Genomic DNA, 144,179 nt, shown 5'->3' with positions numbered 1-144,179 from the left:
TGACCTACTCTGACTCACCAAAATCCATCGTCATCAACTCTGAACACGATTCACGGCCCCTTCTGAACTGACTAAAGAGTTTACACTTGTAATAAAACAAGACTGAAATTGTCACTAATCGGAGTTTGAATTTCTAGTCTATCGATCAAGCAACACTGTGTTACAATAACGGTGGATCTTACCTTTACGATATAATATGGTAAAGTGTTTGTCAGTGAGGAAATGGAAACAGTTTGAGGTGGGGGGAAATTAGTGTGTGCCTAAAATATACTTGTACTAAGAGAGTATTCTTGCAAGTGTTAATTTCTGAACGCATTCCACAAGAAACTTCTATTCGCAGGAAAATACCCCTGTACAATGTGGAAAAGGTTATGGTTTCTCAGTTCACAGTATTTTTCTCACAAAAGACTTGAAAAATCAATTGTTCATAGGGTATAAAGGTGCTCGGGTACCCTATGTGAGAGCATTTCCATAAAGCATGCTCATAATTGTAATTTATGTAATCACTAAAACACCACGTTAAATTTAAGTTACAAATATGCATAATTGCAATTATTATGAATATTTATTCAAAGTAGTTTACCTAATCCAAAGAAGAGACTTACTAAAAAATTAGGTACAAAGTTGAATAACACAAATAAGCCATTAGTAATACAAGTATACATTTTCCGTAACTCGTAATTTTCCACCTTAAAACAAATCTGAAATCGGATTTATTTCCTGTTGCTAACTTTTTGGCGGTAAATCATCCGCAGCGGAATGATGTCCATCCTTCAGCTAAAAAATAACTAGCTCGTCTACTTTGACCTTGTCTACCGGTGGGCGATTAACATTGATGAACAACAAGTTACACAATGTTTGAGCACTTAGTCTATTTCTAATATCAGTCATCTTTAAATTCATAAGGGAAAATCCCCGTTCGCACTCTGTCATGGAAATTGATAATACTTCTACCCGATTTCTGCAACTTCTCATCGACAATCTACTTGTTAGACTTAAGTGTGATAACGATTTTTCTTGGTCAGGTTTGAAATACTCAGCAAGAAGTTATCATCTCTCTATCACCATACAACATCTTTTCCATATCGACCATGTCAGTTGGCAATGTCGACCCATGTAGAACAGAAACTTCATCTACCACGCCTTTAATAGGGAATCTTGTGAATAAATTATCAATTAAAGCCTGATAAACTGATGATTCCTTATTTGTTTATAAATTTAATTTTTGTAATTACACATGGTTTGATATCATTACCAAGTTCCCTCCCCCGTCTAGAAAGCGAAAGGGAACGAGATTCTTGGAAAGTGTTCAGAGGTGAATGGGAATTTCCCTCCTTCTTCAACTTCAATTACCACGCTGCTGTTTGTCATGTGCCAAATTACGATGAATTTCAATTAAATTATCATAGTATAAATATTTCCTTGTTGAATTATCAATATTTTCAGTGGAAAAGAGGATGAAATTTCAAAGTTCCAAATCAAAGTAAGTAGACCAACGTAAAGGGAAAAAAAGTGTAAAATTTTCCATACAATTATGCGTACAATCCAAACTTCAAATTTCCGTGTAATTAAGCTTACAGTACAAATTTTATGCCTATTTTTCTTACAACTTTATGGGTTGATTGCCCTGTGCTGTAAGCGCTCCATATAATAAATATAAGCTTCAGCAATTATTATAGCAGAAAGCAATGGATATATGAAGCCAAGCACTGTATTTTTTGTTTCTGATTGTTTTTCTTAAATAACATCGATCGTTTTCGATCATTTTTACAAACCAACTCACTACCAATTTTCCATATATAGAAAGTTCCCCCCCCCCCCTCCCACATAAAGGAGAATTTAAAAAAATGCTAGGACACATTCTGTTTACTTTCAATAAATAGTTAATATACTGAATTTCAGCTCCGTAAGTAAAACAGCTTGCGAGATACTCAATTTTTTGTCACAAATATTCGGATTCTCACTACCGCCTTAGGATGTGTATTATAATGAAAGCGATATGATAGCATCCCAGGTGGATCACCGCGTAAATATATACCAAAAGTCATTTTATTTGATTTTGCAATTTGGCCGTGCTGATCAGACACAAACAGTTACATTCAATTTTTATATAATAATTTATATATTACAGTGATTCTAAAATGTGTTTTTACCAGCTTCTCTGAAAACTCACACGCTGTGTGTCTCGAAAGCCAAGTAGTAAAGTCCTATTGCTATTATTTCAATTACAAATATCAGTATCGAAAAGTGCCTGAAGTTCTTTTTCCACTTAGGTATACTCATCTCACAAAGGACGTATGCGAAACGTGACAGCTAGATATTTATAAAAATTGGTACCCTGACTAATCGTGGATCGTTAATCATCGTGGTGATAATCACTCTGTGCGGAAATGCCTTGTTTACCCGCTGTGTATAATACATATATACCAACCAGTGACCGGGTGAGGCTGTGCCGAGTTATGCCCTAAAAACGCCGGAAAAGCGCAGAAAATGAAAAATGTATGCGCGTAACCTGATAGCTACTTTAGGGAGATACGCGACCAATAATACATCAATAATGTCACGTAAACAGTGTTGCCATCCCAACAGAAACTTATAGCTTTTGAAATAGAACGTAGATATAAAACTGGCTTATGGGGCCGTTGCCACAGCAACCACTGTTGCCATAACAACGAATCCTGTCACCGCTCGTCAATCTAAAACTGATTGAAAAAAAAAAAATCTGCAACAAAAGTGATGCACAGAATAAGTCGTGAGTGGGAACCCTTCACCCCTGGTGGGGATGTTCATGAAGCTATCAGCTTATGCCTAATTATATTGGAATATAATTTCCAATTCTTAATTTCGAAACATACTAGGTTCGATCGAAACGAGAAAACTTTTTATCGGACTTCTAAAGAAAATAAAATGAAATAAATAAATACATGACCGTGTTTATTACATATAGAATTCCCAGTCACGACCCCCCTTTCAGTTTTATTAAAAAAGAAATAGAAGAAGAAGATGAAGAAAAGAAAGAAGATAGAAGAGGAAAGATGTAAAGTAAGAAGGTGATAAAGGGAAAACTGTTACTAGATATTTTAAGGAATATGGTAAAGGAAAGCGAATAATTATCTAATTGTGATCATTTCCAATAGCTATTAATTGAATATCTGGTATTAACGTGATCAACGGTAGACACATGTTAACCCATACATCCCCGATCTAGATCCATTTAACCCTAACTACCAAATTATCCCGATCTAGATCTGAGATAGATGAGAAAGTTTAATTCTACAGTTTATTCAATATTTCCACTAATATCCAATATTTGAAAAATAAACGACGAAGTTGATGGCATGTTAGAAACGACCACAGAAAGAAAAAAAAATCAGAGTATTACATATTCGTAGAAAATTTTGACTCTCACAGTTCTCCCATGCTGATCATTCGTTCAGGCTACTTCAGTCCTTTTTACTTCCTTCATAGAGCCAACTTAAGTTAGTATTAACATTCAATGAGTTCAATTGATAACTACCAATAATTATAATAAGTCACATATGTATGACAAGATAATTGGTACACTTAATACTAAACCTACATTTCACTCACACACACATTCATACAGGACAATGTATACTTCGGGTTGTATTTGGTTGAATTAAACTAACCTAACTACAATGCTATAGACATTTATTACATTTCAATAGAAGGAGATGTAGTTTGACATAACAGAGAAAAAAAATATTTAATACATGAAAAGAATGTTTCATAAACATGCACAGAAATTCGCTACTTTCAACAAGATCAAATAACACATTTCTCTTTATATATATATTTTAAAAGTTGGATTACATGAAAAAGAATTAAACCAAAGACGAGACAAGAAAAAAAATTCAAGGGTCAATATATATTTAAAACTCAGTGCAATGAATACATATCATTGCAGGAAAAGAAAAAAAAAATAATTGGTTAATCATTAAAAAAAAACTTTAGTAATATTTTATTGAGTCTTTGTCTCAATAGGAGACGTATCGACTGTTTTATGAGTCTTTGTTCTCACATCGATAATAGCTCCTTTTTCCAACTCTCTTTTCGCACTGTGGTTTGTGTCCATGAGAGTGTTTAATTGTTTTTGTCTTAACTATAGACAACTAATTGCTTCATATCACATATATGTATATCTATATTTCTCATTTCGTCACTCGACGCACTTTATCTAAAATTTCAAAGTTTGTCAATATTAAGGAAAACTTATCAAATCCAGTCACAGATATTGGGAACATATTTCCATATTCCGGTATTCGCATTAACTTATTAAACCGATTTTAGTTCGTTGAATTTAAGATCACTAAATTTTTCCCTAGTATAGATCTTGTAGTCAAAAATTCTAGATACTGAATAGTTTGGTGTCCGATCGTAGGGGAAGGATTTGTTTCAGAGTCTACTGATAGAAGATTCGTTGGTGGGGCACACTGTTTCGTAGGTTATTAATTTCACTTTGATCTTGCGAATAAATTTGGATGAGGATTAGGGTTATTTTACTTATCTTACGACCTGCTACTCGTTTTACTTACATGCGGTATTTAACATTATATTCCACTTTAATAGTTACAGAAATTAATAACAACTCAAAAAAAGTAATTTATGACAATTTACGCGGTAATACTATATATCACAAATAGTTGGTTAATACCGGGTGTCAAAAATCTATGGCAACCTAACAAGACCAGGGTAAATATCGAGCCCATTACATACATACTCGCATATATATATATATATGTTATTCAATACAATAAATTTCACTTTAATATCCATTGTAGTATTTCGTCGACGTTTAAATTCTACATAATCTTTCATATTCGACAAGTATTCATATTTTATAAATATTTATATTTATTTGGCTCAAAGACAAAACAAAAGCCCTGACTATCAAAATTCACCTTTTTCCTTCATAAGGTTGCAACATTGTATTTTATATGTATAAACCCGATAATCAATAATCATTTTCAATTTACTAAAGATCCGCGTATATAAAAAAAAGTTGGTGTTGTTTAATAAGTTGACATAAGAAGTGGAAAATGCAACGAAATGAGCAGGCACGTAACTTTTAAAACTATGTAAGCACATATATAGATGTACATAAAAAAAAAATCAATGTTATTGGAAACTAGTGGGCCCAGACTACTAATACATACACACTATATGACCAATCAATAGAAATAAAAACCAGTAATCAGTTGTCAATGGATATAATTTGTATGATCCATGAATAACGAATATTTCTAGGAATCCGAAAGCATAGTGTACCTTCCCGTCAATTTCTCCAGTGGTGGATTGAATATCGCGAAAATGGTCCCGAGATGTGCTGCAATACCTCCACGAATTGCATCCCTCGATGTCTCAGTTAGTACATACGATCGAAATAAGTGATATGGAATATTGTACATTTTCATGAGTTTCAGAAACCGGGGGGGGGGGAGGTTGAAATTTAAAAAAAAAATCTCGAAGTAATGAAGACAGAGAGAGATAGAGAAGAAGGAAGACGAAGAATAGTGGCGCCAAAGACTTAAGTGGGAAATAACTAACGCTACAAAGACAAAAGTCGAATTTCTATCTCGACAAATCCATAGCCAAAATATTCTTAACATGCCAAAAGGGTGGTCTACTCAAATACGTAGACTCAAGGAACGCCCTGCTGCCAAGGATGCAAGTTCTGTGTCCATCAGATCCCAATCCCACAAGAGTTTGGTTGTAAGATTGAAATCCGATCCCCGTATCCGGCCCAAACCAGCAGGTTCCCGGAAATCGTCCGGAAGGTTAGAGAAGGCGCTAATTTAGAATTTCAAGGAAAAAAAAAATCATCCGACCTCTTGGAAACTAGAAGATTCCAGAATAGGGATGAAATTAGAGTAATAGCTAAGGTATCCCTAATTAGTGATTTGCCAAAATAAAAAAAAAATTAAATAAATAAACTGAATTTTGGATCGGTGATTTCAATTACCGAAACATCACCGATGGCTACCCAGCGCAGACATGCCACCGTCTGGGACGTCGTTAATTTCCCTCATCTAATTAAACTGAGAAAGGACATGAAAAATACTTAAGGGGACTAGGGGTCGACGTCCGGGTACGCTAAATTTAGTAGCAGTTAATTTAATCGGATAGTCCGAACTGAGTTATATGAACACTGCACCATAAATAAATAAGGTAAGCAACAAAAAAAAAAAAAATCTCTGAGAGGCAATGAATGTTAAAGGTATAAAGGACCGAAACCTGTACTTTTCGATGATCACAGAATATAGCAGTTGGTTTTCTTAATTATCATTTCTGTCGACCTTTAGAAGTAATTCCCACATGATGCTACTCTATCTATTGAAAGGCTTAAGATCTGGGGCTGTTGTTAGGAGGTACATAAATGCAAAGTAACACACAATTCCCAACTATAATTTACTATCCAAGTAGCAAACTCGGTTGGATGAATGCACTGGTGTGGAAGTCAAAACGCGAGAGATTTTTTTTTCTTTCTTTCTTCGTAAACATATTCATATTTTCACTATATAAAATTCACTAGGCCTATCCATTTAAATATAGGGGTCATCATTTCATTCATATTATATATCATATTATTAACATATCATTACATTCATTCATTATCTACTAATTTTCGCACGAAGTAATATTTTATAAACACCCTATTTCGTACATTTTACACGCAGGCCATACACATATTTACGTTACGCAGTAATAAATATATATATATATATAACTATCACAATCTATCACGCTCAAACCACCACACGATCACATTCATCGAACCACGTACTCTTTATTTCGAAGCACCCAAATTGTATTTACTTTGCAGGTTTAAAAAAAAAAAATCATACATGTATTTACGGAAAGTTAAATTGTCAACGATTAATCTATTTCTGATTTGTTGATAAAACTGAAGCAACAATGGAATTTTCTACAGCCACGGGAAAGAAAAAGAATTTAATACTACATTTTTAAACAAACAGTAACAGCATATGGGTTTTACTTCTATTAAGAAAATAGGTGTTCTTTATTTCAGCGGATTATTCATTTACTATTGGACCTAGCAAACTGAAATTTTCAGTACAGTAAGATCTCATGCTATCTTATAGGAAGGTATACTCATCCGAACCGAAAACCATGTCCACGGGAAGTAATTTGAGAATAAATGGCCAAAATCAAACAATCTAGATCACTAAGTTATGCGATGTCGTAATGTCAACAAACAATTGACTACCGAAAACTGACGCTATGGCGCTGTAGTGGAGGCATAATTTACCGTGTACTGAAATGTATACTTGTACTCATTAATCAGAAATTTAATATTTACTCTGGTTTATTTATGTTAGAAAAATGGTACTAAATTAAAGCATATTTATACACTGTCCAAATCGAAAATTCACACACTCACACAAAACTACTAACTACATACACCACTGTTAGTACTATACATAAAGACAACTAACTAAACTAAACATGCACCATTTAGTTACATGCACGTTGACGAAAATAACCTAACACATTAGATTTAGAATACATTACTCCCTCGTCGATATATACATAGTCGGCTCTATTCAATTTAAAGGGGGTCAAAAATGAAAAAGGTAACACTAGGTCTAATTGACCTGACCAATTGTTTACATAATGATTGCCAAAAATTGATGCCCGGGGGGCACCTTAACGAGGTTTATGGAGGGACCCTTCCCCTGAAAGGGGAAAAGGCCCTAAAACGAACAATAACTAACCCATTCCCCCGCTAGAAACTGGTTCAATTTGGAAAAGGGGATAGGAGCCCTTTTAAGCTAACTTAAGCTGCCATTATTATTATTCACTTTACAACCATCAAACCTACGTACATGCGATTACTGAATAAATAATAGAAAGTCACATTTACTTAATACACGAACAACATGCACCAAACAGGTCGTAATTTCCCTAATCCCTACTTGAGTTTTAACAGATCAAAAATCACTTTCCTATATTGTCTATTCTTTGGCTTGGATAACGAGCAATATGGCGTCTGTAAAGCTGGTTCCCATTTCTCCTTTATTTTTTACAGTTCACTTCACGAAAAATGTAAGTTTGTCAGCTCCTAAATCATTATACGGCGTTTATCAATGAAATTAACTGGATATTACCTTGAGATAGTTAGAATTTCCATCCTTTTACCGCAGATATGTAGAAGAAGAAATCACGGGCTGCTCCTCGTAAGGTGTCTTCAATTGTTCTGATAACATTGCGCCGAAAAAGCCAGAGGTAAGAGAATTCCTCCAATCAGAAAGAAAACTTTAGCCGCGGAAATTACAAAGCGAATGGAAATTTGGCAAATCCAGATATAACCGGATCTGAAAGTGACTATGGACTAGTGAGAGGGGGTGAGGGAAAGATTAGGTACCTGGCCAAAATCTACATTGGTCTGAAATTAAGGAAATTTATATCCAATAACGGAACTATGTTCCGGTATGACGTCAGAATGGTAAACCTTGAAACTTTTCAACTTATATATCAGAAAATGGGATTTACACTTAATCAAAATGTAAATAAATATATTATACAGTGGGAATATGGTTACTAACAAAACCTTTGGGTTTATTATATTTAATTCGAAGTAAAGAGAGTAAATAAATTGTGTAACTAAACCGAAATTGAATTAAAAAAAAATTGCTAGGTACAGGGTGCGTAAAAAAAAAATTGCCATTACTTTCAACTGTAATGGTATATTACAGTTTTTCCCGGCCCATTAACAAAATTTTGTTAGAATAACAAAATTTTGCTAATTGGGAATACCAACTAATGATGCTTGTTAAGTTAACACACTCATTCATCCCATTCAAACGTTACCAGTCACTCTAGGACAGTATATTATATCTACTTGGGGTATTGCGCAAGTAATTCACTACGTTTATCTTCTGTACAATTGAAAATCTTTAAATTTCGGAAATTGTGAGTTCCGATACTTTCACCTTTGAGATTATACAAAACAGCGCAGTTTTTTTTTTTTTTTTTTTTTTTTCAGTAGTGTTCACATAGCAATAGAACGGACAGAAGTTCTAACTGAGAAATCGACAGAGACAATTCGTAAGGCTTCAGCCGTCGACTAGTATATCTGATGACATTAGGATGCAGTTTCCCGACGATCACTTCCATTCAATATTGTTCTAGGCTCACCGTTACCACGCACTTGCGAAGGGACTGAATTCTGGGGTCGATTTACATTATTGTTACTATTATTGTTATTATTATTGCCCTGACTATTACCGTTCTCCCTTCTTCCGTACGCCCTGTTAAAATTCCTCCTGGTGTTATCGCCCCTATCCGGGTTCGATGCCATGTTGGTACGGTCATAGGGACGATAACTCCGGCGATTGTTGAACATGGGCCGATTCCTAAATAGTCGCCGGCCATTATTGTTGTTTTCTGAGCCATACCCACTAGGATAACGAGATCCAGCTTGGGTATAACTCAGGAAATCTGTCTGGCAACTTGCCGTTACCTTCGTCTTCATCGGTTTTAGAATTTTTGCCTGTCGGGCGAAGTATCGTTTTGGTGGACCACCAACTTCCTTGCCGCACAAGGCAGCTAAACGTGAGGTGACTTCTCGCACCGTTTGGCACAAGTGGGACGCTATGGCCCGGGACTCATCAGGTGGAAGAGCGTTAACTATAATATCTACCAGTTCGGCCTGAGAGGGATGTTCAGCTATCTGATAATATAGTTCGATAATTTTCCAAGCATAGTCCAAGAGGGACCCATACTTGGAGCGATCATACCGGAGTGATTGTAAGTTTCTCTTTTGGAGCCGTTCGATGTGCTCATTACAATATTCTTCTTTAAAAAGAATCAAAAAATCACTAAACGTTCGGATTTGGTATTTAACCGAAGCAAACCATGCGCCCGAAGCGGCGACCAAACATTTTTCAACTATCTGCAGGCGTTCCCCATCAGTAAGTTTATACATGTCTAAATATTGCTGCAGTCTCCGCAGGAAAACTCGAGGTAACCCGTTAGTAATGTTCCCATCGAAAGTGGGAAAACGTTCAATATCCCGGAGGGAAACTTTAGAGCTCATACTATACGGGGCAGGAAAATAATCCAGTGGAATCAACGCGTTATCCTGAGCAGTTGGGGTTGTCACCGGATTTGCCACCGACGGAGTGGTCACTGAACTGAACGCTCCCATATGACCAAGAGAGGTTTTGTAATTTGTGTTGACCATGTAAGGTTCAAACTTAGGACCCACCACGGTAGTAACCGACGGTCCGGCACATCTCCTTTCCCCTCCTGGCAGCACGCTGTACGATTGTACCATTCCAAAGGTAGAGTGAGCATTTACGCTAGTGACTGTTGTAGTCACAACACTCGACTGCATCGGTACATCAAAATTACTCAACCATGATTTTGAGGTTGGCTGATGCGGGGGGCAATACATTGCTGTGTCCCGTGCATCAGGCAACACTTGACTCTTACCCGGGAGGACGTTACTTCTTTCTGGGAGAATTTTCCCTGGAGAATCGCCATCAGGAAAAGGATAGGAGATATCAGGCTTGGCGATTTGCAATTTAGTAATATTCCCCTTAATACTGTCTACTTCGGTTTGAATTCGACTAATTCTTTGGTCAACCGACTCTAGTTTAGATTCTATTGATAGGTCGGATACTACAACATTCAATCTACTTATTTCAGCCTGCTGCTGTTCAACCTTTCGTTCGATGTCACCAAATCTTTTGTTTGTACCCTCAAACCTTACATCTATTTCGTTTAGTTTCTCATTTGTTTCGTCTCTGAGCTGCTCGGTAGACTGTTGGGCCTGGTATCTAACCTGCTCCAGTTCAGTAGACGTTTGTTCTTTCAATTTACTAATCGAAGAAGCAAAGTCTAAACAAATCTGGTCAAATTTGTTGTTTAATACCTCGAATCGAGCGTCGGTCTCTCGTTTCGAGGTATCAAACTTCTCATTTATCTCACGCCTTAAGTTTTCACTATTCTGATTTATCTCACGCCTCATTTCTGTATTATTTTGTTCCATGTTAGAAAATTTTTCGTTCATATTAGAAAATTTTTCATGCATCATTTCCATCATCTGGCGAATTAATGCAGACGTGTCAGACCCTCCAGATGACATTCCTTCCTTCGGGTTTGCCGTCTGATCCCGAGAATCACTTTGATTTTCAATCTTTTCCTCATCGTCGAGGTCAGATATCTCCGCTGGAGATATTTGGCCTCGGTCCTTTTCACAGTCCTCACAATATTTTTCTATTTCGCCGGTTTGAACTTTTTCTGCATTTTCAGCAGTATCGTCCAAATTGGAACAAGCAAAGTGGATCCATTTTAGTCCACAACCGGTACATCTTATAAGTCTCCGCGGGGCGCGAGATCTTTTCTCTCTTTCATCTAATGTGCATTGAGTGCACGTGACTTCACACTCGCCCTGTGACACCACAACCTTTTTTGTTGCCATAGCTTTGAGACACTTTACACTTTACAAAAGACAAGATATATATATCAGAAATACACATATACTATAAAATACTTATTCGCTATCCAGACAAGTATTATTCATAAATTAAAGGACTCCCATTCTCTTTCCTTCCTTGACACCCTTCTAGCGTTTAATTCTAATTTTAGAAAAAAATTTGACACTCCTTCTCTTTTTCCCCCTTAGAAAAGGAAACAAAAATGACAAAGTAGCCAACGACTCTACTTATTTCATTTGACTATAAAATTTCTCTTATTAATTTCAATGTTATAATCAATTCAACATGCCTTCAACCTCACTCTTTGACATTCTTAACAAAAATTTCAAATCTATCGGTCGCCATTTAAACGGAGATCCGTTGCCATGGAAACAAACGTTGCCATGACAACCATTCTTGTCGCGGTTCACCAATTCAAACTGATTGGCATGATAACTGGTATTATTCAATAAGCATTTTCAGATCCGTTACCACAGTAAACATGCGTTACCATGGCAACAGTCTTGTCACGTGTCGCCATTCTAAAAACTGGCTTATGGGGCCGTTGCCACAGCAACCACTGTTGCCATAACAACGAATCCTGTCACCGCTCGTCAATCTAAAACTGATTGAAAAAAAAAAAATCTGCAACAAAAGTGATGCACAGAATAAGTCGTGAGTGGGAACCCTTCACCCCTGGTGGGGATGTTCATGAAGCTATCAGCTTATGCCTAATTATATTGGAATATAATTTCCAATTCTTAATTTCGAAACATACTAGGTTCGATCGAAACGAGAAAACTTTTTATCGGACTTCTAAAGAAAATAAAATGAAATAAATAAATACATGACCGTGTTTATTACATATAGAATTCCCAGTCACGACCCCCCTTTCAGTTTTATTAAAAAAGAAATAGAAGAAGAAGATGAAGAAAAGAAAGAAGATAGAAGAGGAAAGATGTAAAGTAAGAAGGTGATAAAGGGAAAACTGTTACTAGATATTTTAAGGAATATGGTAAAGGAAAGCGAATAATTATCTAATTGTGATCATTTCCAATAGCTATTAATTGAATATCTGGTATTAACGTGATCAACGGTAGACACATGTTAACCCATACATCCCCGATCTAGATCCATTTAACCCTAACTACCAAATTATCCCGATCTAGATCTGAGATAGATGAGAAAGTTTAATTCTACAGTTTATTCAATATTTCCACTAATATCCAATATTTGAAAAATAAACGACGAAGTTGATGGCATGTTAGAAACGACCACAGAAAGAAAAAAAAATCAGAGTATTACATATTCGTAGAAAATTTTGACTCTCACAGTTCTCCCATGCTGATCATTCGTTCAGGCTACTTCAGTCCTTTTTACTTCCTTCATAGAGCCAACTTAAGTTAGTATTAACATTCAATGAGTTCAATTGATAACTACCAATAATTATAATAAGTCACATATGTATGACAAGATAATTGGTACACTTAATACTAAACCTACATTTCACTCACACACACATTCATACAGGACAATGTATACTTCGGGTTGTATTTGGTTGAATTAAACTAACCTAACTACAATGCTATAGACATTTATTACATTTCAATAGAAGGAGATGTAGTTTGACATAACAGAGAAAAAAAATATTTAATACATGAAAAGAATGTTTCATAAACATGCACAGAAATTCGCTACTTTCAACAAGATCAAATAACACATTTCTCTTTATATATATATTTTAAAAGTTGGATTACATGAAAAAGAATTAAACCAAAGACGAGACAAGAAAAAAAATTCAAGGGTCAATATATATTTAAAACTCAGTGCAATGAATACATATCATTGCAGGAAAAGAAAAAAAAAATAATTGGTTAATCATTAAAAAAAAACTTTAGTAATATTTTATTGAGTCTTTGTCTCAATAGGAGACGTATCGACTGTTTTATGAGTCTTTGTTCTCACATCGATAATAGCTCCTTTTTCCAACTCTCTTTTCGCACTGTGGTTTGTGTCCATGAGAGTGTTTAATTGTTTTTGTCTTAACTATAGACAACTAATTGCTTCATATCACATATATGTATATCTATATTTCTCATTTCGTCACTCGACGCACTTTATCTAAAATTTCAAAGTTTGTCAATATTAAGGAAAACTTATCAAATCCAGTCACAGATATTGGGAACATATTTCCATATTCCGGTATTCGCATTAACTTATTAAACCGATTTTAGTTCGTTGAATTTAAGATCACTAAATTTTTCCCTAGTATAGATCTTGTAGTCAAAAATTCTAGATACTGAATAGTTTGGTGTCCGATCGTAGGGGAAGGATTTGTTTCAGAGTCTACTGATAGAAGATTCGTTGGTGGGGCACACTGTTTCGTAGGTTATTAATTTCACTTTGATCTTGCGAATAAATTTGGATGAGGATTAGGGTTATTTTACTTATCTTACGACCTGCTACTCGTTTTACTTACATGCGGTATTTAACATTATATTCCACTTTAATAGTTACAGAAATTAATAACAACTCAAAAAAAGTAATTTATGACAATTTACGCGGTAATACTATATATCACAAATAGTTGGTTAATACCGGGTGTCAAAAATCTATGGCAACCTAACAAGACCAGGGTAAATATCGAGCCCATTACATACATACTCGCATATATATATATATATGTTATTCAATACAATAAATTTCACCTTAATATCCATTGTAGTATTTCGTCGACGTTTAAATTCTACATAATCTTTCATATTCGACAAGTATTCATATTTTATAAATATTTATATTTATTTGGCTCAAAGACAAAACAAAAGCCCTGACTATCAAAATTCACCTTTTTCCTTCATAAGGTTGCAACATTGTATTTTATATGTATAAACCCGATAATCAATAATCATTTTCAATTTACTAAAGATCCGCGTATATAAAAAAAAGTTGGTGTTGTTTAATAAGTTGACATAAGAAGTGGAAAATGCAACGAAATGAGCAGGCACGTAACTTTTAAAACTATGTAAGCACATATATAGATGTACATAAAAAAAAAATCAATGTTATTGGAAACTAGTGGGCCCAGACTACTAATACATACACACTATATGACCAATCAATAGAAATAAAAACCAGTAATCAGTTGTCAATGGATATAATTTGTATGATCCATGAATAACGAATATTTCTAGGAATCCGAAAGCATAGTGTACCTTCCCGTCAATTTCTCCAGTGGTGGATTGAATATCGCGAAAATGGTCCCGAGATGTGCTGCAATACCTCCACGAATTGCATCCCTCGATGTCTCAGTTAGTACATACGATCGAAATAAGTGATATGGAATATTGTACATTTTCATGAGTTTCAGAAACCGGGGGGGGGGAGGTTGAAATTTAAAAAAAAAATCTCGAAGTAATGAAGACAGAGAGAGATAGAGAAGAAGGAAGACGAAGAATAGTGGCGCCAAAGACTTAAGTGGGAAATAACTAACGCTACAAAGACAAAAGTCGAATTTCTATCTCGACAAATCCATAGCCAAAATATTCTTAACATGCCAAAAGGGTGGTCTACTCAAATACGTAGACTCAAGGAACGCCCTGCTGCCAAGGATGCAAGTTCTGTGTCCATCAGATCCCAATCCCACAAGAGTTTGGTTGTAAGATTGAAATCCGATCCCCGTATCCGGCCCAAACCAGCAGGTTCCCGGAAATCGTCCGGAAGGTTAGAGAAGGCGCTAATTTAGAATTTCAAGGAAAAAAAAAATCATCCGACCTCTTGGAAACTAGAAGATTCCAGAATAGGGATGAAATTAGAGTAATAGCTAAGGTATCCCTAATTAGTGATTTGCCAAAATAAAAAAAAAATTAAATAAATAAACTGAATTTTGGATCGGTGATTTCAATTACCGAAACATCACCGATGGCTACCCAGCGCAGACATGCCACCGTCTGGGACGTCGTTAATTTCCCTCATCTAATTAAACTGAGAAAGGACATGAAAAATACTTAAGGGGACTAGGGGTCGACGTCCGGGTACGCTAAATTTAGTAGCAGTTAATTTAATCGGATAGTCCGAACTGAGTTATATGAACACTGCACCATAAATAAATAAGGTAAGCAACAAAAAAAAAAAAAATCTCTGAGAGGCAATGAATGTTAAAGGTATAAAGGACCGAAACCTGTACTTTTCGATGATCACAGAATATAGCAGTTGGTTTTCTTAATTATCATTTCTGTCGACCTTTAGAAGTAATTCCCACATGATGCTACTCTATCTATTGAAAGGCTTAAGATCTGGGGCTGTTGTTAGGAGGTACATAAATGCAAAGTAACACACAATTCCCAACTATAATTTACTATCCAAGTAGCAAACTCGGTTGGATGAATGCACTGGTGTGGAAGTCAAAACGCGAGAGATTTTTTTTTCTTTCTTTCTTCGTAAACATATTCATATTTTCACTATATAAAATTCACTAGGCCTATCCATTTAAATATAGGGGTCATCATTTCATTCATATTATATATCATATTATTAACATATCATTACATTCATTCATTATCTACTAATTTTCGCACGAAGTAATATTTTATAAACACCCTATTTCGTACATTTTACACGCAGGCCATACACATATTTACGTTACGCAGTAATAAATATATATATATATATAACTATCACAATCTATCACGCTCAAACCACCACACGATCACATTCATCGAACCACGTACTCTTTATTTCGAAGCACCCAAATTGTATTTACTTTGCAGGTTTAAAAAAAAAAAATCATACATGTATTTACGGAAAGTTAAATTGTCAACGATTAATCTATTTCTGATTTGTTGATAAAACTGAAGCAACAATGGAATTTTCTACAGCCACGGGAAAGAAAAAGAATTTAATACTACATTTTTAAACAAACAGTAACAGCATATGGGTTTTACTTCTATTAAGAAAATAGGTGTTCTTTATTTCAGCGGATTATTCATTTACTATTGGACCTAGCAAACTGAAATTTTCAGTACAGTAAGATCTCATGCTATCTTATAGGAAGGTATACTCATCCGAACCGAAAACCATGTCCACGGGAAGTAATTTGAGAATAAATGGCCAAAATCAAACAATCTAGATCACTAAGTTATGCGATGTCGTAATGTCAACAAACAATTGACTACCGAAAACTGACGCTATGGCGCTGTAGTGGAGGCATAATTTACCGTGTACTGAAATGTATACTTGTACTCATTAATCAGAAATTTAATATTTACTCTGGTTTATTTATGTTAGAAAAATGGTACTAAATTAAAGCATATTTATACACTGTCCAAATCGAAAATTCACACACTCACACAAAACTACTAACTACATACACCACTGTTAGTACTATACATAAAGACAACTAACTAAACTAAACATGCACCATTTAGTTACATGCACGTTGACGAAAATAACCTAACACATTAGATTTAGAATACATTACTCCCTCGTCGATATATACATAGTCGGCTCTATTCAATTTAAAGGGGGTCAAAAATGAAAAAGGTAACACTAGGTCTAATTGACCTGACCAATTGTTTACATAATGATTGCCAAAAATTGATGCCCGGGGGGCACCTTAACGAGGTTTATGGAGGGACCCTTCCCCTGAAAGGGGAAAAGGCCCTAAAACGAACAATAACTAACCCATTCCCCCGCTAGAAACTGGTTCAATTTGGAAAAGGGGATAGGAGCCCTTTTAAGCTAACTTAAGCTGCCATTATTATTATTCACTTTACAACCATCAAACCTACGTACATGCGATTACTGAATAAATAATAGAAAGTCACATTTACTTAATACACGAACAACATGCACCAAACAGGTCGTAATTTCCCTAATCCCTACTTGAGTTTTAACAGATCAAAAATCACTTTCCTATATTGTCTATTCTTTGGCTTGGATAACGAGCAATATGGCGTCTGTAAAGCTGGTTCCCATTTCTCCTTTATTTTTTACAGTTCACTTCACGAAAAATGTAAGTTTGTCAGCTCCTAAATCATTATACGGCGTTTATCAATGAAATTAACTGGATATTACCTTGAGATAGTTAGAATTTCCATCCTTTTACCGCAGATATGTAGAAGAAGAAATCACGGGCTGCTCCTCGTAAGGTGTCTTCAATTGTTCTGATAACATTGCGCCGAAAAAGCCAGAGGTAAGAGAATTCCTCCAATCAGAAAGAAAACTTTAGCCGCGGAAATTACAAAGCGAATGGAAATTTGGCAAATCCAGATATAACCGGATCTGAAAGTGACTATGGACTAGTGAGAGGGGGTGAGGGAAAGATTAGGTACCTGGCCAAAATCTACATTGGTCTGAAATTAAGGAAATTTATATCCAATAACGGAACTATGTTCCGGTATGACGTCAGAATGGTAAACCTTGAAACTTTTCAACTTATATATCAGAAAATGGGATTTACACTTAATCAAAATGTAAATAAATATATTATACAGTGGGAATATGGTTACTAACAAAACCTTTGGGTTTATTATATTTAATTCGAAGTAAAGAGAGTAAATAAATTGTGTAACTAAACCGAAATTGAATTAAAAAAAAATTGCTAGGTACAGGGTGCGTAAAAAAAAAATTGCCATTACTTTCAACTGTAATGGTATATTACAGATATATCATTTAATAGCATTAAAACAATTGGCATAAAACGGGAAAGAAAATAAGCAAAAAGTGGATTATCATTGTTGTCAAATAAGGGAGATATGAGGCTCTGAAGTTGAGAAATTATGGGAACCGTACAATGAAACGAACAAATGTATAACAACACGACTGCAGAAGGACCAAGTGTAGAGTAGAGAGTAAACCACAGCACGCACAGCATCCAGTGCCTACGGGCTTGATACGTCATGTTGAGTGGGCGGCTAGCTAGGGCTAGAGGTGTTCGATAAGGCTGAGGACCTATCGAACATCGGGACTGAAAATTTATCGAGTTGTCATCGGTTACTCGAAACCTTTCGAGTATTTGAAATTATCGAAGTTTCGGGTATTATCGAAATTTCGAGTATTATCGAAGTTTCGGGTATTATCGAAATTTCGAGTATTATCGAAGTTCGGGTATTGTCGAAATTTCGAGTATTATCGAAGTTTCGGGAATTATCGAAATTTCGAGTATTATCGAAGTTTCGGGTATTGTCGGAATTTCGAGTATTATCGAAATTTCGGGTATTATCGACATTTCGAGTATTATCGAAGTTTCGGGTATTATCGACATTTCGAGTATTATCGAAGTTTCGGGTATTATCAAAAGTAGTGATGGACAGTTCGGTTCGCAGCCAAACTAGTCAAACAACTTTTTTTTATCTGATAAGTTATTGCAAAGGAAAGCGAGTAGAAAGGAAAGCGTGCACAAAGGGATTGCTTTTTCGTCCCCTTCACCCCCTCCACAGAAAGCGTTCGTTTTTCCCTGAATTTTATCTCTTGTTTGTTATTTGCTAACAGCTAGTGTATTAGTGTTGCCAGAGATACGGTCTTAAACGTACAAATATGGTAATTTGCTCTTCATACGATATAGTATACGCCCAACACCTCAACCATATTAATCACGCACGGTGTTGCTAAAATGTTATAGCAAAATTTTATTTTTAAGCCAAATGTATTATCTTCTGTCGTGTTTGCTTTCTCTTAATGGTTTTCTCTTTCACACATTGCCGCAATCAGATATGATGATGCTTTGGGCGCAAATTCCCCCTTTAGTCTTTCAGTAAAATAAAAGTTAGTCAAATCAGTGGTGACTTCTGGGTTGTTTAGGAGGAATATTTCCCCACAAACATATCTCTGATCATGTTCACCGTGGTTTACCAGTATTTTTGCTACTTCCACCCTCCGTGTATTCAAAATCTCCCGGGGTAGGATTACCATAATTTCTGGATATTTTTAAGAATGGTGTGTCTGTTTATTGAGAAGTTAAGAAAAGTCTAATCTTAACTTCCTAAAATGCTTATGCTCATTTTCTATACTTAAAATATATTTTTTATATTATTGTCTTAATTATTTTCCTGAGTAAAGTATTCTTGCGAAGAACACCTTATCGTTATTGATTTTTTCATAAATATCAGCACAAGACAGAATTGTAAGCCAAGCACTTGACCAAACACAGCGAAATTTTCCAGTCTTCCATTTTCCCTAAAATTTCGGGCATTAGTTAATCCCAGACAATTTTCCGAATCGGGCTTGAAGCTAGGACTATGATAAGACTACGCGGGGGAAACCTTGAAATCATCACTAAGTTTAATGAAGGTGAAAAACGGAAATAAATCTATTTCCCTCGACAGTGAATATTCAGTGTACCATATGTTCTATACAGTTGGTTTGTACATTATGATGAATCCACACACTAGCGGATCCAGAAGCGTCGTTTGGCGTCGTTAGATTGCTTCCTGGACGAATAATGTAGGTTTTAAAAACGTAAGAGTTTTGCATCAATTTAGAATAACGTGGTGCATTATTTTATACAGAGTGTTTCAAAACAACACCGCCAACGTTTGGGTTGCCACATTACCAAATTTTAGCGGATACCACCAGATTTTCAGGTCTTATATTCGTCCCTCGCTTAATCATCTCTTAATCATGAAAAATCACCCGCTTTTTCGGATTGGAGAAAAATCTAAGATGACTTTGTTGATAAAGTGTTGTTATATTCAACGTAAACCGCTACATTTCTGTGTCAATCTCAATCGCGAATGGACAGATGACAGAAACAAGATGAACGCAAAAACTGTCAAATTATTACTACTGGTTTTGTACAACATAAAAGACGTATCATGCGTAGAATTTTATGATAAGATTTTCTGCCATCGAGATTTTTTAAAGGAAGTTAAAGGGAAAGAAAAATGTAAAAAAATTGGCATAATCATACACATTTTGGTTCAACCCATGAATACTAATGTATGATCTCATGGGTGCGTATTTCTTTGATAACATTCTATCCAGTTCAACTGAACACGTCTATGTTGTTACGTAATCTATATGTTCAACTAGTCTTTATATATTCAGAAATGATTGCAAATTGAACCCACGGATCCTTAGCATATTGTTTAGATTAGATTCATTATTAGTGTTTTTTCTTTTAAAATGTTTATACTGTATTTCATATATTGTGAAACTGTGGTATTTTCGTATGTTAGTATGATTTCAAGTAGAAATCTTTGAAAATGATCAGAAATTTTATAAGCGATGGACCAAGACTCCGAAATATGTTTTAGCTTTTTTACGATAAAAGTTTAGATTATTTTGTATTCCTTAGAGAGAAAACCGTATGAACAACATCTGCCATATATCGCTTGCTTTTTTTTTTTTTTTTTTTTTTTGAAAACTTGTCTTAGAGAAATCCTTATTAGAGATATTTTACTGTAATACTTATTTAATACTTACTTTACAATTCGAGACTCACATTTGTTGAACTTAATAAAACATTAAAGGCAAAAACTAAATTTTCTTTACTTTAGTTTTGTTAGAAAAGTACATTGGAAGTGTCACTTAACAAAGAAATCACTAAAAAAAAAGTCAGAAGGATCGTCAGTATTTCTAATACACAAATTCACATCAGTACTTACGGTTTAGAATCCCCCGCTTTTCTAATTTCAGAATATGGCAACCCTATCCTGAGACCAAGATAAAACAAAAAGTATAGACCAACCTGGGTGCACAAATGCTTCCTTTTGGAGTTATAGGATGCCGAAAACATGAATAAATGAACTTTATAGGTCCATAGCTCCAATACTATAGGATCTACCGTAGTCCGGTCAAGATTTTATTTAGGAACTAGTATGTGCCCTATCCAAATATCCAAGTTTCAGAATGATTCAAATATCCCATATGATCTTTTCGCTGACATTTTCACTTCAGTAACTTGAACACACTTTCCAGTACTGTTTCAGCTTGAATTAGTAGTATAACCTTGTTTCCCATAGAGAAATCTGATTACAACCGAAGTGCAATGTAATCGTAATCGGTTTTAAAGACATTGGCTTCTTGTTTCTTAAAAGAAAGAAACAATGATAAGTAGTCTATTGTATGCAGGACACAACAGGAGAGATAGGGTCTAATATTTCTTTCAACAACTGCAAAGCAAGTAACTGCACGACCATCTTTCTTTGAAAGTCTGTTTGCAACAATATACGAAGCAGCTAAAAGAACTCTTGAGGAAATAATGTTTTCTATTTTTCCTTAAGAAGTGATCGGAAGTTATTTTAATTTGATATGGAAATTGAATCAGAGCCATTGAAATGTAAGTCAGAGAATGTGTGTTTTTCTCCTTTCCCCTTCATCCCTTTTGTCCCTTCCTGGTTCGATCCCCGACCAAGTAAGTTTGTGGTGGACAACATCGTGTCCGTGGGTTTTCTCGGCGTACTCCCTTTCCTTCCACATTCCCATTCCACCAATTATTCCATCATCATTCACTTGCCTTAATCATACTTCTCCCTTAGCCTAACAGACATAATAGTAGGTCATTAAACTGGAAGATTTCACTTCATTTCATTTTCCTTTAGTCTTCGTTCTGTCATATGTAAAGTTCTCCCTTGTGCATAGCATCATGCCATGAGGGCATGTAGGAAGTGTGCCCTCAGTCGTAGATGAATGTGGTGTTGTCGGCACCACGCTTCGGCCGCATCCCCCCCTCCCAGGTACGCATTGAATCTGAGGTTGGTAATACCCAGAGCCGCACGGCATCTTATGCACAAAATCAAATATCGTAAAAGAGCAACAGATACATGACATATGCATTTAGACCAATCCTCTTTAAAATCGGATAATTCATTCGAAAGTTATCGTAGCTTTCACACGCCTACGCCCAAAGTAAGAACAAATACTTCAATTCGGAAAAAATCCCCTTGTGGTTTGGCAACCAAAACAATAGGTGTCTGGTGAAAGCAAAAGAGAGCATTTTAAAATGAGTTCATCAAAATCGGACAATCCGTTCGAAAGTTATCGTCGGATGCCACATGCAAACAGACAGACAGGACGGCCTGTAATAGGGAGCTCCACACCCAAAATTCTCAAGGTTTGTTTCACGACAATCTCAAATACTCGAAGACATTCGAGCGTTGGAGAGTAAATTTTCGAAACGGAAGTTTGATAAGTCTTCAGGCTTATCTACTTTCCTTACCTCTACCTATATCAGCATCTATCTCTATACAGAACTTTAAATTAAACCCTCGAAATCATATTAAAATTATTTTTCTGCCTGCCCCGTTATTGGCGCAATCGGCAAAGTGACTATTAGTAGACTAATGGTGTCTTGGATTCAAATTCCATTCAGGTGATGCATGTTTTATTTTTCTTTTTCTCTCTTCTGACAGACTGCTTAAACCTTATACAGATCTGTGGGGAAAAACTTTTCCTTCACTTCATTGCTAAGGAGAGAAGTTTTAAAATAAACACTCTGCATATATGTAATACATATTATATACAACTATGATAACCTCGAATTCATTGTTTCTTCCGAACACTCCGATAATCCCGAACTTTTCAAAATATTCAAGCGACTCGACAAATGCGATCATATTGACATATTTCTGTATTCGCTGCTTTCAAACAATTCGAGACTCTCGAAGAGTTCGAGTGTCTCGAAGTTGTCTAATGTTTCTTACATTTCGAGTGCCTCGAACACTTCGAGAATCTCGAACATTTTGGGAGTCCCGAACATTTCAGGAGTCTCGAACATTTCAAGTCTCGAACATTTCGAGTGTCTCGAACATTTCGGGAGTCTCGATCATTTCGGGAGTCTTGAACATTTCGGGAGTCTCGAACATTTCGGGAGTCTCGATCATTTCGAGAGTCTCGATCATTTCGAGAGTCTCGAACATTTCGGGAGTCTCGAAAGTTCGATAATTCGATAAAATTAAAATTCTTTATCGATGAAACGGTTTTGAAATTTTATCGGATTGTTATCGATTATTCGATTATCGGAACAGCCCTAGCTAGGGCAAGAAATTACATATTTTGCCATACTATCTGTGGCTTGCTTTTCTGTTGCTTTTCTGTATTGCATTAAAATATTTTTCACCTGTACATTACTGGCAACCTGAATGTAGTATGTTTTATCTTCATCGTTGTTTCACATGCTAACTATACGTTTTCAATACTCTCGACAGACACCTATCACAGTTCATTAATCTTTGCGAATCGATTCTCACGTACTTTCTTGACACAGATTTGTTCCTTTCGTGCCACAGCTTTTCTGTACTCTTTTCAGGCGCTACGCCTTCGTTACTATGGTTTGGAAGGCATGCAGGATTTTATATTGTGTTGTAACCATAAGACACTTCGTTTTATAGCTCTCGGGAACGGTTCGAGATATCGATTCCACACAAATGCCACTGGAGTTGTTCGCTACGGGAAGACTTGTTGTTCACGTTTCTGCATAATGCCTCATGGAACTTCTTTCTACGGCAACTCTACCATGTGCCCTTTTTGGGTGAATCCTGTATCAAGCCCGTTAGTCAATGGATGCTGTGCCTGCTGTAGTTTACTCTCTACTGTACATTTGGTCCTTCTACAGTCTTCTTTTTGTTGTACATTGTTCATTTCTCTGTGCAGGCCCCATAATTTCTCAACTTCAGAGCCTCAACCTACCTTTTGCTTATTTTCTTTCACGTCTTATGCCAATTGTTTTAATGCTTTAAAACGGTATACGTTCTACCTGAAAAACTATAAGTTTGTATTGAGATGGCAGCACTGTTTGTGTGACATTACTGCCGCGTTCTTGGTTTCGCGTCCCGCTCAAGCAGATTACCTGCGTACATTTTTCATTTTCTGCATTTTTCTGGCGTTTCTGGAGTATAACTCGGCACAACCTCATCCGGTTATTAGTTGGTATAAGTATTACACGTATCGGGTAGAGGTCTACACGTGCCGGAATATTTAACCCGAGCCCGGCCCGGCCCGTGAATTACAATGTAAGTCCCGACCCGAGTCCGAAATATGCTTTACCATTTGGGTCCGAGCCCGGCCCAAGCTCGTGTGATAATCAAATGAGCCCGAAATACAGAAACTTAATAATTAACGCAAAACTGTATGTTTATTTACAGCAATTAGTGGTTTAATTTTGCAGTTGTGCTTTAAAAGTTCCCCAAAGCTAGGCCCGAAAAGACCCGGGAAATATGATTGTATTTTAAAAATTTACAGCCCGAGCCCAGGCTGGGCTCGAAGGTATATATGCTTTGTAGGCCCGACCCGTGCAGACCTCTAGTAACGGGTAAACGAGGCATTTCCGCCCCGAGTGATTATCACCACGATAATTAGCAATTCACAATTAGTCAGGGTATGAGTTTTGATAAATATCCAGCTGTTACAGTTTGCATACGTCCTTTGTCAGGTAAGTAAACAGAAAGAAATGAAAAAAAAAAAAAGGAAAATGGAGGCCTTGAAAGTAAAACGTAGACAAATTCACCAGTATTCAGAAGATACTGTCCATAATGCAGAGAGTCGGTGGATCAGAGTGAGCCATGGTGAGTGGTGGGTTGCAGTGGGTCATAATGGGTGGTGGGTCTCAGTAGGTCACATGCTATTGACCCACGACCCAATGACCCACTCCATCTCTAGTATGAAACACTGTGACCTTGAACAATTACTATTACCAATATTAGGATTAATTGCATTTTATTTTCACTCACAAAGTTTTTATTTAAATCCCTATCTTCCGCACCAATTTATAAAATTCCGTCCATATGTCCCTACGGTTACCAGAAATGTCTAAATATTTCTAAGTTAAAGAAAGATACATATCCCTACAGTAGACAACACTTATATTCAATGTAGTTAGTTACCATACAGTGAGCCAGCTAAACTAACTTTTGGCAACCAATTAGTGATCAGCGCGCTGTTGTCAAACCTGCGATGAGTGTTTCAGAGGATGAGTGTTTTGTAATAATGAGGCACTCACTACGATTATTTAATACGTTATAACAATACATAAATACATGACATTAATTATAAAATTATCTTAGCATGGGTATTAGTGAAAAATCGTATTAATTGTTATTACGGGTAAAAGCGGATCTGAAAAGGTAGGGGTATGGTAGGTAGCGGCATGAGGTCGCGCCGTCCCCTTGCCTATCTTTGCCCATTGTAATTTTTAGGAACTGGAGGGACCCCATACATATTTTTTCAAGGTCGGAGGACGACATCTCCCCGCGTTACCCCTCACTTTTACCCTTAATTATTATAAATAAATATTAATAATGTAAGTATATTCTATTTGGTTCGGATGTTCATGTATTCACCATCTAGTTCATAATCTTTCAGAGTTTAATAACATTGTTTTACTAATATACCCACCTAAAGTTTTCTCTTTGGACTCACAAAAATTTGCTCACCACTGTTCTAGGATATATATTTTCACTGAAATTTGTTAGTAATTATGAAAACACGAAATAAATTCTTCAATATCCTGCTATTTTGAAAACTCAAATATATATAAAGCAGTTCGTACATTGTCAGAGCCGTAGCTAAAGGGGGGCAAGAAGAGCGGTCGCACCGGGCGCTGATAGTAAGGGGTGACGAACAAGCAAGAAAGAAAAAGCGCTTGAAGTGAGTAAATGACGAGTCATTCCAAAAACTTATTGGTGTCCTATTAAATCAATATGTTTGTCAGTTTGCAAACAAATAGATTTAAAAAGAAATTTGCTCGCTCCGCTTGCAATTCGAACTTTTCAATAAGAGTGATTGCAAGTTTTAACTTATTACTTAAAAAATGTATTGTATATGATTTTTTAATAACGATGTGATATACAAGGTAGGGTATAATAATATATTATAGTGTACGGAGGAGCGTTTTCAAAATAAGAAACGGTCCAAGTTTGAAATACGTGTTCGGCATTGCGATGGTGATGAATTTGCTTAGTTAATCATAATTTTTTACTCAATCAGATTAACCACGATGGTGAGAATGAAGATATGAAAATGAGAGTAGCGAAGAGACATGCAAGTTGCTGTTTGCGCAGGAACATTAACCAGTTGAGAATGCTCGAAGAGTATTGCCAGAACTAACTTAGAACGAATTATTTATTTCCGAAATTTATATGAAATTTAATGATTAATTTATTTGTTTAAATTCGATAGATAATACACTTCCATATTTGGAACCTGCGTATTAGGGGATCTATTGAATTAGCTATATAGAGCTGTCACATTTTTATCACCGTATATATACTGAAAATGCAGATATAACCAGTGGCCATCGGTTACTATTTGGTACCAAAATGTTCACCATTCTCTTAGGTATTTGATCAACACCAATATCATCTCACTATCACTTAAGGTTTCCGAGATATGGCTCCTTAAATCTACCGAAATCGGAACTTCTTCCAATATCTTGTAAACGGTAAGAGTGACGCAAAATATGTCATCACTTCTTTCAGGTAGTTTTTGATGCTCTATGGAATGGACGACTCAAAATTGAAAAAAAAAAAAAAAAAATGCAGATATCAGACACACATACATAGAGAATTCAGTAACAAACTATTTAAATTCGTTGAAAATGAAGGTAAACAAGGGGAATAATAACATTTTTGAAGTTGGAGCAGTTGTAGAATAGGAGCTTAAGGGTCATAACTTAACCCAGCGAATTTCGTCTTTTTCAAAGACGGATCACTATCAGTGATTTTTTTTTCATTCCATTGACATATGAAATGCTTCCAATTTGAAGGAATTTGTTATGATTTCTCCATCAACTACTTGTATCGCCAGGATATTTTTTCTCTGCATACCTATCTATCTAGTTGTGTATTGTTTTAATTATGTGGATACATAACACACCCATATATATATATTTATATATATATACAGGGTGGGCCATTTTAATTAATGAACGGAAATATCTGAAAAATGATAAAACATAGAAGAAATGTTTCAAGCACACGTTATATATTGCTAAAAGGGAAAACCAATTCAGCCAAAAGTACCCCTCCCCGCCCCCCTAAATGGGGGTAACGGGGGGTAACTTTGAAATATCAAATGGGAACATGGGTCGAGTGATACCTCGTTCAAAAGGTCTTGGAAAACTAAGTAACGCTGTATCAAAAGATGTTCCATATTGTGCACCGGTTTCAAAATGGCCGCCATAATATGGTTCGGAAACTCCAGTACCCGTAGTGTGAAAACCATGGAAGGTAAATGAATGGAACAAAATTGAAATACGTAAATATTATAGGGCATATCGAACGGCGTGGTCCCTGTGATCCCAGTGGCCTCCCTAAAGGGGTCTTGGGGGCTAACTTCAAAATTTCAAATAGTAACATGAGTCGAGTGGTACCTCGTTCGATAAATCTTGCAAAATCTAACATATTGCAGGAGAAAACGATTGATGTGAAATGGCAGTGTTCTCAAAAGGCCGCCGAAACATAGTATCCGTGTCAGAGAAAAGGTTTAGTATCCGTAGTATGAAAGCGATTGGAGATAAATCAACAAAAGGAAAACTGGAGTAGCTAACTGACGTAAGGCACATCGAGAGGTGTTGTCGGGGTGACTCCAAGGGCCAACTGAAAGGTATCCGGGGCCAACTTGAAAATTTCAAATAGCAGCTTGAAGCGAGTAACATCACGTTACATAGACAAATTAATATCAAACAGCTTCTGTAAGAAAATTTTCGACATGAGACACCGTTTTCAAAATGATCTCAAAGACATGGTGACTGTGTCTAAGAAAACGTCTAGTGCCCATAGTATGAATACGGTTAGACATAAATGAAAATAACGAAAATTAAATAGGAAAACCACGGAGGCGTTCCAAGGCTCGAGAATAATACAACAGAGATAAAAATATTAGAGTAAAATTGCCATAATGTATAGAGAGAAATCCAAGTCCTGCAAAATAATCTCTCCCTGCGCTCTGTATGTGAGTGGGGTGGAAAGTAAAGTGAAAGTTCAAACGAGAACTCTACTTTAATTCGTAAATTAAGGCTAACCTTACAAATAGGTATGGTGTGGTTGAAACATTTGTTTGTAAGGATGACGCTGTAGTGACTAAAAAAAGAGAAACTTTTATGCAATGCGTGCTAGTTATTCAGAAAGCATTTCGGGGATATACGTACACACCGTTTCGTCCCTCAAGCTCACAATATGACATGAATGCTAATAGTTAATCAAAATGTAACTGTAGCCATCCGCGTTAACTTAGTGCACCAATTCTCTATGCATGAAGTCTGCCTTCCAAACAGCATTGGGTAGGTCAAGCGTACGCCCGAACCGTTGTCCGGTCGGACATTGAAATTTTGAAGTTAGCCCACAAGACCCCTTCAGGGAGGCCACTGGGATCACAGGGATTACATCATTCGATATGCCCTATGATATTTACGTATTTCAATTTTGTTCCATTCATTTACCTTCCATGGTTTTCACACTACGGGTACTGGAGTTTCCGAACCATATTATGGCGGCCATTTTGAAACTGGTGCACAATATGAAACATCTTTTGGTACAGTGTTACTTAGTTTTCCAAGACCTTTCGAACGAGGTATTACTGACCCATGTTCCCTTTGACATTTCAAAGTTACCCCCCATTACCCCCATTTACTGGGGGCGGGGAGGGGTACTTTTGGCAGAATTGGTTTTCTTCCTTAGCAATATATAACGTGTACTTCAAAAATTTCTTCTATGTTTTATCATTTTTCAGATATTTCCGTGCATTAATTAAAATGGCTCACCCTGTATATATATATATATATATATATATATATATATATATATATATATATATATGCGTTAGTGTATACCAGAAATAACTCCCTCGTGTGTATAGCATACGGGCCTTTGGGGTGGGAGGCCCAGGTTCGATTCTCAGCGGGAATTCATGTGGTCCGGATCCCACGTTAAGCTGTAGATCCACGTCTCATACAGCCTTGCTGCTGAACGGGACACTAAACTCAGATATCTAATCCAATCCAATAAAACGAGAATCAGATAGCCTATTATACTTATTTCAAAGTGAAATAGTGTTATGATTTCCATTGGTTATTCCTTGCAATTTGCAGTCACTTCGAATAAGCATACAGGTAATCTTATGAACTACAACTTGGGAAAATATGTGTATCTATTTTAACTAATTGGTTCATTATCCAATCATTTGTCTCTTTTTCTTATAAGCATTACTAAAATATTTATTTAAAACATAATGCAGGCAGAGAAACAAAGAAAAATTAATAAAAAGTACGATAAATAAAGTAATAAATAATAACTATTCTTGTATAATAACTGACTTTTTAAAGTCGGATTTTTTTTAAAAAAAAAAGTAACTCTCGGTAAAAGAAATGTTTTAGAAAATAACACGCCTTGAAAATGAAACAAAACAAAGAAAACCACAAAACAAATATATATTTTTAATAATATTATGGAAAATTTCCTACTTTAAAATCAGACAAATACAATTAACATGAAACGGAAGAAGGAATAGACATACTAGCTTCAATGAATCTGTAAGTATTGCAGCAGGTAAGAAATATGACAATTATTTGAGCTGACTTTCATAATTCTCTTCGTTGGCTTTTGCCCCTCGTAACTTACGTTACTCATTACAAACGGATACACAAAAGTTTCTCAAAGAAGTGTTACTCCACGTGGAGTTGATGAGAGTTTGACATTAGACACTGGAATCGTATTGGCTAAAAGCTCGAAGAATTTAGGGTTGTGGTTGTGAATCGAATAAAGAGCTTTGTTTATGTCTTTTGACGCCAACTAGAGACCCGATGACCGCGTGAGCAGGTAGGAAGAACTAAACTTCCTTATCCTTTCCTCCTGCTTTATTGTCAATCTTCGGTTTTCTTTAAAACTGGTATTCATAGACGGCACCTGTTGGTGAAGGTCATGTCCTTTTAGAAGAAAGAGCTACTACATGTGTTTGTCAAAATAATTTATTGGGGGGTAATCTTTGAGTAAGCACTGCTTGAACTCGCTGAATGATCACCCTGTCCCTTACTCGTACCTTTATATTACTGGCAACCCTGAAACCAACTTAAAAGACGGTATCCTTTTGGTACTATATCTGGTTCCACAAGAAGGAAAGAATAAAAGCGGATGTCAATATGATTTATTGGGGGGTAGTTTTTGGCTGCTCATCTTGTACCCCCCGGTAATGCATGGATAGCTTCAACCGTGGGCAGCACACCGGTATTTCGTGCGCGCCACACCGGAAACCGTAAACGTGTTTTCAAGTGAGTATACTTTCAGATCATCTATAAATAAGCTATTTTTGTAATGCCGCTGTTGTCTTGTACCATCTTGACCTCAAATTGTTATTAAATTGTTATCAAATTTTTAAAATGTTTCAGAGTAAAATGGCCTAGTGCTGTATCTGAAATCTGTTATAAATAAATAAATAAATAAATAAATAAATAAATGATGCCACGCTATTTACAAAAACGAAAAAAGAAAAAGAAAGAAAGAAAAGAAAAGAAAAGTGAAAGATAAGGTTAGCGCAACCAGCGACAATGTTTCTTCCAGGCATACTTCCAGGAACTTGGTTCCCTCCGGCAAAACACAAATAAACCTGATCCCAATAACAAAGATAAGTTACATTTCACTCTTGTGCTGGACACTCCTTCACCAACTAATGCAAATATTTTTTTAACCGATGCTTCCCTGAAAAAATTATTCGAAGAAAACATCACCAGCATTAAAGATATAGCTACCTACGATGTAAGTTTAAATAGTAGTAATCCTGACCTTGAACAAGATACTATCCGATATTTCCCTGATAACACGGAGCAAATAATTGAGTTTGAATATCGAAATTCGATGATGATTCTTGCCATTTTGACAATGTGCTGCTTGTTATTTTAAGTACTTTTTCAACTTTACAAGAATTTATAGCGAAATAGGTTCAGAAAGTAACTATTTTTTCACGCGATCTTGACATTACTCGTAAAAAAAGAATTAATAAACCACGAGATATAATGTTTCTTTCTTCGTATATTATTCCAAACCTCAGTTTGTGCAAATATTTAAATCTAATAATAATCCTATTTCACCATTAATACTTACATACTAAGTCAAATAGCAAATCGTTGTACAGCTTTTTTGTGTGTGTGTGTGGGGGGGGGGGGTTGCTTCCCAGCCGTAAAAGTTCTGGTTCAATTCGAGGTACCGGACATGTTGAATATTTTTCAAAATTGTATTATATCTCATCATGATGGGGATATGTTTACGAACACTTACCTGAAAAGTACAATAGATGTAAGCCCAAAAGAGATCATAACTAAGACCAGAATTGAAAATTACACCCATTTACAGGAAATACACTCATAAATTTATATTAACTTATTAAAGCATTTCTCAATCTCAGTGTTGGGAGTACTATCAAACCTTCTTAGATAAATGTCGATTTAAGGTATATTTCCATAAAATATTATGTAACACTCAATACTTGTCATTTAAATAATTTATTTCACGAACAACTCAATCGTTTTACTATGTTTGTAAGTACACTCTGTAAAGAAAAAATAGCGACACTCGCTCGGATATAGTTTTCACAACATACATTAACCAATATGAGTTTTTACATGAATTACTGATAATATCACAATGCATATTCTTAATGAGCAGTTCATTCTTAATACTTGCGCCGCAGTTTCAAGTTTTTTATATGCATATAATGAAGTTATATGAATATATTAGTAGCTATGTGTGTTTTCAGCAATAACGGCTGTGGGAAGAATTATATATATTAAAGTATGAAAGATCAACAATAATAGCACAAACAGAAAAAGGAATTTCTTAAGAGTAAGGTATGTTGTGTATGAACATTAAGAGGTGCAATACATCAAACTAGATTTCGTATGTGGACCATGGGCTTTAGGACTTGTAGGGGAATCGTCGAGGCCTTTTGGTGACAAGGCTATTGCAAAATGCAACCAAGATTTCATGGAATCACTCCCGGATTATCTGTTCCGTGAGTTCCATTCTATCCGAGATAGTTGTCTATTGAATCTTCTGGTCATATCGACCCAAACTTTACAATTGGATTCATGTCAGGTGAGTTTGGAGGCCACATGAGTCTTTGAATAGTCATATTCTTGCACCACGTATTAACGATTTTCGTTCATTGACATGAAGCATTTACGTCCTGGAAAATGAAGTAGTCCATATCTTCTTCAGGAAAGTTATCTTTAGCTGTTTGAAGAATTTTACGTACCAGAATCTGAAGACATTTTTGTACATCAAATGACTCTTCACATATATCCATTGTTCTCATCTTTGACAGTGAAGCAAGCAGATACCATCACTCAGTAACTGAATATTTGCATCTCTTAAACAAAATCCGTATCAAGTTTCTCGCTCATTCGTATCCACAACTTCACACCACTATCGTTTCCAACTATTCTAAACCTTTTCAATGGAGAAAACAACATGCTTCCAGTTGTCATAAGTCCAAGTAGCATATCGCCTCACAAACGTACGTGTTGAAGTCTTCAGTGTTTTTGTTAGTTTCGACTTTCCAGGCGGTTCTTCGTAATATTATCCTCATACAGTTAAGACAATACAGTCGTACGACTGACTGCAGTTCCAAGATAAAAACGATTTTTGGGGAAGTCATTCCTTAATTCTGCAGTGACATTGATTTTATTTGGCGATCAGCTCTGGGTGATGCTACCTTTTTTGTATTACACTGTTGACGAAGGGATGATTTCTTATACTATTTTTGCTTGTGAATTACTCTTTCTGCCGTCGAATGGAACATTCTGAGTATTCCAGCCATCTCCCTTAGAGATGTAACTTAGCTGTGCAAAGCAAGAAGTATGTCTTGTTCACGTGACGACAAGTCACATTTCTTACCAATCATACTTGCTTACAGTTCACATGTAGCAACAATTTCATACAAAAACAACACTGCACAACAACAATATTGCCACTTGACAGTGTTCAAACAATTACAAAGCATAGAACAATCACAAAATGCTAATTACCTGGGCTTACACATCACAAATGCAATGCAAAATTCTCACCCCCAAAATTTACGAGACGCTCTCAGGTGCCATCTGGAGAGAATATTACTGATACATAAATAATTAGTAAGCGCCATTGTACACCATAGGTGTGTCAGATAATGGAAATGAATTATCACACTCATAATTTCCTTCTATTCTTCTTCTAGCCGGCTGCAACTATGGTTTTCTGTGTAAGTTACCTTAAGAATTCAGGTGTCGCTATTTTTTCTTTACAGAGTGTAGTATATGCATCATTATTAAGAGAATTGACATAATTGACGAAATCTGCTACTTAATAGTGTATATTTTTCATAGACGTTACATATTGAACATAGTAGAGACTCATCTTTAAGACTGCTTCGTGTAGATGTTTCCATATTGCAGGCTATTAAACATTTATTTATGAAATATGAACTATCACTTAAGGCGTTTTTCAGAAATTCGAAAAAAATTCTCCCTCAAGAGTAAACTATCCATTGTGGATCGTTTCAGGAAAAAATAGTTATGTCATATTTTCGGTTATTAATAAACCATTTATTTATCAATTACGAACAAAATTAACTGACTCGTGTTTGAGAAAATATCTCGAAAAAAAACACAGCCAAGAGTAAACTAACCTTTTTGTGTTTTTACCACAGAAATAACTTATGCCAGATATTAAAAATGGTATTGAAATATTGATGTACGAGCAGAATCGTTAGAGTCATTTTCGATAAAATCGCGTTTGTCTTTTTATTGTCATCCATCAGTGAACTTTCTTTATTTTGGGGGATAGGAATAAAATACGAAAACCTTCCCTTGGAAATCTGATAGAAGTATTAAGTTTAGAAACTAATCACTCGAATTTAAAGAAAATTATCCGATGTTGAGTTCGCCCTTACTACTACTCAATTGATTTGTATGTATATGTGGAAAAACTCAAGTTCGGGTGGATTTTACCCTCATATCACATACCCGACAGCAAGAACGAAGAAAAAAGTCATTAAGTGTTTAAAACATTTTTTAATACAGTAAATTACTAAAGACTACATTGAAAGAAAACATGAAAATAAACCGTGATAAACTGACAATAAACGAAAACCAGAGTAGAACTGAATTTAATCTGACCCCGCATGCTAACACCGGGCGGCGGTAATTTCGTCACCGGAAAATTCCTTACCAAAATATTACCATATAGGTAATTTCGTCACAGAAAATAATGTCACGATAATTTCATCACCAGTGTCTTTTAGAACATAATACAAGTACAATGAATGAACTCGAAAAAGTTTTTTGAAATTGTTTTCTTTAATCTTCAACTGAAGCAAAACTGCAGCATAATCAATATAAATTATTAATATTAAATAAAGAGTTACATATTTTAAATATCGTATTTGAGACAAGAGATAAAAGTTACCAGTAATTCTATCACAGAAATATTAGGACATTTTGTCACGGTTATTTCTTCACCTTTGTTGAATTAAATAGAGACAAAGCAAACGATCAAACAGCTTACGTTATTTTAATAAAACTCAGAAAACAATTCAGTTGGTGTTGAACTCTGCAAAATTGAAGTTTCTGGTACTCGACGCAAGAACAAGCACCAATAGAAGGAAATAATGTCTGCTTGACCAAATGTTAAAAGCACAGGCAACATGGGACACTAATGGGTTCATTATTCGCTATTTACAAATATTAAATTTTGCGAATATCAAAATTTTAGAACAGAAAATAGCAAACAAATATGAGAAGATACGCCAATCTGTTAATTTTCCCGCAGAATAGACGAAAATTTTCAACGTTCTAGTACCGTTCTCTGAGTCCAAACTCTTGGACCTTCCAAGTTAACAGATTCATTTAAAAGAGTGGCCTTTTTTTTTAAGGAGCTATTAAAAGAATTATATTTCAACTCTGAATAAACATTGGCAAATTGTTATTGGATATATGTGAAGAGAACAAATTTCTATAAAGGAAGAAAAACGTATAAATAATTCTGGATGTTTCCTTTAAATATAGCCTTATGAAGCAGATGGTAAACGCCAAGCTTTGAATGGCTCCCTCAAAAAAAAAAAAAAAAAAAAAAAAAAAAAAAGTGTATGTTATTTGAGGTGAGACTTCCTTTACTAGGTATACGCCTTAATGTAGACCAAGACAAAAAATTCATATGAAGAACTGTTTCTGCGGTGGTGCATCAGTGCAGTGAATTTTGTGAATATCCGGACCTGCAACTACGGTAATAGATTTTGATATAGCGTAATTGCTGGCTGTAAATGCAACTTTTGGAGATTCAACTCGTTTATAGCGTTCCTTTTTCACCTGACTCAGTCAACATGAAGGAAGGTCCAAGAGCTTGGACTCTTAGAACGGTACAAGAACAATGAAAATTTTCGTCTATTTTGCGAGAAAATAAACAGATTTGCATTTCTTCCAATAGCAGATGTGCATCGATTAATACAAGTGACTTCGGAGGAAGAGGTGGAACTTCTGGACTATTTTGATAGCACTTACGTGTCAAACACGTATCGCCGTGTTAAAGTTCGGTCTGGGAATATTTGTTTGCGTAATGTGCCTCGTCTATATCCCCCAGACAATTGGAATGTTCACCAAGCTACCTTTAACAGCAATTCTAAGATAAATAATATTTGTGAATTGTGGAACTAGAAGTTTCATCATCTAGTAGGAATGTTCCACGCAACTATTTCGAAGCTTATTCATGATATTCAACAAGTTGAAGCAACGGTTTCACCTGTGCTTCGTCAAGATTCTGTGGGGCAACCACCCAAACTGCAAACTAGAAGAGTGTTTCAGATTTTTCAGAAACGGCTCTAGTTTTTGAGCTTAACGTATAACACTGGAACTACATAGTTGGAAAAATAAATTGCTTGTTGTTTCCTATAATGTTATGAATAGTAGAAAATGAACATGTAAACCATTTATTGCATTAATACAAGTTATATTATGTTTGCCAATTTTCTGTTCTGAAATTTTAATATTGGCAAACTTAATATTTGTAAATAGTGATATATAAATCCATTACTGGCCCATTTTGCCTGTGCTTTTAACATTTGCTGAAACTAACATTATGTTATTTTACTTCTGTTTGTTCTTGATTCGAGTATCCGAAACTTTGATTTTCCAGAGTCGAACACCAACTGAATTGTTTTCCAACTTTGATTAAGATAAGGTCAGCTGTTTGGGTCATTTACTTTGTCCCTACTTAGTTCAACAAAGGTGAAAAAATGACCATGACAAAATTTCCTATGTGCTAGTAATTTGGTGACAAAATTACAAGTGACGAAATTACTATGTCGAAATTTCCGGTGACGAAATAACCTACATGCTAATATTTTGGAGACAAAATTACCGGTGACGAAAATTTCGGTGATGAAATTACCTAAGTCCGCTAACACTCAACCTTTAAATAAATAAATATTTACATGGTTTTTAACAACTAGATAAAAACTAAAGGCAAGATAAACTTTGAAATGAAAAAAGGTAGGTGGAAGCAGCGGGGAGGCTCCCTTCAACTTACAACAGCCGAGCTAACAAGGATCAAACTATTTCTAAAGAATGGGGCTGGAGGTAGTTGTATAAGTCTTGTTTTTCCTTTCTGGCCTATTTTTGAGCTGTGGATAAGGTAGTAAAAATTGGTATTCCGTGAGGGGATAATTTATTCTATTTGTTACTACTATATTCTTCGTTAATTTTGTAAGAAAAAAAAAAAAAACGAAAGCTGGAACTATTAATAAATCATATTTTCTTTAAATTGAATTTATCATTCAGTAGCCCACCTTTTAACGACCAAAGTCAACAGTCTAAAACACTGTATAACAAGAAATCAATCAATTATTTAACTATCGGAACACTTCTTTACTCCCTTATTCTTTGTAAACTGCAGTTCCAAACAATAGGCTCATTTCGGAAAGTAAGAGGAAACCACACTTCAAGCTCGTTCAGATTGTATTAAATCATCATTGTGTCTGTTTAGAAATTTAAATGTTTGCAATCTACATCGTAAAAAATTGAATATAACTTTTCCCCTGTTCTGTGTCCTCCTCCTTCGAAGTACGATTTATATAAATATTTAGTGATCTCAGGTCACTAAGTACAATGATCTAAGATTGTACCAAGAATAGGCCAAAGGGATTGAGCTGCTTGGACGTAATATAGATAAATGTGAATTTTTAATCCTCTTCGGCGTGGCTTCCAATCTGTTTTTTCTATGCTTTCTTTTTATTCCTTTACTTAACAACAGAATGTTTATAGCACCTGCACTTTAAACCATGGCCTCAGATAGATCCATGTTGTTCAAGCAACTTGAGTAAACTGGAAAACGACCATGTGCTCAAACAACAGGCAAGAGGAAGAGCGAAAAATGACCGCTTCTTTTTCTTTTTCTTGTACGCGCCTATTTTTACGCTAGGTGTATGGGCTAACTTACGGACCGAACTTTACATTATTTTACGGACCGAAAATACGCGCCGAAAATACGCTAGTGTATTTTGGCCTTAAAAACTCGGTACGTAAACATACGCCAGATCCCATACACTAACGATTTGACATCTGCTAACAAGACTAGGGCATGAAATTTTATGGCTACGACCGAAAAATACGTCAATGTATGGCCGACATTATTAGTGTCATACTAAAGATTTGACTACTGCAGGAAACATATGTTAGTCGGACTCTCTAGTATGGCACTAAACACCTGTCAAAACGACTCTGCATATGACGGTTTGTGTTTTACAATATTTTTAGATATCGACATAGTTATAATTATTTGCGTTACGTTGCGAAGGCTCTTACAGACTGAGGCTCTTTTCTTGTCAATCACCTATTCAGCGTTCTTTATAACTCGCACACAGTGGCGCATTCACGAGGGGTCCAACTGGTATGGACCCCCTCAAAACATCCTAACTCTACATATATTTGTACACTTTCTCAATAAAACTATACTTGTTTACAGGGAAATGATTGATGTACCATGAAAATTTGATCTTACACTTTATCTGTACCCTTTCTCTTACAGGAGGCTTCGGTGGCTCAGTGGTAGAGAATTCAGTTCTGGTGCATGGAATCCATGGTTCAATCCCCGCTATGTAAAATTGTTAACTTTGTGGTGAGAGTTTTCTCGAGGTTCTCCTGTTTCCTCTCACTTTCTTCATTCCATTTCATTCATTTCTCATCATCATCATTTTTAGCTTAACCGGCAAAATGGAAGGACGTAAAGTTGAAAGACTTCATTTCATTTTTTCTTTCTCTATCATTATTTTTTGTTTACTTGTTTGTTCGAGAGAAGTGTTTCTTCGCAACACCGAGGCTACATGAGACACGGACCGATAGGCTAAGGTAGAATCTAAATCATCGTAATGCGTTCAACACTCTCCCACCGAAAATCGTCCCGGGATCTCGTCTATCAATGTCGCTCACCCTAGCGATTAGACCAACAGGAAGAGTATGGGCTTTACTAATCAGGAACTAAGCCTAACTAGCAATTACTCGTTACTAGGGATGGCCGGATCCAGATCTGGCCGGATCCGAAGATCTGGATCTGATTGGGTCCGGATCCTGTGGATCCGGATCTCGGATTTCGGATCTGGATCCGAAATCCGGATCTCAGATCTTGATTCTTATCCAAACCCACATCCCACCCAAATTGTGATAAACTTGAATATCTAAAATTATTAAAGTAATTTCAGGAAGTCCTGACAGTGAAGAAGAAAACAGAAAATTAAGAGACGAATATTGACAAGTCTATTTGTCTCCTTCATTCTACCCTAAATATCAAATGTTTGCCTTACTAAAGAAAATCTGATTTGATCCGGATGAGAGTTCGAATGTCGAATCTAGGTCCACCCGGTTGCAGGACCGAGATGAAATACACACATATTTATATTTGAAACCGGAATACAAAACTCGAGTATTTAAAATTCTTCAATACACCTATTTCATTGACAGTTAAGAAAACATCTTGCACAGTCTGCTCAAAATATCAAATGTATACCTTACAATTAGATTTAATAATTATTTAGTAAATCACAATATGAGCACCGAGAATAAACTATGAATTTTGGTGCCCCTTATCTAGATTTGAAATTTCGGATTTATACATAGAATCAGGCTGAAAGATAAATATTTGAGATCTGGAAACCGAAACATGTGCTAGTACCAAGATCGTAGCCGTTTGTACCTAGGTAATGCGAGCGGCAGGCACTTGCACTAATTCCGCATGTACTTTGGGGAACACGAGAAACTAAAAACAGATAAATGTTCTTTTTCAAGGGCAAGTCGCGCTTTAACATGACTTTTCATGAGTGTTGTGTTCAAATACGAAAACTGTAATGGCGACTTGTTTGAAATAAATTCCTTTTCTTTTTTAGCAATAAAGTTATGTACTTTCACATTGAGGAAAAGTTAGCAAAGCTCATTCCACTAATTAGAGTGCTGGTTCTTATGGAAGCTTTCACACTGAACCGAAAATTTCCTCATGTGGGTATCGGATTGCCACAATGCACCTTGCTGAAAGACGTGGTTTATCAGGAGGTCGGCCAAGATTCTTTTGGACTTAGCCTGTAGACTGCTTCTGGTCTCAATTATTCCCATATAACAAGACTAATAGTGTTGCCACGAGACGAGACATTTCTCGTGTCTCGCCTCGTCTCGTAAACGAGACGAGACAGAACCCTTTTAGACGAGACAAACTACTTGTCCCGTCTCGAAACGAGACGTCTCGTGAAATGTCTCGTCTCGTCTCGTGTCTCGAAAATGAAAACGCTGGCGGGAATGGCCAAGATTGAAATTGCCAGTGGTCATATTGATTGCAAAAGGAAAATCCCCTTTGTGAGATAACATGTTGAAAAGCATTCGTAGAAAAGTGTTCTATTGAATGAAACAATCGTGATACATGAGCTTCCAGGAATATTATCCTTAATGTCTTGTTTCCAATTCCCCTTGCTGTAAACTGAGGAATTCTCATTTTTTTCATTTCTAGCTGGGATGATGACAAACAAAATCAAAGACAGGGAAGATTTTCACAATGTCAAGAAACCGAACTACCAACACCATCTATTCAATTTGAAAACTGGGTAAGGTCTACACTCATTACAGGCTGTAGTTGAAAGTTCTGGCTGAGATGGCGGAAGAGAACAGAACAGACTACACTTGCTTTTATTCTCTGGTGGCGGTATTCTTTTTGCTATATGAACCGAAAACGGCAATTGAAGTACTGTATGTCATCTTGGAACTAAAATTTTGTCTTCTCTCTCTCTCTCTCTCTCTCTTACACACACACACATACATATAAAAACACACTTTTACCATTTTACCAATCGCTCGCGTATTACACAGCAGTCATGTAAAATTCACCACTTCGTTTGGAAGCCGGACGAAGGACAAAGAAAGCAAAGATATTGTCGACGAACCATTCAAATTGTGTGCTTTCAGCAAATTTATGGTACTAACAATACCACTGGAGGTGAAGAGGTTTCACAGGGGGCCTTCCTTTTGTTACGCGGAAGTGTTTGATCTGACCAGAGTGCGAAATTGCCCTCTGCTTTTATGTTGAGAGGAGGGGAATACTTCCCTTTCCTAGTGAATAATATTCATTAGGACCTGAATTATCTTCATAAATGGTTTCTTACAGGCGCATAAAACCTTTCGAACTTGATAAATGTAAAGAACATTTGGTATAATATCCATGGAACTCCGTTGAAAGCAGCAAATATCATGAGAATGATCAAAATTCGAACATTGAAGAACATAATTAACAGAAAAGAAATAGGATACCTAAACCATATTTTTAAACCTGCTATAAAATGTATATCCTATATTTTTACTAATTCCTTACTCTCATGAAAGTATCCTGGGGAGGATATTCTCTCCAATTTTTTCAGACTGAAATCCTTTTATACCGTACGATTTCCCCCCTGACACAATACGAAAAAACAAATGCTGTTAAAATCCATACACATGACCCTTCCGGGACTCAACTCGGGGCCTTCAAGCCGATGGTCTATCGCTGCAGACCGCTCGGCTTGGTATAAAGATGTACGTTGTATGATTGCGAATAGATCACGACAATATAAGAAACTTTAATCCAAAATGGCCACCCAAAAATCAACTTTTTTTTAGAACAAACGAACTATTTGCTAAGCAAAACAATATATTCACATAAAAAACTACATACGTGTTACAGTTTCGCCACCTAACACTTTGGCTTCATCAGGCGCTATTTTTTTTTAGACCACTAGCTAATCTGGGTGTACTGTCATGAGTTTGTTACACAAAAGGGGCAACCACCACATAGTATCACACACCCTGCGGTTATGGGAACAGATTTGAACCATGGAGGTAAAGACTGGCCCCAAGCATTCAGCTCCCATCACTATGGCACTTTAAGTAGACCTTACTGTGCAGTAACATATAAAATTTCAATCAAATACTTTCCATTACTCAATAAAATTATTTGGTTCCGAGCTTTTTTAAAAAAATAATTGCAACTTTCCATGCTAAAATGGAAAGTAGTTTTTTGATTGGTATGGATTAACACTGTGAAACCTAAAGGCTGGAATATATGAAAATATATGAAATCAAGGTGTACACACATATCTATCTCTCTATTTATCTATATATCTTTCCATCTCTCTCTCTCTCTCTCTCTCTCTCTCTCTCTCTCTCTCTCTCTATATATATATATATATATATATATATATATATATATATATATATATATATATATATATATATATATATATATACTATAAAGCAAGTGGGCTGACAGTATACGGTAGTGTCGAGGATAGTGACACCTTTACATCGAACTTTGCTTGTCGTGTAAACATTATTTGACATTAGTGTCTTCATCTTCGACGTACCTATGAGCAATTTACTGTATATTCGTGTATTGAAACTGGTGAAACAAATTTCAATGTTTCAGAATGTTAAAAAAAAAAAAAAAAAAAAGCCAGGGTCGAGAAGCCTCAGACAACTAACAGCAGAGATATATTATGTTGTACACTGTTTGTCCTTGCCTTGTGAGCTTATTTAAATTTACTCTTAAGACCTTTAGGCAATTTTGGCCGAATGGATGATGATGGGGAAATTAGTGGAATGAAGATAATAGTAGCATACTAGACAACTTCGAGAAAACACACACATTCGAAAAATGAAATGAAATCTTTGAGTTTTACATCCCACAGTTATGCCGGTTAGGCTAAAGGAGACAGTGATGATGAGTAATTAAAGAAATGGTGGAATGAAGAAAGTGGGAGGAAACTGGAAAACCCCGACAAAACCCCCACACACGGTATTTGTCCACCACAAAGTTCACTTGGCGGAACTGGGATCGAAAACGAGACCCCAAGCACCAGAGGTGAACGCTCTACCACTTAGCCACCGCAGTGAATTAAGGTCAAGTTTTTAAAATAGGAATAGGGTAATGTGATACATAACTTCGGGGTACAATTTAATCAGGAAAACAATGGTGAAGCTAGTTTTGAGATACACTCATTTGGGGAAAAGTTACAGGCATTTAATTGTTCACTTACTACGTGCGAAAGTCCCTTACCTTCGCTTCTAACCCGCGTATTAATGATAATAAGTGGATAAAAGCTTCGGTAATACATATTATGCCTAGAGGGAAGTGATACGGTAAGGGTATCCTTGATGACAGCCATCTTAAAATCCGCCATTTTGAATTAAAGTGAAGTTTGAAAAATGAAATCCATAGCATGTGACACCTCATTTTAATAGCAAATTTTCCCAAAAAGCCAATGGTATGCTTATTTTTGTTCTATAATTAACCAGTGTGAATTTAGGACTACTTCTAATGAGCACCAAACGTCCATTATTCGATTTTTCAAATTGGCAACACTCCTAATTTTCACCGCATGTTTTAAGATGCCAACTGGCACTCTGCAATTGTTGCCATGGTTCATGTTTTCTAAATTTATTACATTTTTTAAGAGTTGCGATTTGTTAGTTCGTGAATAGTGTTGGGATAAAGCATCCAGCAATCTTTCTGAATTTTGAAGACTTGCAATGTAATTATTTATTTTAAACGAGAATATATGAAGAACCTATGGACCTATGTTACGTAAAGAAATACAAATGAAATTATAACAAATTGGTGTTATACAAACACAAAATTATCAGGAAATGTAGCCTACATGTTGCGCACACAACTAACAATAAAATATTTTTAATAAATATAACATTTAAGAAACAGCAGCAATGCTAGTAAATATCAAAGAGGCATTATATGACTGTTCCCACAACATTGTTTGTACCATGAACATAATATGGAAACAGGTAACTTGTTTATAAAGAGGTGTAACTTAATTGAGTACCCGATCAATACTGATTATAAATTTTACAATCATGAATCATCGACAACAATCGCTAGAAAACGAATGACTTTTTTGTCTGCCATGGAAAATAAATAAATAAATAAATATATAAATATACAATAAAGAAATAAATATAAAACAAAACAAAAGACCCTTGATTTACACAATCATAATTCGGTTTCCTTTTTGAAGTGAATTTTCATTTGATTTTTCGTCTCGTCTACTATACAAGCTAGTCTTCGGTATTACCTGAATGCAAAGTTGGAGTTGTTTCGTTGTGTGATGATTCATGTCAGTAAACGAGTTTTTGAAGGGCAGGTATAGGAAATAAATAATTACATGGTAAGTCTTCAAAATTCAGAAAGATTGCTGGATGCTTATCCCAACACTATTCATGAACTGACAAACCGCAACTCTTAAAAAATGTATTAAATTTAGAAAGCACGAGCCATGGCAACAACTGCAAAGTGTCAGTTGGAATCTTAAAACATGCGGTGAAAATTAGGAGTGTTGCCAATTTGAAAAATCGAATAATGGACGTTTGGTGCTCATTAGAAGTAGTCCTAAATTCACACTGGTTAATTATAGAACAAAAATAAGCATACCATTGGCTTTTTGGGAAAATTTGCTATTAAAATGAGGTGTCACATGCTATGGATTTCATTTTTCAAACTTCACTTTAATTCAAAATGGCGGATTTTAAGATGGCTGTCATCAAGGATACCCTTACCGTATCACTTCCCTCTAGGCATAATATGTATTACCGAAGCTTTTATCCACTTATTATCATTAATACGCGGGTTAGAAGCGAAGGTAAGGGACTTTCGCACGTAGTAAGTGAACAATTAAGTGCCTGTAACTTTTCCCCAAATGAGTGTATCTCAAAACTAGCTTCACCATTGTTTTCCTGATTAAATTGTAGCCCGAAATTATGTATCATATTACCCTATTCCTATTTTAAAAACTTGACCTTAATTCAAAATGGCGGATTTCAAGATGGCTGCCGTCAAGGTCATACCTACCATACAACTTCCTCCTAGACCTTATATGTATCTACATGGTTGTTCTTTCATTAACGCTACGTTTACAAAGGTTAGTAAGAGACTTCTGCAGTAATCTCTAATAACCACATCACAACTCTTTAAAATTATAAAAAATAGAAAACATGCACCATGGCAAAAATTCTGTCATCACAAATAATACATATATGTTCTCTAAAAGCTAGAAAAAATTCATTGAAATCGGAACCGGACAATTGGGTGATGTCCCTTGTTAGTTGTATCTTGATTAGCATGGTGTAGCCTGCTACATTTTACGTTCGTTCCCATGGTATGCTGCTATATTTTTTACGAGACAAGACGAGACAAAACGAGACGAGACGGGACAGAACCTCTCGAGATGAGACGGGACGAGCACATTTTTTCGAGACGAGACATGCTTTGCACGAGACGAGACGAGACAGTCTGAAGTCTCGTCTCGTCTTGTCTCGTGGCAACACTAAAGACTAACCATATATAAAGTTTGTTCGAAAAGATTTAAAATATTATTAATTTACCTTAAGGGGATAATCACGATTTAAATATTTGTAAATCAGAAGAGATGTAAAACTTAAGCGTTAAAATAAATCCGATAATCCCTAATGCAACCTAATGATAATAATAAAACTCCTTATGTAACATTTTCAAAGCTAAGATTAACAGTTATGTTCTTGAAGAGGGTTTATGGCAACATAGAATATTATAAATCCAATTATCATAAGTAGTACCTCTGACAGCCCCGCATTTCACATCACCATCGCCCTTCATCCTGACAAGTGGGCAATTCAGTTACCCACAATGACTTTTCAGGCGTTCCAGTGACATCAATATCTCAGTTTGGGTTTGGGATCATGCTTCGGTGAATCTTGACTATCACCATCAGCAGCTATATGTGGTAGATAATGGAGAAATATGTGGTAGAACTTATTTCTGTATTAGGTAATGTGGGTAACTATAGCTTTTCGTCTATAGAAGACGGAGAGTGTATGGTATTATCGCACGAAATATTTGATACATAAGACTTAGATTGTCAGTATTTAGGAGCAACTTTTAAAATAATCAGTTACTTTAAATGTGCTACAGATTAGCAGAGGAAACCCGACAGCAATTGTCGAGTGGTCTGCGGCATTAGGCTGTGGATCGTTTGTTGTGAATGTCTTGGATTCAAATCCCGCTTCGGGCATAGGTGTTGTTAACTGTCCTCGTTTACTTCTATGGCTGTGTGGTATCGTAATGGTTACAGTGTAATCCGTGCAAAGCGTTCAACAGCTTAAATAATCTGGTAAAAAGCTGTTACCTTCTATATATAAAAAAGTGGTTAGCGCGTGCCTTCGATGCCCGTGGTAATGGGTTCAATTTGCGGAGAAGCACTCAACAATTTCGATGTTGACCCAGGATCGTGAGGACATTTGGGGAGTTATCTGAAGTAAGAGGTAGCGGACTCCAGTCTAAAAAGCCTGCATTATGGACTTCGGGTGTCGATGCGTTGACTACACATCCCCACATGAACGTAAGCCCGCTGGTAGGAACCAAAGGACTGTCGTGCCAAGAATTTAGTTTCTTCTAATTAACATAAATGCCTTGTATATTATTAAATTTTATCCAATATTTTCTTTTCAACTACTTTCCGAAACTCAGAGCTAGCTACTTGTTTTCTTTTTAATTCATGTTCATAGTTAGCACAACTAATCACTAAGGAAAAACAATCTTTTCAATAAAATTCGCCTCGCGTCTTTTGTAGCTCTAAGTTTAGTTATTTTTAGCTTTTTTTAAAGAAAAGTTGAAGCGCGTTTTATCATTTCCCCCTCGATTTCCCTATTTTTTTCTAGTTTTACCTATGTTTCTTTGCACGCACATTGCGTCTATAAGCACGTGCCTAGTGTGTTCGTTTACAAAAGCGGGCCATTTTCCTGCCACTATAGAAAGTAAGAGTGCCCTGTATCAGAGAAATATTAATTGACGTATGCAAGTGAATATATCTGTGATGAAGTCATAATTACTCAGTTTTTGCATCGTACATAGTTTCCTCATCCTCATTAATCTCTTCACCCCCGCTTCCTGAATTCCAGTTCTAGCATTCTTTCTTGATGGGGAACTGATGTCTCATGTAGGCTTATTAACTATAACATCAGCAATAAAGAAAGTAGGGTTTAATTTGCACTAATTTTAAAACATTACGTTAATTAAATAATAATAATAATAATAATAATAATAATAATAATAATAATAATAATAATAATAATAATAATACGGAGCGAGTTCAGGTACTTGTTAAAATTCTTCCTTCGAAATTGGATAATACCGGCTTCGAATTCGGAGACCAGCCATCCTGACTGAGGATTTTCCAGGGTTGTTCCTCAGTTATACTGGGCAAATGTTAGGTTAGTACCTTGATCTAAGGCTCTGGAGACCTTCCATTCCTTTTCCAATGTTGTTTTCATCTGTTGATTACTACAGTGTAAAGTGGTCTCTTTGGATGTATCTGGTAGCTTATAGTAAATAAACAATAACGACGTAATATATCTTCACGAAACGTGTGGGTTAATTTAACTACAGCCCTACAGTCCCAATAGATAGCTAAAGATTTAATATCAATTTCCTGACTTTTAAATACTATTTTCATATTGTTTCAGCTTTCAATTTTCTCTTATATGTTCCCACCGAGAAATGAACCTAAGATCACATGAACAAATGCGAATATGTTAAATATTTTTGAACACTTTAATATACAAAAAAAAAAAAAAAAAAAAAAAACGCTTCAATGATACGATGCATGGATATGTTTTGGTTACGTCCTGCATTGTATGATTAAAGAAACCTGGAGAGTGAAGAAAAAATAAAAGAAATCTCTTTTATATTTACTCCAACAAACTCCTGACCTCAGAAGATCAAACATAAGTTAGGTAATAAAGTCATACAAAGAAAACAACCATATCACTGTCCTGAAATTCTCGTGTGTATGTTTAAAAGTCTACTGTTGTTCCACGCCAACCAGTCTATATTTTTTGTTGTATATACCTTCGAAGTGAAATATATCCATTATTACATTTGTTGATGGTTGGACTCTAGTGAGTCAGAAACTACTATTAATAAAGTTTGTTTTTCTAGTATTCATTCGATTAGAAGGGCCTTACCTTGAAGATATTTCATTTGTATATGAGAAAATAAGAAAGTTTATTTTCCAAAGAATAAATATTTTTCAATGTGAAGCCAACATTAAGTTTCGAAGAGGAGCTAAACAGAAGAATTTGTTACCATTTACATCAGTTTTCAGACAGTTCAATATACTCTGAAATGGGAAGAAGTCAAACTTGAAAATATTTTACTAAAGAGACTTCGACAGAAAGTGTAACATGTAAATTTTGCAAGGTTAAAATAAAATAAAGAACAAAGGTAGCACAAACGTGTTATGGAAACATTTAAAAGCACAGCAACCTACGTACTATATTAGTGAATCCGAAAAAAGTTTTGACGAATTTTAGATATTCAATTTTATCATCACAATTTCAGATGTAGGTTTGGATACGAATCAAGATCTGAGATTCGAACTTCGGATCCAGATCCGAGATCCGAATTTCGGATCAGATCCGAGATTCGGATCCGGCAAGATCCAGATCCGGATCTCACTGGATCCGAAAATTTTTGGCCATCCCTACTCGTTACTCCAAAGAGGGAGAGCCATTATTATTATTATTATTAATAATAATAATAATAATAATAATATATATTTGTTATATAGGCTAGTGGTAGCCCAAGCCATCAAACCAGTATACGCCACTACAGCCTATTGGGATGAAGGTTACCGGAATCGATTTGAAACTGAGGACCGACATCTGTGAAGCAAAAAAGTATTTACTACTAGATCGGAAGGCGAATTTCTAAAACAACAAAAAGTATTTGTTGTGTCTGTTGCTGACTCGATGGGAAAGAGGGTACATATATCGATATTTTCCACAAACCTAATCTCCCTGTGCGAAAAGCGAACATTCCAGCAGTAATTACTAAAACATTGAGAGCCCTACAATGCCTACCCGACCAAATCTAGTTTGTCTAAAACCTGCCCTGCCTGGAATAGAACTAGAACCCCAACAGATCTCTATGCCTCTCCCATGTTCCTAATATGTAACACTCAGTTATTATTAAAAATCTTATTTCTAATTACTTGATTAATTTTCTATAATATTTGGTAGATAAATATTCCATTATGAAAATTTCACCACAGACGTTAAAGTACCATACTGCAATACTACATTGGGTTTTCAACCTTTGCCTGGCCTTTCGTGAGTTGAACGATGTTTGCATTGCGCAGGCGTATTGTATTGATACCACGCATATCTTCGTTGTCTATTCTGTTTATAAAGTTGTTTTTCTCATATTTTAATAAAGAAACTCGCCTTTAATGACATTAGCAACTCCTTGCTTTCTAGGCTCGCTGACAAGCTTTGGAATGATATCGATGTTGTTAAGTAACAAAGAGCGAGGATCAGTATTACCCATAATTCCAAAACACAAAGTTGACGAGGAAGGAAGAAAGCGACGCTCTCTTCGCCATTTGTTGTTCGAGTGTGTGGACGTTGTGTAATATTGTGTGAGCATTAATCATGGCAGAAAATCAAGAATATGAAGAAATGGCAAATGGAGAATTTCAGCAAGAAGGTGGTGAAGGGTATGAACAGCAAGAAGGAGACCAGGTTAATGGAGAAGCTGTAGAAGGCGAAGAAGGGGTTGAGGGCGGTGAAGGCGAGGGTGATGCCGGTAATGAAGCTCCAGCAGATAGTGGCAGTGCAGAAGCTCCAGGGCGAGATGATGATAAGTAAGAATTTTTCATTTCAAAATTTGATGAGTTAAATTGCAGTAAACTATGTAGGCGCGTGAAGGTAATTTTAAGTAGAGCGGAAATTTCTTGACCCGTAATTTATTCCATCAAAATGGCTTCTTTATCTTCTCTGGACACGTATCCGATTTAATCCTATGAACATAATTGAAAGTAGTCTTTATTTTCTGTAGCATGAGTTTCTTTGTTATTTATTTTACGTAATTCAGTGGATATTATTAGATATGTTGCGATTAGTATTCGAATAAATAGCCTATAGAGGCGTTTGTAACCCACGCTGCATTATAACAAAGATGGAAGTCTATATAACCCTAATTAGGAGGTTTAGGATTTTATATAGCACTTATTTGTGTGTATTTCATGGAACTGGGAGAGCTGAGGTACAGGTCATCAAACATTTTTTAATACAAGATTACGAATGTACGGGCACAACTTAGTGGTAATTCAGCTAATCTTTTTTTTTTCTTTGTTTCCCATTTAGTTGTAATAAAAAGCAGGAAACAACGTGCCCTGCTGGGCTCTAACCCGCCATCACTGGCCAACGCTCGCTCGGCAATACTGTTAATTAAATAAACCTTGGTACAGAAAGGAACAGATTTAGCTACTAACCTGTATGGGGGGGGACCTGTGTTCTAGAACCTTCCTGTAAGTTCGTACAAGTATTTTTTGTTGTGCTGAGAAAATGAGAGGGCTGTCCGTTCTAAACCTCTTCACACGAGTATCTGACGGTGCACCCACAGCTCTGGCAGGAGTATGAAAAAATCGGTAGCATTTTGTATGGACTAACTTTTTTAATTTTTACTTTTATTTACCATTAACTCTCCGCGGTACCCCAAATAAATTAAGTTTTGATCTAATGTTTTTCTGGGGTTAAATTCCAAAGTTGGGCGTCCGTTCCCAGCGAAATTCTTAAAATTTACAGGAAAGATATGGATAATTTGATCGTTTGTATGCTTGATAATATATAAGAGTCTCGAAAAACCTGATTTATTTGTTATATACAAGCGGTTATAAACATGGGACTATATGGCGAGCGGAGGGAACTACTTGGCGCAAGGTAACCGAACAGTTGCATTGTGGGAAAGAAACGAGAATTTATGTTATCAATATGGCGAATGTACAAGGGCAATGAACTAGCAGTTTTAACATTTGTGAAGCAATACGTTGATAACGAGCAAAATCTTTTAAAAGTTTGTGAAGAGCACGGATTAATGAACCTAATAACAAATTGCAGAAAGTGTGGAAAGAAGATAACAGCGAAAAAAACTTGACGAAAGCGGACGCCCAACTTCGGAATAAATGCCTTTTTCTGTTTTTTAAATTTCCATCCATGTAAATTCAATTGGCAACACTCCGTTATGCCTGATAAACTGCGTCAATTGCGAGCTCTGTGCTATAAAAGATAGTTGTAAAGTGTGTTTGGGGTCCGACAGACCCCAGTGTTACCGGCACGTAAGCGTTTTTGTTCGCTTCCACCTATTTTCCTGTATTTCTGAAATTTCTATTCATGAAATGTGGCTGAGTAAGTTAAAGGATGAAATCTTTAACTTTAGCCTGGCAATAATGATGGTGACAGCGGTGTAGAGGATTTTAGTATTTTTTTTTTTTTTCAAGTACAATTACTAAAGCGTTAACCTTTTCAGGACCAATGGCTCGAGCACTGAGCCAGTAGTTTAAACCTCTGTAGTTCGGCTCCTAATTAACGTAGAAAGATGATTTAGGTGTGTCTTCAGGAGGGATAAAACGCTCCAGTGGTGTGCACTTCATCCACATCAAGGGTCTCGCAACGGAAAGGTAGGGGGGGAATTGGGTGTTTTAGTTCCCCCTCTCCCTCAGCATTTAGGGGAGACTTTCCCCAAAGGAGCTACAAGAATAAAAATGGCATCAACAAAGATAAATGAACATACTAACTCGTGATACCCTGTGTATGGCCATTGGGCTTGAAAGGGATGAATCAGAAGGATATTGAATTTACCTTTTTCAATGTTTATTTTTTTTTTACACCTGAAAATTGTGGGACGCTGTTGTTACTTGTCGCACGCACGGGGCACAAGTTACCTCTCTTCCTATACCAAAGTTTTTTAGTCTCATAGTATTGCCGAGCGGGTGTTTGCGAGTGAAGGCGTGTTGGAGCCCCGCAGGGCACGTTGTTTTGTCCTTGTACTTGGGGGCCGCCATCTGCGGAAGTTAACCTAAATGTTATTTCAGACTACCTATATAGCCTATATTAGTAATAAAAATACAGGGCCTAGAAGGTTGTGGGAATGTTCCGCAGGTGACTCCGTTGCAGAATTTATGGAACAGTTGAGTAACATGAGAAACTAAAAAGGGTAATAGTATACATGAGAACCCCCTGATCTGCGTTTCTTCTGTGTTCTATTACCGCATGAAATACCATAAATTTTCTACGTAGTGCAATAGTAAGAAGTACCCATGTGCACAAGACATGCGATATGCGTTAAGTCCCCCACCCCACACACACACAAAAGTACAAGGGCACTGCATGCAGAAAAAGGTTACTCATTGTACGATGACTAGTTGCGGAGAAAACTTGTTTAATCTTGGAGCAAGCTGTATGAAGATGAGTAGTGAGGACAACTGATGAGCATGTCAGTCTCAAGCCCGTTGTTAATCATTAACCTAGGAAGTGTATTATGCAGTAGGGGAGTTGTTGGTTTCTAGCAGCAATAGGCTAGTGTCCCGTAACGTATCGTCCGTTTGGTACTCGCTGTCGTATTTTAGGGGGTATAGTTTTGTAAATTACGTGAGTATGCCAAGTAATGAAGATATCTAATCTTGCCTCATGTATAGCACGGTAGAAATGACAAGCGTGCTCCATATCACGTAGTTTTTACAGCATCTCCGTGTAACGTATAAGTTTAGCCGCCCTAATGGTATCCATACACATTAATGCAACTCTTCTCCCGTAAGGACACTGCTGGTCCATTTCTTTAAAAAAAAAATCATTAGAATGTGTACCTAAATTGGGATAGTGCTTGGTTTGTGTTAGCGTTTGGTACACAAAAGGTTAGCAGCAGTAATGTAAGCCCATGTAGTGTGTGGAAATTTACATATAAGGATAGCAGTCTTTTTCAAAATTGCAATATATCACTGATTTTAGTAGTATATGCAATTTTTACAAAGTAGGACTATATAATAGTCATGAACTCTTACATATCCCTTTTAGATGGACTTCTATTGACGTGCGTGTAAAAAGGCTCGAGTATGCATCAGACAGCAGCACTCATCCCTTTACTCAATGCAGGCAGTGACAATATTCGAATAATTGTCAACTACGACATAAATATTCAAACTTTGTCCGAAGACACATTGCATCATATTCCGTGCACTTTCATTCATTGTTGATAGCTTCGTTGGAAGCATACTTGTAAAGAGTAAAATTAAGGTTGTGCCACAGCATCTATTTTATAGCACTTAACCCCAAAATAGTGGGTAATAAAGAAAAATGTACGGACTAATCTATTTTTGACTTTGTGAAGTTATATTAGTCTGATTCAATTGTGCATTTTGTCACTCCCTACAAAATAAATAAGGATGTGCTGCCATCTATTGGTTGACAATTGTAACCCTTCGGATTGTAGGGGTTTGTAAGTAGTTTTTTAGACCGCTGCGTTAACAGGATACATCCGAATTTCGTAATTAGTACATTTCTTCATAATGGAAAGTAGGCTTTCAAATGCAGCATGGTGCATGTTTGTCTGACGTCCAATGCAGTCGTACCCATGCCACCATAACGTACAGGGAAAATGCGGAGTTTCTTTTAAAATTCTCTCTGGAAGTTTGGCGCCCCCTAGATCGGCCTTGGATGAAAGTACCCAACTCTACTGTACTCAGAAAATACGTTCGGGTATTGGTAATGTTTGTTCCATATAGCATGCTCATATACCAAGTAGTGACGTGGGGGAAAAAGTACGATGCGCAGAGTAGATTTCTGGACAGGGTACTTTCCAATGCAGTCATACTGAAGCCAACATGACGTACGGGCAAAGGGAAATCTTGCTAAATTCGGGATAGTTTTTTGATATTGTAGAAGCCAATACTTGCACCAAAACTATTTTTTGGTTCGACCTATTCTTGGAAGGACATTATGTGAGATGATGGGCTTCTCCGTGGTACAAACACTGTAGGGCGATAACGTCAAATAGGGGATTTTCTATCGCCTCAGTGACTTTTCTACCTTGTATTTTGATGTCATAACACGTATAATGAAGACTGCATCGGATGGTTAAAACGCTGCAATGTTTGGAAGTGAATACAAGAGTTCCCATATAGCTTGTCTATCAACATAAATGACATCGGTTCCGTGTCGGACACTATAATTGCAGGCTTTATAAACATGCAGAAAGATACACCATACGCTTCACTATAGGGGTTACGTCAGTGAGGCAACAGAAATTATCCTTCCCTCTGACGTCATCGCCTTAGCAGTGCTTGTACCACGCAGAAACCAGTTACATTATATGCAGTGGCCCTTCTAAGAACAGGAGGAACCCAAAGACTTGTTACATGTGCCTTTTACAGCCGGCCAAATATTGAACTACATATCTTCATCGCATAGTTGTGGGATGGTTAACTCACGCACCCCGCCGCGGTTGTTACAGAATTTCCTTGCTATTCTGTTAACAGTAAATTTGGGATGAGACCTATAGCTTGAAAGCGGAAACTATCGGTACTAATCGGCGTTTGCATCAGTTGCGTTTAGTACGTGATCTTTTGGGAGTGCACCACAAGTAGCACTGTCAGCTTGTCGAATCATTGGTTTGAAGCAGTTGTAATTAATATTGCTTTTTTCTGATTATTAAGTTCGTACGTTAACATCCTCTGTAGATCCGAATTCACGAAAAAAATTTCGAATCCCATTTATAGTATCCAAACATCACCTATGTGGTGAGTGAGATACTAGGCGTACAGCGACGTATACATTTTAACGCAGTAATTCATGTAAGTAGTAGTTATAGTGATTGGGTTTCAAGACTTCGCTCTACTGATACGTTCAGTAGCCTCACCTACTTAAAATCAGTAAATACCAGTTTGCTGGTTTAAAGCAGAGGATAAAAACAAGACTCAGATCGTAGGAATATCATGGTTCTTTACACATATCTGAAATCTAGGATGTAGTTTCTGCTCCCAGGCCGCTTCCTTTCCTTTACTTGGATAGTGTGATCGTCGATGGAACACATCATACGTGATGAGCTGACATGGCCATGCGGAGAAATCTAAATCCTAATCGTGACAAATTACGAACCCAGGGTACATGAATGTATAAGATTGAAGTAAGTATTTATGTATGTGCATGTATGAATGACACAACCTTTGAAAACTCGTGTTTTTGTATGGGGAAAATAATGGGCCATTTATATATGTATATATAACGTTTTCAGTTTTCGTTCTAGTGGTTGAAGTCAGTTTTTTTTTTTTTAGTGTTCAGTTTTATTTACTGAATGATAACACTTTTTGCCACAACTGAAGCATGTGAAGCGTTGAAATTTTAAGGTGCTCTACCTGAAATTAAATCCGGTCACGTGCACTGGGCGAGCAAGGGCTCTTTAATCCTTGAATATAGAGGGAAATCAGTACAGGGTTGACCATTTTTAATATGCCATTGACTAAAACTAACCTTAGATTTAAAAAAAAAAAAAAAAAAAAATACAGAAAATGGAACTGTAAAGATGGCTTAAAACATGAAAAAGTTGAGATTCAGTTTTATATGTATCCAAGAGCACGGTTTAGAAGTTAAATTCTTTTGAAGTACTCACAAATACACTTTGAAGTGATATTAAATTGTGCAATTTTATTTCATCTCCGGAATGGTTGTTCAAGTACATTGAAACTATTATTTTTGTTGGAAACTACGTAACTGAATGTCTCATCTAAACTATTTTAAGTCCTTAGAAAAGTAATTTTAAGTTCCTTTTAACTTTATTTCTACCAGTTAGAAATGTCATAATGAGCGTAGTGTTCGATGCCAAGGTATTTTAGATGCGACCAATTCAATTTGAAATCGTCCAAACAATTGATCCCCCCCATCATAGTCTGATTTTATTTGTGATCTACATGGGATACTATTAGACCCATATTTTTTCTTTAGCTGATATTTTTCCTTCGATATACGGCCTTCCAAAGTGGCTGTCCTCTCGGATTGCTCGAAAATCTGAAAAACATGTCAAAAGCTTTGTTGTAGAGAAACTAATGTACTTAGTAACGTAAGCGCAATAGCAGGAAGAGTATAAAGTTGTATGTTTCGTTGGAGGGCCAAAATTCGTCTATTGGTCCAATAGGAATCACGCAATTCACTCGCAATGTTGCCAGCTTCGGTGAAATTTTTGCTAACTTCAAACCTTTTTTACTGTCCTCACGAGCAATATCGACCATCTGCTGCTAGCATCGAAATCTACTCCATAAAGTCTCTTGAAAATGTAAAGGCCTTCAGTTTCTGATTTACATCCCACGTTATACCATGATGAAAAGCTGAAAATTTCATTAAGTCGCCATGTTTGGACGCCATTTTCTCAAACCCCACCTTTTAAAAATCTGATTTTTTTTTTAATACATGTATTGGAGAAGTACCTAAGTTTTTAATATCCGCTAACCGTTCATGCGGCTGCAGCCCCTAACATTTGCAATTATTGAAATTTCGATTTTTGTACTTGTAATGTAAATATTTCCTATGGGCACTTAAGTCCTATACACAAGGCGATTTGAAAGGAAGTATGAAAATTTCGAGATTAATCCTGACGTCGTCCAGTAGAAAAGTTCCTATAAACGTGAGTCGGATTCCGCTTAGTTTTGGAGTTACAGGGTTTCAACTCGAACAAAATCGGCGTGCGACAATGGAAAATATATATTTCGTGTTAAATCAGGAACTGCTAAAGTTACGAAGTTCAGAAAGTTAATTTGTATCAATATACTTTTTTCGTGCGTTGCAATTCGGTTGGCGGTGTTTCCAGCTTGTTAAAACTTTTGTTTCCAAACAGGGTTGGCTGGTTTAAACCTTGGTTTAAAGTAGCTTTTTTTTTTTCTTAAGAAAACCAACTGGTTTGAACCAGAAAACTAAAAATGTTTGTAAAAGTGTAAGGGTTCGTAAAATCTTGATTAACACACATTTGTGGGTTATCGCGTGTCATTTTTGCATATTATTCGTACCATTCATTACTCAGATTATACTACAAAAGCAGCTCTTTTATGTTTATGAATGTTTTTTTTATAGTTGGTTACTATTGTTACATTATCGTTATTATTATTGTATTATATTTAATCAAAGAAAGAATATAAATATTGTTTCGTTTTAATGTTTATTATTGATAAAATACATCGAAATACCGTACTTTTTTGGGGGGCATACAAACCCCACGAGAGGCATTGACTGAAATCAGAAGTATCTTTGGCATCTATGTACAAACTAGCTGAACCTGCGCTCTCTACAGCTCATCATTCATATGAGCATGAATCTCCTTATCCCCCTAAAAAAAAAAAAAACTTTAAAACCCACATGGGTTTTTGAGCTTTTTGTTACTATATTGTTGGTACAACTAAGGTGATCACATGTTGTAATTCGATACTCGAAATTTGAAGCAGTACATCTAATTAGTGATTTTTATCAGATTAGAAAATATTTTTCGTGAATGGTGCTCGTCGACGCCGAGGAACATTATCACTCATACGTTTGACGGGTTTAAGGTCGTAGGTGTCGGTACTAATAGTACATATCTAAATACATTAGTAAAACTATTAGTATTATTTCTTACCTTTGATGTAAAACACAAGTTTCTTCGACTAAAATTTGGTTTTCCAACAATAACGGTTTTCAGTCATTTGTTGCTACTCTTCAAGTAAGCGTTCTGTAGAATCAACACCAGCAATGGCGTAAAAATTCTGTATAGATTTTCCCGGCGATCGAATGTAAAATTTCAAAATAGCCATTTTTTCAAAACAGCAGTGAGGAGAAAATTGTTGCAAGTTGTGACAATGACAATCTTGAAATATAAACTCGAAAATACCCGAGAAAACCCATATGGGCCCAGGTGGGTTGGGCTTTTTCAGAAAAGCCCGGGTTTTTTCAAACTCTGGGAGTGACTAACTTGTGTAATGATGTAATTACAAATTTGAGTACTTCACACAATTTTGAATTTTGGTGTTTGCGTATTCACAAAATTTAAATCAAACCAGCCCATACCATACATTAGGTAGATCTGTTCTGATTTTCACGCAGTGTCAAAATAGGACCGACCCGCACAAGACTTGATGTTGCCATAAAGCTTAATAGTTCGGGGTCCTTGACGGATCTGTTTTAAGAACTGGTGCCAAATATTGAATTAGTTGCAACTGAATATAAAATAAGTATCTGGTATATGGAAGTAGTAATTGGAGGCACGCGTTAGGCCTTTATGTTGCGTGTCGAGTGAATAGCTGCGATGTTACTGTTCACCTTTTGAATCTTTCAAAAAGTTTAAATGGATAGGTTGTCAAGTGATCTGAGACATGGCTAGTTTTAAGAGACTGTTGGCCTTGTTGCGCTATGCATGTTAGCTGACGTCTCCTCCCAAGCTGTGTTAAGTCTGAACAGTCTCAGGTGATTTGTGCAAATGCATGGTGCATCCGTTGCTTAAAATGATCGTCACCATACACCATTACCGTCAGGTGGTCCCACAAAGAAATCCAATGTGATAAGTGAGCGATGTCATATGGCAGGTCGTTCTACTGGCCCACGTCAACCAATCTTGACCGGAAAATTGTTCTTTCAGGTACTGACGAACAGTCCATAGATGACGTCCCGTCATGTTGGCAAAGTAAAAAAGTTGTCATCTGGGGTCGACACTGATCGAGTTATTCGTGTCCACGTATCGAATGCTCTGCAGTTAGGTGCCAGGGATGCTAGCAAATAACATGTGATACGTGTCCCTTCTCACCGTTCTCTGCACAAACCATTTTACACGGACCTGACCTAGGTGTTATTTGGAGCTGCATGTTTTCTCCCCTGTAACAGTTGGCTTCATTGATGTGTAAAATTTGCCAAGTTGGGGCTCTGCCGCAGATTGTGCAAATGGTTTCGGCTGACATGGAATTCCAGTAGTCTGTGCTGTAGACATTGACACAGTCGTTACTGTACCTCAGTGGCACTTCCGGACCCACCTGGTCGTGGTCCGTCCACGTTTACAAAACGAATAAGCATTTGTTATGCGTTAGTTAATAGTATCGTCTGTTCCTCACATTATTTCGCGGTAAATCGGTATTAAAGCTAAATTCTTATAAGGTAGAGTTGCTCTCTAGATGTGTAAACTCAACCTGATTTTTCTTTCGTAGGACTGTTAACATTGCGGGATTGCGTTAAATGTGAGAAATCCGTTCCTCTAAAAGACGCTAGAAGGTTCGTATAAAATCTTTTAAATGTCCAAGAGTATAATTTGTTTAAAAACGGAAGAAATATTTTATGAAAAAATGCAACGTGCCAAAAAGATTAAAACTGGGAAAACGCAAGGTCTGGCAACCCTATTTAAGGTTGTAGGTCCCGTTCCTCATAGCTCCGTTGTTTCGTAACGATTTTAAGACAAGCATTTTCTACCCATATGTAATCTACCAAAAGAATACATTTTTTAAAAAGGGATTTCTTGCAACTAGTATTTTGTAATTATCGTACGATGTTTTGTTTCCTCTTTCGGTGTAGTTGAAAATAGTGTCTTTGGTAATCTCCTTTACCGAATTTTTATTTGTAATTACTGAAACGTGAAGTAAGGAATTTTGTGTACAATCTCATCCTTTTTTTTCCCTCCAGAATACAGTTGAATTTAATTGAGGGTGAACAAAATTAGTTAAGCATGATTCCCAAACGCACATTTTTTTTTTCAATGCTGTTCTGGTTTGCCATCTCTCGCTAGACATTTAAATTGAATTCTGAAACTGCGTGGATTGACACGATTCAAGAAACCAATTAGGACCAAATAGGGTTATAAGTCAGTTTTCAAATATTTTTGGAATTTTTTTTTGGGGGTGGAGTTTACCGAATAACTGGGTACTTTTTGCTGTGAAGGATTAGAACCACCCTGATGTGCGCTTTACCACTAGACCAACGGGAGTCTTGAAACAATTGACTAAAGTAGTGAGCAGGTAAAACTTTACCTTGTATTTTGACGTACGTTATTAGATGGTAAACGGGTAGTTTTTTTGTAGGGAGGCTAAAATGTCGATTGGGACTAAATCTAAATGGGGAACTAGATGATGTAAAGGAAAATGTTGTAACTGCAAGATTACTTTCTATAAGATTAGGAAAAGCACCTGAAGATGCCACTAAATAGGGGTGCAATTTAGTTCTGGGAAGCTTGATTTCTTAAAAGGTTAGCTGAATATTTTCTAAAATTTTACGTAGGAAGCATGCATGAAATTTTCGATCTTGATTTTTTTTTTTAAACACCTGTCAATTCATTCGTTTGTGAAAGTTACATTTTGTTTAAATGTTTTTAATGTCAGTTATTTTTGTTTCAGCACTGAAGATATTACTTGGTAACTATTCGTGTCGATTACAAAACTGTTTTTAATCATTGTATTTATCGACAGGTGTTCTTGTAATTGAAATAATCTTGAGCAATTTTTGTTTGCATGGAATTAATACGAAATTGGTAATTGAATTTAGTTTTTTACTCTTCACCTACGAATAGAAAATTCGAGTTTTGGTATTATGTATGCGAATTCGTGACTTGATTAAACTGCATTTAGATACTAGATGGAATTAGGAACTATTTAAAGTTCAATCGTGCCTCAGCTATTCCTAGTTAACTAAGTAAGCAATATTGGAGAACATAGCTAACAAATAGTTTGCAATTTAGATTTCATATTTTGTTTTCAGATTGAAGTCTTGAATGTTACTTTTAATATATTAAAAATTAAAGAAAGAATTAAAGTTCTAAAGTTTGCCCATTAAAGAAAATTCAGAATTCTTAATATATTTTCTAGTCCTTCATTCAGAACATTTTCAGATTGCTGTTTTCTATTTGACTACTTCCAGCAGAGGCGTATTTAATACTGTTCAGCTTTAGTACTGGTTTCTGACAGGTTGAATATTCTGTGACATTGTAAACTAACTGAACTTCTCCTCCTCCAGGTGTGACGCTCATAGGCAAGACGCAAAGATGATGACAGCCAGCAGCTGACCCATGGTATTTATTCCTGGGTTCTTTCTTGTGGTGACGTCTTGACAAAGTAATTGTTCTACACTTTGTAGAACGTTGGTCAATTAGTGTAGTCTTTTTTTATGACCATATTTCTTGACGATATTGCTCTTGCCATGGTACCTCACCTGTATTGCTCATATGTAATTTAAAAGTTGATTGAACTTAAAAGTTGTTCATAATCATTACTTTCCACTTTACATCCAGCATTTAAGTTTACAGATTACTGTGCAAATTTTCTGAAGATTTTCAGAGGCGTTTCATAGTTGTGGCTCAGTTTCATGGCTGTAGTCATTGCTGAACCTGCTGTAAAGAGCAAGGTATTTAAGATGGTAAAGTACATAATTAAAAAGCCATAACGATTAACATTCCTTGCTATAAAATATGGTGTAATTCAATTTGCTTGATGTCCAAACTGACATGCTCACATCTCTTTTTCAGAAAATTGTTCGTTGGTGGATTGAGTTGGGAAACTACAGACAGTAAGTTACTGTTTTTTTTTTTTTTTTTTCTGCAGTTGTATACCTTAGTAGATATATAAAATTGCCACAATCTCAGGGACTTAGTCCTGCATGCAATTAAAAATAACTACAAGTAGGACATTTTCTCACGTGTAATAAACATTGAATATTCTTAGTCAAATCTTTTAATTGCGTGTATTTTCCGATTTGGTATAAACTTTTGATCAGATCATTAACAGTAAACTAATTGTAGGCTTCTAGGCATTCGATAAGAGTATTTTTTCAGTTTTCGAGCATATCTTCAGGTTCATTAGGAACTTGCTTTGGTGGTAACCCACTTTGAGTCTGAACTAGGCGCTCCAAATTCATTAAACCTTCCAGATTTGCAAGGTTGGTGAAACTATTCTTATAACCAGGGTTATGAGAAACAAATCTTTTTTTTATATATTAAAGGAATAAAAAGACCAGAAAATCCAGTAGGTTCTATTACAAGATTGTATTGTTTTGTACGTAATTTAACCCTTTTAAATTCTGGCTTTTTAAAGGTAAATTATAGACTCAAGCGGCAACAGAATCATTCCAATTATCGTAAGATCGTGGTTCATACCTAGTTTTTTCATAATAGACTAATCTTTCAAATGGTAACCATTCACATTTCCCTATCATGTACCTGAGGCGGGGAATTTTCAGAGAAATCGGATTTTTGAGTATTTTATTAATTTTGAGCCTCCTGGACCCCTTGTTAAGACAGACCTGAAGATCAACTGAAAAATACTAAGGGGTGTACTAAATTTGAAGTTTTTATCATGAATAGTAATGGTAGGAAAAATATTTATCAATCCCCGCAATGCTCCAGATTACCGCAAAAGACTGATCTCAGGTTTAAAAGAAAAACGTAAAAAAATCCTGACATCCATATTCATCCTAGAATCATGCTTCGCCCATCATTCTCTTCAGAATGGAACTGCCTTTCAAACCGTACCATTCACGTCTCCATGTATCTAGGGCGTGACAATCACAAGAAAGAATGTTTTGTGCAAAAGTGAGCCCGCAAAGAAATAAAAATAGGTTCCACATACTGGAAAAATCATGAAACTGGTAATTTCTCAATTTTTTTGTAATTTTTTTTTTAAGTCTTAGAATCAATTTTGTATCCATTAAGATTGTAAATTTTTCCAAACAAGAGTTTTATACATTTTGTAATTCAACGTTTAAAGCAATGGGTAGAGTGGAGGGTTGTGAGAAGAGTTGGATCTTTTGATGGTAAAACAATTGAAACCTGAAATCAAGACTGATTATTCCTTTTAAAAAAAAAAATCAATGCATTAGGTAGAGGAATTTTGCTTATGGTTATACTGAATATACTAGAATTTTGAAAATGACTCAGTAGACACCCTGTAGTACCTAAAATTATGTACTAGAACTCCAAAGGTTTTAAAGCCGTATTTGTAATAGTGTTCATGTCCTGTTGTTCTTACGAAACCGGAATTATCTTGTGGGATCGCGGTGGTTCACCACTGGGTTCGTGATTCGATTCAGCTCCCACCAAGGGGACCTTTATGGTGAGCAAACACCGTGTGTATGAGTTTTCTCGGGTTCTCAGTTCCCCTTTTATCGCTATGCCATTATCATCCCTCGCACGATCAATCTTCTGTAGCCTCGATACATAATCGTGCGACATTGAACGAAACTTACAAATGACAAATGTTGCACAAAGGTATCAGTGAAGCTCCATTCAAGTTTTGTGGGGCGCTTCTGCACCATTGACGCTCGCTTATTTTTTTTTTTTTTTTTTTTAGGAAGAAAAAAATCTGTAGTGTCACTTGAATAATTCTATATAATGTAGGATAGGAATAAACTCCCCTGTTAACCTCAGGAATTAAATCACAGCCAGCTATCATGACAAAATTACTATAGTTCACACTCCAGGCAAATATTAGATATTAAAGTAAAGGAGCAAGTTGTTTAAGCGTTACGAAATGTTTAGTAGTAATTCTGGCAATCTAAGGTTTTCGGTTTGATTGACTGGCAAGTGGAAAAGGAAATTTGTTTGTACTAATACAAGAGTATTGCTTCAAAATGAGGGGAACCTAGGGCTTTTTATTCGGCTAGTTATTATGTTGGTCATACTTAGTGGAGATAACGTGATATAAGAGTTGACCTTGAATACATTTAGTTTTTAAGCGAAAGATAGTGATGTGTAACAAAATAAAAGTAAATATTTGCCTATACATCTAGGCAAATGTGCGTACAAGAAATATGAACACATGGCATTATATAAAACGACACCGATTAAGTTTATAAGATACTGATATTGAGTACGATATAGTAAAAATAAGAATAAAAGTTCATTTTGTAAACAAAAATATAAAATAGGTTATACTCACTCTGCAGTGCAATGCAAATTTTTCTACACGAGTATATTTAAATTCTTTTCTGATTAAGTTGCTTAAAAAGAAACTTACAGGCTTTAACAGTGCCTAAGAGATCACAGAACGGTCAAGAAATTTAGCTTTTGGGTCACGGTTTTTTGTATCTACAAATAAGTAGACTGAAAAATTTCGTTCTATAGAACGACAAAATTCACCAAAAATGTCTATGGTCGGCCTTAGACGCTACCGGATCCCAAGCAAAGCACGCTTCTATCGCATGCATGAAAGTTCGGCCTAATTCGCTCTTGAGAATGTTACGACTTTTTATGGTTTGGTAAAGAAAGCCACGAAATTTCATTTTGAAATTTTAGTGGACACCCTGTTTCAACCCCTGCAGATGAAACAGAAGCTGTAAACACCTGCATAATTGGCTTCATATTTCCAAGTCAAGCATAGTTGCTTTCGATTTCCACCATTCAATGGCTGTTACACCTTGTAGAACTTAGTCGGTGGAAGTCACGCTAGAGAAAGACTTCGCTTGTAATTTAATTACCATGGGCAGTAGAGAAGTAAAACTATAATCTTCTGCAAATTTCAAAGCTAAATCATTTCCTTCGGTAGTTAATTTGAATTTTCGCTGTCTCGAATCGAGAAGGTAGGCCATGAAATAAGGAGGCGTTAATGCTTCCATATATACGTTTTCATATTTTCCATTTCCTCATCTTGGCGTGCGCCTTTTAGCTCTTCATTAAGACCCTTCCATATTCTTACAGCGTCAGATATTTTCATTTCTTTGAATTCTGTTCAATGCAACAAATCCGCTTGAGAGTTTGATCCACGTGCCCTACATTTCTTTTAACTTACATTTTTCGCTTTCTCTTGTATCGTTTTGTCTATCTAGGACAATTTTTTATCACTCGTCACCCCCAGAATCTTCCACTAGTTCTGCTTTGCATACTTCTAAACTTTTCTTCAGCTGGATAACAAGATCTTGCATTTCTGAGCCACCTTGTAGTTTGCATGAAATTTTCTAGTTTGCAGTTGGAATTATTATTATTATTATTATTATTATTATTTAAATCCTAAGTTGTTATTCTTTCGTTCATTGATTTGAACTCCCGAGATAAAGGTGACCACCCACTAGTACAAGTTAAGAGAACAGTGATGTACTACTCCTAATTGTCACTTGTGAGAAACACCTTTCAGACAACTGAATATAGGGACTAATTTTGCTTTAGTCTAAGTAAAAGAAACTGGGAAATCTCCCTACCTTAACGAAAACAAAACGACAAAAATGAACATTTAAATTTTACTGTTTTTTTAATAAAGTACTAGTGATCTAAAAAAAATCAACAAATGATTCTTAAATTGGTGCTGTTTTATTTTAACCATGTTTTGGAGTAATTTTTCGTGCTGTCGCTAACATGTAACGTCGATTTAAATGTGAAGACAATTGTAGAAATCCTTTCGCTCGAAATGGTAACTGCGAGTTGTCCTCTGATTAATTGGGAATTTATAGTTTTATCTTCCTAACTTGGCGGGCTTTGGCTTTTTTCATAAATCATTCTTTCCCCTTCGTGCGTTTTTAAATCAGAAATCAAAAACTCAACGTAGATAGTAACTCTTCGAAAAATCATTTCAAACTATGCCTGTGATGCGATCACAAATAGGCAACATCGCTTTCAATGTAAAGAAAGGTCTGAAAAAGTTTTCAAACGCTGCAACGTGGATACACTTGTTTTTAATGAGTTTGGTTTAATCTTCCTACCAGGATCGAGGGAACTAATTTTTCACAAATTGATCCTCCGGTCCTCACCTTAGAGCAGGATTGGCAAATACCATGGTTTTTATTGAAAAAAGCAAAAAAAAAAAAAAAAAAAAAAAGTTTAAACCAGTTTTTTTTAATAAGCAATTTGCTCTATGTATCTTGCTTTTTGCATAGAACACCAGGGCGAATATGCTCTATGTATTTGTATTTTACATATGGACAAATAAATTTGATTCGCCTTGGTGTTCTTATGCAACAACGAGGTTGTGCTGGAAGGAGTCACATAAGCGTAAAGCGGAATCCAAACCGCTTCTCGGCTTACATTCGAGAGAAAGTATTCTCCATTTGGACTCAAAACCGGGACTATTTGCCATAAATGCAATGAGTCTGCGGACTCACTCACGGAGGACTCCTGATAAAAATACACATACTACTGATCTTGACATACATAAGATGTGTAGTCACTTCAGAAGGACAAAAAGATACGGTTGCACAAATGAAACCAAATACAGAATTATATATAAATCGGGAAACTCGCGCCTTGGACATTGAGAAAACCCTGTGTGAATGCAAAGCAGTAAGGGAAACGTCTCGCTATTGCTTGGCATGTAGACCTAAGTTTATGGTCAACGTATCATAATCAGTATGCTAAAACTGAGGTATCATATTGCAAAGTTAGTATGTAGATATCATTCAATTACATTAAAACAGTCCAATCAGAGCTAATGTTGGAAGCTACATAGGCAGTCGATAAATTTTGCTAATTTCTATCAATATATTTATGCAACCGTTGCTTCTTTACAAAAGCCCGGTTGCATAAATACAATTTGATAAAATTTCGGGCATACAATTTGATTTCGTTTCGTGTGTTTAGGCTTAACATTCGTATGTAATGCCGAGGTAAGAAGACTTTCGCTAAAAGTGACGTCCGAATCATTACTTGGTTTACACTTGAAAGAGGGATTGTGGTTCGACCGAGAATTAAACATGGGACGCCTTGATTAAAGGTGAAAAGGAGATGAAACTAATGCAGACGGTATGTTACGTGGAAAAGTCACCCTGAAGTTCATACGATTTAAAGCATTTTTTGTTTTTTTCCTTTGGTTTTGTTTTTCAAGTCCACCTTCCTGTGTCGAGACATAGGAAGTGATGACGTCATAAGTCTAAAATTTATATTTTCGTGTAATACTTTTTGGGGGGGTTTATGTAATGTATTTTTGGCGGGCTTATTTTTGCACGTAGAAGATTCAAATTTTGCACAAACATGCAGTCCACCGAGTAGTATTTGCCAGATTTTTTTCAGATTTCTGCGTTCAAACATGGGGGTACAGAGGGGCTAAACGTTGAAAAAGGGAAATTTTTACCAAAAGATCCCTTTCACGGGATTTTCCCGCCTTAGATACATAATGGGGACAAGTGAATGGTACCGTCTGAAAGGCAGTTCTATTAAGAGAATGATTGTCGAAACATGACCCTAGGGTAATTAAGGATGTCTCAGGGAATGTTTAAAAATTTCCCTCTGTATACGAGAATATGGGACGTTGTCGGTATTTTTTTTTTTGGCGGGCTTACTTTTGCACCTGGAAAATTGGAATTGTGCATAAACATTCAGCCCAGAGTAGTATTTACCAGATTTTTTTCAGATCTCTGCGTTAAAACAGGGGGGTCCAGGGGGGCTAAAAGTTGAAAAAAAGGATATTTAGACCCAAAAAATTCAGTTTTTCCTCATTTTCCCGCCGTAGATACATGCTGGAGACACGTGAGTCATACCGCCTGAAAGGCAGTTCTATTATGAAGAGTGATGGGCGAAACATGACCCTAGGATAATTAGGGATGTCTCAGGAAATTTTTTACCTGAGATCATGGTGTTTACGTTAATTTGGGGCGTGGTGGGAATTGCTGATAATCTTTCTCCCACCCTTGGTATTCAAGATAGAAACTTGAAATTTGGCACACATTCAGTATACCAAGTACTATTTATCAGATTTTTTTTTTAGATGGCTACGTTCACACAGGGTCGCTCCAGGGGAGAAGGGGGCAGTGCGAGAAAAATTTCCCTCCGAAATTTTCCCTTTGACATCATTTTTCCCGCTCCTGGTATATGGTATAAGCATGCAAGTGGTATCATTTGAAAGCCAGCTCCATTCTGAAGGGAATGAGGTATGAACCATGATCCTAGGATAAATAGTGACGATGGAGTAGCTGCTTGACTGAAAGTCTAAAAGAAAATAGCCCCAAAACCCCGGATCTCTTAAGGGTTAAACCATCCAACCCTGCTTTAGAGTATGCATTTTAATGAAAGTAACTTAAAATTACTAAACTAAAAGTAACTTCCAGGTACGTACAACAGTTTTTTCTTTCCTCCAACATTGTACTCAAGCAGGCGCTCGTAAACAATATTCATTTTCTCAAAAGTTGATAACCGGTATCGCTGAAATCTTGTTTGTCTGACGCTTAAGCCGGCTAGGCTAAAGGACTGTGATGAGAAATGAAGTAGTGGAATGAGAGTGAGGAGACTGGAGAACCCGGAGGAAACCCACATGTTTGTCCAGCTCAGTTCACTTGGTGCGAGCTGGAGTCTAACACCTGTATCGCCAAAGCTATTAATTGGAGAAAAACTTGCATGAATTACGAATGTCTTAACAATTATATCAAGTAGTGTGTAATCTGAATTGATAGGTGTAATTTTAGTTTTTCGGTGTGATTTAACATGGAATGGCTTTTTGTGTACGTACATGAATCAGCACAATGAGGAGAACCTGTATGTTAAACTGCAGCCGAATGTAAACTTAAACCAATTTGATTTCAGTTTTCACTTTTGCCCGGCGAGGTTTCAACGATGAGCAAAACAAAGGAAATGTTTGTATATTGAGAAAATATTAACCTCTTGGGTGTAGCGACCATTGATACTCCGTTGACTTTTAAACAACTGAAAGACAGAGATCTTGAAACCTTTAATATCGACACGGGGACATACCTTTTTTTTTATTATGGCATTACGTCAGCTTATTGTATATTTCAAATCTGTTAAACGAAAGCTTCCCATACCAAATTTACATCAAGCATCGGAAAACCAAACTTCGAGAGCTGCTAAAACAGTAATAACTGGCAGTGCACACCCGAAGTATCTTACTGTCGAATACCATGGTCGTTATAGAACATTCCTTTTAAAGGACTGTCTCGATAAGATGCTTAGGCAAGTCACATCCAATTTCGTACAGAAGTTTCCAGTAAAATTCTAATGCTATTTTACGGAATTTCGATACATCAAACAGTACAATGGCGCATGTGGTGACACACATATACCACACAGGAAACACTAAGTTCGTAACACTGCATATATATATATATATATATATATATATATATATATATATATATATATATATATATATATATATATATATATATATATATATATATAGATAGATAGATAGTGTTACGAACTTAGTGTTTCCTGTATCTCCGGAACTTTACATGCTGCGATACGATAGAATCCTTAGCTCGAAACACTGAATTAACAAGTGTGTTAGTGAAAATTCTTATGGAGATTTGACACGTGTAATAACCTAACGCAGTGCCATCTATCAACTTGGGTTGCCACCACTTTTAACTTGGCGGTATAGCAGAGCACGCCAATAATTACCTCTGGACTGTACGAAATCTAATAAAAGATGTGCTTTCGGAAATAGTGTATGTACATTGTTCTAATGCATACTTTTCTTTGTAGAGGAATTAAGAGAGCACTTCAGTAAATATGGAGAAATTGAAAGCATAAATGTAAAGACAGATCCAAATACCGGACGATCCCGTGGTTTCGCATTTATAGTATTTTCATCAGCAGAAGCAATAGATAAGGTGAGTATTTTCCTTGTATCTTAATGTCACGTATGTAAATGTTCGAACTGTTACGCAGATTTAGAATAAGTAGTTCTGTGTACGAGGAGATCCCAAAGTTTTTCACGACTGTTGAAGACTCCTGCCGCAATATTCAAGGTTTTTTCCGTAATGTCTTTGATCTCATCGAGGTCAATGTCTTCCCTTCCAGATTAAAGCCACGGAACAAGTCACGGCGGTAAATCGGGTGAGTACGTGGGTGGGACACAATTTCTAAAGAACTGTCGCATTAATGACCGTGTGAGCTGGAGCGTTACCGTGGTGCAGTAACCATAGTCCGTTACTCAGGACACTAAGGTGCGACACTCAAGTGTATGCTCCTGATGATAAATTTTTCGGGTTTCATAATCAGATTAAAATTGGTTGACAGGTACTCCAGGGCAACTCCACTTCAGGAATTTGCTCGACGATCCTAGTTGACATCTCGAACTTTTTAATTTTTCTGTTAAGGACAACCAGGCAGTGGCAAGTTTTCAGTTGACATGTCGCAGTGTTGTAAGTGAGATATCTACTCGTAGACTTTCGAAGGCGAGACGAAACGTAAGCGGTCTCAGCTGCCGTTTTTCCCAACAAAATTTGACAGGTCCGCCATCCCAACACTAAAAATTCCCCACTCTTGTAGCTTTACCAGAAAGAATGCAACACAGCGAACCATCCGTTCAGCAAAGAAGAATGCGGACTTGCAGATTGAAAAGATCACATACTAATGGCACAAACCGTAAATAAGTATTTTTTTTTGGGTAAATAATCAAAAAACTAGTAACTAAAATGAACATGTTTACGTGCGAAGTTAAAACTTGGGACGCGATCAATCTCGAAGTTTCGTCATTGTAATTTGGGAAAAAATTTAGTGAAAAACTACTAAATTTCAGTCAGTGACTAAATTTAAGCCCACAATATTTTCTGCCATCAGTGGGCAGAAATATTGCCAGATGACAGCTGAAAGTGCAATCTGCTGATATTTTATTCTTCGCAGTTTTCCAGACGTAATGAAAAGACTACGTTTATTTTGGTAAGAGTAGTGTTCGGTTAAGCATTGTTTTTTTTCCCTGGCTCAGTTCCCCACACAAATTATCCAAGGAAAACAGGATTAGCTGTCCAAAGAGTTGTGGAAATTCAAGACAAGTGGAAATGTTTAGTTGTTGAATCATATACAGTAGACTTAACGGAATTCTAAAATACAAAAGGTTAATTTTCTGTATGATTTAGTAGCGTGCACTTTTAGCTGTCATCTGGCAATATTTCTGCCCACGTATTAGAAATATTGTCTTAGAATTAGAATTAGAAATTGAAATTTAGTAATTTTTTCCTAAATGACTATGATGAAAACGATTCACGCAAGATTGATCACGTTCAGTTTTCTTCGCACGTCAATACGTTCATTTTAGTTACTAGTTTTCGAATTACTTTTAAAGAATTTGTAAATGACTTACATTTACAGTTATCGCCAGTTCGTTACGTGAATCATTAGTTTTCACTTATTAGTGCTCGGGGAAATAACTGATTCTGGACCTATCTGGAGTGTTTGATTCCTTTGGATTGTTTGATCCGTTTGTATTCTGACTTGGTAGACCTGCTGGGCAGAATTCACATGTAAACTTAGTGAATATTCCAGATTAAATGAAAAGACATTTCCGGTTTCGACCATGATGATCAGCAGAAAAACAGGTAGCAAGAAGTTTCCCGATATTGATTCAGTACCCTGTTAAGTTTACTGTTGTAAGCGTAAATCATGGTGGGATGGCAGACAAGACGAGATGACTACGTATTCTGAATTGGATGAATTGCCTCATTCGTTTTGCTTGACAAGTTTGATACTTCATACGACTTCTTGTAACTTAGTTGTCAGCTTAATTTTCTGTAATCTAATTACTGCGGCATTCAACTTTGTAGTGTCATACGGTGGTAGACAAAATCCTCACTACTTTTTTGGGTCAATTTGTGTTGGGAAGGAACGGCCTTATGGCCATGTTGATTCCTGTAAGAGTACTCTTCTACCGTCGAACGCAGGTGATTGAATTTATTTTGCAAACTTTTTGGTCAGTAATGAAGGATGCTCTGTAGGCTGTTCACCACTGTAAGTCGTTGACCTGTATGGCAGCTGCTTGCATTGAAATAGATCCGTATGTGTTGGCTTCCTATATGAAGTTCGTGATGCGGTATTTCTTGGCCCGTCCTATTTTAGATAAGTTTTATACTTCCTGCAATCTGTAACATGAACCTGAACCATAACATGAACAAACATTACAAGACTTTCTGGAACTATCAGATAAACTTCACCATTAAATTAAAGTGGAATGGATGCCTCTTTTTCGTGATCTTGTTCGCCGTAAACCTGATGGATCATTAGGACACAGCGTATGAAAGATGGTACGTGTCCGCGGCCTGAAATCACGTCGGCAGGAAATATTCTTCCTTCAGATTCGATTCTGTGTTCGAAGTTTCTCCGATATGGGACTCTCAGAAAGCAGTGAAAGTTCAGGTGCGAAGGAGGTACATTTATATTGAAGAAATAAGATTGGAAAAGCTAGTTTTCGTTGTTTGAATATTTTTATGGGGTTTGAATCTCTTGCTCGTTACTGCATTATATATAAATAAGAGGGTCAGAAGTAGATTAGCTTCATGAAAATTACTGTGCCGCATGTATTAGGAGGGTGCCATAATTGGTCAGAAGAGGATTTATTGAGAAATAAGTTTAGCTTCTTGAAACACTTATGAAACCGACCACTTATACTTACACCAACGAACAATTTAATACCCTCAGCACGAACTTCGAAGGATATCAGTTTTTGATTTCGATTACAAAGATAGCTGTGGCGACACAGCAAAGTAGCTGTAACTTCAAGTTAGCAAACCTACACCCAGCTTAAAAATTTACTACCAACAAAAATTCACAAAATACGTGAACTGTTTTGCGGATTATTTCTTTAAAAAATTATCATCGTATATTGCCTGCCTAGTTTGTCACCTTTAGTACTGATACTTTGAACTTCTATTGTCACATTCCTATTTAGGAACTAGACTGCAAAATAGGACAGGATACAAAATAGTACTTAAGAATTGCACACGAAGTAAGATTAGACAATTTACGTGGAAACGAGAAATAATTTTCTTGGCAGTCTACTCTTTTCATGGGCTAGCTCAATCAGGAACTTGATTCGAGGCTTTGTGCTCTGAAGTGAAACCCAGAATTACATTGTTCTGCAACTGTCATGACTGGAACGCTTTTTTTTTTTTTTTTTTTAAGCTTCGTTAATTTTTTTTGCACAAACAAGTCTACAGTATGTACACTCATGTTCAAAATTGTCGCATGTCTAATTGTAGTTGTGGGAATATAATTTGATAACGAATTCGTCCCGGCAGAGACTAAGTATGTGGCAAATTTCATGTAAAAAAAAGAAAAAGAACAGTAAAAACAATAAACCGAAAATGAAACTTTCTTGTCCATTTAGCAGTTTTTTTTTACTCATTCTAATTTTCGTATTTATAATTCTTTTCCTACGAAATTTACCACAAATATAAATTTCCCAATTACGCACATAGTATCAGTTTTAAAAGTATCCTTGCAAAATCCTTACCAAATTATGTTCTTAGAAGACTGTTAATAGATATGCGACATTTTGGACATGAATGTACATATTCCTATGAATCTGTTTTGTCAGAGTAAAATTAGTCAAAGTATTAGGTCTAACGGTTATATAAGTTTCCATTCTGTCTTATCGGTTTAAAGTAGGTCCTGTTGACCAAACCTGAGCTCGCATTCGATCGGTAACGAATACATTGGGTTACAAGCGGGTGGGCAGGTACCAGAAAGTTTCGAGCACTACTTCCTATAAGAAAGTACATTCGTATTGGAAAAGAAATTAGCCTTAGATTGAAGAGGTTTCTTAGTTGTGTATTTTCAAAACAATTACTGAAGAATTAGTGTTCCTTTAAACTTTGTAGAGAAGTATATTGCCGGATGGGAGAAGGGCAAGCTAATAATGTAATTGTTCGTCGGAATACCGACTTTTTCACTCCTTCACAGAGATTTGAACGGGTCTCCAGCGACGTAGTCAAAGTTGGGAGAAAGTTTGAAGTTACTCGGTAGGTACGAGGGCTGTGCAGAAAGTTAAGTTTTGAAATAAAAAGCAGCTGAATGAAACCAAATAGTATTATATATATTTGAAAGGTGCTCTAAAGCTTTTTCGCATAATCGCCATGCAGACTAGGGCACTTAGTTTCATTCCACAAGTTTAATACCGTCGCGGTAGAAATCTGCCGCCTGTGATTTCGACCACTGGCTTACACTGGTATGCAGTTCGGCGTCAGTATCAGATTTGTGTAGCGAGCCATGTCTTCAACGCTAAGAGCTTGTAGTCGCTCGGAACCAAATCCGGGCTGTATGTTGGTTGATCGAACACCTCCAATCCAAAACTATCCAACAGTTCTCAGGTACGCTTGCTTGGCCGTGTGTTCAGCCTTCAGTCATTGTCAGTACACTTCGCACAGTTGGCGATGGATTTCAATTAACTTTTTTTCCCACTCTAACGAACATCTGATCACAGAAAGCACAGTAATAGCGTCAGTCCTCACACTACCACAGCTGGATGCGTACTGAGTGTGCTAATGTTGACACCAAGATGGCGACTCTAGACCCGCTTAGTGCCTTATCCAAAACGTCTGAGACTTTCTGGACAGTCCTCGTAAATAAAATTGATGCACGGACGTCTACTAATTTTGGGTAGTCTACAGGTCGAATTAGTGAATAGACGTAATATAGTTGTACAAAATTATAATTTTTGTCTGAGCTGTTACTTCACAGGAGATGGTGTATGGGAGTGGATATCTGCTGCAAAATTGAAAGGTATCTTCGTTATATACTGTAGACCAATATTAAACTACATGCTAACATAGTACTAGATTACACTTTCAAGGGAATGAATGTTGTGGGGTCATTTTCTGTGATGAAATAATAATCCAGTTCTGCTACTGAATGGACTTTGAGGATAACACCTTCTGAGATAATAATACGAAATGTGGAACTTGGGTAATCTTTGCGTAATTTTCTAAGTTTTTTTTTTTTTTTTTTTTTATTTTGCAGGTGTTATCAGCCGGAGATCACATCATTAACAATAAAAAAGTGGATCCTAAGAAGGCTAAGGCGCGACATGGAAAAATATTTGTTGGTGGTTTAGTTCCAGAGTTGTCTGATGATGATATAAAGAATTTCTTTTCTCAATATGGAACAGTAAGTATATTTGCACACTTGGTCAGATTTTAGCTAAATTTCACCCAAGTTTTGCAGGAGGTGAAACATGTTGAATAAGTTAATCTGAGCTGTTGTACATAGTTGTTTACTTCAGATTTTACCTAGCATGCAAAACTAAGATGTTCGTTAATCGTAGTCCGAGTGCAACCAACTACTAGATAAAAGTTCTTTGTATTATCAATGAGCTTCTCAAAATCAGTACGTGTAATGACTCCCGTGCCATAATTGGAATCAATTTTTTTTCCCTCTTATAGCCTTTGATTGTCCTTCCGATACATATACATTTGTGGCAGAATAAGCACTGAAAACTACGAAGAGATGAAATGAATAATACCAATACTCTAATATTTCCTCCATCACTCATTCGTCTTCCGCGTACAATATGTAAATTTTTGTACTAATATTTGTCTTGTTCGGAAGAATAAGAGATTTAGGTGTCATACAAGGTAGGTAAGTTAAAAAAAAAAAAAATGCATTTTATCTTGCGTCCCCAGTAGAACAATATTTTAGCAATCATTTTATGCTTATTTTTGAGACTCAAGATGGAATAAAGATTCATTGTCTAATACATGTTAAGTTCATTCGTTTGGAAGGCAAGAGGTTACCCAATTTCTAGATTTAACCTCATGGAACATACACCGCATTCTTTCCTTAATTTAAAAAAAGAAAAAAAAATTCTGGAAGTTTACTTTCTTACAGAAGTTAACTTTTAAACTTCGTGAGTTTTATTTTTTCAGTGTGAAATGTGGGAGTAGTTGTGGGTTATAATTTCAAAATTGTGGTATTGTAAGGTTGAGATAAGGGAGTTTTGGAGCTGTTTATATATTTATTCGTTTTACAGATTGTTGAAGTTGAGATGCCGTTCGATAAGCAGAAGAACCAAAGGAAGGGCTTTTGCTTTATCACGTTTGATTCAGAACAAGTTGTACAAGAATTGCTGAAGACTCCTAAACAGTCTATAAATGGAAAGGAGGTAAGGATTAATCAAAAGTTGCTTGGAGACTTCCTAGTACTTAGTTTAAAATTTCTTAACTAATGCATTATAGATTTTTTTTATAAGCGAAAAATTCTTTAACCTGCAGGTGTCATAGCTTGATTATCACAATAACTGTATATTTTGGGTAGTATTTAGTCCCAGTTGTTGCCATTAGTCCGAAAATGTCAGAGTTGGAACGCTTGTAGTCTAAACTGCAGGATTTGCCAAGTGGACCCACCAGGTTTGTTTTTTTGGGTTGGACCCACATGGAAAACCCACTTGAGTTTTGGTAGTATATTGTTGGTACAACTAAAGTGATCACGTTGAGTGATTTTTTTTTTTTTTTTTTTCAATAACAGTTTAGTACAGTCATTTGTTGCTACTCGTCAAATAAGCATTCTGTAGAATCAACACCAGCAGTAGCGTAAAAAAATTGTCAAATTTATGAAGCTTAATGCTCGGAGTTCTGAATTCTACGTAACGTTGACTATTTAAAGTGCTGAAATCACTTTCGTACTAGTGGAAGTTTCGATGTATAGCAAAGAAAGTTACATGTTTTGGAAAAAGAAGTCGTAAATGAATAGCTTGGGAAATTCCAACAATTGAGCGCACAGCATCGGAAGTAAACACTTCAACAATAAAACTATTTTACGTTGCGAGATGTTTCGACATGTCTCAAATGAAATTAGATATTTACTTCATAAAATATGAATTATATCTTTAGTTGCTTTGGATTTTCGGGAAATAATCTTGCAACAGGTGCTTTGGCGAACGTCACGGAGGCTCCTGGAATGACTCGATCTAAATTAGTTAGTTTGTCTGCATGTACCACACACACTACAGGGTCAACGTTCTGTCTTAAATTTTCAGAGTACAGACAGGAGACAGTCAATTTCATGTATATATTTTGGCGCATACCAGCATTTGAAGATGGCGGGTATCCACGCTACAAAGAGCAATTTTCGCTCTTAAGTTGAAATTTTCAGAGTAGAAACGAGATATTGTAAGTTAGCTGTATATATCTTGGCTGCCAACCAACGTAAAATTTCAAAGTAGCGGTGGCTGGTACTTTTCACGCTTTTCGCGAGGCTTTAAATTCACGTAGCACCTTACACTTTGCCAAGTAACTGCGCACCTACGATTTGGCTTCGTTCGAACAATACTTCCATTTTGCATCATCCGTTCAGCCTGGCCCAGTTTAGCTGTAGAGGTTCACTGGGCATTACTACAAAGCATCGCTAGGGATCAGCAGACAGTGCATCACACATGTAAACAGGTGTTGACATCATTTTGATAAGTGTAATTCATTATTTACGTCCACGATGTTGATAAACTTCTTTTGCAGGTTGACGTGAAGAAAGCCACACCCAAACCCGATGCAATGGTCAGAGGAGGTAGAGGTGGTGTGCGGGGAGCTAGAGGCAGGGGTCGAGGAGGAAGAGGAGGACGAGGAGGTGAGACAAATGGTACATATGCATGATTCCACTGATTGAGGGTCCTATCATCTGGTAGTTTTGTGTATAGTAAGTACTTAGGACAATAAAAGCTCCTCTCAGTTGAGGTAGTCATTCGAGTTTCCCATGTTTAATCTGAATGTTCGCATTTGTAGGTGACAAGTTCTAAGCTGCTTAAGTTTAAAGTGAACTGTAGCTAAATAGTGTTTTTATGTACTAAATGATTCATTACCGCTATTTGCAAATAAGTATCTAGTATATGTGCAAATGCAGATGTAAACATGGGGATGAAATAGTGACTACGTTACTTCAAATTAATCTTTATGGACGAAAAATTGAAGTTTTAACACTTGTAAAATGGGAAATCATAAAGAACTGATGCAGGCAAGGATAATCTGTGCTGCCAATTACCTACTGCTCAAAACAATGCTCTAGTTATGAACTGGCATCCGGGGGAGATATATTAAGATTATCTTTAATATGTTCAACAGCACTTGAAGAATAACATCTAAAATATTCCTGGTGAAGTGTACGAAATAAGTGTGATGGGGAAACTATAAAGATAACGGAGGAAATTACGCTATCACCTTAATATGTAAGGGCGGCAGTCTCGTAGCCAGGGTTGGCAAAAATCTGTTTTTCTTTTGATTTAAACCAGTTTTTTCGTTTAAATTTATTCTATATTTAGATATGGACAGGAGTTGTTTTTCACCTTGGTGTTATTATGCAACAAGGTCATGCTGGAAGGGGTCACATAAGCTTAAAGCGGAATCCAAACTAAGAGAAATTCTCCATTTCGACACGAAACCGGGACTAATTGATCACAAATGCGATTGCAAGACTCACTCAACGAAGGACTCCCGATAAAAATGTTGTACTGATATTTACATAAGCCTAGTTAATGTAATTGTCAAGAGTCTTTTCAGGACAAAAAGATGGTTACACAAGTAAGAACATACAGTATTACATATAAATCGGGAAACTCCCGCCTTAGCCGTTGGAAAAATCTTACTACTTTAAATGTATTTGTATGTAAAATTTTAAGGTCAACGTATCATAATCACTACTCTAGAACTGAGGTATTAAATTAGACTTGGTATGTAGGTATCATGCAGTAAAACAGTCTAATCCAAGCTGATGTTGGAAACTACGTAGGTAGTTGATAAATTCCGGAAACTACGTAGGCAGTTGATAAATTCCGCCAATTTCTATCAATATATTTAAGCAACCTTGGCTTCTTTATAAAACAGGCACTCAGGCAAGTAGAACTATAAATATAGTTTCGTCGTATGTTTAGGCTTAACATGCTTATGAAATACTTATGAAATACCTAGGATCATGGTTCGTACATCTTATTCTCTTCAGAATAGAACAGGCTTTCAAACGATATACTATTCACGTATCTCCATGTATCTGAGGCTGTCAAATCGCGAAGAAAGGTAACTTTTATTTTATATCTCCATTTTTTTACCTTTACCCTATGGACTCCCCCCCCCCCCGTGATAACGCAAACGCAGATCTGAAAAATAGAGGGGTGCACTTAATTTGTGTGCAAAATTTTTCAGGTGCAGAAGTAAGCCCGCCAGAAATATATATATTTCAATGTACTAATGAAAATATTAATCACCTGTCTTGATGCCGGAAGGCATGAAACCATAAGTGTTCTACAATGTGTCCATGCTTTTTTAAAAATAACTAAAGCTTTGTTCTTTTCAAATCGAATAATGAAGACTACCCAATATAGTAAAAACAGTACCTACAGGGTATTTCAAAACACCAACAACGTTTGGGAAGTGATTCCTGATACCAAAACAAAATATAGACCAACATGGGTGCACAAATGCTTCCTTTCGGGGTTTATAGGGTGCCGAAAACATCCAAAAATGAACTTTAAAAATCCATAGCTCCAAAACTGTGGGACCTACCGTAGTCGGGTCGACTCCAGTGAGAAACTAGTATGTGCCCTATCTAAATGTCCATGTTTTGGAATCCTGCGACACTTCCGCAACAATTTTTATCGAGATAGTTTGAGTACTTGAAATTATATGCCCGGAGCCAAACTAAAAATTGAGTACCGCAGGATTCTGAAACGTTGATATTTGGATGGGGCAAATACTACTTTCTACCCAACTACAGTGGGTCCCTATCGTTTTGGAGCTATGGATCTTCAAAGTTCCTTTTTTGTAACCTATAACTCAGAAATAGAATTTGTGCACCCAGGTTGGTCTATCACTGACTTGTTATAACATTTTAACTTATTTATCCAATCATTTCCTCCATCTGTTTTTCAATATACTTATCTTGGTATCGGGAATCACCTAAACACCCTGTATAATTGAAAAAGTTAATTGTTCCATTTTGAGGAAAGTGTCGATAGTTCAATCTAGGCTGAAAGAATAAAAAATGCAATTTCGTACCTTCAGTTTTCCCTTGTTTTTTGTTAACTTTACACTGGACTTTCTTGGTGTCATTTTTCACATGTAATGGTGAGTTTACTTAGTGTAAATTCTGGACAGCACTCTTAAATCTAGAATGATCGGTCTTCACTTACCATGTTTCGAAACCTTCCGAATCAATTTCAGGACTTGTTTAATTTGCGTATAACTGCTTTGATACCAAATGTCTGTACCACTTTTGCCCTAAGTAGTTGTGCAACGCTAATTCTTTGGTTCCGTTGGTGTTCAACATAATGGTGACATACGTAATGTAACTTTCTGCTCCCGAAAATTAACATTTACGAAGTGTAACTTACTGGAAGAAAAGTACCTGGTGAATTATACGTGGTTAACTTTTACGTTGCCCGTGCTTGATTTTTACATAAGATACCATATGGTAGTTCCTTGCGGAGTAGGTGTTCCACTGCATTGTGATTAAAATTTGGATTTTTCTTCCCCGTAGGTTGGGGCAACCAAGGATGGGGAAATCAAGGGTATAACAACTATGGTTACAACCAGGGATACGGCGGAGGCTATGGCAACTACGGTTAGTATTTATTTTTGACTACAAAATTCAATAGTGGTAATCCAGTCGCATTTGGTTCAATTTTGTTAGCGAACATAATTAAGAATACATAATAAGCTTGTAAATCTGACATTGAACTTTCCATATGCTGCGTATGGAGTTTCTTGTAATCAAATGGAGAATTATACTTAAAGTTGACTGAAAACTAAATTTTTTCGTGTGAAAAACACAATTTAAGATCTATGGATTCGTGCAATTTTAGTTGAACTTTGTCCAGTTTTGATCTAAGTGCCCGAAGACTAGCCTGTGTGCATGGGTGTACATGCAAATACGCGGATGTCGTTCAATGACACATTTCATATTATAGGCTTTTTTTTCCCGAGCTGTCATGTCCTAAATTTTGGATGTTTGTAATGCTGGTGCAAGCGATAAGCAATTATTCTTGGGTTATGGAACGTTGGTACTAGGGATAGCACATGTAGAATTTTTGTTCTAGTTAGAGTATTAGAAGTTCGCTGCTGTTTGTAACCTACTAACCTTAACCTTTTCAGGACAGGCAGGGATTTCAAGAAAATCGTAGACCTTTACTTTGGCGGCCCTAGCACCCCTCCTAATTCTTCTATGGGTATGAATTATACCTTGTTGGAAAGCTTATGAAACAGATTCTAGTAAGATTAACCTTTGGGGCTACCGTACCCAACCCGTAGAAGAGAAAGTGAAAAAAATATTTTTTTCGAAATTTGTGCGTCTGGCAACCTGTTTCTAGTCGTACGCTAGAAAAAATATTCTGACCTTGTAGGCCAGACATTGGTAATAATTATACCAAAAAATAAAGGGCAAAGGTAGATAGCTAGGTAAAAAAAAAATCGAAAGATAGAATCTAGGTGAATCCTCCTGTTCCTATTTTCCCGAGAAATTTTCATTTACCCTTACGTTGGCAGGCTTGGCGACGCCCCTAAATGCCACACATAAACAAACCATACCTCGTTGGAAACCTTATAGAACAGACATTTCAGCAAAGTAACTTTCATGTCTCTCGGACCAAATTAGTAAGACTAAAATCATTTTTTTTTTTTTTAAATACAATTCTTCAGATTTTGTCACTGTGGCAACGCTGTTATATACCGTACGCATGCAAAAAAAAAATGATTTACGCCAGACACTGGAGACAATGATGTAAAAAAATGAAGGATTTAGGTACAATAGGAATGGAGGAAAAAATTCGGAACCCCGAACCTACGTGAATCATCCTGTATTTTGTTCGAGAGATTGTGGTATACGCTAACATTGGCAGGCTTTGCCACGCTCCTAATTGCCACAAACATACCAGCTGTACCTCGTTGGAAAGTTTATGGAACAAACATTCCAACAAGGTGCTTTCGTGTCTGTCGGGCCAAACTAGTAAAAGAGAAGACAAACGAAAATTTTGGGTGGAAAATAGTTTTTCGAAATTTGTCGGACTATGGCAACAGTGTTTGTCGTATGCAAGAAAAATAATTCTCACATTTACCCCCGTTATTGTGAACAATTGTGCAAAAAATAAACCGTGTAAGTGCTTCTCTTACTAACCGTGTAACCGTGTAAATTCTCTTACTAACGGCAGAGAATAAACTCCCATTGGTTCACCTAACATTGTTCGTCGCAAGATAATTGCTTTTGTTTCCTTTTGCTTCGGCAGGAAGATTTTTTTTCTAAAACTAAGTAACTTGTCAAAGGAGGGAGTTAAAAGATGCATATTTACAACCCTTAGGTTGAACTGATGGCTACAGCTGACTTTGACCAGGCTAAAAATAGAACGGTGCGTTCTGAGGTGATAAGTTTTCCTTTCGCTCTCTTTCTCTCTCGCGCGCTCTGTGTGTGTGTGTGTGTGTGTGTCTGTCTTCAATAAGTTACCTTGTTGGAATGTCTGTTCTAGAAGCTTTCCAACGAGGTATAGCTGATATGTTTTGACAATTAGGAGCGTGGCCAAGTCTGCCAATGTTAGCTTATGCCACAATCTCTGGAAAACATACAGGATGATTCACGTAGGTTCGAGGTTCCGAATTTCTTTCTTCACTCCTATTGCACCTACACCATTTATTTTATATCGTTGTTCCCAATGTCTGGCGTAAATGTGAGATTTTTTTTTCCTTGCGTACGAAAAATAATAGCGTTGCCACAGTTCGACAAATTTCGAAAAATTTGATTTTCCACCCAAAATTTTGATTTTCGTGTTCTTCTTTTACTGGTTTGGCCCGAGACATACAAAAGTTACATTGTTGGAATGACTGATCTATAAGGTTTTCAACGAGGTATGGTTTGTGTCTGTGATAATTAGGAATGTCGCTAGGGCTGTCAACGTTAGAGTACATTACAGGTAATATTGAATAATATACAGGATGTGTCACGTAGGTGTGGGGTTCCGAATTTTTCTCCATTCGTATTGAACCGACGGGTTTGACTTTTTATCATTGTCCCAAATATCTATCGTAAATGTGATTTTTTTTTTTTCTCGTACGATGAATAACAATGTTGCCAGAGTTCCTCAAATTTGAAATTTTTTTGTCTTTATAAGAAAATATACAATAAGAAAAAGGGTAAATTCAATACCTCTCCTATTCACCACTCTCAAGCCCAAAAGTCATGGACTGGGTATGGCTAGTATGTTCATTTGTCTATATGGATGCCATTTTTTATCCTTGCAGCTCCATCAGGGGGGTACTTCCCCCCAAATTCAGAAGGGAAAGCTATAAACACCCAACTTTGCCCTCTTCGCACCCTGCTTCACGGCGGGACCCACTACATGAATGAGATACACAGGATTAGAAAGTTCCATCCTTTCTGAAGAGATACATACCAAAATCATCTCTAGGTTAATTAGGAGCTGAGCTAGAGAGGTTTGAATTGCTGGCTCAAGGGTTGAGCCGTTCGTCCTGAAGAGGTTAATGAATTCATTTTGCCTGTTTCAAGACAGCATGGTTGGACACATTCTGATATCGAAGAATAGGTCTACAGGCTATGGAGGGAATGGGGAAACAATACTGCAATTGAAATCCAAGCAAAGTAATAAAAGATGTAGGGACAAGAAACAAACAATCTGGCTTAGAATACAGAAAAGTAAAAGGATACTCCAAATCAGTCACTTTATTAACTTTGAGCTTTTCGCCGTTCTGAGGCTCGCTCACCAGGATTTGTACGGGCCTGTCAGGATTTTGCACGATTTCGGACTAGGAATTTTATTGAACAGGGTTTACACTGGTTTAATGTTTCTTGGTTCTTTTGAGATCATACCATACTAACTTAGCGATGGTGAATTATTTTGAATCTGCACTTCTGACAAAAGTTTGCTAATGGATTTCATTGTAGGACTAGGCCTTATGCAAGATATGTAGTGTTAATTTTACAATTGTAACCAATCTGTTTCTTTTATTGTACTAATTGTGCACCTAAATCTTCGGTCCTTCATACTATGACCGTGCTTAATTAGTTGAAATTGCTAAATTTATTACTGTTAAAGTACGTAAATATTTATTCCAAGGCTCATAGCGAGTCATTTCTTACTTTTCAAGTTGGTCACTAAAAGTTACTTTTCAAATTTGTCACTAAGTTACTCTTTTGGGAGGTAAAGTGACTTCGTGTGACTTGTTTTGCATTTGCAGTTTTCTAAGAAAATACTATGAAAATAAATGGAAAAAGGCAGAAACTTGTTACACATTACTTCTGAAAGCTTCAGTACTTGTTGCCACATGTGAAACAGTCAGCTTTATTCTCACTTCAGCTTTTATTCTTTCTAAAGCACGGTAGTTGGTGGATGCTTAAGCTCTCAAGGTGGGGTTAACAACCCTTCTGTCTTTCTTCTATCATAATAGTCTTGTAGTTTTCTCTCGTAATAGTTAACGCTCCGCTCAACGTTGTGTGTGTGGTTCATGTTCTTGTTGTGCCTGTATGTTCTTAAAAGTAGGTGATGAATGCTCTCAATGCTAAGTTGAATATGTCTGCGATGGAGAAATTCGGAAATAGGCCAGAACTGGTTCCACTTACTCAGAAGCTGGTTACATTTGCTAAATTTGCTTACCGTAACTACAAATCATACTTAGAAAACCTAAGAAAGGGGGAAGCTCAGAAAAGATGAAACAAAACAGAAATGGAGAAATTGACAAAGGAAAAGGGCACGATGAGATTTTGGTCACTTTTCCTTGTTCTTCTGGTCACTTAATTACAAGATACCAGACCGCTATGAGCCCTGTTATTCTCAAATCTAAGTAGTTACAATCTTTGCCTTATGAAATAATTAAATTTAAACTGCAATAATTGTCACAATAGTTTTAACGTAGTAGAATCTGTTGCTATCAGGGAAGAAATACTTATCCTGTTTGCGCTATTAGAAATTAGCGTTACTCATACGCCTTTGTGTTAAATTGGGATAGTGAAACAAATTACAATATGAGCGCCTTCCGCATTTTAACACACCAAGAACAATGGCTTAAGTTATATACTGAGGAAACTGCACCCACTAATTCGCTGTCTTAGGAACTTGGTTTAAACTTAATGAAACCTTTAATGTATTGAAATCTTGAACCATGAATTTCATTACAGGTTACGGAGGTTATGACTATTACGGAGGTGGCTACGGAAATTACGGATATGGTGGCTATGATTACACAGGATACAATTATGGAAACTACGGTATAGTATATCTAATTTTGTTTACGTTATTGCATGATCTTAAATGTTTTGATTTAAATATAACTTAATGGTGCACTGTGGTGGTTGCTGAGAGTTCGGATAACTAATTTTCGTACGGTTTTCTGAAATTGTTGCAATCAGCTTTTCAGGTTAGGTTTCCTTTACCGTTCCACATTAAATTGTAAAAGTTGAGTATTGTTAAATCTTTCATACTTGATTCAAGTATTCAATGGTACATAGTTAGATTTGGAATTCGTGTATATAATGTAATGTATAGAAGCATTCAAATACTTAGCAACGTCTGTCTTGTCATTATTTGTAAGGTCAGTGCATGTATAAGTAGTAGGTAAGGGAAGAGATGCATGCTGTAGTGTAACATTAAGATTTTCCCGAGATTGGCTTTCAAAAGGTTTTAACGAGTGGAGACTGAAAGATAACTCGTAATGTAACCAACTTTATTTTTTTCTCAAGTTGCAGATAATTTAGAATTTGAACAAAATTTATTGTAGAATGTAAGTGGGTTGCGTGTTTTGATAGTTGACCATGTAAGTCAGCAGGAAATACGTTGTATACTACTCCAAGAGTTAATTGAATGCATTCTTTCCCCATTTATGCCCTTTAAGCTAGAGATTAATGAATATTGAAGTAAATGATTGGGAAAACTGTTGGAAGGAGACTGGAAAACTTCACTTCATAAAAGAATTAAGTACTCGAGATATATTCCTGTAGATATATATATATATTTTTTTTTTAATCAATGGTGCTGCCAATGGCTTCAGTAAAAGGGTACCGCAAGTCTAATCCGCGGGGTGACACGTCATTCTTCAGTTGCAATTGTTTTTAGTCCTCAACCGATTTGAGTGTTCCAGAATTTTGTGGTCGTGTAGTACAAATTACACTGCAGGATAGAATTTGAAAGTATGGACAATATTGGTAAAAGGGCTGGAGGACTAGTTAGACTGGTTCCATATTGCAAACAAAATAATCGATAGTTTCTCGGCAGTTTTGCAGTAGTCGAGAGATTTAAGCCAAGGATGTTCAGTACTGGCATGATTTTTTTTTCTTCTAATTTACGTTGTAGAATTTGCGATTATGTAAGTGGTAGGTGCTTTTGACGTGACTTTCCAGTTCGAGGAACTTACTATCGGGAAAAGTATCTGCATATGTAAAATTGATAATCAATGTACTCAGATTGACATTTCTTCAGTACGAGAGTATTTGCACAGGTTCCAGCAAATAACCACTACTTTACGTTTTAAGTGCGTCGCACACTGCATTTTCGCTGTAAGAGCATTAATAGCTACACTGTTCGAAAATCTAAAAGGTGATTCGAAAAATTGACAAGATTTGAAACAATCTTCAAGCCATCATCAGTTTGGTGTAAGTTTCCCTGGTATACCGAACGAAAAAATTCGGAAAATGGGCAGACATAACTGTTGGTCGTGTTGGTTGAGAAACGTGGTCAGTATTTTCACAATGGGTTCCAATACTAGTACACGGCAGCCGATGTGTGCCGGTGAAGCTTTTCCCATCAGTGGGTAATGCGACCTTTGCACCCTTCAAACACGTACAGCAGCTTTCACTGATGCGTAAAATTCTTTCTAAGCGTTAAAGGTCTGTTCAACGGTAAATAGCTTCTCGGTGGTACTAATCCTGTGATCACTTTCTGCGTAACGCTTAAATGCGTAGCGTTCATCAGTATACTGACGTGACACAGCGTACAGGTTACTTCCTGACTGATGCATGTCCTTGAGTTCCCCTTGATCGAGCACTCGTGACATTTCATCTCGAAATTTCTCTTGCGACATAACTGATTGAATCCTGACGGGATTTCACCGAATACTTGTAACTACAGTTTTAACTGCCTATGCTGTGCTCACTGCGCAGAGACGAATCGTTCACTGATTTGCAGTTCAAGGGTTGCGAAGATCCGTGGTTGCATGCTCACCTTGTATAGCGCTATAACTGAAACAATTCCCGTTGTCTCCCTATTCCATCATTGGACGTTTTCATTGCCGCCCGACTCACTATGGAATGAATATCTCAGGGACCCACTTTGCCCATGGTACCAGAGTGCAGACTCACTATAATGAATCATCTCTTTAAAGGAGCTCCAAATCGGTCTGCAGCCTTATGGTAGTAACCTGCCAACTATAGTTCTTGGATAGCTGCAGAGCATTTCTAACCAGAAGTTTTGTAATTGTAATTACCATATTGGATCTGCCAGTTTCAAAATTTGAGATCCTATATTAGCTATCCTGAAACTCCCTCTGGCAGTTCTCTACACTATGATTCTTGTCTATTTGGGAGACCACCCCTAATGTTCAAAAGGGGTTTCTGCCCGTAAACCCGCATCATTGTCGAAATATAAAGTGTATGCAATTTCATTCAAATCGGTGAGTTACACGCTGCATGTCTACTAGGATGAAAGAAATCGTGCAATATTTAATACTAGCAGCGTTCACCCCGCTTCGCTGCGGTCACCCCGGAACGCAATAAACGTTGTTACTTAGATAATTTTTACTTTTTCGCTTTCAAGTGATATGATAAAAACCATAGTAGATTGCAGTAAATGTTAACATTATATCGCCTGTCATTTATGTTAACCCGCCGAGTGACACGGTCATGCGGGTTGCATATAAATACGTTTATTTTTACCTATGATGAACTAACAAAGGATTTGTACGTTATGGACACTTGAATGGTCAATTATCTCAAGACACTGGTAATTAAAAATTAAAGTGATATGATAAAAACCATCTAGGGTCCAAATCCTAATAACCCCCCAAAAATGAAAGAAATTGGTTCAGCCGTATTAGCGTGATGAGGGAACAAAGGATTTGTGCGTTCTCTTTTATATATATAGATTAGACTTATCCTTTTCAAAGTCTTTGGCTTACCTCGTAAGGCAATGCGTTGTAGTCAGCTCAGATTCAATACCGAACTCTGTAACCAATGGAACTTTCCGCTTTTTTCTTAAACTAGGGCTCTGCAGAACAGTGGCTGACATGAAAAAAAAAAAAAAAAATGCGTGCAGGTGCACTCGTCGCATATCTATAACTATCTTGATTATATGGTGATTTTGCAGGGTACTTCTAATACTGGTACTATGTGTGTGTAATCGGGAAATGTATATTTATGGTAAATTTCATAGGAAAAGTACGAAATTTAAAATGAGTGAAACAAAATATTGCTAAATGGACAGTTTTATTTTATTTACTGCCCTCGGGCGAATGCATCACATATTCCAACATATTTAGACATGCGACAATAATTTTGTACATGAGTAGTTTGTATATCTTTGTATGCTTGAATGGGGTTCTGACTTTCCGTCTGCTTGCACTTCGTGATAGGTTGACAGAAAACGATCATTTGGTATTCTGGGCGTGACAGTGCAATAACCAATGCGCCTTAACCCGGGAAAGCCCATACTTATACAAAGTGTGTATTGAATAATTGTTGCTTTTGCGTCCTTTAGAGACACTAAATTGAGATTATCAGGAAAATTTCATGTGTGTACTCAGTGCGGAGAAATAGGGGTGTCCCCTGTAGGGGATACTGAGCATTAGAAATACAATGGGCATATATTGAAAAGACTGACTTAAAGGTTTTATTGTAAATAAAATATAAATGAACACAAATATCACTTTACTAAAAAAAAAAAAAAAAAAAAAATGCAAAATATTAAATACGGGTATTCTAGTTAACATTTGAATACGCTGCCCAAATGCAAGGTAAAAGAATAGCATTACAAAACGCAAATTACAATAGGAACTTCAATGTTTATTTTCGGCTGTGAAAATCATAACGAACATGTAATCCAATCTCACTTTTGGCACATGATTCTTGTGTGCGCGCTTTTATCGTCCTTAGGGTAAGAGTTGAGGCGATCGTCACTCGGAACACGTTGATGTAATGGCGCTCTACAAGTGACTCTTCACTGGTGGTTTCCGATAAATAGCCGAGTAAATTTGAACAATCATTCTACGAAATTGACTTTTTTTTTTTTTTACCTTGGCCGCATTCTTTTAGCACTAGTCATGCATTGAGAAGCGGCATCCACTGTAAACACGAAGAGGGGACCCACCAATTTCGCCCTCGGAAAGCAATTTGCATTGAGTACATTTTCATCGAATAGGTCTACTCCCCCCTACTTTTATTGTATTTTTGAATAAGAGATGGGCTGTGCAAAATTTTTGTTCTTCCGGCAATACCAATCTTATCTACTTTCTGAATCGGCAGTACACTATGGTAGGCACTACACTTAAAATACTATCATGCCATTTCACTTTTTGCTGCGAAAGAGAATGAACGTCTCTTCTTCAGTCCCTTTGTCTCTTGCTCTTGCAACGGACATTTCTGCATACGGTTCTCTCGTACTGTACCAGTGCTTCCATTTCCATGCGCTGATAGTTTGAATAAGTGGCAATGTTATAAAAGGTCGTAGGTATTCTGCCTTCATTGGCAGGTCACTTGCCGCAGCTGAGAAGCTACCATGCTCCACGCTCCTCCGCTAACTACTTCGTCTTCGCGTATGATCTTTGTTTTTATATCATCCATTAATTGTAGTCTCCTTCGCCCCCTCCCTCTTTCCCGCCACCATACCCTCTAGGACGTCCCTCATGATACAATCTTAGACAATTTCCCAACCAGTTTCTCTTCCTAATAATGTGTTCTTTTCTCACCCACAGTTTCTAACACACTCACATTAGTTTTCCGCTAGACCCAAGTAATTCTATTCTGCACACCCGCATTTCGAAGGCTTCCAGTCGATTTTCATCACCTTTATGTCCATGTTTCCGCCCCATAGAGTACAACACTCCACACGAAGCATTTTGCGTCTTTTTCTCAACTCAAGGCCCCACAAAACAACTTTTCTTCCTAAGGGTTTCTTTCGCCATTCCTGTTCTTGCTTTTATTTCACGTTCGCACTTCGTTATTACTAAGAATACTACCCAGATATCGAAAACTATTCACTTCTATTTTCTCCCCTCCTACTTTTATATTTGACAAAGACCCCTTCGTTCCAATCACCATGGCTTTTGTCTTTGTAACATTTATTTTCATAAAAAAAGATACCAAGATAAAAATTGTAACGGCCAAGTCCTTGAGATAACCTAGACTCGATATCCAAAACATTTGGACCTAGACCAAGAACCTCTTGATACGCTAGCTTGCTATACTTAGCTTCCTGATGGGGTTCCAAAGCAATCAAATAGCCTGTTCGGGTGGCAGCTGACCACAATTTATTGCCAAATCTCAGGATTTCTACAATTTCATGGTGCTTGGGGCTGAAAAGAAAATCAGCTTCACATAAATTACCACACAAAGCACAACCTACTTACTCATAGAATACGTAATCAGATTGGGCTAGGTAGATTTGATTAGTTTTGGTTTGGTTATATAAACTTCAACAATACAACGCAATTTTTTACTTACAACAATCATTATATATAATCGATAAATTAATCTTGAAAACCTTTCTGTAGACAAGAACAGTTCTCGAAGGCCTTCGCCTTTGAGGAAAACTGGACGTAAATCAAAGTATATAATAAGCAAAGTATCATGTATCTACTTTGTATAGTGTAAGAAATCTACGACATAATATATTCAAACTGTTCTCAAATTCGGAAATTGTACAAAGAAAGAGCTTATGTACGTACAGTGCCCAGTGTCCTCTGCAGCAGGGGACACCTTTCTTTTGAAAAATTAAGTACTTTTACTCATTTATGACCAAACTTTACATTTTATATGTGAGAATGACTGTTTCAAGATAATAAATGAATTTAAAAAAAGATAAGTTACCAGTTTCCTTTGTTGGAGCCATTTTCGTGCAGTGGTGTGCACACAGCCACTCAGCCCACAGAATGCGAAATTCTCTACTTCATATCTCCGCCGCTAGGTAGATCTGAAATCGCACAGTACTGCCAGGTGATCTTCAGACTAGATAACTTTCCAAAACTCGAAACATAACCAAAATACTTCTTTCAGGTAAAACATTTAAACTGCTATCCCATGTGGGGGACACCGGGCTTTCCCGGGTTAAACCACATTGCTTAACATCTGTTATGGAGGTTTAATTTCAACATTCTTTTCTGCACAAGATAATGTAATTTTCTTGAGCTAAATGAAATATTAAAGGTAGTCAGAATTGACTTTAGTCGATACTACTTACTAGCTAGAGTAGCAGTTGATAAAATGTAGTAATTTTCAAAGAAATGAAAATTTCCTTCATTTTGTAGGCTTTAAGTCGCCTGGTACTTCGAGTGATGGTTATTAGTATTTCTAAATTCTGCAAGTCTTATCTAATCTGGGTGTCGTAATCCTCATCCTTACTACTATGAGTATCTTTTAAAAAATTGCCAATATTTGTGGTCCCATCGCATTTTTCCTCGGGGTTCTCTACTTTCTTCCTACTTCATTCTCATCAGTCTTTATTTAGGCTGCACGATGGAATTGCGGTGGTGAAACTGAAAAATAGATGTGGTATTGTAGGCTTTCGTTAAAAATGTAATCACACAGTTTTGTTCAATGGGATGCTCCACTCTATTGCTTTCATCATGCAGTTTGATCTAGCTTTTTGTCGGAATTTGCATTTATGCATCTTGTGGACATTTCGATTGTCAGCTTCATGGTGCATTCTGCAACACGCATCTTCCGCGCTCGAAATCTCATTTCCTTCCATCTCTCATAATTCTTGTAAGAATTTTGATAGTGTGCCAGCCCGAACGTCTTACTTTCCTACCAGTAAAGATTTCATGATCTGAACCTCTGGGTTTCACGTGTCGCTTTTTAATGCTCACGCAATATTACGTTGAGTCCGTGTGCTCCGCACAAGCCACTTCCAATATTCCGGTTGTTTCCCCTCGTTCCTTTCCATATCACGGTTGTATCTGAAGCTAGAATAAAATAAAAATCTTTATGTATCTTGTATATTTATGTACAATCTACGGACTTCAGATTTCCTGTGTATGTATACATATACAGTGTGGACAGTTTCTTGATCCGCTATAACGGACAAACTAAGACAAAAGTGAAACTGCACGAAGCAATTATAAGGAGGGGGACATCTTTGTGTAAAATACCCAACAGTGTTGCCAACCCAATAGTTACATATTTTTTTCAAATGGCACTGTCAGATTATTACATTTCAAATCACGTCAAACTTAAAATACCACTTTCATTGTTTAGTGTTGCAAACTAAGGATGTTATCACAAAGTTCGGAAGCCTCTAACGCATATACAGCACAACGGAGATGCACATCCAAAGTTTTATTCCAACACTATTCATGAACTGACAAATCGCAACTCTTATATATTATAATAATAATAATAATAATAATAATAATAATTAGAAAACATGAGCCATGGCAACAGTTTTAAGTGCCAGTTGAAATCTTAAAACAGGAGTTTCCAATTTGAAAGATCGAATAATGGATGTTTGCACATTAGAAGCATTCCTAAATATGTAGTTTGATTTTATCCTTGTTTTACAATAAACAAAATAAATTTACAAAATAAATGTCAAGATTTTGTGTACTTTACAGTATTGGGATGCACAATCCATTGATTCCGCAAAAGGGACTCTCTCGAGCGTTCTCGCATCAACGAAATATGCTAATGCTTGACCTGATGGTACCCATTCAATCAGGAACAGGCTATTGATATCAAAAACAGTAAGCATGAACTTAGTTTTCAGTTTGCTCATGTCTTTTACTCAGGGAGTTCTCCAGTCCACGGTTTGCCTTTTTCGTTTAGGATCATATGAAGGATCCACGTCTCGTCACCAGTGACTTCGTTAAATTCGTTTGTGCTTCTAGGCGCTCCATTGTCACCACACGTGCTTCCGGAAGTTCTGCTCCTGTATGAAGTTTTTTTGCTCCCATTTTAGCCCAAACTCTGCGATTGTTCAAATGCTCGTACAGAAATAGCGGATACTTCTGATCAATAACCACGTATTCGTATTGTAAGCCTGCGTACTCTCAAGCCATTGGGGGGGGGGGGCGGTGGCTGTGGTAGAGCGTTCACCTCCGGAGTTTAGGGTCCCGGGTTGAAACCCTGCTCCCGCCAAGTAAACTTGGTGGTGAACACCGTGTGCTTGTCTTCTCAGGGTTCTCCAGTTTCCTCCCACTTTCTTCATTCTACCATTTCATTCATTTGTCATAATCAGTCTCCTTTAGCCTAATCGGCATAGCCGTGGGACATAAAACTCAATTTCATTTCATTCTCAAGCCATTGGACTAACTACTTTGCTTGATGCTCAGATCATTCTACAAGTTCTCATTTACGCAACATTCCAAATGTTTGACTGCAGTGAGAGCTTTTCCCAGTTTTAATTCCTAATTTCCTACATTATCACTTGGCTTTTATTCTTGTCAATTTCCTTTCTTCTGCAGTCATATCCATTACTAATTAAGGAGGCTCCACTTGTTTGCCTATTGCCGAGCTACCCTGGAAGAGAGAATTAACGTGTTGGTGTTTGCACATTTCTTAAATGCTGTGAAATTTTCTCCGAAACGGAATAAACTCCGCGCTCTGAACTTAATTTTCCTGGCGGTGTGCTATTATTATTGTTTTAACTGTTACAGAAGAGTGCAGAAGACCTTAATGTCGACGCGCCCCAACAGTCCGATCCACCACCTGGGGAAGCGCTTGATGGGAGTTCAGAATCTCCCCTAGACTTGCGCGTTGAATCACTAATTTTCACTTAAATTTAACGTTCACGTGCAGGACGGTAGCTATTTTACATCAATTTTAAATAATAAAAATGGATTTAGGGATGGGCTAGCGTTACACTGCAGGAAGTGCTTAGGATTCATACGAAGTTAGTTTTTTTTTCTTTTTTTTTTCCTCTCCTCGGAAATGTAGTTTTTGGAACGCTATCAAAACGACACTCGAAGAAACTAAAATGACAGTAGGCTGCTAACAGAAAAGCTGGCTCATGTATCCTTAGTGCCATGTCAAATTCCGTAACTTAAGTGTTGCAGGGTGTTTTCAAAATATTGATAAAATAATTTCGACACATTAAACTGAATCAACTGCTGAAAGCACCTGGCGATCGCAGAACTAGTGGCCCAAAGGTATACAGTTTGATACTGATCAGTTCACTGTATTTATCATCACTTATTGTTATCCATCAAATCGACTTAGGTGATTTGTTCTTAAAGCCTTCTAACTTATTTGCTTGTGCTGTTTCGAGCTTATGGTATAAAACTAGAATGTTGTACTTGATCAATGCAGGGGTGTATACTATTTTTGGGCCACCCTGTATTATGATGCCGCCTTCATATGTAGCACTCTGAGGCTATTGACGGTACGATGGTTTCGGATCAGTTTCTCAAATGTTGAGTAGTTATCGAACTAGGTCCCTGTATACATCCTTTGTAGAAGAAATTGTAGGACTTGCAACGCTTTTGAGACTTTCACCAAATGTTTTATGGACGAGTAGTTGGCTATAAAATCGATTTTCGTAACTTGTAAAACGTACATTGTCAAATTTTCCTTTTCTAAATGGAAACGGTGCTGGTAGTGTATGAACGAGTTGAGCCTTATTACATTCCAGTGCCCCCGCGTAGCGTAGTCGCTAACGCTCTCGCCTTTGGTGTGAGCGGTCCCGGGTTCGATTCCCGGTGAGGGCATTCGTTCGAAAGTGGAAAAAGCTTTTTCAGGCCAGTCATCCTGAAGGTTTTCCTCATTCACCAGGCAAATGCCGGGTGGCACGTAACTTAGGTCTCAAACCGCTTCCTTTCCTTTCGCCGGATAGTGTGCTCGCAGAGGGACATCATCCCTCACGCGTGACAGGCTAAATGGTCGTAGGTGCCAAAAGACCAGAAATTTAAATCATTATTACACTTCATTTCTTTTTAAGGTTCGTAAATATTACCGAAACTTAAGAATAGTGCTAAAATCTCGTTGCGTAATTATTTCCGACTTATCAGAATGTTTCGAGTATCTGGTGACGTGACAAGCATAATTAATGTCCAACTGAGCGAGAACAGACGATTTGAAAGTATTGTTTGTTTGCCTCAATAGTTTTGTACTTACTAGAAAATTAGGCAGAGGGTTACGCATGTGAAAATACTAACGTATCTCAGTGCTATGTACGAAATTGTGCAATGAATGCGTTAAGGTTTTCTGATAGGTTAATACAACCTTTCACAAAAGTTCCAGGGCAAAGGTCGTACTTAACCAAGTAATCATCCTCTATCAAAGTAGTCCCCTTGGCTATCCATATACACAATCGCCAAAGTTAAGGCAGTATTTGGAAGCAAGCAGGGGAATCAACTGTGACGCTTGTAAGCTTATTTTGTCATAGCCCGCTGTGTGTCTGCGATATCTTGAAGTTTTTCTTTCATTCGCCTGGTCACTCGCGGAAACAAGAAAAATCACAGGGTGAGAGGTCGGGCGAATATGGCAATGTGGGAGGGCAAGGACAGAATGTCTGGCGAGATACTCGTTAGCAGATGGACCTTGTATTTTCATGCAGTAAGAACTAATTATGAATGTCACAAATCAGGGCGGCGACGTTGAATTGCTTGTTGCAAACTTTAAGACTCGATGTAGTGTGTTCGGTTCAGTGAACCAATCCTTTACTATCCGAGTGCGATCAACATCTGTTCTCGAAGGTTGTTGTTAGACTTCTTCGGCACTTTACGCTTCGTGAGAGGGTCATACTGGTAGTTACCCATACAGTAATCTTTGACACAAATGTGGGAGCACGTCTGGCTCTATCCGATAGCTTAGCAGGTATTCTTCGTCTTTCCTTTTTCTGCTAGTCTGTAGTGAGTGAAGGAATACTTTTGCATTAAGTTTGTTTCTCTAAATCTTCGCGTAAAATCTTGACATCTCTCATTCAAATTCAGTTGATATCGTACGCAGTTACACGACGTCTTTCTTGCAATAACTTCGACGCTCCACGTTTGCATCAGTGTGTGTGCTGTAGGCGGGCGACCAGGTCTGGGATAGTATTGCAGTGAATCGGTCTTTCTGAAACCTTTTGTGCCACTCTAAAATACTACTTCAAAGTCTCGCCTGCGTATACTTGCTGGAGTTTTTGGGGTGTTTTTTTACTATCGGGCAGGTACTGCAGTCATTATTAGAGCAACCCAAAAGCATAAAAAGCACAACAATAATTTACACATGGTTCGTACCTTGAACATGGTTGTGGTTGTTTAAGGGTTCAGAAGAAAGTAATTTTAAAATCATAAAGCATAATTTTAGAAAATAAAGGATAAAGCATAGTTGAAAATATGTAGCAATTCTTAAAAAATCTACCTAAAAGTTTAACATACTGTATTAGTTTTTAAAACCAAGATTTGCAATACAAAAGCATTGAGAAGAACAATGCAATAATGAAAGCTTATTTTTATTCCTGTAAACTTTTGGGTGTAATCCTGTGATGTAGATTAAAGAAAATAGAATAAAACTTCCGCCAACAATGAATAATACACAAGAACTCCACACTATTGTTTTGTGTATCTCTTGATCTTGAGCACCTTGTGTACTTTTTGCTGGCATCTTGTACTGTCCCTTTCTGTATGTGTGCACCTCTAAGGTGCACACAACTGATATAAAAAACTGACTCTAGTAAAGTGCATTAAGTAGAAAGTTCATTAAATATGAAAAAAAAAGGTTGCATAAAATATTGATGAAGACATCAAAATATTTAGAATATTTAATGTACAGTAAATATTATACATTATACACGATTAATGTAAAACAATGATTGAAATTAATAATGAAGCATAATCTGAAAATAATAAAGCATAATTAAACCAAAAATAAAGCATAATGTGGGTTGCTCAAGTCATTTATCCTAGGATCGTGGTTCATACTTCATTCTTTTCGGAATAGAGCAGGCTTTCAAATGGTACCACTAACATGCCCATACCATATACCAGGAGAGGGGAAAATGAAATTTTGTCATTTTGGCCCCTTTGGAACGGCCCTGTATGACCATAGAGATCTGAAATTTTACTCGGTAGACTAAATCTGTGTGCCAAAATTCAAGCTTCTATGTTGAATAGTAAGGGCGGGAAAATATAGTCCCCACAATGCCTCAGATAACCGCAGAAGACTTTCATCTCAGGTAAAAAAAAAAAAAAAAAAAAAAAAAAACCCTGAGACATCCATATTCATCCTGGAATCATGGTTCGTCCACTGTTCTTTTCAGAATAAACTGCCTTTGAAACAGTACCATTCACATGTCTCCATCGTGTATCTGAGGCGGAAAAATCGCTAATCAATTTTTGGTTAAAATATCCTGTTTTTAAACTTTCTGCCCCTCTGGACCCTCCCGTTTGAACGCAATCTGAAAAAAGAAATTGATAAATGCTACTCAGTAGACAGTTTGTGCAAACTTTGTCTTCTAGGTGCAAAGGTAAGCCCGCCAAAAAATATTCAATACCCCAAATTCCCGTCTAAAGAAGGAACTTGGATAAAATTTTCCTGAGACATTTCTAATTACTACAGTCCGTATTTTTATGTAATATCAACACCCTAAATATGTAACAAAAGTCGCTTATAATGTAAGAAATGTGTAATATTATATAAGAATACGTAATATTACATGTTACATATTTATAAACATGTTACATGTAATATTAACATGCGTATGAGTATGCAGAATTTAAACGAATTACGAAAATAAAAGTAAAATACACTACACTTATCCTACTTAATGAGTCCCCCAGTGAACTGAAATGCTTGAATAGCTGAGACAGTCATACGTCACTAACGTGACTGCTTCCAGGATAATAAAAATCAGATTCGAATGAAGGAAAATGTGAATCGGCCAGAGAGAAACAGGAAAGCCCCGAGAAAAGCAATGCATACGGCATTTGTACGTCAAATCTCGTGTGGTGTGGTCCCGTTTCAAATCTAGAACCTTTTACACTAAATGCGCATCCGTCACCACGGCCCAATCTTGAAATGCAGTATACAAATTTAAATACTAAAAGCAACTTAAGACGAAATGTATTGTTTTATATATATTTATTTCATGCAGGGAAAAGCAGTCCTTAATCTTAAATACCAGCTGAACTAAGATTGAAGAATATTTCCACTAATGAACATTTTTAACTTGAAATAAAGTACTTACAAAAGATGTGCCTGCAGTTAAACTGTTGTTGCACAATGGGTTACAAGGTACATTTTCAAATGATCAGGCGTAAAATTTTGTTGGCGATCGGATAAAATGTTCTTGTATGCAGAGAATGGTCTCTCCACATGACATGAGGTAACAGGAGCGTATTTCAAGAGGGGGATGTAGTTGGGGGAAATATCTTCAGAGGGGTTCTTGTTTCACCACTAAGAATCTCGTACACTGCCAATAGACTGTCGTATCCCAAGTTTTTCCAGCACTGCATTTAGTTTCTTTCGAGCTTTTTCTCCTACGTCTTCACACACCTTGCAGCAGTCTCTGCATCCTGTATGATTTCCATGGAGGAATTTTGGTTGGCTATTACGCTACTTTTGAGTCATTAGGTTCTGAGCAATGCCAAGTAACACAAGACTCCGATGGAAATGAACAGACTTAATCTTTTTGAAAATGTTCACTGTAGAAATGTACTGTCTGTATCCAAGTGCCCAATCGCGTTAGCACAGGCTCCGGAGAAAGTGGTATGTCTGGCAGTTGATCTCTGTAAACTTGAACACGCTGTGGCGCCTTAACATTTTTTTTTCGTGGAAGAAACTAGTTGATTCACTTCGCAGAAGTTCTCCCCTTCAGCAGCACGCACGCTGAAGAGCATGGGCCATACAGATGAAATGAATTAAGTTAGGGTAAAAAGGTGTAAGTGCTGTAGCCGCTTTTAACATGTACGCTTCACTGTCTGTATAGGGGACAAGGACTTCTTTCTAAACTCCCGGCCAAAACACTTAAGACCATCGTTTACAAAGCGAGCAACCGTGCAATGATTCGTGCGTTCCAGCAATTTACTCGCAATAAGATAGGATTTAGATGGAGCATCTTCCCTTTCCAATCACTAAATTTGCTGCATAACGTTCCGATACGTGTTGTTTCGTTGACAGAAATCCAAATATATATATGGACTACCTATTTCTGCCCAAATGGTATCTATAGCTTCCCTATAACAAACTTTCGAAGAGTGGATTAGTCAGGAATTCGACGCCCGCAGTACTTCTCCAGAAAAGCACGGTATTTTGGCACTTGAACTTTGTTTCAAGGAATGTTTGCTGCTATCATTGCTTGCCAGAAGTCTTTGAAAAAACTCACTGAAGTATCTTGATACATTTAAGACTACTTGTTATTTTTCAGTTCGCAAATTTATATTTCTTGCATGGAGTGCACTTCGTACATGTTCTGAGATTTCATTAAACATTTTTTTTTTTTTTTTTTCACACTTGGCACACCACCTTTTACCGTTCGTAATAAACGCATCATCGATAGTTACCCACGACCGCAATTTTGCGGATGGTTGAAGCAACCGAAGCGATTTCTAACTTACGGTCAATACAGAACACGTGCGTTTTGCAACTGCAATACTAGAGTACTGTCGTCCTGTCATTCAGTTGAACAAGCGAAGTTCTTTGAAAGCTTAGGCTACCTGCTATGATATTGCCATTGTCGCCAACTTCTTGGAACGAACTCTTGCAGAAAATTCCTGGAAGCACACTAGCATACCGTTTTAATTTGAATTGCAGGATTTGCTTTAATTTCTTTTCTCGTCCGACCTCCGATCACAATCAAATAATTTCATTTTAGGAATTCTCTGGCCAGTCCCCTGGCATGCGCGTGATCTCTTCTTCCACAGTTGAGAATAAAGGGCGCTGCTAATGTACCCCAGAGGGAGGATTTTTACTTGTTTCTTCTTATATTTTTGTTATTGGCGAAAATTCTGCGAAACATGGTTTGACAAATAATTTCACTTTCGGTAAAGAAACTGAGACATGACAAAATTGAATCTAGATGCAAGTCTTGCACAGTTGGAGAGTTTATTTTAAAATTTCAGGAAGCGCAAAATTTTAAGTTTTATGTAAAGAAAAAATTGTAATGTTGGTCAAAATATGTAACTTGGGTTGAAGCATCCTACAGGTGTGAATCACAAATATTTGATTTGACGAACCTACGTATGAAGGAAAAAATACGTAGTTACATACAAATCCGGACATTAATAATTACCCTAGGATCATGCTTCGCCTACCATTGTCTTCAGAATTGCCTTTCAGATGGTACTATTCATGTCTCGATCATGTACTGGGGCGTAAAAATAGCGAAAAAGGGATTTTTGCGTAACAGGATATCCCTTAATCCCTCCCCCCTCTGGACACCCACCCTGTGCTGACGCAGATCTGAAAAAAATGATAAATACTACTTGGTGGTTTATGCAATGTTTGTCTTCTAGGTGCGAAAGTAAGCTCGCCAGAAATTAATGAAAATAGACCTAACAAACGAGAATGTTTTATTCTGACCACCTGTCTCTGAGCAGGAAGGCGTGAAGCCAGACGTAACGTGTTCTACAATGTCTCTTAGACTTGGAAAACCAAATTCTGACGAATAACTGAGTTATAACGTAAAGTAGCATAAAATACCCATCTGATACAAATTGTACCAAAATTCTTAAAAGGGTTATGATCTGTTTCACTAGGCGTTTTCGCAACCTTAACGCAGACCTTGGAGTTTAACGCTCTTTTCACTTTTCGCCGCTCACAATTCACTAACTACCCAACCCAAACTGTTGCTAAGCACAGCCCTGCCACCTGGAAACAGTCAAGATCATGTCAGATTGAAACACATACCAGCTAACAAAGAAAGTTGTTCCTTTTTAGTATTGCAAGTTCAGAAATAAAGAAGTCTGAAACTATTCAGACATGTTGGATTTTCAGTTTAGTGGCATAGTTGAAATCCAGCTAGATATGTAGGATAAGTAGTTTGGTATGAGAACATTAATGGGATTGTTTTAAACTATCGAAAGTAACTTGTGGTTTGACTCTAGAATAGAAGTATTGTAAACAAATGTCCTGTGCGATTTTCTCTTTATATCAAAGGATAGTTTAGTTTCTTCTAGTGTCACGGAGTTCGTGATAGCTTTTTCTTTATTTAGCTTTTCATTTTTAAAGACTGAAATAATTAGTTAACTCATTACGATCCTAGGCAACTTCAATTTTATTATAAGCGCAGAAATTTACTCAGTATTTCCCAGAACTGTAATTATAATAATTATCGATATCTTGCCAGCTTTCTGGTAAGAGTACATATACCGTGTTGATAGGTCTGCAAGTTTGAAGTCCACGCAATTCAATTTTCTCCAGCCTTCACATAACTTTCTCAGCGAAGGTTTTGCAATACGCCAAACTATGATAGTTTTTAGGAATCAAGTCAGGACTTAGTAGAGCGAGTGGCAGTAAAAAGAAGTCCATTAATTTGATTTGTCATGGCAGTTACATGTGGTCCGGCGTTTAAAATTGCAATGCTCCGTGAAGTCTGTTCAGTTCTTGATAGTGGGTCGCATTAATGGTTAAGTGCCAGACCCTCCAGTGAACTACCCCTTCATCTCACTAAGCAACACCTCGATATCAAGTTCTGTATCGACTTTAGAGATTGCAGAAATACATTAGACGTTTCAGGTTCTTGAACATAACCTACTTCTTAATTCGACATGTACTATCGCGAATTGTATTTCACCCTGCACTTGCATAATGCTGCGACAGTACTGCCCTTATCGAACTGTCAGCAGTGCGCGCTGTTTTTATTTTACCAGGACCATACCACGTACACGTACGAACCAGTAGCACACACTACCTGTTGGCTGCCTCAGTGTCTTGATAACTTAGATTCAAGCTCTTACAACGCGACACATGCAGCAAGTCGTGCACCAGCGATCCATCACAAACAGATATCTTAACTTTGAATGTTCGATTTACCCATTTATAACGTCGTTGGTTCAAGTTTTTTCGCTAGTAGAACCAGCAGCTAAATTGTCGAATTTGGTTTACATCTACACGGTAACAAAAAATAACTTGAGAGATCTTTATTGTTAAGTAAAGGTAGAAGATCTTAGCATCGTCTTACATATATTTACTACCTTGATCGGATATATTTATGGTATTAATTTTCTGTAAAATGCTGTGTGGCACGATTGGTGAAAGTCAATCCAGGACGTTAAGCATTGCTCAGGTTGCCATTAGTTTTGTTCACGAGTAAATCAGGAGTAAATGCTTGTTAATCGATGTGTAGCTGAATTTGTCAAATATATAGATGTATATGTAATATACTACAGATTGGTTACTCAGTTTTGATCATAGCCATTTATTGCGGGGTTCATTTGTATTTTGGGTAAGAAAGTTCGTGGTTCTAGGTTAAATTGTATCCCATCGGTCGTTCATTTATTTCCATTAGTAACACCAAGGAACACCTAAGGTTTGCGTAGCATTCGTTCGATTGGGTGTAATTGAGAATGCATAAGTGGCTAACAATTGTTCTGAAAGTTCCACAACATATGAGGCAATGTGCAGCACTACTAACTTCACACGAATCATTTAACTCGAACTAGCCCCGATATGCACGGTGCTGTGTCCAATTTTTTCATTGGATTTTGGAACTTAAATCGAGAAATCCTTCGTAGGATACTGCCTTGATCGAAAAAGTTCCCGGAATCTACCATGTGGCGCGCTGTCACTTGAATTGACCCTTTTCTTTTTCTGTGGGTTTCCATAACTTTCAGCGATATTCTTCCCAATTTGAACATCCTACTTTGCCATTTGTGTAATTGATGCAGTGTTGAGTAAATCTGTTTGGGTGCATTTTCCGAATTTGCAAATTGGAGTTAATTTTGCAACAACGAGTGTTAAATCTTTGCGTTTAAAACTGATTCAGCGGTGGAAATGATGGAAAAGTGTTTCGGCAATGATGCTCTAAACAAAACAACGGTTTAGTAGTGGCGGGCATCCAATAAGCCAAAACTGAAAAGATAAACCGGTCGTTTTCAATTGGAAAAGGTGATGCTCATTGTTTTCAAGGATTACAGCGGTGTTGTAAATCATGAATTTCTGCCAGAAAATCGGTGAACAAGTATGATTTGGGCGTTAAGCGTTTGCGTGCAGCAATCCGCCCAAAAAGAAAAATCCTGGGAAAACAATTCATAAGCATCAACCAGTGTTATCCGCGAGTTTCTCACTAAAAGCGTAACTAATACAGTTTCGCAGCAGCTGAGTTCACCTGATTTACGCGACGATGTGCGACGTTTTCCCATTTGATCCACTTGAATACAGCGAACACGTTTTAGGAACCGAGAGGAGATAATAGGAAAATCGAAGACTGCTGTACTGGACATACCGAAAATCTAGTCCGACCGAAAATGTTTTGAATTAGATCAAGCTCTGACATGAGTGCGTTGCAGTCGATGGAGAGAATTTCGAAACGGACATAAATTTTCAGGAATAGACTTTAAACTAACTCAGAAATGTTTAATTTTGATTGAGTGAGTTTCTGAAGCTTTGATAAAGATAGTATACGGGGACCAGTTACATTATTTTGTCTTTAGTCTATTAAATATCCAGTGATTTTTAAGAAAAATTAGTTTACCTCAAACGAATATATTCATATTTTATTAGATGAGCTGATTAAACAACTCTTCGCATTAAAAGAACTTGTATGTGGCAAATTTCATGTCAAGAGCAGTAAATAAGAACAATAAAACGAAGAAAGATAACATCGAAAGGAGTCTTCATATCGTGACTGCCACTAGGATTGGATGTAAATTATCTGGTTACATGCCTGATCATGATACGAATTAATTTGCAAGTATCGTTGACGTGTATGCGAAATACTGGTTACGACTAGTTTGCGAATCGAAGAGAATATAACCTTCTTTTCTTAAGATGTGTATCTACAGCATACTGAATTTTGCATTAATACTGTCATAAAAGTTCAACACCTTAGTTTACAAGAAAGCATTTTGTCTTGCAGCTGCTTAACGTAAGAGAACAAATAGGTTACGTAAGAGGTGCATGCTAGTAGTTTTAAGACCTTGCGTGGACTAATGTTGAGATTATATATTGATGAATTAAGCGTATAAAGGTTACTTGATAGTTGGATTTAAAATATCCGGTATAGAATATTCTGTGGGTTTGGCATCAATATATTGTGTATGTAGGTAGTAACATTGTATATTCTTGGAGGTGTTTGGTAGGTACTTTGCAGTATGTTATACTGATGGGTTTTTGTTTCCACTACAGACTACGGATATGGAAATAATTATGATGGCGGATACGGTGGAAGAGGTGGCCGTGGGAAAGGTATATTATTCTTGTCATGTAAATTTCGTTTTAGCTAGCATTTCCTTTGCTTGCATTAGGTTCTTCCAGCAGTATGTGTTCTGTAAAATGCATGTGTAACGTAGTGTTCTTGCACTGTCCTTTCATGTTTTGGCAATGTGTTGGAATTAGTTTGTGTAACCTTACTAATGACAAGACTATCACTGTTAGTGCTCCTCCTCTTGAAGGAAATTGCCGTTTTATGGCTAAATTCAGTGTGGAAAGGGGGAGATTACCCTTCAAGAGGATATCTTTCTCGTAGATTTGTTACAGGTTTTTTATTTCCCGCTAGCTACGATTTTTTTTTTCCGAAGTTTTAAATTCTTCATTCTAGGTTTTGATTTAATATCTTACACAATTTTTCTTCAGGAGGGCAGTGTAAGCTAACACGAAATTTAATTTTTCAGGTAATCAGGGATATGGTGGTGGCAAGCAGAGAGGCGGTGGTCGACAAGTGCAAAGACACCAGCCATATTAAGTCTCACTGTACCAGATTGTGGTGTGTGTTGTGTTTTGTCTTGGTAAGTATCGTGTTATTTTCATAGTGTTCAGAGTCGCGATTTTTCTTTACTCCCCCTTTCTTACAAGTAAAATCGGTAGTAGCTATTAGACTAAACATGCTAAAGAGATTGAATCATAGTTAGTTCCTATACTCTGCTCTGATACTAATATTGTATCCTTTTGTTTCAGATTAGTCCCATGTTGCACACCGTCTCCCTCACCTACTCATTTGTGTGAAGTCATCATTCCATTCAGAAACTGGCCATCGTTACAAGTGAGGTTCTGAGAACTGTGAAAGTTGTGCATGATTCTGAACAGTGTATGGACAAATATGTGGTCCTATAATTATAGTGACTTCAGTGGAATCTGTTAAAATGTGGAGTTGCTTGTCTTTGTTTAAGCCCAATTGTGTGTTAACTGGGCTTTGTAACAGTGATACAGCAACTACCGTGACATTCTTCCATTTGTCACAGTTGAGTTATACGTGATGTGTGGATTGGAAAAAAGTAGAAAAATTGTAACATTTTAATCTGTAAATTTTAATTTTTTTTTAACAGTACAAAAAGAAAGGTGACTGGATGAAGTCCTATTCATATATGGAAGCTATTATGCTTCAGAATAAAACATTTTGTGTATTTGTGGGTTTTTGTTTACCTTCATTTGAAAGTAATTGTTTAGCAAATTTGTAATTTCAATTACTGTTGTCACGAAATGTTCGGGTGCACTCAGATAAATCAGTTCATTAATGAGAGATTGACACTTTTGAGTTATAAAGCTTGTTTACTAACAATATGGAAAGTTAACAGTACTGAGTCTCAAATAGTAGGAAATGTACTTCATCGATAGTCGAATTGTCCCGTTATTTCCCACCCATCTGGTGCTACGATTATTATTCATTTCATAGTGATTTTCATATATCTCAACGAACTTTGCTCGTTGTTTGCAATGTAAGAATAATACTTTCGCTGCATTGAGCTTTCCTTAAATTCGCCCAAGTAGTCTTACTTACATTTTGTATGCTCTAAATTTTAAATATGCAGATTTCAAGTCTTAACTTGTCAAATCACTTTTTTTTTCTTCTTTGAGAAACATGGTGTGTGTTTCTAAGATTTTGTGTGCTGAATTTCACTTCAGGTTTAGGTGGACAGGGATTGTTTCAGAGATATGAGTTAATTTAGGTTCACACTTGAAGAATAGCTTGGTTTTTGTAAATCATGGTAGTGTTCTCTCAATTTTCAGCTGGTTCGGCTTATCTTTGACGGAAAGTAAGGTATTCAATTTTATAGGTGATTTTCTGGATATAAGGAGTGCGATTTAAGTTAAAAGAACTTTGAATTTTTGTAATAAGTTTATTTTTTTGAGAAATCACAACACATCTTAATGTAATAAATAAATGATACCTGAAAAAAGAAGTAATTTACTATTTGATGCTGTACACACACTTGGCGGCCGATTTCTTGAAGCTAGAACCGGAACTTCCGAAAAAGCGCTTGTCCACTACTTTTTGGCATTTGATATTTCCGACCACTTTTATTTGCATATCTTTCGCATTCTTGATGGAAATATGCGTTTTAGCCATTTCGCGTTTAACTAGAGCCCAAAAAATGTTCAATGGGTCTAGCCAGAGGAATTTTTAGCGCGTTCTCATTTTTGCCGCCAAACTCTATAACAGCGTCAGTAATCGCGTCGCGCACTTCACACAATGCAAGGATGGCTTATCGGGCCAAAACAGTTCTTCTGTCCGGTGAATTCTTTATGTATTCATGTAATCAGAACGTTTTCAATGTACTCTAAATAGCGGTCACCACTGATTGTCCCACTTCGAACACGCGAAACTTTGCCGCTTGCCAGTTCAAAAACTTTCTCATACCTGTCTTCAGGTTTTACGAACTTACTAGGATTAACCTGACGTTTATCAATCAACAAGTGCGAACGCTAAGTTGGAAACAAGTGCGAACGCTAAGTTTTGGTGACAGTAAGTTTCATCATAAATGATCACAATCTTGTTCATGAACTTATCAGAGGGTTTGCGGCAGTAGCTCTTAGCACGCTTCTCCTGTTCTTTATAAAATGCACTTTTACATGTTTCAACCTTGAATCCGTGTTCTTTCATGATTTTCCTTACACTGAATTAATATTTTTGTCCTAAAAGATGGTTTGACAAATTAGGGTTCAAGAGTTCTCGTCCGATCGTAATTTTCACTTTTTGTGTACATTTTGAAATTAGGCAACCAGATTTCTTCTATCTTGCTGCTCCACCAGTCTCTACGTAATTGTTCAATATTCTATACACTACTACAAGGATATTCATGCTTAAAATGGTTTAAAGCAGTGGTTCTCGTAGAATTGGATAAGCCGTTCGCGGACAGCCTTGGCCTGTTCGGCTGTCATTTGCTTTCCGTTCATGTTTACGCGCTCGTACTTCGCGAACAATTGAGATACTCTGCCGAGCAAAGGATGAAACTGTCATTGAGATCGAACGAGTAGTTTTCTTTTTATGCATGCTTTTTGCCAGTAGCCTTAATTTAAATCGCACTCCTTATTTAGTATATTGGATCACATGGACATAGTACACAAGTTGCCGAATTACATAAATAAGAGCTACAGTTGGCGCCTGACAACTGCACGTTCAGCTCAGATATTGCGTTGCTACTCTGAAGGTCGCAGAGCACTCTTCCGGAAGTGATCTTAAACTGGACTACTACTGCCTATTGCATGTATTTGTATTTACAAGAGTGCGTTCTTTCAAGGTTCCATATTGGGGTAATTCTACGGGAACGTACAGCAAAACTATTTTCTAACTAGTTTGTTTCGCTTGATTCTGATAGTCATACTGTCGCTTCAGGTCTAAAATTATGAATGCTATTTAAATTGCTGCTGTTCGTAAAGTGTTGAACTGGCAAGTGCTGATTCAATATGGCTATTCTGAGAAGCTGAAAGGCATATCGACTAATTGTCGAGCATTCATTTTGTTGGGAAGAGAAGAAAACTACAATCTTGAGTCCCGAGTACTGTATTGTATATCACTGCATACGCGAATATTGTCTGCTTTGAGCGAAGTGATTTCATATTACTGGTCTTGTGCTGTAGTGTGCGTCACGAAGAAAGAAAAAAAAAAAAAAAAAACCAAGGTTGTTGCATCTAACGGATTAATACTTTCATTACTTTTTTTCAGTAGATAAAGCAACGATTTGCCGTCTTATTTAGAAACAGATTTCTGGTTACTGAGGTGTATGTAGTGTTTTTCACGAGTAGTGTCGTGTTCAAGCATGGAGAAAACTGCTGCATCACGTAAAGCAAAGCTCCGTATGTCTGGAAATTATGCCAGATTTCGCAAAAAAAAAAAAAAAAAAAAAAAAAAAAACGAAGGGGGAAGAAATGAGACTATGCCGTCAGAGGAAATCAAACACAGCTACTGATGCTATGTTAAATAAACCAAGGACCAGTGCCTTCATCTAGTAAAGTGTTTCCATCTTGGAGCTCATATGGGAGAGCTATGACTGAAGAAGCGTACCTCAGTCCCAATAAGCGTAAGGTGGTTAACAATTGTTTGAACAGTTAGCACCCGACAGTGAGAATCCAGCCAAGACACTAGATCAAATTAATCAAAAACAACTGAAGCATAAAGTGATGCAATATCTTATCAGGCACCAGGACTCAGAGATTGCTCATCAGATTAATTTGGCAAACTAAGTTTAAAAACTGTACTTGTTCCTAACACTTGGTGAAACTTATGAACAATTCAAGAAACAATCCCGATATAGGGATTGGAAGAAGTAAATTTTGTGAACTTCGGCTGAAACACGTCTACTTAAGGTTGCAAATACTGCCAAATTTGTGTATCCATCACGAGAATGTTAGATTATCGTTAAATTCATGTTCATTTCTGCCAATCTGATTCGCCTCGCATCTGAGACCTGTACGTTAGACTTGTCAAGAATGTCGTGAATTATCGACGTTGGTTTTGCTTCTCAACTTAACCGATGGACACGGATATGGAAATCACCCATCAACAATGTACTACTGACGATAGTGGCTAAATGTCGAAGGAGAATATATCGGAAACATTAAAGGATATGATAGAAACTACTGAGTAAACTAACTAGTTTTTTTTACAGCGTCACCAGGCAAATTATTTTAAAATCCTGAAAGAAAATGTACCGAAAAACAATCATGCAAATAATTTTAGTAAGAACTAGATTCTCATGTCGAGATGAAATCCACGCTGCACTGGACAAAATTCATATACTATCTATACCTGTTTGGCCTGTATAAGAGTGGATGGTTCTTCAGCTTCTATTGCAATAGTTGTCATACCTAATTTACATTACTATATAAAACGCGGTGGCGGTTTTCAGTAATGTAGTAGTAAATGCCGTCCCCCCCCCCCCAACTCGGCAAACATGATATACCAGTCAGATGTCAGCGTTCAGCATTTTAAACAAGTATTCTCTGGGAACTGTATGTATGAATTTCAATGGCATATTTCTGCAACGAGTTACGGGAAAGGGCTCATTCATGGACTCAGTGGAACTGTAAAATAGTGTGAGAAGCCACGTTGGCTAGCTGTATAGATCCCCAAAGTGTAGAAGATCTTGCCAACTGTGCGAGAAGAATTTGCCCAAGTATTAAGATCATTCATGTATCTCAAAAATCAATAGATACAAGAGAAGAAACATTGGACAGTTTGAGTAGTTGACGGGAAAGATCTGCAATGTACCGGATTGCCGTAAAATATACTTTTTTGAGAAGATTCTATAAAATGAGTCACATTTCACTTAATGGCAATTGAAAGTGTAAAATTTTTAGCTTAAGCTGGATTGCTAGTCACCTTTAGAGTAAAACTTTCTCACTAGATGGCAGCTCATTGCGATACATGCGATGTTGCCACGTGAGTTACGGATAGAAGTGTTGACACGGCCGCATTTTATACACGATTTAAAACGGAGAAATGAGAGCTTGTTTCCATTTTACTCAATCCTGCCTGCTTCAAAATATGAATTACATTTGATCAAAAGTGACTTTTAACTTATTAAACGTTCTGTCAAACTAGGTGTCATATGGTGTCATGTCTTATGGTGCAGATTAAGAATGCCTATACTAATACAAGATCATTACATAAATTTCATCTTTTGGACAAAACACTCTCAGTACGCTCAAAAATGGTGTTTGATAAGCCTAGTTGTAATCCTTGGTGTAAAACTTCTCTAAGAGATTTAATATATCATGGCTAAAATTCCCTTGTTTTTATTGGTCAAAGAGCAACTCAGTTTGCATTTAGGGGGAAATCATATCATTTGTATGCTAATAGTTTCTTAGGAAACGGCAGTTAAACATTATACATTTATTTATAATTAGATGCCTCTACGGTAAATACAAAATCATTACCTAGGTAGATCAGACAAAACATTCTTAGTAGGTTCAAAACTGTTGTTTTATGATCGAAGTTGCAATCCTTGGAGCACCTTTACTTTAGGGGCTTAAATATCATGGCTAACATTCCAGCGTTTTTTGGGCAAAATTCGACTCAAACTGCATTTAGGGGTAACGAAAACTACTTGCATGGTAAAATTTTCTTCGCAAATTACAAAGATATACGTTTATCTATAACTAATGTCTCAAAGGTGCAAATTAAGGATAAGTATCGAAATACAAAACCACCTAAACAAATCCGGTCTTTTCAACAAAAGACTTCCTTCAAGCGTGGTATTTTCAGTTGTATTCCCGTGCAGGTATTTTGTAAGTTGTTCCCCAGTGCACACGTTATGTAAGTTGAATGTCTTAGTGTAACTTTCCTATAGATGGCATAATCAGACCCGTATCCAGGGGGTCTAGGCGGGCCGGGCCCCCTAAAATTTTCACCGTAGACTTGCAAATGAACTATAATATTGTTCGGCCGAGCCCCCCCCCCCTACAATTTTGGAGTGGCTACCGAGATGATAATCATTATGGCTAAAATTCCAGCGTTTTCTGGACCAAACATGGCTACGTTAAATGAAAGCTATCACCAGCTTTTACTAGGTTGCTTATTTACATACAGATTTGTTCCGCAATCCAGGAAGTGAGGAAACTGAGATAGGGCTTTATGCAGAGTCGTTTTGACGTGCCTGACTACTGCAGGAAACATGTTAGTCGAACTCTTTAGTAATTACGCGTCAGAATGACTCTGCATAAGTTCTCGCAGCGAGTAAAACTACGCGATTAGCACGGGTGCCGAAGGCGCTATTTGAAATTTTGTAGTTTAATATTCCACGATGATAGGCTGAATCTAAAACGAGTAGTGATGATGATATCGAAATGGACTGAAGGAAGTTGGAAAACACCGAGAAAATCCACGTACTACTATGAGCAAAATAAATGACGCGTCTCTTTATTTTGGAGTTTTCTCAAAATATGTTTTCTTTATATGTTCGAAATTTTGGAAGGTTTCCCCAGCAGGAAACGTTAATAACAAACTCGTTTTTAATATTTGTGTTAGATATTAGCTTAAAATAAACAAATTAGAAGCAAAAAACATTAAATCGACCGAAATTACGGGAATTACCGACTCTGCTAAAGTGGGAAATTTTCAAGAACGCGAGGGAATTCTGCAGTTCAACACGAAGCAGCAACATCTGTCATTGAGAGAAATGTGGATTAAATCTACAAACGAAATATTTCTAATATGCCTTATTACGTGCATTATCTGCAAACTCCAAATATATGAATCTATACTAAGTACAGTGGACAGATGACGAGATGAACCCTAGCAGAAGTAGTATGACGTAGGTATGGGCTCGCGCACTTTTCGCACGGGGTTTCAAATGACACCACGGAATAGCACACATATAACTTTACCCGGAGTAGCAGACGACATTTAAGTATAGACCACACCTCAAAAACCGAAAATGGACTTGACCGTGTCGTTGACCTTTCCCCGCTACCCCTGTTTCAGGGCTCTTCTCGTCATCTGTCAGCAATATTAACGTATAGACCCTATAGTGGAAATTGCCTATGAAAAAGGACTAATTGGTGGCACGATCGTAATGAAAAATCATTTTTACCGTAGAACGTGTTCAGTTTGCGTAAGAAAAGAGAGAGCTCAGTTAGTTAAAGCAACGAGTCTGTATGCCGAAGATAGCTGGTTCGGACCCCACAGAGGTGCAACTGTCATTTTTATTACTGTGGTTATTTTATTTATTTTTAATATGGGAAGGAATCAAATTGTAACATATGTATAAAACTCATGACGATACCAAAAAAAGAAAAAAATGTCGCACTTGCATTAGTGTCCCCAATTTTGTTTGCAAACAGTTGCGTAATTATTTTCCCCGTGCTCGCTGGTGCATAATGAATGTTTCCCAGTAAACGCTAATTCTAATTTGGAGATTTTTATAAAGTTTCACAATGTTTATCATTAGTCTTTTACCTACATTTTTTTTCACACTTTGATACCAGATTTCCCTATTAAATATTTAATTTTCAGTAGATGTTTCATTACGGAACGGTTTTACAGTGTACAGTATTTGTCTTGAATTGAAATTGTTTTGAATTTACCCCATGTAGCCCGAAGGAGGAGAACTGAAGTAACTGATTTTCTACGTAAAAGCAACCAATTTTAGATTGATGACGTTTCTTACCTTCAGCACATAATCTTTACGTTAGTCAGATGGAGAAAAGTCCTTTTTTTCCTCCCCTTTGACCACTCATCTTAAAGCTCTACATGTAATGATTCGTGTCACACAATTTTGTCTCTCCAAAGACATTCATATAATAATAATAATATTCCCGAATATGCCACCCTTACATAATGCAGTAACCTTAGACATCTTAAAGTGCTTCCTTTAGTAATAATTTGACCAACCACGTAACAAAATTTAAACTGTAGGAGGGGCACGACGTTTTTTTGCCCCTCTATTTTCAGCACCTTCCCAAAAGAAAGTATTTAATTTCTGACAAGCAGGGCAGACAAAATGAATAAGAAATATATTTAGAGCATCCTTTCCTCCGTGAGTGGAATATCACGTAGCATTTTTTTATTCTACCGAAGATGACTAGGCGGTTATGATTAGGTAACAAAAGAAATACGTAATGTATTTATAGCGCCCTTTGGCTGTAATATTACCGCTTCTTTGTTCGAAGGCGCCCTACAGAACCAAGGGTGACAAAAGGAATAGGAAAAGTGTCTAAAGATTATAAAACACTTCATATTTTGTCAGAAGCATGGCAGTGTATGCACAGCATTGCTTTCGTTAACAAGTGTTTCACCCTTGAGTCGCTTATAAAATTAGCCATAATAAATTTTTGCCGATCGTTGCTCTAGAGATTTGTCCAGGATGGTTTACTGTCGGGCTAATAACTATGAGTATGTTTATTTACAACACCGTTAAAGAAATATCAAACTTTCTGAAAGGAACTTACTTAGGAAATATCAGATCCTCTTTATACTTAACCAGAGCCCATTCTGAAATATTGCATCTGCTGTTCTGGGTGAAGGTTCTATGGGACTATTAGAAAAATATATATTCCCGTTTCCACGCTGATGGTAGAATTTCTGAAACAGTTATTGAATTACGTTCGAAGCATTGAGGTAAATAGCGCCCCCCCCCACAACCCTGTGGCGTGGGGACCGCACAAGCTGCAAAGCCAAAAAATATATAGAAAGTACGCAGGGACGGATCAGGCCAAATTTTCACCTGAGCAAAGTGACTTTATGGCGCCCTCCCCTCTAGTATTTACATTTTATCCTAGTGTTTTTAATAGTTTAAACCAATTTTTCAAAGACATTCATTACCTAGGAAAACTTCACAAAGAATATGGCCTGCTATAAACAATACGAACACCGCCCCCCCCCCTCCAGCTTGGCCTAGTGGCTAGTACGCCTTCCTTCTGTGGTCCCGGGTCCAATTCCCGGTGGGTTACTGTTGGACGATAAACGTGGTTCGGATTTCACTGTAATCAGTATCCACATCTTCTTTGGCTATTAAGGCATAACCGCGGAACGCTAAACTCAAGCAAACAAACAAACAATACTTACTCCCCCTCCACTCTTTATTCTACATGCCATCTCCATTTGTCGATACTTAGTGCTATGGAACTCTCTTCTTCCATGGTGAAATGGGAAAAGATTATGTAATTGCCGCTACTTTACAAGAAAATAAACCAAAAAAGTCAGTAGGAAACACATTATAAAATTTACTTTTTGAGGCTCGTTTTGGCGTCCCTCTGACTGGCGCCCCGGGCAGTCGCCCGGCCCAAGATCCGACCTTGAAAGTATGGGCGCATAACTAAGGGCTGCGGACGTGAGGTTAACCTTCATGTTATGCCACTGGTGTTTGAAATGTTCAGTAACTGATCGGTTAGTGAAATAATTTCGACGGTTACTGATATTTAATGTTTAGCTAGGACAAAGTTACCTAACCAAATACATTTGATATCGCGATGTTACAATTTGATTTTTCCTCACATAAAAAAGAGAAAAACAATAGTAATAAAAACTCTTACTCGTATTATGCTCGAACTAACAACCTAATTCGTGCAGACTAGTTGCTCTGACCAACTGAGTTTCGATTTCTTACGCGAAAGAAGTCTGTTATATTAAGAGGCATGCTTTTCATTATGATCGTGCTGTTAATTTATTCTTTCGATAGGTAGTTTCCAATCTTTGCTTTACCTATATAAATAATTGTATGGATTCATATATTAAGTGTCTTTGGGTAATGTGTGTAATAATTTCGCGACAAATATACTTGCTTAAATGTATTGTATGCTATGATTTGCCCTAATTGTCTGTTCATATGGTGGTTGGAAAACACGTCAAAACTGTTCGAAGTAATACGAACACAGGTTAAGAACAGGGACTGAACTGAATCATCACTCGATTGACCTTGAGGGCAAAAAACACCAAAGGGTAGCTATAAACAAAAGTTCAGCATGCATTTCTGTGGAGCTCTGTTCAGTATCACGGTTCTCTGGCAAACACGTTTGTTCTTAGGAGTATATATTCCAAACCTAACCTTTCGATAGAGCGCAATGGAAGAGAACCAAAGTAAAGGAATTCTTGCCCTTGTTAAGTTGGTAAACCACCATGTACAATAAAAAATATCGCGTCTCCTTAAAGTGATACCTTATCGAAAATAACTCTATAACTCTTTATATATTCTAAGTTTCTGAGGGTTTCAAAATGAGGAAACTTTACTGACAAACAAGGACGCAAGTAGGGGTGGGTTCAGGGGGTCCGGACCCCCTCTGAAATCCCAACTTTTCTGTAAATTTAAACTAATTTTGAGGGTTATTTTTTTAAAATTATAATTTATCCTAATATTAAAGTCGGACCCCCAGATAACTTTGGACCCCTCCCGAAATAAATTCCTGCATACTTGCATGCTGACAAATATATTTTCAATATATTCGTTAAATAATAAAGTAAAATAACTACATTAGGAGCAAAAAGCTTCAACACGGTCCAACTTTTGTCCACTGCCAATATTATTAGAAGGAATATTAATAGCAAAAACTCCTAGTCAATGCTGAACCTTGGAACTTCATCCCGAACATGAGCATATTTTCGAAACACACTAAGGCCTAGCCATAAAGCATTGTAAGCGAGTTACGTTTGACCACATCGAACGGAAATAAATGAATGCTGAATTCCATTGTAACCCGTTCCTACTACTACTATTTTTACTACTAACTTTGCTATGGATCTGTATAGTACAAGAGCAAACTTTTTTTAATAAAAGAAGTTTAATGAAAATTAAAAAAAAAAATAATTGATAATCAGTTTTTGAATATTATTTTAAATCTTTTTTTAACGAAAGAAGTGTTATAAACTTTTTTAAAAATAAAAATAATTCTCCTTACGAAGGATTTGAACCCACGCCAAAACCAATCTTTCTTACTAGCATGCTGCGCTAACTCACTCAGCTACGAGAGCCGACAGCATCTAGCGTTTACTTTGTGCTATATTCATGTCATGACTCGTGATGTCACCAACAAGATCACGATATAGACGTCATTATTTTTTCTACATTGCAGAGTCCCCCGAGAGTCTATCATTGTCTACTCGGACTGGAATTGTCATTTGGAACAAACACTTGAATATGAAGCTAAAATTCCTTTAAAATAGACGAAAGTTTCAAGAATTTTAATATTTTTGCCTTTTCCCATAAGGGGTCATAGCCTCTACACCGAAAAGCCCCCCGAGATTTGATCATTGACCACTCGGACTGAAATTCTCATTTGGAACCAAAACTTTAATATGAAGTAAAAAAATAAACTTACATCAATTTGAACTGACTGGGTTCCGGTTAGCCACACTATTATGTTTAGTTTAATTAAGTGGTAATTTGTGACAGCTTCACATCATCAAAAGAATCCTTCAATTCACCGCTCCCCCCCCCCCTCAGGAATCCGTGCTGGATCAGCCACTAGAATCAATAGACGCTTTTCCTATTCTTTTTGTCACCCTTGGTTGTGTAGGAGCTCCCTCGAACAAATAAAGAAGCGGTAATATTACAATCAAGGGGAGCTCTATATTAGGTATCTCTTTAGTTACCTACCGCACAGGGTTGTCTTCGGTAGAATTAAAAATGCTACGTGATATTCCAATCATGAAGGGGAAGATGGTGATATAAATATATTTCTTATTCATTTTGTCTACCCTGCTTGTCAGAAATTACGTAACGTTGTCCCTGTTTGTCAGTAACGTTGTCCTTGTCTGTTGGGAGGGTACTGAAGTGAGAGGGGGCAGAAAAACGTATGAGGCAGAAAAACGCCCCGTTTCATGAGTCAAATTAATGTAGGGCTTGGGGAGTATGCCAGAGATGGAGTGGGTCGTGGGTCAACATCATGTGACCCACCACCCACCATGACCCACTGCTACTCACCGACTCAGTATGATCTACCGACTCACTCTGCTCTGCATTGTAGACAGTATCTTCTGAAGACTAGTAAATTTGTCTTCGTTTTACTTTCAAGACCTTCATTTTACTTCCTTTTCCATTTGTTTCTGTCTACTTACCTGAGGTGAGTATATCTAACCAAGTGAAAAAATAATTTCAGGCACATTTAGATATTGATATTTTTAATAGTAATAATAGCAATAGGACTTACAGTACTACTTGGCTCTCGAGACCTGTGAGTTTTTAGAGGAGCAAACTACTGGAAAAAATACATTTTTGAATCATTGTAATATATAAATTATCATATAAAAATGAATGTAACTATGTGTGCCTGATCATTACGGTCAAATTGCGAAGTCAAATGATATTACTTTTGGTAGCTAGTTAGGCCTTAATCCAAACTGGGATGTTATATGCTTTCATTATAATGCATAATATCCTAAGGAGGTAGTGAGGATTCGAATTTTTGCGAAAAGAAAATGAGTACCTAGCAAGCCGTTATAGTCAGCCGGCCAAGCCCCGGAAATGTCAATAGAAAATGAACCGATGGCATTTGCGTGTTAGCAACAGGCATCAACCGTAGAGTCATAGTACATAGGCCTCTATAACAGGTCTTGCCGGATGCCAGGCTGAATTTTGGGGGAAAGTACCCAAAATGGCGGACTCCAAATTCTTATCCTACAGAAGAACTTCCTTATTTTGCGGTGGATCTTCAAAATTTTGCACCAAACCTAGGGTTTTCAGGGGCGAGCTACTCGCTCATACCACTTGTTCCTCTCTATAGGTTTTCAAAATGGCGGAAAACAAGATGGTTGAATAATAATAATAATAATAAAGTAATACCCGTAGCTCGTATGGGACTCCTATACTAAGGCGTTAATATGGGACTCCTATAATAAGTTCTCTGGCGTTAATCCGACCCTGAACATAGTTGTAGTTTTTGTCCTATATAATTAATAGTGCCTATGTAGTTATTAAATATATTAATTAATATAACTTAATTAATTTGGAAATAAAATTCTTGTTAAAATGCCACTTTTCGACGATCAAGAGTTATTATTTTATTTGCTCAACCGATATCACTGTATTCGCCTAAAAAAAAAAATAGCTTATAAATTGATATATTTTGCTTATATATCATCAAAGTGATCTGATTTTTCTCGACTAAATATGATCATTTACAATTCATTCATATATGCTTTATTTGTTAAAGCAAAAATTAGGGTTTTGTTAAAAGGAAGAGCACTTCCGAATATCGTTTGTAACTGTTGGAATATGTTTGGGTAACTTCTTGTAATTTGTACTGCATACTATAGTATATTGTACACATTGAGGTTATACTCCAGGTAGTGAAAATTTACTTAGCTCCTGTAGCTGTGCCAGTGTTGCTACACTTGATACAATCGTACCAAATTCAGCCCTTTTTGTCATTCATCGGCCCGTTGGTACCACGCTGGCATTTTCAGCCCCTTTTGTGAAAAAGTTGGTACAATTCTACCCAATTCAGCACCATTTAACAAACACTTGTCAGATTTCCAAAAGTGTAAGTAAGACTTTTCCTACATATTACTTACTCATTCTGTGTGTTGGACTCTTAAAGAAAATGCTGCTGGATATTCATTCTGTGACGTTGCACCGCATAACGCTGCGAACTTTGCGTAAAAAATCGTAATTCGAACTATACCGGGAAACAAATGACGCTAGATGGGCGCATCCACGCCGCGCATAATGGAGACGAGAAGAAAGTGTGTTGGAAATTTTAGTTTTTAATCTTTAAAAAAGAAGCACACTCACATATGTTGAATATTCTGCAGAAGACCAGCGTGTGCTCAAGTAACTCTATAATTTATTTGTCGTTGCAAAGATTGTACACCAAAACGATAATAGCAAAAAAAAAAAAAAAAAAAAAACTACGTAATTGCTGGCTTACCGGGCTAAGCTGTTTACTAGTGACGCAATATTGACGAATAAGAAAATACCTCGGTTGCTGGAGATCCTTCCATTTGAATGTTTTTAAAAATATTTTTTTTTAAGAAGAGCACTTTCTTGATTTAAACTCTTAGAAGAGGGGGAGGGAGTGTTCTAGAACTTTACCTCTTTTAGTTTCGTGTTGTAGAGCCATGTATTACACTGGTATAAAATAATGAATTCAGCCCTTTTTGTTTCAATTTGGTACTATTTTTCGGCCCACTCCAGAGTTAGGACTGTGGCAACATTGAGCTATGCTTACGACAAACTCGTCAGGGCATATATGCCTCTTTTGTAAGAAGAGTACTGCCGGACTGAGAGCCCCATCAGATCAGGGGAAGAAAAGAGTTCGTTTTGTTGCTCGTGAGTGAACTGCGTTAAGAGATACATCTTACCCTGAAGTGCTCAGTGAGATAATAGGATTCACAGATGAAGAATGGGAACAAACTGACTGGAAGTGGCATAAAAATTGCTACTCATAGTTCACAAGCGAAAGTCATATCTCTCGGTTGCGAAAGGGACGAACATGTAGTGGAGAAGGACAATTGGCCGACGCGAGCGAGTCTTCGGGAATAAGATTCACTCGTAGTATACCAACTACAACCATAGACTGGAAACTCTGTATATTTTGTCAGTTAAGAAAGGACGAAGATGAAGTGTATGACAAGAAAGGAAGTAAGAAACGGAAGAAAAGTAGTACTAAACTCCAGTGGCGGCTGGTACTATGTGTTGCATGGTTGTGCAACCGGATATTTTTTTTAATACTAAAAATATTTTTAAGTGTTAAAGTAGTGTATCAGTAAAAAATAAACCTTTGCTCTTGAGCGCAAAACAGTATTGATGCATTTCTGAAAAAAGTCAATTAAAAAACGGAAAGAAATAGAGAGATTTACCTTTCCAGTGGCAGCGAACGTTGCCACTGGAAGCAGTAACATTGAGCATATGGCAGCGAGCTCCTATCTCTTAACAAGGGGAAGTGGATTTATTCTTGCAACGCTCCTATCTTCCCGTATTGGTCTCTTTCGGTTGCATTTTCTTCCGCAACTGGTCAGCTTCTGTAATAGTTACGAATTCCTCCGCTTAGCAGCGCTTGACTCAATTGATAGGGTGAGGAAGATACAGACGCGTGCAAGAAAGAAGTTATTCACAAAACAAACTCGCAAAGAACAAATATAAGTCTGGTGGTAGCAGGGACGGATCCAGGCTGAAAGTTTGGGGGGCGGTCGTTCGAAGTCAATAGATTTTATTTAACATTTAAAATACAAAAGTGGAAGTTCTTGGGATAAGATTTATTTTTTAAAAAATCCTATTCTGGGGGGGGGGGTGTCAATCGAGTCTCCAAGAAGAAAATGTCTTACTACTGGTTTAATTCCTAGCTCTGTGTCTTTCGAGCACATGATTCCGTGTTCGATTTCCGGCGGAGAGCATAAATTAATATAAAATCATTCACTTCCAATACTCATCTGTCTTCTTTAGCCTAATTTGCTGGAATGTTAAACTATTTTTTTTTTTTCATTTTCAAAGGAAAACATCATAGATTTCATGCTTCTTTATAGGCCAAAAAAATACGTGGTTCCTGAAAATTGACCTTTTGTTCCGTATATTTATACAAAGAAATGCTAACAAAATGCATATTGTCGGAGGAGAGAGGTGTTTCTGGACCCTAAAGAAAATAAAGCGGAAAATATTTGCGGTAGTGATGCTTTCTATTCAGAGAAACTTGGCGAGCAGCATTTCAGATTTCAATAAAGTCATAGAAAAATTTGAAGCCCGAAAGATCGAAGAAAGACCTTCCATTCTAAAATAATGCATAGTTTATATAATTAAATAATTTTGTTTAACTGCGTGCCTGCAATTTTCTTGCTTTTCTTTCTTCTTTTCGAATTATCGCCATCATTCATGGCTTACAGCACATACTATATATTCGATTTATCTCGTGTTCTATAACATGAGTGTAGAGGTTTTGTATATAAATAGTGTATAAACGTACAGCTCACAGATGACGAGAAGAACCCTAGAACAGGGGTAGCGGGGAAAAGTCAGCGACACGGTCAAGTTCATTTTCGGTTTTTGAGGTGTGGTCTATACTTAGATGTCGTCTGTCACTCCGGGTAAAGGTATGTGTGTGCTATTCCGTGGTGTCATATGAAACCCCCGTGCGAAAAGTGAGCAAGCCCTTACCTACGTCACACTACTTCTGCTAGGGTTCTTCTCGTCATCTGTGAGCTGTACATTGATAGTGGTTGTTTGAAAAAAAGGAAATAGCTTATATATTAAATTAATATTAGAGAAATAATTTAATCAATAATATACAAATAGAGCTTAAAAGACTTTCCTCTTCATATTTCCTGAATATTTCTTGGATAAGACTCAAGAATGCTGGAGGAGGGGAACACTGCGCGTACCTACATACCTTTGATATTGCAACATTGCAACCGGTGTTTGTACAGACTACGAGCTGCTACTGCTAAACTCTATAATGTTTCAACACTGGAAATGTCAGAAAAGGTCATTTGTCTATCACAATCTGACACTGTTATGAAAGTTCGCGTTAGATCTCTTGGATCTGACTTAATCGCCAAAGAAGGAAAATACCATATCTCTTGCTGGTTACAATTTCAAAGAGAAGTTTCCAGCTCAAATCAGGAGGAAAACGTTTGTACGGACAAACATCTTCACGAAATATGTGCTTTTCTTATAAAGGGTTTGTCGGAAGGGAAGGTTTATAGTCTGAATGACGTATGGCAGACCTATGCATCATTATGCCAGGCATCCAGGATCGCAATTCTCCTAAATACTGTTCTCGCAGATACGCTTTCTATGAAGATGTACAGAAAATAATTGGTGCGGCTGGAAGCATAGTCAGACCTCTTGACCCAAACTCACATGCCCTTCTTTACCCAAGTAAATTAAAGTCTGTTGCTATTGTCCAGTCAGTTGAGAATTCTGAAGATTCTGCGTGTTTCGTTCCAATGAGCCAACCTTCAGATACAAGAGTTAGTGCATGTTGTTTTGGGTATTCGAGCAGAGTTGAACAAAATGCCAGGCCATGACGCAGGATGGAATGGAATAAACATAGATTCTGCAGCAAAAGTTACTCCAAAGAGTCTTCATTTGTTTTTGAGTGTTGTTTACGGTGGGACAAGTGTTTTAGAGTTGGAAGAACGTGAAGAAGGCAATGATAACATGCAAAGAAAAGTTTTATCCATCTGCCAGGACATAGTTTTTGTTGCATCCAACGGCAGGAAACTAACACCGAAACATATAGGACTAGGCTTAACTCTGCACAAAGCTACGCAGTCCGAAAAGCTGGTTGACTCATTACACTCGGCAGGACATGTTGTAGGCATTGATACTATTCGTCGAATTGATAGCTCCATTGCAAATGAAATTTTGGAAAAGTTTGAAAGCAATGGCAACATCTACATTCCACAAGGTATCAAGCAATATGCACCAGGACGACTTATTGTTGGATCTTTCGACAACATAGATGTACTGGAGGAAACGATTGATGGTAAGAATACGTTTCACTGCACGCAAATGGTCCTCCGGCAACGTGGTATAACTTTAATAAAGTCAACAGATGATAAAACATTACCAGAGACAAAACACCTTCGGTCCGGCTACTTCGAAAAATTCACGAACTTGATAAAACGACAAGTGATATCAAAAGTAGACCAAAGCCTCTTCTCACACCAATGCCTGACGTTGAAAGTTTCTTTGGTGATCATACTTGTAGAAGTAATGTACGGTTAATAGATTTAACTTGGCTTATTTGAAGATTATATAACCTTGATATTCAGTATGTACCTCTGTGGGGGTTTGGGTACAAAACCTCGCGGCCCAAAATCTCGCCAGGCCGAAACCTCGCCTGGCCAAAACCTCGCGGGCCAAAATCTCGCCGGGCCAAAACCTCGCGCCCCAAAATATCTCCATACCCAAAATCTCGCTTGACCAAAATGTAAATGTTCCAACAGATGATAAGGATGACGGTATAAAAGACGCTGTTTCAGAAGAAGTGTCACGGTTATTTGACCAAGTCCCGCGATACCATATGAAAATTCTATTTCTGTATTAGAGGATTTCAATGTGAAGGTGGGGCGACAGGATGTTTTTAAACTGGTTATAGGGAAAGAAAGTCTGCATAAGGAAAGTAATGACAACTAACGAGGTTAGTTTCGTGAACTTTGGAACATCCAAAAACTTAAAATTTTAACAAAAATCTAATAATATTTATGAAAGTATGAAATAATATATGAGTTTTTACGACGTCCCTTGATTATGTTCTATAGGTTAAAGGAGACGTAAATGACCAGGATAAAGGAAATGATCGTATAAAGAAAGTGGGAGGAAACGGGAATAACCCGAGAAAGCCCACGCACACGATGTTTTGTATCTTCTTCTTCTTCTTATTATTATTATTATTATTTGTAATGTGGAATTGCATATTAGGAAACACATTGGTTAAATTTAAAAAAAAAGTTTCATTCGCGGCGAGGTTTTGTCCCGGCGAGATTTTGGGCGGCGATGTTTCGGCCGTGAGATTTTGTCCGTATACCCTCTGTGGGCTGGGTTTAACGAAACGTGCGATGCAAGCGATTCCGAGATAACGTCTGTTGGTATGATGCCCATCCTTCAAGGTCCATCTGATGATAATGACACAGTATTTACAGTTCTCAATCGATTTCAGGCTATTTCACAGAAACTTGGTCAAAAGTACACAGTTATATTAGCTGACTTTCCCTTGTACAGCAGAGCCATGGAACTTATTTCGAAGATGCCTGAAAGTTTAAAGATATGTTAATGCTCATGGGGCCTCTGCATATAATGTTCAACTTTCTGCGAGCAATTGGCCAACGCTGTGAAAGTTCGGGATTGGAGGATATTTGGCTCGAAGCCGGCCTACTGGCTCAGAATTCAATGCCTTCTGTAATGGAAGGGAGAGAATACTACAGAGCTGTGAGGTCGCATCTGCTGACATACGAAGCTCTTTTTCAAGTCAAATGGGGTTACTTCGTTGAGTGGTTACTTTTGCATAACCTGCTTGAAAATGATGAAAGCATCAAAGACCTAGCTACTTCAGTTCAGAAATTGTTCCACATGAAAACTAAGATGGAGAGTGACATTATTCGCGAAAAGGTTATAGATCTTAATCATAGGCTAAATGAGTTGAAAATTCCTCGCTATATGAAGGAATTTGAAGATGGGATTAAGTCTGATCCAAATTTCGAATCCTGGAACACCTACATGCAACTAGTAGAGATTCTTCTTGACTTCATTAGGGGTCATCTAAGCTACAAGTTGAGGCACTAGAAGAAATTATGCCATGGCTAAGTGTATATGACCATACTCATTATGCCAGATGGGATCCAATTTACTTGGCTCAGTTGAAAACATTAGATCAAACATTTCCGGAAGTATACCATGAATTCATCAAAGGCAATTTTGTCGCCAAACGGACAAAAAATGCTTTCAATCAAGTACCGTTTGCCCAAGCTACCGCGTGGATTAACAAATTATGTAAATTAGCAAACGGTGTCATTGGTATCACACGAACTGACACGGCAAGAGATAGGTTTTGCATAACCTAGACTGAAAGATCTCGCATTTCGGACGAAACAAGGGAAATGTTTGGTATTGAAGTTGAAGATTCTATCACAACGCATAAAGACTCTCAGGTCTCAAGATTACACCGCGATGAGGAAGATGCTCAAAGTCTAGTTGAACAGTTTAAGAGATTTAACATGTTCTCCATGTGTAAGAATGTTCCGCATCCTCCGGAGCGTGCAGATGAAGAAAATGTTATTGACCCACAAATGATGGTTAGTTTATCGACAAATGACATAGCATCACCTGAAGTTCAGGAACATCTCCTGTCTGCAAAACAGCGAGGGGAAAATCTGTTGAAAACATTCTTGACAGAGGGGTTAATAAAACAAACAGTGCCATTCTTTTCGACTATAAAGAGACAGAATTCTCTGACATTTGCATCACTGTACAAAGTAGTTGTTACCACTTCACAAAATAAAAAGAACTCAATGAAGTTTGACAGACAGCTGATACAACGTTTATTCTGTGCACAAGCAGGCGGGAAGTGCAACTGGAGGATGTCCTTTCACATGAACTATTACCCGTTCCACTTTCCTTGGCAAAGAACGATGGATCGATGTACTTCACCACCAAGTCGATAGACATACTAACAATAAACATTTCAACCACAACACCAGTTTCTGATATTTCTACTTGTTTAATCATAGATAGTCATGCTTTGATGCATTGTGTTGGCAAACCTTCAGACTGCAAGACATTCAACGATTATGGAGAAAAAATTTCAGCTATAGTTTTTTCGTACGTATCTACAGAGGTTAAAAGAATTGTAATAACGTTTGACATTTACCGACCATTATCGATTAAGAATCAGACTAGAAGGAAAAGAGATGATAAAAGAAAAAGACCTATAAGAAAAATCATTGGCGATGGGAACACTCCACTTCCAGTTTCATGGGATCAGTATGTTGGTCTCAACAGCAACAAGGCTGACCTTGCATCCTTTCTTGCAAACCAATTACTTCAACTAGCATGTCAACACTTGCCAGAAAGCTGCGAATTGATAAATTGTGCTTCTCCTGATAAAGTTATCTCAAATTTGAAAGGGGAACTAAGGCATCTGGTGTCTAATAACGAGGAAGCAGACACACTAATTATACTGCATGTACAAGAAGCTCTTCGAGATCGTGAAATTGAACAGATGATAGTGATGAGCAGGGACACTGATATATTAGTTATGTTAATTCATTTCTTCGGTGAATCCTCCAGGGTTTGGATGGCGGGAGGAACATCCAGAGATCAGAAATTCTTCAATATCAATGCTATTTCTGCCAATCTGAACAAGACTGTGAGGAAAAATCTGGTTTGTTTTCATTCAGTAACGGGCTGCGATACGACGTCATCCTTTACCGGCCATGGAAAAAAGAGCTCCTGGAAAATATTCATTCAGTACCCACATCTCCTAGAAGGTGTCGGACGTGACGGATCAATGGAAGGCGTGGAGGAATTCGTCTGCAGACTTTACTCTGCATCCAATCCATTTGGAGGTATCGACCGTGTTCGATACGAACAGTTTCTAGAAGGCAAGAAACACTTGGAACATTTTCCACCTACAAAAGATGCTCTTAAACTTCATTTCATTCGGTCAAACTATCAGGCTAAAATATGGTTGCAAGCAAATACTGCCATCATAGATATTGAGAATCCCAAGAAAACTGAAGGATGGAGAAAGGATGATTCTAATCTCAAGGTTGTCTGGACAACTAAATCAGCAGTCCCACAGGTATACGTAGTTCTGGTTTCGTGCGGATGTAAGAAAAAGTGTTATCTGCCGTCTAGCAAATGCAGGCGTTCAACTACATCACAGCTATGCTTGCCTACATACGGGTGCAATGGTATTGGTTGCCTTAATCCAACGGGAAAGGATTAATAGGAACAAGGAAATTTGTTTCACATTGTATTCCATCTAAGAAACTTGTCTGTTGCGATAACATGAAGTGGTAAATGGACATTTCTACAAAAATTGTTCTTGTTTCTATTCTTTAGTTAATATTGTTCTGGTATTACCAAACTGTATAAGAGTCATCCGAGAATGTTACTGCTATGACAAATTCAAACAAATTGCATAATTTGATTTAAAACCTTGTGTGTAAAAACGCTGTCTTCTCTTAATCCATAATTTTACGATTTTCTCTTTCATTGAAGAAGCAAGACTTTGAAGTGTTCATCCGAAAATGGTCATCGATGACGAAGTTTTCAATATATATATATATATATATAAGGTTTAATATAATGTGTTTGCGTGAAAGAGGGATAGAAAGTATTTAAGGATGCAAGATATCTCACCCCACTTAGAAACACTTGGAATTAAATTCGATTTTTGAATCACCGCGAAACCTCGTTTAATACTATAGAAAGTCGATCGGAAAACGAACAGTAGAATTTTATGCCAGTCATTCTGTTCCTCAACATTTTTGAAAACTCTGAGAGTGTAACAAATTAGTTAAACTTAAGAATTGACTTCAAAACAAAATATTGAAAAATGCACTGGTAAATAGGGCATTTCCCTGCAGATTACGAATGTCTTGTCAGCCGTTCTGATTTGTGTTCCCGTCAAAATTCAGCCTGGCAACCGGCAAGGTATGTTACAGCGACCTAAGTATCATGGCTCTACGGTGGATGCCTCCGTCTAATTCAATTCTTTGGAATCTTACGATAAAATAAAAATGAAGAGAAATGTACAATCTAGAAAATCAGAAGTTTTGAAAACATGTCAGACTATAAAACTTAAGACGGCTCTTTATGCATACACATTACGATTCAACCATCTTGTTTTCCGCCATTTTAATGATATTCAGAATTAAATAGTTTGTAGAAACAAGCTTCCTGCGTATAAAAGGTGATATTTCACATGACAATATCAAAAATACATTAAAGAGAAATGATTTTTTTACATGTATCGCGTCCACCATCTTTTTTTCGCCATTTTGAAAACCTACAAAGAGGAACCAGTGGTACGAGCGAATAGCTCGCCCCCGAAAACCCTAGGTTTGGTGCCAAAATATTGAAGATCCACAGCAAAATAAGGAAGTTCTTGTGTGGGATAAGAATTTGGAGTCCGCCATTTTGGGTACTTTCCCCCCAAAATTCAGCCTGGCATCCAGTAAGGCGTGTTACAGGGGCCTATGTACTATGACTAGGGATGCGCACGAGTCGAGTCGAGTCGAGATTTAAGCCTGTCTCGACTCGTCTCGAGAAAATGCTGTCTCGACTCGAAAATATGTTTCTGCCTCGACTCGTGTCTCGACTCGACAGTCTCTGTCTCGACTCGACTCGAATTCGAGTCGAGACAAAATATACACGAGTTAAAATATACGCACACATCAGCCAGATCATTATGACTACCTACCTAATTGTCAGTATGTCGACCTTTGGCATGGATAACAACGGCGACACGTCTTGGCATGCATGCAATGATCCTTGGTATGTCGCTGTAGAGAGTTGACACCACATATGTAAACACAGGTCACCTAATGTAAATTCCGGGGAGGGGGGCGATGCGCCCTGACGTCACGTTCAATCACATCCCAGATGTGTTCGATTGAGTTCAGATCCGGCGAGTTGGGGGGCAGCACAGTACTTGGAACTCGCTCATGCGTTCCTCGAACCACTCCATCACACTCCTGACCCTGTGACATGGTGCATTATCTTGTCGAAAATCTCGAAAATGTCGAAATTATCTTGAGCAATCTTATGAAGTTCCCCCTTGAGGGCAGGGAAGTGTTAAAACAACGGGGCCAGAATCATTTTCGTTAATATGTTAAATCAAACATATATTTTATAGAGATGGCTTCCTTGTTCTATGTAAAAATTTCCTGAAATTTTGAATCCATTAAAAAAAATCATTTGTTTGGAAATATTGACAAAAACAGGAAAATATAGTTTAAAAACTATTTTTTGGTCTGATGTTAGTCATCTTACTTGCTGTAAGAGGTCTGCAGCATATATAGTAGGAAGTCGAAAATCCGAACTAATTGGGACCACAGGTAGTTCGGACTTTCAAATTGTTCGGATTTTCGAAAATGACCAAGAAAATGCCATTTGGCTTACATATACTGTACAGCATGTTCTTCTATCGATACAGTGGTTATTCAGTACATACAGTAATTACAATACCATACGTAAGGCTACTTACATTTAATGTTTCTGAAGAACCTGCTCGTACACTAAATTACACTGATCTTGTAAGTCACACTTAAAACTTATAGGCCTAAGAGAAAATAAAAAATAAAAATATATATGACAAACAATTACGTATGAATGAAATTTTGTAAAAACACTGACTTCTCACAACGTCGACGGACACACTATTGTTTGTTTATCGCTAGCGTTATATTAAGACAAAATGTAAAAAGCTTCTAGGGACCGCGTTCGGATTTTTGACGTTCTGATTATCGACGTCCTACTGTATATACAATTTGTTTCGCTAACGGAAAAATACTTAAAGCAACAGGTTTTAATTCTACTTTTTAGTTTTCTTATTTCTGGCAAAATCCCTCTTTATTCTTTGTATATTTTTCGAATAACTCAAAAAGAGAGATGATCCTATTTACATATACACACAAATACCGAACAAGTGAGTAAATTTGAGCAGCGAGAAATATATTAAAGGGCTGAGTATATGAAACTTCCGTTCGTTATTACTACAGACTAGCAGAATACCCGTTCTTCGCACGGAGAAAATAGTTTCATTTTGGACACAAAGGGCACCAGAACTATCACCAATGAACTTATGGAGCCCCAAAACTATAATTCGACATTAATATAGGTAATTTTAAATTATCTTTACATGTCACCATCCCCGCTTAGAGTACTAATAGGACTGAATTTGGATTTAAATGGCCGGAAGTGTCACTGTTCATTTCTGCGACCCCAAAAACTATGGATTCGACACTATCTATCATTTCACCCCTCTCCTCTTCCCTCAAGTTGCACCTTCAAAGTGAAATAATAAAAACCATCCCGAACATCATATATGTTGAAAATTTTATCGAGATCGATCTGATGATTCAAGGGTTATTAAGGTAGAAACATAGTCATTTTCATTTTGATTGTAATATATAATATATCGCACTGGAAAACATGTGTTTACATACAGGATTTTGTACATAAAGTTTGTATAAATGTCTATATTAAAATATTAAATAATAGTAATTACATGTTTTAGTGCATGAGTATTAGTGAAATTTGCCTACTGCTCTTTCTCTTAAGAAGTAATTTGGTTAAAATTAACAAAACTTCACCAGACCAAAGAGCATATTGAGAACTCCGTTTCATTCAAGAGACCTATTTCTTGCAACAGAACACTTCATGTTGATAGACTTGTATGTAACTGTAATTAATGTATTTAACTGTATATAACTGTAACTGTAAGTTCTGTAATTAATGCACATCCACGAATAAACGGCATAACAGAAATAAGTGCAGACTATTAATAAGTGGTGACTCCATACAGCGCATCATTCACATATGAGTATGAATCTCCTTGTCATTCCTAATATCTGAACATGTCCCATTACAGATACAAGTGAAGGGTGCCTTCATAAAAATCAGCAAGGGGTATCATTTTCGATTATTTTTTTCAATATCTCGCACAGTTTGCAAGATTTGAGCCCACTTGTGGTTGGAATTTTTAATTCATATATGACCAGTATTTTCTTTCTTTTTGCATGCATTATATAAAAAGTAAATAAATTACACACACAATTAATTATGTCAGTGATACACGGAGTTCATTGAAAAAAAAAGAAAAAACTCTCCAAACAATGAAGATCCATTTTACAACGTACATTGGCGAAGTGTGCCCTCGGCATTCGTGTAAAATTGATTTAAATCCAAAGTTCTCAGCCGCTCAATGTGTATTGTATTAATTTTAGCGGCTCATACGGGTGATTTGCATATTTATGGGCCTTCATATATCCGGAATTCATACACTACTATAACACTCGGACACAAATTGCTTTTAGTTTCGTTAGATGTAAATGAACATGAATGTGGGTATATGCAAAACAAATTGCATCAAGTACAGTTTCTCTGACACATGTTACCCACCCCGACCGCCATATTGGATTTAACTTTCGGTTTTTCAAATGGGAATATGTGCAAGCGATATATCAAATTCATGTAGAATTTTCTCGGAAATCCACTGGTGTAGTTAATTTTACCGTCCCTTGTACCGTTTGGAAGATATTGCATATTAAATCCCTCCAGGCAATTCACGAATAGACATTTTAGAATAATATCAGTTACGGTAACGATGTTGACAAATCAAAATAATTTCTAACTGCAAAAAACGGTAGGCAGTGGCGTATTTAAGAGGGGCTACCGGGCTTAAGCCACCTCCCAAAATTGTATTTACTATCTTGAATAAGTAAATGAAATATCTTGCATTATTTTCACATTTCCAGAAATAAAGTTAGCAAAGCCTCCGAAACAAAATCGTAAATACGCCACTGACTGTAGGTATAAACAAACTCTTTACAACATTGGTGTTATAATCTTATTACATTTGTGTGAATGAATGTTATTACTTTCATGTTATATCATAACAAGGAAGTATTCCATTACGGTCAAAATGCCTAATGTAAATGAAGATACGACCAGATTTGGGTGAAGACCTACCATTTTCGTATTTATGTCTGTGTGTTTGTATGTATTTACGTTCAGGAAATATTTCGTCAACAATAAATCGTTTAAAAGATTACATGTACACACAGGCAACTGCACAATTTTCTATTTTTTTCAACATTCCTGAAGTGCTTGATATTTAACATGCAATACCTTGCAAACGGTACAAGCTACGTTGAAATTAACTACACCAATGAATTTTGGAGAAAATTTTATATGAATTTGATGTATCACATTCACCTATTCCTACTTGAAAAAACGAAAGTTGAATCCAATATGGCGGATCCAAGACGGCCGCTGGGATGGTTAACACGTGTCAGAGAAGCAGTACTTGATCCTATTTGTTTTGCATATACCCACATTCATGTCCAATTACATCTAAAGAAACTAAAAGCAATTTTGTCACTGAGCTTTATAGTAGTGGTTGAATAAATTCCGGATATATGAAGGCCCATAAATATGCAAATTACCCGTATGAGCCGCTAAAATTAGTACAATATACATTGGGGAGCTCCTCCGTGGCTAAGCGGTTAGCGTACGCGCCTTTGGCGTGGGAGACCCGGGTTCGATTCCCGGCGGGAGCTCATGTGGTTCGGATTCCACGTTAATCAGTAGGTCCACGTCTCATATAGCCTCGCTGCTGAAAGGGACGCTAAACTAAAATCAACTGAACTCAATATACATTGGGCCGCAGAGAACTTTGCATTTGAATCAATTTTACAGGAATCCCGAGGGGGACACTTCGCGTATGTACCTTGTTAGACTGGAGAAATGGTTAACCTTAGTTTTCTTATCATTTGGCCATGAAACAAACACCTGAGAGATATACAACCCTATATACAACTATATGATGTTGGAATGTATAATTCGTAGGGTATGATGCTTTATTTTTTCAAAAATTTCAGTACTTCCAGTATACTCCTAAAAAATTAATAAAGAACTAACGACTATGTTTTTTTTTTTTTTTTTTTTTAATATTCATTACAACTGGAGAATTTACACAAAATTTGGAATCGACCAATGCTAACACGCAAATGCCATCGGTTGACAAGTACCGATAAAGTGGCCGGATGACTAGAATGTAATGTCTCACTTCCTCGATGAAAACAGTTATTTTCTTAATGCGTATTTTATTGTACATAAGAATCAAATTTACCCAAGAGCTACCTTTCTTTGTATTTATTTGTATTGTATTCTTTTTCCTGCCTATATATATTATAAGATTCCAAATCATAAAATGTAGTGTTTGTGGAAATATCGCATAGCTTTCAGGGCCAAACCTTAATTCTTTAATTCAGTAATCAAAAGTTGCGTTTATGTACATAAACATTTTTGGTATTTCTATGTATTCTTTTTGTGAATAGATATACTATTTTGTTGATACAAAAATTATGTTTAGGTATGATTATGTTCATGTAGTGATATGTATGCGTGTATTTTTATTTTGTGAATTTCAATCATCAATGTGAATAAGAAAGTTCGCTAGAGTTTGAAATAGTTTTGATAATTATCCCTATATATGAAGTGATAAAAATAGTGCCTATATTAGAAGGTTTCGAAGATTTGTTGCATCTCACGAATGTGTATGCTTTTAAAATTTAACAATTATCTAAAGAAACAATGAACGTAGAAACATTTTAGAATCTTACTCGATGGTACCTTGTCGGACTAGAAAACAATAGGGTAAAAAATATGTTCTACTTGAAATATACTTTGTCTGTAATATATAGGCAGATAATTCAATAATACTTTACAATAATTTCTTCATATTTTGTATCCATTATATGCAAGTATGACACCTTTAAATTTATGTTAAGTTAGTGGAAACATATCTGAAAAAATCCAGAGGCCTATGTCATTAAAAAATCTATATGTTTGAAAAATCTATATGTATTTATATGTAATAATAATAAATTATAAAATTTCCAAATGTTCCTTTGAGCTATTTTTTCACTTACCTTGAGTGAAAGAAAATACTTAAATTTGAGGGAAACTTATTATGACACAGCACTTAAAATTTTGCTATGATAAAGAAGTACGTCTGCCAAACCATCGATCCGATCCATATACGATAGTTATTTTGTATATGGAATTTCTGAAAGTGGCTACCAAATTCTACCAACACATCGAATGTTATCAAAATTTTAATTGTTTTCTTCATCTATGCTGAACAAACTGAAAATAGTAATGACACTCTTCTTCTCTTGTAACAATTAATTATTTTTTATTAGATCTTATTTTCATACGATCTGCAATGGTTAGTGTTTGTGTATGTGTGTGTAATGTTCGCTGACGTTCACATTAACCACTCCTTAACATTCATATACCTAGGTATGAACGTATGAATTGAAGCATTAATGTGAAGAGTGATACTTTATCGAAGCACCAGTGGCGGAGCCAAGGGGGAAGAGGCCCCCTAGTGGCCTCACCCCACACAGATGATGCTATTATAGGTCGACAAACGGTGAGTTGCCAGTGGCTATAAGTGAAACTACAGTACTTCCAAAACATCTCTCGACAACAAAGTTACGAACTGCAGAATACCGTTGCGTTCCGAATAAAATAGCTCCACTCGTTTTAGTTTGTAGTACGGGAAGATCTAATTCACGGAAATCTGTGGGATGCTTGTATTGGCCTCGCCACCTGGACATTCATTTTAACCTCTGTCTATTATCTAGTTATCTCCTTTGTTTTTGACAAACAACCAGAAAAATAGAAAATCAGTCGGCATTCTCATTCGCTTCAATGTTGAAAGTCATACTAAAATATGATATGCATACTTACAAATAACATGCACTGCAGTAAAACATTACACTTGTGTTGGACGAAAAAAGTCTTCGTACACTAAGTAATTGATTTCCATTGATTATGGCGACATAGAACAAATGCATAGCATCCATTAAATGATTTGGTATTATTATTATTATTATTATTATTATTATTATTATTATTATTATTATGAGTTTATCTACCAAACAACTATTTATTGATTAATAAAAATGATTAATCAATTATATTTAGTTACGTATGGTAGATGACTTCAGATTATATTATTTACTGACCGACAGTATCCCACGCTGTCGTATCTGTGCATAAGAGGTAAATTCTAATCTTTTCTTTGTAGAAGTAAAAGAACCTGATTTACCTCGAAATGCTTAATTACAATTTTATTTACACAAAGACAATTATAACATACAAGATGATATTAACGATGCTATTTGCATATACGAGTTACTTGTCACAAAAACTAATTACGCTAGGAAACTAAAACTATGCTCAGACTGTCTTTCTTAGCTAACTTTTACAAGTGGTAGCAATTGAAACTCACATGAGTATATGGTAACCTCTCACCCGAAGTCCAAGGTTAATCTCTTTTCACATGGCTAAAAAAAAAAGTCTCTGTTGCCTCCGTTTCACTTTCCCCCTGTGCCAGCCTGAATCCCCATTATATTACCAAATATTATCAATCTTTAATTTCAAATTAAGTGTTTATGATTTTTTTTTTTGCAATTATAAAGTCTCATTAGTTTCTATCACCGTTGTCCCTTAGGACAAGTTATTATAACAAAGGAAAACATATTAATGGTTCCTCTTGATTACTTTTCAAGGCTTTTTCTTATAATTCACTTAAGCACTATCACTTTTTTTTACAAATTATCATATCCATTTACTCCTTTTTTTTTTCATAAAATATGTTTTCAACACATTATATTATCATGCGGTAAACAAATCTGGAATTTCTGATATTTATTTACCTCCATCATTCCAACGGGAAAATAAGTGTGATCTGTACACGAGGAAATGTTTTCGGGCTGCTAAAATTAAGATTACTGGTGCCATGCTATAACTTTGAGTTTCGCCGTGGGATAAGAATTTGGAGTCCGCCATTTTGGGTACTTTCCCCCCAAAATTCAGCCTGGCAGCCAGCAAGGCGTGTTACAGGGGCCTATGTACTATGACTCTACGGTGGATGCCTGTTGCTAACACGCAAATGCCATCGGTTGACAAGTACCGATAAAGTGGCCGGATGACTAGAATGTAATGTCTCACTTCCTCGATGAAAACAGTTATTTTCTTAATGCGTATTTTATTGTACATAAGAATCAAATTTACCCAAGAGCTACCTTTCTTTGTATTTATTTGTATTGTATTCTTTTTCCTGCCTATATATATTATAAGATTCCAAATCATAAAATGTAGTGTTTGTGGAAATATCGCATAGCTTTCAGGGCCAAACCTTAATTCTTTAATTCAGTAATCAAAAGTTGCGTTTATGTACATAAACATTTTTGGTATTTCTATGTATTCTTTTTGTGAATAGATATACTATTTTGTTGATACAAAAATTATGTTTAGGTATGATTATGTTCATGTAGTGATATGTATGCGTGTATTTTTATTTTGTGAATTTCAATCATCAATGTGAATAAGAAAGTTCGCTAGAGTTTGAAATAGTTTTGATAATTATCCCTATATATGAAGTGATAAAAATAGTGCCTATATTAGAAGGTTTCGAAGATTTGTTGCATCTCACGAATGTGTATGCTTTTAAAATTTAACAATTATCTAAAGAAACAATGAACGTAGAAACATTTTAGAATCTTAACAATATTCGAACAAATTTATCAAGTATGTTTGGAGATGTGCAAAGAAAATGGTCTCGAATTCCAGAGCCGGAAACAAATAGAATATAGGGGTTCCTCGTGGAAACGAACTAGACATCCGCCATCGAAATATCACAATTCATTTTGGATGAATCTTTTCCTTCATTGGATGCAGAAAACGAATTTTCTAAAGATAATATATCTATCAAGAGACATTTTTCTCCCTACTATTGATAGGCAATCACTGATATGGAAAACCGCTTTGTATAATGTTGCAAAATCATCAGATCAATCACCACTCTACATCCAAAAAGTAAAAAGTTTTTTTAAATTACAACATTGTCGAGCCTATAGCCCAGCATTATGGAGTGATCTGCAAACATTAAAGTGAGAACTCAAAATCCTCCCAAACACAATTAATAGAGCAACCCAAAAGCATAAAAAGCATATAAAACATAACAGCAATTTACACATACATATGGTTGGTACCTTGAACATGATTGTGATTGTCTAAGACTCCAGAAGAAACTAGTTTTAAAAGCATAATTTTAGAAAATAAAGCATAAAGCATAATTTAAAATATGTAGCACAATTCTTGGAAAATTCTCTTTAACTGAAAATTTTAACATACTGTGTTAATATTTTTTAAAACCAATATTTACAATGCAAAATCATTGAGAACATAACAATGCAACAATGAAAAGCTTATTTTCAATTCTGTAAACTTTTCGGTGTAATCCTTTGATGTGGAGAAAAGAAAAAAGTAAAAGAAGAAATTTTTCCGCCAACAATGAATAGTATGCAAGAACTCCTACTATATTGTTATGTTTACTTTTTGAACTTAAGCACTTTCTGTACTTTTAGTGGCATCTTTTACTTTCCCTTTCTGTATATATGTACCTGTAAGGCGCACACAAATGATAGAAAAAAAATTATTCGAGCAAAGCACATCTCTTTACAATGAATTAAGTAGAAAGTTCATTAAATATGAGAGAAACTAGTTGCAAAAAAATATCAATAAATAGATCAAGATATTTAGAATATTTAATGTATAATAAATATTATATTATACATTATACACGATTAATGTAAAATAATCATTGAAATTAACAATAAAGCATATTTTTTTTAAAAAAAGCATAATTAAACAAGAAATAAAGCATAATGGGGGTTGCTCTAACAATTAAGTTGTATGAAGACGAGAAGAAAAGCAAACCTGATTCCTTAACGAATTTGGTTGATTTCTTTGTGTCTACAAAAACGCATTCCTAGAAACCTACAAGCTAGGTATCATCTCTGTGATTATATCAGTTTCTAGTGCTACATGTGAAAGGCCATTCTCTTGTTTGAAAAGATTAAAGACTTGTATACGCAATTCAATGACTCATGATAGGTTGAAAAACTTAGTGTTACTTTATATTGAGAAGAAAATTGCTAAATCGTTAGATCTTTAACAAGTTGTGGATATGTTTGCTGCTGCTCACACGAATAGAAAGATCCTCTTCAAGTAGAGGCATGAACCTATAAGTTATTTTCTTTACCTATAAAAGTGTGTTTGCTTCCACTTAAGTCAACCAGCTACACATATTTTAAACGCCATGATTAAATAACTATTTACTTATATTAGAAATCAATTGCATTAATGAATCCTAGTTGTTTGAGGTACTAAATTCTTATATTTTCACTGTTTTCCAAAGAGTAAAATCATGAACAAGAAAGATGGAAACATTCACCTTGAATACACACACACACACACACACACACACACACACACACACACACACACATATATATATATATATATATATATATATATATATATATATATATATATATATATATATATATATATATAAACTCTAGCTACGCTACTGCGAAGCACTAATGATTAGTGCTGGTTTCGGCGATATCGCTTTTAAGGAAGGGGTAGTAGTAAGTTGCTCCCTAAATAAATATAACTGACTTTCTGTTAAACTGTGAATACGTTAACAGTAAGTTTACTCAATAGCACTAGCGGAAACACATCATTTCATACAACTAAAAATCTAAGGTGAACGAAAGATTAATAACAGAATTTGTTCCAGTTGATAAACTCGGAAACAAAGATTAAACATATATTCAGAAGTAATGAAACTCTAATGTGAATAGTTGAATTTCATTGAATCACTAAGCGTAAAGTTTTCACCCCAAAAATATAATGAAATTCTTAAAAAAGAACTACAGAACCAATATTCTGGGCACTGGCGGATCCACGGAAAGGGCGTAGGGGGCGACTGCACCTCCAAAGGGTTTTTTGAACTCAATTACCTTTACCTTGAATATAGAGAAATATAGAATCTTCAGCGCTCCTTACCGGAAAGCTCTCTGAACCTGAGAGGAGATTTTGGTTGATTTATTAATACTGTATGTATTTACCTCGTTTGTCAAAAAGGATGCTTTACAGAACAGGAACTAGAGTTTAAAGTTGGATCTGAACCACTGTAGTGCGTTCAATTCTCACTCACCTGGAATTAAACCACAGAACCTGATGCATCAAAGATCGTAGATACGTTCGCTAGCTACTAGATCAACAAAGAGAGCCGTGACTTTTGGCGTTCAACACGGAAACATTAGGAAGGGACCAGGGATTCATTGTGACTTCTAATGGCATTTCATCTTGTTATTGTAATTCATATATAAAAGACGAAATCCTGAGTGAATAATTTCGCGTAGGCCAAACCGCTTAAGCTAGAAACTTGAAATTCTATTTAGGAAAGATTTTTTTTTTTTTTTTTTGAAATTCGAAGAAGAAGGGGTGGAAATTATTTTAATAAGATGACCATCTCTTGGAACTAGAGACTTGAAATTTGGTATTTGGATTTCTCATTTAAGGGGCCGCGGTGGCTCAGTGGTAGAGCGTTCACCTCTGGTGCTTGGGATCCCGGGTTCGATCCCAGCCCCCGCCAAGTGAACTTTGTGGTGGACAAACACCGCGTGCGTGGGTTTTCCCGGGGTTCTCCTGTTTCCTCCCACTTTCTTCATTCCACCATTTAATTCATCACTCATCATCACCGTCTGCTTTAGCCTAACCGGCATAGCCGTGGGACGTAAAACTCAAAGATTTCATTTCATTTCATTTCTCATTCAAAATAATTTGACACACGTTTCAATGTTTTTGATATTTTAGTTAAACGGAGAAAAAAAGAGGTAAAAAAAAGTGGCGGGGATTGCAAATATTATAAGATATCAGTATCTAAGAATCTTTAAAGGTTAGAAATATATAACGTAGTTTATAGACTTTTCACGTAAAATAATTCAATACGTATTGCAGCGTTTTTGATATTTTACCTAGTAGGGAAGAAAAGGGGTATTATTATTATTATTATTATTATTATTATTATTATTATTATTATTATTATTATTATTATTATTATTATTATTATTATTATTTACCCTTATCTCGGTATCCCTTGCAGTTAGAAACATGAAGGTTGGTAGTTTGATCTTTCATTTAAAACAATTCAACGTGTATTTGAGCGTTTTTTTTTTCACTTAACGTAGAAAAGAAAGAAAAGAGGTGGGGGTGGTTCATTAAAATGCCTTACGAGGTGTTTGAATTTCGTGACACAGTTTTAGCTCAATCCAATTCTATATGAAAGACAGAAGGAAGAACGCGATCAATATTGTGCCACAGTAGCACGTAGGAGCATGTGCTATATTGTGCAAGGCCTTATGCCGAGCAAATTGGGGATCTGGGGACGAAGCATCACCTAGACGAAGGTTAGTATAATATAATTTTATTGTTGTTGGAAGCATAGCCAAAGGTGTAGCCACGAAGGGGGGGGGGGGGGGCTTGGGGCCAGGCCGCCCGAAATGATTTCCTGGCCTCTCTAAATGACCAGCTTTTAAAATATCATCGTAAGTTACCTCGCTTACCTCGCTTCAGTCATTTAAAAATATCAAAGTTTACATACAATTAATAATTTACGGCAAAATAGTATGGAAAAATACTATTTTACTACGCCGATCGAAAAACAGTATGTTGTCTCTTTCTTATACCGATCGGAAAATAGTATGATATACTGTTTGTGACAGCAGATTACCCAATTTACTGCGATTTATATTTGACAGGTTGAAGACAAACGTTTTAACAGCATTCACTAAACAATGGTACTAAACTAATTTGTAAGTACATCGTATTTTTTTTTTTCTAGAACTAGTGTTTTAACCTTTTAGGATTGCCACTTTTTAAGGTAAATTTTAAACTTTCACTCAAACAGCTGCTGCTTCCTTACTATTTATCGTAGGATCATGGTTCATTCCCCGTTTTCTTCAGGATAAAGCATACTTTCCAACGGCACCACTCGCTTGTGCGTATTATACATCAGCAATGAGAACATGGAAGAAAAAGAGAAGGGAAGGAGCCTCTCTGGCTCGGGCCTGGCTTCACGTAGGGATCTGAGGTTCTCGTTTAAAAAAATACGTTGTTACGTTAATAATATGTGTAAAGATTTTAATCTTGTATTTGAAAGGGTGAAGATGACCCATTATATATATATATATATATATATATATATATATATAGATGATAATTTATTTCATGCGTCATTACTATTTGGCCTAGAATCATGGTTCAAACGAGATTTCCTTCAGTATAACGAGCCCTTGTTAACGATACCACTCACATTTCCGTATCATACACTTGAACCGCAAAAATCGAGAAAAACCGGAAATTTTTCTGAAAGAAAAATCACCCCCTTGAAACACTTGGGTCCGGCCCCGGTTTCATTTAGGGATCTCCAAAAAAAAAATTAAGAAACACCCAAAGGGAGCACAATCCGTATGCAAAATTTCAATCTGATATCTTGAAAACTAAAGGCGTACATTTCTTTGAAATTTGCCTTAAGAAAAAAAGGAGAAAGTTACGTCCCTTCGCCCCCACTTGGCGCCGCCAAATTGACCATCCGGTTCCAAAATGCATCTGGGGTGTTCTTTGGTCCATCCTTGACTTGACGAATAAAAAGAAATGGCTTAAATACCTGTTATAGAACCTAAATATGTGGTCAAAACGATACTACTCTATAGTAAGAAAAGTTACCTAAAATCCTAAAAGGATTAAAAAAAAAAAATTATCAGATGGAAACTTTGGTGAAAAAGGACGTTTTTATTCAGGTTTTCAGTTTGAATTTCATTCACTCTTTTTTAATACTATAATAATACAGAAAGTGAGATATAGCTGTTAATGAAATAATTATATTTTTTTAGTCACGAATAATAAACAAATATTTTTGTTAGGAAATCTGAAAGAAATTAAGTGCCAGTGGCGGTTTCCCTTAACGTTTGCATGTTTGTACTGTACAAACCTCCTTCCAATATTTTCATTTTTTATTTGTGCTAAATCACTTTCCATTCCATTGTCAACATCATCTTTTCTTAAATAAGTGCGTTTGAAACGGGGCTGGCTAGTTGCTTTCTGATTGAGAATTTGCCAAACTCCCCAGCTTTAACAGCTTCTGAGCCATTGCGGGGTTTGCGCAGTAAGAAGGGGGTTATCACGCCATGCATTGCCTCATAAGGATCCATATGCTTGCACATCTTTTGCAAACAAAAACAGCCTTTCCAAAACAAAATACTTTGGAACTGGAACTTCAACACCGTCCCTCCCCCTGCAGTATTGGTTGACACGGTTCTCGCCTGAAGGGGAATAGTCTGTTCCTTTGTGACAATGCTGTACCCAACCTGCTAGGGGAGTTATAAATTTTATAACTTGACCTGGATTTTCCGCGTGGAAACTTTTTTTTTTTTTAATCTTCGAAGATATAATAATAAACTTACTGTACTCTTTTCACTTTTCAGAGGATAATACCGAGACCGAAACTAGTCTCGAGCTCGATCTTAGCTCGAATTTGAGACCGAGTCGTGCTTTTCGAAATCGAGACGAGACCGAAACTCTTAGTCTCGTCTCGATACAATTCTGTGGATGGTATCAAGACGGAGAATAGTCTTGGTCTTGTCTCGAATTTGGAACCGAGAGGGGACCAAGATTACTGAGTCTCGTCTCGATATCATCTCTAGTGTTTTCTATGATATACATAATAAACTGTAGTGTTATGTATAGTCTGTATACTGTAGTGCGTATGTATCGAGAAAATGTATTCGAATAATAAAATTTGGGTCCCCGGTTAACACGAATTTTTTTTAACACGAACTCCTGATTTTTCAGTTCCTTGGAATTCGTGTTAACGAGGGTTTACTGTAATAATAATAATAATAATTATTATTATTATTAAACTTATTATTTATAATAATAATAATAATAATGAAAAAGAAGAGGTCATCTATTGTGCACCACCTAAAATTCAAAGCACGAGCCGCCACTGTTGAGTGCAATTTCAAAGCAAATCAATCTTATGTTGATAGGTTTCCTGTACAGCGGCTTAAATTGAAATAGTTATGCACAAAGGTATAATGTTTGGTTCGGGGCAGCAGTTCTTGGTTAAACATAGTAAAAACTACCTGGGCTATAATTTATAAAGAAAAAGCAAAAATAAATAAATTAATGCAAAAATAATAATAATAATAATAATAATAATAATAATAATAATAATAATAATAATAATAATAATAATAATAATAATAATAATAATAATAATAATAATAAGCTAAAACAGTAGGCCTTATGCAGAGTTGTTTTGACACGTGATTAGTGCCCTACTAAAGAGTACGACTAACATGTTTCCGCCAGTAGTCAGGCCTTAGTATGACGCTAATCATACTTCAATACAACTCTGCCTAAGAACCAGTGTTTTTAGTTTTTCGGAGAAAGAAAACAAAATTTTCCGGTTTTTTCAAGCCTCAAAAACACTAGCTGCAACACATTTTTTTGTTTTATACATTGTAGCTGGCCCCCCTTCAGAAACGACAGGCCCCTCCTACATAAACCTGCTGGCTACACCCCTGAGCATAGCTATAATTATACTATGTTTCGTGGACCCCACACAAACATATAGAGAGATTAATTTTCTATATTATTTATGCATATATACTTTTGCTATCTGTTTTTGCGTAGACCAAGCCGTTTTTCTAACTGTTGTCCCGCAATTGTTATTCAAAATATAAATGATTAGAGCAAATTGTACACTCCTTCGTTAAAATGAATTCCATCTTCAATACAGTATTTTCTTTTGTACAAGTATTGTGCCAAACAGTGCATCTGATATGTTGCGGTGACTGTGAAGTGAATCATGACACCGCCACGCCTCCGGAACGGAAGTAAGTATTTAATTTAAATCTACAGAAAGAATATACCGTATTTACGCGTGTATGCCGCTCCCACCCAATTTCTGGAACGTTAAAATTGAAAAAAAAAAAAAAAAAAACTCGTGTAATTCAATCACATCAATTTTCTCAAAACCAAAAAACAAAAAAAAAAAAACGGTACAATGTCTTTTTCATCCTACTTTTAATAATTAAAATCGTTATACACAGAGACAAACCAACAATACTATGATTATTAACAGAAATCACCCCCGTGCCTAGCTTTCTTCGTCGCCGACGTCTTCCGAGGAGCTGGAGCACGTATCACCATCGGACTGAATAAAGTCTTCGCTCCCATCGCTGGCATTAGAAATGCAGTATTTTTTTAAAGCTGCGGACGACAAGATAGTCTGGAATTGAATTCTATGCTTCAATAATCCATTCGCACGAAAGGCGAAGTGCAAGTTTCTTAATTCGGCCAGTTGGCGTAGTTTCGTGTACTGCAGTCGCCATCCATTCAGTGTACAGTCGCCGCAAGAGGTTCTTGAAAGGCCGGTTGATGCATATATCCAAAGGTTGCAGTAGAGATGTACACCTTGTCTCAAAAAGGTTGAGCGCATTCTTTATTGGTGTTTCGAGGCAAAAATTTTCAAAGTCCAACTTCGGGTATCTTCGGGAAATAGTAAACCAGGTTCGAACCTCCAAGCCAGCCTTTGTAATCGGGAAAAAGTTTGCAGATGTGTTTTTCTTCTTTTAAATATAATAAGACTTGTTATCAAGTGTTGAAAAAAAGCAACATTGATTGAAATACTTAATGACACAATATTTCGAAACTTTGTATTAATGTCACCACATGCTTGTTTGTCATTTAGCTCTCCATACGTAATGGAACATTTAGATATGTAAACGAATCTTTCCATATGTAAAAGAATCCTAAAGTTAAGACATAGAACATAATTATCGCCTAAGTACTAAAATAATAGTCAAAGTAGAATAAAAACAGCGTTTCTAGTGGGTATGAATGTCATAATTTTCTTGAGAACCGTTATACATCGCTAAAAGTACCTTAGCAGAAGTCCTTGTGTTAGCTCACTGGTAAGCTGGTGGATTTCAAATCATAAGGTTGTGAGTTCGAATCCCTTCTGGGTCAATGCCTTTTTTTAAAATTATATTTTCCGCAATGCATGAAAAATTATATAAAATAATGACATTAAATACATCAGTTGTATATATATAACATAATCATTGCAGAATGTAGTAATTATTATGTTTAAAATATAACATCTGAAATAGGTAGGTGTCCACAGTAGGTCTGTATTATATATATGAGAATGTTAAATACAAGTTAAGAAACTTGTTCACTAGCAATAAATAAATCATGTAGCGTGTTTATTTGCAGCTATTTGTCATATAGAGGGTAATTCTCAACATTCATAATACAGCATGTCATTTATGTTCTTGAAAACTTATTCGATGCATAAACCGAAGGTTTAAACAGAGAATCCAAAGTCGCAACGCTCGCAAGAAATTCATGAACCCCAAAAGGTCACGTGAGCAGACTGGAATTGCCCTTATGAAGCACGCCACAGCAGAAAGTCTTTACATAGATTTTCAATTCAATTCCTGATATATGCTTTTGCAATGTGGAAGTGGTGATGCCTTTAGTCGCTCTCTCTCTCTCGCTCGCTCACTCTCTATTTATACAGAATATAAAAGTGGATGTATGTGTGTGTTTCAACATAATTCTGATATATCTAGCGCAATTATAACTATATTTCTTACAGTCTGGAAAAGAGTACTGTCGGGATACATATCAAAAATGCTAGAAACTGGTCGATATTAGTATCGAATCCATAGCTTCGTGGT

At 36.6% G+C, this 144,179-nt stretch overlaps 1 protein-coding gene and 1 non-coding gene across 11 annotated transcripts; both read left to right on the top strand.

Annotated features, from left to right (window-relative positions):
- Positions 1-49,299: 49,299 nt before the first annotated feature.
- On the top strand, positions 49,300-105,024 carry sqd (RNA-binding protein squid). 10 transcript variants are annotated; one of them, XM_081726209.1, is made up of 11 exons: positions 49,300-49,607; positions 61,250-61,290; positions 69,140-69,267; positions 74,390-74,536; positions 75,399-75,530; positions 76,879-76,987; positions 79,886-79,969; positions 84,524-84,613; positions 103,811-103,870; positions 104,296-104,409; positions 104,579-105,024. In XM_081726209.1, exons 1-10 carry the CDS (start codon positions 49,396-49,398, stop codon positions 104,364-104,366), a joined length of 1,074 nt encoding a protein of 357 aa, XP_081582335.1. In that variant the 5' UTR covers positions 49,300-49,395; the 3' UTR covers positions 104,367-104,409; positions 104,579-105,024. The 10 variants fall into 10 exon arrangements, with proteins under 10 accessions (XP_081582335.1, XP_081582342.1, XP_081582341.1 ...); XM_081726202.1 differs by having other exon boundaries at positions 49,301-49,607; positions 76,879-76,999; XM_081726216.1 differs by lacking the exon at positions 79,886-79,969.
- LOC145668642 (small nucleolar RNA snR61/Z1/Z11) lies at positions 74,245-74,311 on the top strand. The gene has a single exon (XR_014128056.1). It is a non-coding gene; the product is annotated as a small nucleolar RNA snR61/Z1/Z11 (small nucleolar RNA).
- Positions 105,025-144,179: the final 39,155 nt, after the last annotated feature.

The sequence above is a fragment of the Thermobia domestica genome, chromosome 1 (assembly GCF_964235325.1).
Source record: "Thermobia domestica chromosome 1, izTheDome1.hap1.1, whole genome shotgun sequence".
Taxonomy (NCBI): domain Eukaryota; kingdom Metazoa; phylum Arthropoda; class Insecta; order Zygentoma; family Lepismatidae; genus Thermobia; species Thermobia domestica.
This window is presented reverse-complemented; position numbering and strand designations above follow the sequence as displayed.

What these genes read in the sequence shown, in the direction of transcription:
- sqd (XM_081726202.1), top strand. Translation starts at nt 49,396, where the DNA reads ATGGCAGAAAATCAAGAATATGAAGAAATGGCAAATGGAGAATTTCAG. An exon ending in GAGTTGGGAAACTACAGACA is followed by an intron (nt 61,291 to 69,139) that starts GTAAGTTACTGT and finishes TTTTCTTTGTAG; the next exon opens with AGGAATTAAGAGAGCACTTC. An exon ending in CGGAGGCTATGGCAACTACG is followed by an intron (nt 79,970 to 84,523) that starts GTTAGTATTTAT and finishes ATTTCATTACAG; the next exon opens with GTTACGGAGGTTATGACTAT.